Raw genomic sequence first — 144,179 nt, forward strand, 5'->3', positions numbered from 1 at the left:
TTTCTCTGTATAACTCTTAACATATCCTCTTACTGGCTCAAAAAGGAGAAAGAAGTAACAAAGTATATCAAATTCATGAGAGAATTACTGCCTAAATCTCATTAGGTGAAATTTCTATTTGATCCGGAATACTCGGTTTTGTTTGTGCTAGCAAGATAGCTGACTGCAATTACATGGCTTACACTTAGGCGTCTTCTCTATTAGAAGCAAAAATACAAGTCTCTCTACATCATGTTTCCAGGTCCACAGCTCAAGATCACATGCTCTGGTCACACTAGCAGGTATCAAGTCCTGTTTTAGTAGCAAATACACAAATGAAAGAACTCTTATGCATCCACAGCTATGAAACAAAAGAAGTCTAAGCTCTTACAAGGGGGTCTTCAGATTATTTGACATAAACGTATGTATTAGATTTATTTCTAATTTCCACAGCTGGCATATGTAATGTTTCAACAGTTGTTACTTAAAACAGAGATAGTACTTTAAATATAGTAATACACAAACAAATTAAAGGCTCCTTTTAGTATTAATCTGTTTCATCCTATTAGCCTCTTCTAGGTTGTAAAGCATATCACAGAGTAAAAATGTAAACAAACCAGAGAAGAGAAGAAATGGAGTGGAACACAAATTATGTATTTAAACCAGAAGTGAAAGAGGAAGGAAATTGGAAGGCAATCTGGCAGTATCTATCAAAATTTCAAAAGGGTATTTCCTTTCATACAGCAGTCTCGCCACAAGGAATTTAGGTGAAGGATGTATTTGGAAAAGTACCTTGAGGTGTCAGGTGTGTGTGAGACTAGCTGGGCTTATGCTGTGGTAACAAATGGTTCCCCAAATCTTCCGGCTTAGCATGTTCGTTTTATTTATTATGCAAACAGCACAGTACCCCAGGTCAGCAGGAGGCTCTACTCCACAAAGTCACTCAGGGACCTAGGCTGACCAAGCTTCTCTCATCTTTGAGCTGTGCCTTCTAGAACTTGTGGTATCTATAGTCACTATAGCAGGAAAGGAGGAACACATGAAGATCCAGCACCTGTTCTTTTATGTCACCACATCATTCTAGCTACAGCCTATTGCCCTCAACCTATGTGCAAGTGAGGCTGGGAGAAATAGTGGAGCACCTCAATTATCTGATGAGCCCTCCTGTCTCTCCACAATCCAAAATATGTTCATGAAGCAGTATGCAGAAGAGCTTAAAAACCATATTTTGCCTGTAGATGATGGACAAAATACACAGGCATATTATGTGACTTTTTTTTTTTTTTAAAGCAGATCTGAATGTGCTGATGAGGAATGGTCTCCAAGACATATTACTTACCAAAAATACATGGCATAAACCAGTATTTGTGATGCAATCTCTATACCGATCCTTTAGAAACAGTACTTATATGCAAGTGTGTGCATATATCATTTTTCTGAACAGACAGGCAAGACTGATTATGTCAGTGCTTACTTTGAGGGATGGAGGAGGGGATGGGAAAGGAAACATAATTTTTAATCAGATAAAGTCATAGTGTTATTTTTATCCACTTTTTTTTTTTTTTTTTTTTTTTTTTGAGGCGGAGTCTCTCTCTATCGCCCAGGCTGGAGTGCAGTGGCGCAATCTCGGCTCACTACAAGCTCCGCCTCCTGGGTTCCCACCATTCTCCTGCCTCAGCCTTCCGAGTAGCTGGGACTACAGGTGCCCGCCACCATGCCCGGCTAATTTTTTGTATTTTTAGTAGGGACGGAGTTTCACCACGTTAGCCAGGATGGTCTCGATCTCCTGACCTTGTGATCCGCCCGCCTCGGCCTCCCAAAGTGCTGGGATTACAGGCTTGAGCCACTGCACCCGGCCTTTTATCAACATTTTTTTAAAAAGCTAAAAAGATAAATTTAATAAATTAGATAGTAGATTGTATTATGAAATGCTTGTACATTTTCTCAGGAATGATAATGGCATTGTGGTTATACAAGAGGGTTTCATCTTCTGAGATGCTGAAATGTGGGAAGAAAGTATTGTGAGATCTGAAAATTCTTCAGCCAAAGAATGTGTGTACACGGATGTGTCCACATCCGTATACACATATACACACATACTGATGTACACAGAAACACACACACAGAGCGCACACGTAGGTACCAAGTGCTGATTATTGACTCTATATAGAAGATAGCTGGGAGTTCATTGTTCTTTCAACTTTTCTGTGTATCTGAAAATTTCCAAAGTAAAATACTAGGAAAAATAAAAAGAACCAAAGGGAGAAAAAGCACATCACCTGCAAACAGAAAGCGCCACGGGTCTCCCGTCTCCCTACTTTAGGGCTCTGCAGAGTTCGTAGGTAGACATATTTGCATGTCAGATATCAGATATTGATATCCGAAACCAAGAAACATCACAGAACAGGTGGGTGCCGATGGTCTGCAGTAGAAAAGTTTTCCAAAAGGATTTCTGTTTGCTGCTATAAAAAGCTGGGGTGACCTTATAAAGCATTGCCAGACTCTTTAAACTGCCTAACCACTGTCGTAATCGTAGTACCTGCTTGGCTGGCCGTGCTGGTTAAAAAATTCTATTGCCATATTTCAAACACTTTTCTGGAATCTGTTCTTAAAGTTAGCGTAATTGAGAATCAAAAACAGTGCACGGGATGAAAAGCCATGTGGCTTTAATCCATGTTCTCGTGGTCCCTGAGGTGGCGGTGACTCAGGGAGAGAGGATGTCCCAGCAGGCCATCTTTAGCAGGTGAGGACTTGGTATGCCACCTTTCCGACGGACAGCTACCTCTCCCCTGTAGTTGACATCCGCAGCACACAAGGCTTTAAGGGCCCCATTCGTTGTGTTCCACACAAACGTTAATGCCTCCCACTTTTTCAGCAACTGTTTGCAGCAAAAAAAAAAAAAACAAAAAAAAAAACAAAAAAAACCCAGTCCCTGAAGCGTGGCCTCAGTGGGAGGTTCAGAGATCGAATTATCAAGGTATATTTTCCACTGTTTAGCAAAGTACCTGACAGTTTTGGAAATGGGGAATAGTGCTTTCCACCATGCTTAAGGAGACATTTTTTTTTTTTATAAGTCCACGTGTGACTGCTACACAGAATACGAACTTCTGACACAGGCACTCCTGGAAAATATTTTTCATCTTTTCCTGACACCCAGCCAACCATGTGGAGGAATAAACCGGTGTAAGTTGAAGTGTAATTAATGCAGTCATTATTTTTATCTGAAATATTTAAGGGAGTTGGTAGGAGACCCTTATCTTTTCTCTCCCCTTTTACAAAGAGGGAAGTTAAGAGGCAGGGCCCTGGGTTTATGCAGGAGGAGCCCCGTGTCTGCTGGTCTGAAATGCTTATGCTGCACGTAGCTTGTAGGTCGCTTTGGCAAACACCCCAGATACTCAGACTTCCTTTTTTTTTCATACTGTTTTTGGGTCCAGTACTAACTACTGTCAGCAGACATAAAGTTCTCTGCAATTCTTTCCTCAGAATGAGCTACCAGAAAACTACCAATGATAGCCAAGAAACAGTCTTTCAAACACACATACACGTTGTAATGTGGGCTGGAAACCAATTGGAAACTTTTTGATTTGCCCTTTAAGGCTGGAGGCAGGCACTTGAGGCAAACTCCTAAGATGTCTTGAAGAACAGAAGAGCGATTCTAAATTTAGCATCCTAACCAGCCAGTCGGCATATATGTAATGAAAGATTTAGAAGGAAAGAAATTGAACTCCCAGTAACAGAAGATATAGCTGGATGAAAAGGCAGCTACAAATAGACAAACACCTTCCTAAAACAATGCCTCAGGAATTCAGACCTAGAGCGGCTGTAAGCCTTCTTCCCTTCTCGCCTGCATCCAAGATGCCTAATTGCTATTCATGAGGTTTTAAAATTGCTAACTGGACCGTGAGTTCCCTCATAGGAGGAATCCTGTCCTTTACGTTATAATCTCTAATATTTAGCACACTGCCTGGTAGAGAGTAAGTGCTAAATAAATGATGTTATACGAGTGGACAAATAAATTAATATGTGTGTGTGTGTGTTCATTATATGAAGCTTCTAGACTTATCAATAAGCAAGAATCTGCTTAGGTGTCTCAGGCCTGTCTAATAAAATGATGCTAGCTGAGGATGACTGAAACCAGTGCTGGCTCTGCCTCTCCCCCAGGACTCCCTACTAACCTGGGTGTTCGCTGCTGGAAACAGAGATGAGATTTTTGGATTTGTTGTGTTTTATGAGCTACACTTCAACATTAGATGCATGTGATTGAGCTAAGTCTTAGGAAGTCTCAATGAGTATCCAAGGGAGTCCACATTACAGATGGTTGGCCTACGTCAAGGACCAGCTATGTGGTTTGCCTTGGGTCACATGAAGAAACAGCAGTTCCAGACAGAGGTGCCCCAGATTCCACACGTTCTATGCTTTCTTAGTATGTAAGGGAATCTAAGGTATACTAAGTTATTCATGTAGAACAAAAAAAGTTGGAGTTATGTGTATAGAAACCTCTCTCACATCTTTTTTTTGTCATCTTGAACATCACGCAGGTCACTCAGTTGACGAAGAACTAGGAGATCAAATACTTCTAGATCCACTGGGAGATACAGTAAGCTGTGAGCTCTACCTGGAGCATTTTTTTTTTCCCCCACTTGATGAATCCTAGAGCTAGAAATGAATTTCTACTACTTTTTTTCTTCCTTTAATGTTGTGTTAATGAAGGCACTGCACAAAAATGATATACCTGAAGAGCATTCTCGGTGTTCAGTGTAAGATTCTAGTTAATTTTAAGCAATTTGCTTTGAGGAAATTTATCTCCTCTACTGTTCTTGGATGTTTTAAGATAAGAGTCATCATGCCTTTTAAAATACCACACACACACACACACCCGTAATCTCTTTATTAAGCATGAATGGCACTTAGTTAAGAAATAATAGCTCTGTTATCAACTAAAAGATGTTTTTCAATTCTACAGTTCTCTGTCACAGACTACGGAATTAGAGGTGTAAATAATAAAGGAGGGATAAGGATGTGCTCCAGATACCAGCATGAAAAATATTCAACAGGAAGTTAAATTAATCTCGAGTCTACGAGGAAGACAAAGTTAAGTTGGGCTAAGTTAACTGGTGGAAGGGGACCCCGTGAATCCCGACACGTTGCCTGGCTCGTGGTGGGTCTTTATCAGACATTCACGTAGAAGGGTGTAGCAAATGTGCTCGGACCCTGCCTGCAGTGACCTGAAAATGTTTTTAAATAGAGATCAAGGATTCCACTTAACAATTAGAGGGAAGGGCTGGCAACACCAGCTCAATCCGTATGAATACACTGCTGGTTCTGAAGTCTTTTTGGATTTTGATTGTAGGGATGGGTGAAGAGCCGCAGAGCCCTGGGCCCCGGGCAGCGGGTTCTTGTCGGAGGCAGTGGGTAGATGGGCATGCGCAGCTAAAAGACAAGGTGGGGCCGTCTGGGCACCACCTCCGCAGACTTCAGAGCTGTGTCTGCAGCACCCTAGCACACAGAGAAGCTGGCATGGAGATACTTTTGTACAGATGAAAATGGTGATGGCTTTTTGCTGAGAATCCTGCAGAAAGCCAAAAGCGACCTTCGGTGTCTTAGAGTCCATCCCTCTCACTTTACAGGTGAGGCTGCTGAGGCACAGAACATAAAAGGATCTGCTGAAGGTCACAGCATGAGTCAGTAGCAGAAATACAGCTAGAAGCCAGGTGCCCCATTCATCCATTTAACACATTTGTTAACTATCCACAATTGGCCAGAAACTGTGCCGCTATAATTAGTATTATTTTCCTTGTGCCGTATGCCTGTGTACCTGGTGTATGCCTGGAGGCTTCTTGAGGGGATTGGTTGTTTTTTAAAAGTATGGTTGACTTCATATGAAAATTGTTTTAAAGAGATTCCACTAATCAAGTTATCAAGGTATACAAATCTTAAGCTGCATGTATCGTTAGCTTTTGGGACACATCTAAAAATGGATTAACCTACCTGGTTTGCTGTATTTTATTACAAATAAATGCAGCATTTTAGTACCCCCCTCAAATCACTGATGAATGATTCTCTACCTGGAATAACGAATCGGAGGGGGAAATACTCTTTTCCGTGACAACACTGAAAATTTGCCGTCAAGTAAGTGTATAGTGTAAATAACACAAACAAAATTCAACAATCCATCCAAAGTAAAAACCAAAGCAGTAGCAAATCCAGGCTAGTGTCCTTGGTACTGCAGTAGCTACTGTGTCTCCTGAGCCACCTGAGACCTATTTGCTACCCAATCAAAAAGTAGAGTAATGGTCCTTTTTTTTAACCTACATGAGGAAAGTGAGTTTTACTACTCTGGAGTTTTCTTTTCGTTTTGCTAATTCTTCTCTGGGTTGGGTTCAGAGACTGACACTAAGCTGGACAGCAGTTACCCAGGAAGGAATACTTTATTTTTTCTCATTTCCATTGCGAACCTTTATCCCAGGGTTTGAATGGCCATCTGCTTTGCCAAAAAGGGAGTTGATAACAAGAGAGCTGGCTGCTGGCTGAGGGACACCTGCCTGTGCAGAGCAGTAATGTGCTCACAGCAGGCTGGGCTTACCTTTCAGACAGAACAAAGGGCATCTGGTTATACGCCTTCTGCAGGGAGCTTCTGCATGTGGTTCCTTCTTCCCAGGTGAAAAGAACAAGTGGACAAATCTTGTTTCTTAGCTGAGCTTGGCTTACTCAGAAAACGTGGTCTAAAAACAAGGTCCAAACCATGACATTGAGTACATGGTAATTTATATTGTAATAGGGACCACAAAGTAAAGGTTGAAAATGCATTACTTCACTTTGGTTCTTTTCTTTTGCCCAGACTCATCAGAAATGACCTTGGTACATAGGGTCGAGGGTTCAGCTTGGCCATAAAATTGCATCCATAAACTTGGATCTGCAACTGAAGGCAGATGGGTGCAGCAGGATAAAATCCGGGAATAGATGAAACTATGATTCTAGCATCAACGAAAACCCTGGGCCTCTGGGGATTTTTGTTGCTGTTGATGAAGGGAGGCATTTATTTAACAAACATTTCTCTAGTACAAGTACTATCCTAAGCTGTGTAGATCCCTGTGTCCAAACCAGCCTTTCATCATCACCTGGGGACTTTTGAAACATACGGCTTCTTCCACTGACTGGGCTGTGGTCTGGGGCAAGTCAGTCAGACCTGGGAGCTCTTCTGGCTTACTTCCTGACTCCAGGGGCCTTTCCCTGTCCTCCCTACCTACAATGTCTCACTCCTATGGCGGGGATTAACCTGAGATACTGTAAAGATCTTAGCACTTAGATCTCAAGGGTGGTGAAGTTCTCTGCTATGGGTGGGACTCTTGGCTGTTTAAAAAGCTACCCAGGAAGTATAATGATCAGTCTTAATACCCAAGGCTACAAGGTGCCTGAAAAATAATCACACCACTCAGCGTACATAGTTACCTTCCCCAGGAAGGTGACCACTTAGTGTGTTTTAAACTCACAGCTGGCCTCTGGCTTGCCTTCAACCAGTATCACAAAATGTGCTTTCATCCATGTTTTTACAAAAACATTTGACTTTTTCCTTCTCCCTAGGATTATTCTGTTAAGAAAAATGAAGCGATAGACAGCTGCTTTGCTTCTATGGAAACTAGATCAATTTGGAATTAAGTGTAAGATAAGAGTACACTTCCCTCTTTTCCCTGAGACAGCTAACTTTGTAGGTAACTATTCTGACTGTGCAATTCAGGCGCCACTAGAGAGATTTTCTGTTGAGGATTACTAGGATTTTATACAATTTTATATTATTTTTGAAATGTGAGTTCATGGTTTTATGGGGAATAATGAGCTCACGGCTCTTAGCAAAATTAGTACTTGTGTTATGTGCACATCCCGATTTGAAAAGTGGGCACACAGTCTCCATGGACAGAAGTCTCCGGATTACTGTAATTTTGGGGGAAATAGAGTAAAGGAAAGCAAATTAAAATAACAAACAAAAAAGAAAGAAAAATGAAAAGAAAAGAAAAGAAGAGAAGTACTTTGAAGGCACTTTTTCCATAGGAAAAAAATATTTTATTTTTTTAAGAACAAATTCAGTTTGAAACAGATGTGGAATGTGACTTCACGGATTTCATTTTCGGGGGCTAACTGCAATGTGAAACTAAAGCAGATTTAAAACCTATGACAGGCTATTAAAATAAAACAAAGAAAGAAAAAAATATTTATAACTCAAGCATAATACTGTGTTACTTACAAATGGGACAACGAAATTTTAAATAAATATTCATGGTACATAATTACGGCACAAATATGCAGCAATTTGGCAACCTTTTATACCATTTTTTCCTCATTACAGTGCAAAGGGGAATGACACTGCCGTTAAACAAGCTGTAGCTAAATACATTGCAAAATTCAGATTTTATACAAAACATCTTGCTTAGACTTTATAAAAAACCAACATTGCTCTATGTACACAATCTGGGTAAGAAAAGCCATTTCTGTCTTGTTTTCATGTGTATTTTTATTAAAAAGGTGAATAAGGCTACTGTAACACCCCAAATCCATAGACAGTAAAATCTGAACCTATTTACAGCATCTTCACTTAAACATGATGGTGCAAATTCCAAAGTCGGGTGACCAGGGACGATCATACAAGCAAGGCATTTACAGTAACTTTCCAAAGCTAAACCAACTTCAAATAAAGGGACAGTTGGTAGATTGTCATATTCTGCACCAGACACAAAACAGACGCACAGAACACTTTTCAATTGGTTGCAGGGAACTCTTTTATCAATTCATCTGATTTTTCACAGTTTAGTATAGAACCAAAACGTAGCCAACTGATGATACATACATTTGATTTCATTAAATCAGACTATTTCCCATTTTTCCCCTTCTTGCCCCTCTCCCCTATCCTAAAAGTAACTTCTGATGGCTTACAAGAAACTCTTGTACGAATGCACAGAAAGGAGAGGTTGGGGTGATGGAAAGAATTACATATGTACTGTGGCTGGTTACCACGGCAACCTTCCACAGAAATATGATATAGATATATATAATATATATTGTAGATATATATTATACATATATGTACACATGTATACCACACACCCACTCACACATACACACACACACTTTGGACCAACATCATTTCCAGGTTCAGGAAATAGGGGATCATAATTTCCGTGACAACTCATTTTTGCAGGTACTCACTGGAGGTCTGAGAACCTTCAAATGCTGTCGCTACATTTTTTTCCCTTCCAATTCAGAAAGCAAAGTGTTACCATAGTAACAGGACTATGTTAAAGATGTCTATTTTGCATAGCACATAAAAAGTAGGTTTCCTGTTTACTCTTCTTGTTTCCCAGAAGGGAGGGGGTGCGGGGGAGGACAGGAGCAGGGAGCCAGAGCTAAATTGTCACCTGAAGCCCCCAATGTGACCTGCTGGATTCTAGAGAACACTTCAGCCCACAAGGCAAGGGAAAACCCAACGCAGAAAATAAATGCCGGAACATCTTGTCATTGTTAAATGTATGATGCAGTCACATCGACTTCCTGGTGTGTGGGGCTTGTACTTCCTAGTCTACGGTTCCGTGAGATGCCTTCGGAGGACTCGGTTATTTTTGTATTTGCTCTCATTATTGTTCTTTTTGGAATGATGTTGTTTTTCCCAGAAGTAACTGTCCAATTTGTTTTTTTAAGCACTGGGCATTGGGACCACTTAATTACCACAAATGAATTTCACATCTTCCGGTGTGTACTGTGTGCAACCTTAAAATATATATTAGTAAAAATCTTTCATTTTATATCCCTTGTGTTCTATAGACCTATTATAAATACGTCCTATCTTCCTTCTCCCCCTGGACATCATCATTTATTTCCGTCTTAAGGACCCTAAGAGGTTTGCCGTATGTGCTTCACCTTGACACAGAGCACCTGGCGCTGCAGCCTCCATCAGTACCGGCCCTGCAGCCCTGGCACCCAGACAGCACCGCCATAAACCAAAGTGTCGTAAGGCTCAATCCGGAGGGGAAGGGGGACCTGGGGGGAGGGGGATCTGACCTACCTTTTATAGATGAGAATTCTTTAATAACAACAATGATGATGGAATTACAGCCTGTTTGACCTTTGGCTTTTCAACTTTTAGGTCAGATTTGGCTCTCTGCTATTCTCCTAAATGCTTTCCCTGTGTTTAATAAAATGTGATAAGTATAGCAGCTGAGTCTGCTTAAAAAATCATCCAAAGCAGACCGACTCTCCTACAGCTCGGAGCTGTGTATCTTATTGCCAGTACCACAACAGTCCTGCCCGAATATATCATCAGCGGCCTACTTTCTCCCTTCCCTCCAAGCCTGTTCCTTTCCCAACAATACCCGTCTTTGTTCCCCAGAATGAAGAGGGGCTTTTCTTCCTGCACTTCGCTATTTGATAACAGCGAGCGCCTCCCCGTACACTGGAATCCACTGTGTGTGCTGTGGTGTCTCCTACCTGCCTCTTAAATCTCAGCAAAACCAAAGTGCTGTGCTACCTAATTGCTTTTTTCTTTTTTCCTTTCCAACTTTCCGTTTCAGAGGCAGCAGCAGTGAGCTGCAATTGCAGCCAGCCCTTTCCCCAGCCCCACCCGCTTCTACCAGCTCCTAGCCTTCCTCGCAGACAGCCTAGCATCTGGCTAAAGGGCACCTTGTTAGCAAACACAATTTCTATGAACGGATTTACCCATGGACTGAAGCTGTTGTTGCCAACGGCTGGAGGAGGGGACTCCAGACACGAGTGTTCCATTAGTGATACAGATGTGGAGTGGAGGTCTCAGGTGAGGTGCTGCAGAGCCCTGGGTAACAGAACGAGTGAGAGACAGTGAGGACTAAACGCTAGAGATCTTTGCAAACCTTAACTAGCCCGAGGTCCGTGTGACAAGTCCGGTATGCACTGCGGGGGAGACGCACCCCAGGCAGAAGCCGGCCCTTCCAGGCGTGGCGTCCTGGGGCACCTGCCAGGATGCTCACAGCCCTCTCGTCCACAAACCACCGTCTTCTCTTGGCTTCCGCAGAGGCCTGAGTGACCGCAGCACATGGCTTTGAGGAGGAGACGTGGGACGCGGCACAGCAGTCCGAATGCGCGTCTTCTGCACAGTCTTCCAGCCTCCAGGGAACGTGTGTGTTCACCAAGGCCGAGTGCTACAAGACTAGGTAAGCTGTCCAGCGCGACGGGCTCTTCCGAAGAGTGTCCCTCTCCCCCGGTGCTGCGCTTCAGTCAGTTCTCCAGCACGCGGGCTCTCAAACCCTCAAGGGAGGCATCGGGACAGTAGGTGTCCTCTGGGAAAGCACAGGTACCGCCAGGGCCCCTCTCAGACCTTGTAGTATATGTTCGCCGGGCTCTGCGGGGGCATCTCCTGGACGATGTACACCGGGTGCCCGTAGTCCCCGCTGACCTTCTCGTAGTGAGGGCAGAAGACGCTGTCCGCAGTCCTTAGCGGGATGATAATGTCACTGGGCTCCGAGCCGTTGTTGTTGCCGCTGCGCTTGGGCGTGGCCAGCGTGCTGAGCGACAGCGTGGTCGTGTGCTGCGGCGAGTGCTTCCTGTGTCTCCTCCGGTACTTCAGCAAGAGGACCACCAGCGTGATGATGATGACGATGAAGATGATGCATCCTGAAGCAATCCCTGCGAATAAGGCCACTTCGGAACCGAGGATGTTGTTCCCCGAATGTCCGGCGCTGTTGCCGTCTGTGCTGGAACCTGCAGACGCGGGGAGAGAAAAGGTCAGAGATGGTTACTGCTGTCCCGGTGCTGATGGACTGCTTTTATGACCCTTAAAAATGTGACAAATAAGCCAGGCTTATTACTAACCAGAAGCTGGACTTTGCCTCGCCAATACCCCATCTAGGAGCTCTAGGGGGGACTTTCCTACCCTCCCAAGCCACAGGGTTTCCTTTGTATCATTATCCAGCAAGAGCACAGACTGTCGGTGCCAGCCAGCCCTTGATCTTGCTTCATCCTCTAACCCGTGTTAGCCAGCCTGGGGCAGCGGCAGCGAAGAAAAAGGGAAGTGGCCAATTCTCCAGGTCAGCGGTGAGCGCTCATGTGGTATTGCTCTTCCGCCTCCTTTGAGAAAGGGTGTTTCATGAGAACCTTCAAAGGTCCTGCCTTCTAAAGAAGAGCCCGGCCTCCTGGCAGAACAGCTCGGGAACGCGGAAGGAGTGAGGGGGCCTGGGAAAATGTTCGGCTGGTAACTCGTCTGTATTATTTGATTTACACTTAAAATATATTTGGAAGGCAGCAGAAACTCTCACACTGAACAGACTGCCAGCCCAAATGGTAAGCACTAAAAAATTGCCTGGCATCATTATATTATCCATTTATCAGTTTGTCACAAGAATTTGACACATCTTGTCATTGAAAGTTAGAAATAACAGCTTCCCTCCTTGACTCTTGGAAAGAGATGGCATATTGCTGCAGATGATAAAGTGGCACAACTACCAACCAAGCACACAGATCCCTAATACAAAACTGCTGATGTCTGCTCAACAGCTGCTCTAGCAAACATTCATTAGCATGGCAACAAATACAGAGCTATTTGTTCCAAGACTGTTAAGAAAATGAAGGTCAATGACGGACAATTTTATCTGGTATTCTACGCTTCTGTTAGGGACCTGTTTAATATTTTCTTTTACATGGCAAATGTGAAACAAAATAATGATAACCACCTGAAAAAATACTATTATGCAATATTTAAAAATGTTAGCATTTAAAATTTAGAAGAGGATCAATTAGGCCCTCTGTGGATTAGATATAATTAGAGGAGGGATTAGCACATTAATTACATATACATTAACATCAGCTTTAAGCTGGCGTTGACAACCAGCTTGATAAAATGTCAGCCAATGAAACCTTTGGCCTGACAGAGTAGTTCTAATAACTGGCACTTACAGCTCATGAATTCTACTTTTTTGAATGTATGACTTTCATTGGAATGAGTTATTTTGTTCTTATTGAGTGTAATTAATAATGACTCACTGACAGTAAAGATTCCTGATCACTGTAACTACCAGCTAATCCTAACTGGTTAGAAGTCCTTAGACTCTGCTCCACCTTTTAAGATACTACTGAGAATGTGGGCCCCACAGACCTCCATACACACAGATCATGCTGTTATACCTGGATTTGGTTTTACAAAGGGACTTGTTGTTGAACTTCTTCCGTTTGTACCAGCTTCTAGTTCTGGACGTCTTGTTGGATCTTTATTCCTGGTTGATCCAGCAGAACTTGCAGCTACATGAAAAACAAATGATTAATTACAGCACAGACATCTGACAATATCTAGCTTTAGGAGCTGCATATATATTTCAACAGGCATGAATAGCAATGAACATAAGAGTGTTTATGCAAAGTACTGTGAAATACAAGAATATAATTTTTCTTTTAAAACAAAATGGTTATACTAGTTATTTCAGAGGTTTAGATCGTGAGGCCATCTGTGGAAACTATAGGGATTCTTGCATTTGGCAGGCAAAGCATTGCAGATGACATTTCAATTTAACTGAGCAAGTTGATTGACTACTATACCAATTTTTAATTAGAAGAATTATTTCTTTCTGTGCAATAGGTTATCTACACTGGAAAAGTCACAATGAACAAAACTCTTCTGTAGTCAAGATTCAGAAATGAGCAAAACTGCACAAGCTTTTAGTTTTCATTCTGGATATTTTGATTTTGAACCAAAGTGTTTTGCTTTTTAAAAAGAAATTATCTATCATCTATCTATCTATCTATCTATCTATCTATCTATCTATCTATCTGTGGCAATAGACATTCTACCTTGCTGACCTCAACTCTTAGAGAGATCTCCAATAAAAGCTTAGTACATTGACTTGAGGAAATCTGCCAGTGGCTCAAAGTGCAGAAGGGTTTGCTTTGAAAACTAAAGAGAAGAGCGAATGAAGGTGGGCATCAGCAACACTATCACCACACTAGCTGGGGGCTACACCAGGTCACAGTGGCGTCATGAAGCAGCAGATGGTCTTTACCTTGTCCAACTTTCATGAGGATCTTCATGGCTCTTGTCTGGCACACCCCTCCCTCCTGGTTATCCAGGCCCTCCAAAGACCCATTTGATGTAGCTGATTAAAAATAAAATGGACAAAACAAAAAAATAAAGAAAAATCAGGAAATCAATAAGCCAAGTTTACATGAACATGAAATGTCTGAAAACAATTTGAAAAATAAGAATTCACTCTTAGTCACAAGTTTTCTGAAAGTATGGGGATGCTGAAAGCCAAAAAGAAAAAGAAAAAGAAATAAAGAGAAATGGATATCGGAAACACTGCCGCATGTATGCTATCTGACTCCAAATTTATTTAGGCACTTTCTCCTTCCTTCACAAATGACTGATTTAATGTTAGTCTATAAATAAAAGGGATGGCATCTTTCAAAAAGTCTATGGACTCTTTTGGGGCCAAACTCAGAAGAGCAAAATAGTTAATGCAGCCATTTCCAAACGTGGTAATCATCCCCCCACACCTGCTTCCTCCACTGCAGATTTCCTGCTTCAAGAACAATTAGCTTGACGCTCTGTTTGTCAAGCATCCAAGTTCTGTAAACACTAGACCAGGAGCCTCCCACAACCCTTGTCTTCTTTCGTCAGCCTTATACATGCTTAAGAAGTATACCAGAATTCAGGTCTTCAAAATCTCCCTTTTCCTCCATCATTTTGTAAATCAGAAGAACACACGTGTTATTACTGCCAATGTCAACCTCAGTCAACCTCTTCAACCAAACTACGTGTTGCAGGAAAACTCTGGCTGAATAGAGGGTTCACACACATGCCCACCACTCATTCTGGGTCCGGTGCAGCCCTGAGAGAAAGTGGGGACTTTTATCAGCCACTTGCTGGTGTTCACCAACTCCACCTCGGCAGTAAGGAGTGGAAGGAAGGACAGAATCATTTTACCATTTTCAGCATTTTCTTTTTCAACAGCCTATGCTCTATTTAAACACATCCTTGTTCTGTCTCTTTAGACCAGCGAGGTCTCTGAATAGCTTTGTAACTCAAGCTGTACAGAGATAGGCTGCCAGGTACTTTAATGAGACACAGGCTTTGAATTACAGTTCAAGTTCCAGGAGAGAAAAGAAGGTGGAGAGTGCTAGACGTTTTCATTCCTCTGAAGTTCAAGGGGCAAGGAGCAAAAGTGTTTCATATACATTTCTGCAATTTAAATCCATTTTCTACCTGATTATCGAAGTCTTGTCTTGTAACATTGTACTTTGCAAGGGACTGAAAAAAGGATTGTTTTTCTGGTAAAAATAAATCCCAAAGACATTCTTCTAATGGGATTGTTTGTTTTCCAAATAGTGGGTCAGCAAACAAGTTCTGTATGCATTTATAGTAGAAATAGGCATTCCATGGAAATTATATTAACTACAAAACTAAGGCACTTATTTACTTGTCTTCTGGTCTTGAATTAACTTTTACTTTCACTGTTTTCCTCAAAACAAAGGCTGCCCCTTCTGTGCATACATGTCACTGTGCTTCTCTGACTGCTTGCTTAAACTTTACAGTCTTACAGTCGCATCTCATTCTTCTGTAACTGTGGATAAATTTTTGCTGGGAAACTGAGCAATAATTGCCATAATAATAATGGTCTTGGAAGGGTAGTAAGAAGCAGACAGTATCTGTTTGTAGATACAAACATTGTAGACTATTAAGAAACTGCTCAGCAGACAGCTTAAAAAAAATACCTAAAAATTTTGTACACTTCTGTGAATCTAAAAAAAGTCTTTTTTTTAGTTCTTTTTTTTCTTTTTAATTATTTAATGTGACTATTAAAATTTTTTTTTATTGTACTTTAAGTTCTAGGGTACATGTGCACAATGTGCAGGTTTATTACATATGTATACATGTGCCATGCTGGTGTGCTGCACCTGCTAACTCATCATTTACATTAGGTGTATCTCCTAATGCTATCCCTCCCCCGTCCCCCACCCCATGACAGGCCCCGGTGTCTGATTTTTTTTCAGTTCTTCATTCTGCTCTTTCCCTTTTCCCTCCTCCAAATATGTGCCTAAATTTCAAAGTATCCTTTCCTCCCAAAGGCTTCAAACTGTGAGTTTCTATGAGCAGACCCTATTTCTGGACCATTTCAGAGCAGTGCCATAATCTTCAATTAATTGTTGAGAATTTTCCTGTTTGATTTTTCTAACAAATTAGGATGTGTCTGCGTATAGAGAAAAGTGAAAAGCTGATGTCTGTATTTGGCTGATAGTTTAAAATGTTTGGTTTACTTAATTCAAGTGGAATCCCAATGTTTTTAAATGTACATGCACATAAATGAACCTACATGCAAAAGTGCACTCAAACTCAAAGTGAAATGACTTACTTTTTGTTGCTGAAAGTTTCAACACTATGCTGAAAAATAACATAATGAGATCTGAAGGGCAGTGCACAGAAAGAAAGGGGAGGAATATACATTTATTTATTTTAATCTTAAGGGGAAAAGACAGTCAAAGATTCAGATCCAAAAGAAAAACAATTAAATGAATATCATGAAGAGAAAGACATGCACAGTAGAGCAGAGTTAATTGTAAATAGAATTGAGAACTGCATCTGCAGGGGGAGAAACTACTGATGACTTCTACTTCGTCCAACTGGAAGCACAAGAGGTGAACATTATTTGACTTTTTTTCTTTTAATTTCTAGGTCAGTGCCTTTTCTGAATATCAATGCTTTTGTGTGGAGCTCCCTAGGTTTACCCAAAATTCTGTCTTGACAACCACAAATGTAAAATCTCTAGAGTATTAAAATTCAATTGGAATCTATAATTTAACATCCACAGACTATAAGACAGTAGGAGGAAGGCTATGTTGCATAAGAATGAAACTGCTTTGCACCTTTAAGAGTGAAAACTTTTTTATTTCTTGGTTAAAAAAAAAAGTGTGGGGGGAAGAGGGAAACTTTCAAGTCTTAGAGTTGGATGAGGAAAAATCTACAGATGCTGCTTTTGTAGGTTCTTCTGAAGCCCCAGGCTACTGCTTGTTTGGGGGAGGGTGCTTACAGGGTGGTGAGCAGAAGTGGGCTGAACAGTCTGAGCCAGGACAGTTTTTCAGCTATATTCAGGATTTTACTTCTTTTCCTTTTAAGTCAACTTGTGACTTGCAAAGGTTACTGAAAGATATTGAAAAATTCACTACTAACATTAAATTAACATCCCAAATGCTTGGTTGCTTATAAAGGGGCATTGAAAATACTGTGACACGTTCCACCAGGGAAGATTTTTGCCATGAGTTAGAAATGATCTAAGTTGTCATGAATAACCCTGTTTTAACCCAGTTACTACGCTGGTACTAACTGAAACTCCAGGAGGTAAACTTTACAAGTATAACATAATTCAAAACGACTTCGGTCTATTTTATACTTGATGTAAGTATAAGTCCCATAGTGAAAATCACCTTTCTTCTCCCCTGCTACATCCTCATCACGGAATGTAATTCTTATGCCAAGCTTCCAAACCCCTCTCCTTGAACAGTGACACAGCTTAAAAAAAAGTCTCCTAACCCAATTGTACCTCCTTCCTGGCAGCGAACTCTGAAATAAAACCACAAGATTAATATTCTGATTTCTCCTGCAATAGTCACCAAGAAGCTTTGAAAGGCTTAGTGGCTGATTTTGAAAAACAACAAGAAAATGCTAATGCTTGGAAATAAAAAAAAAAATCTATTTCCATTTCAGGAGACAATTTTGCAATTATTTTCATTGTTCATTTGAATGTACTAGGAATTTTTAACTTAGAGAAAGAGTGAAAATAAATTGTTAGTTCATTATACTTAAGTTTTTCTTTGTATCTTTCTATCAGCATGAGCTAATGCAGCCACAATCATAGTATTGCTAAATAGATGAAATCACATTTAATCATTCAGAGACAGAAAAAGTAACACTGTTACAACTAAGCTTTTCGTGCCCAGATATTTTTTCCCCCTTGGCTCAGTAGACTTTATACATTTAAAAATTACTAGAAAAGTTTCTCTATCCAGTTGGAAAATAGGCTTAATAAAGATACATGGGCATTTTACAGCCTGCTTTTAAAAGCTTTTGCTTCAGCAGTCTAATTGCATGTAGTAAGTATACAGAAGTCACTACATTGTTCCCCCCAGGGCCTAATTTCCAGTGGGCAGAGATTACTGCTCAGCAAAAAAAGTTCCCTGAGTTCACATCGTCTAAAAGTTCCCTGAGTTCACATTGTCTAAAAGTTCCCTGAGTTCACATCATCTAAGTTCAGGAGCACATCTGAAACCACACAGCCGCCATCTGCGGTTTGCCATCTATTTGCACCTACAGTTCTTAGTCACTGGGAAGAGTATACTGGTTATCTGAGTAGGAAAAAAAAGAGAACCAGTGAGTAACTATAAAGCAGACTCGAAGGGCAAGAATATTTCTGGCTGTGCTGTTCAGCCCATCCCCGCGAAGAGGAAGTAGTACTCCATTTTCACATGTCTTCATCTGATGTTCACTGCTCCGCTCCCAGGAGGCTAAGCTCCAGCCCCACATCTTGGCTGTGTTTAGTCCACCACATTGCTAAGCGTGTGCTAATCAGATGGGCAGTCAAACTTCTGGATTTGTGCCGATACATGGGTCTCACTGGCACAGAGATTCGAAACAGGGGAAGCACAAAAAAATCCTACAGAATAATGGTATCACAGTTCTTATGGAAAGAATGAAGCACGAAGAAATATAAATCCTACGGAGGGTATTTCAAATTATTTTAAAATGTAGCGTATTTGTATAGGGCCGGGATGGAGTAGAGGGCTGATGGACACTTGAAAGCAAGTACTTGTATCAACTCCACTGAAGAAGTCCACCAGAGAGACATAATAAGCATCCAGGGTCATGAAAACCACAGTCGTAAGAATAAAAATGTTGCCCTTACATACAGCTGTACTGGACACAACTCACTCTCATGTGACCACGAAACAAGCAGCATTTTATGAACATTCTCTGTCAGTATCTATGGGAGCTATTCTTTTCCAGCATGTTCTCACATGCTAGCCTTGCTAATTTGGATTTCTTAGGCTAGTCTTCCTACACATCAGTTTCTGTAAGCCCGACATAGACTTCTGAAGATCGGAAGACTGTTATCTTGGCAAACTGAGGAACTAAAACAAGCATAATCCAGTAACAACATGGAAAGCAAAGCCGTGACTTTAAAATAAACATAAACACAACAACATACCAAACTACATTACTGTTTTCTTCTACCACAGGGCTATCAAATCTGAGTGTCCCAAAAAAAAAAAAAAAAAAGGTAAGTTGAAAAATAAGAAGGCTGATAAAAAAAAAAAATTAATGTGAATATACAACCCAACCCAGGAAGCTAAGATTTATCTATTTAACACCCTGACATCAATTCAAACTATGTACTCTAGAAACCAGAATTCAATTTCTGAAACTCAAATTAATGTAGTTGAATGCCTTGAGTTTCACAGTTATCTTTTAAGATGCTAACTTAGAAGAAAAGTTCTAAACATGGAAATGATAATGTTCACTGAATGCCAAAAATAAATGACTGTTTCTTTAAAGTTAATTAATAAAATCTTCTGAAACAGAAACATCTATTTAATTTGCCAAAAGGAAAAAGACAATTTTATTCATTTTTTTCTAACTTCTTCCTTTTATGTGTTTTTCACTGTGGCTTTAAAATGAGAAAAATTAGAAATATAATCATGTCTTTCCAAGGGCCTCATTATTTTTGTTTAGCTTAATATATTTAACAAATTCAGCATTACTTCAAATCACATAGCCCTTCATCCTGTAATACCAAATTTGCCTTATCTTAGAGCAAAAGTTTTATGTGGTATACTTCCCTAAATGGCCTCACTTGAAGAAAGAAAAACACAGAAGAATTTATTTTCAAAAAGAAAATTATATTTAGCAAAGTTAATTTAAACAAAACAAGCTCTCTACTTGATGAGACCGTTCTCACTGACATTTGATTAACTCTTTCTTTTGTATGCAGGGAGCCACAGCTAAAACACTGTATAAACTATCAGTGATGTAGGATGTGTGAGGTTTTCACCCGTGAAAACATTGTTCAATATGATAGGAAGAATCACTTGAATTAATACCATATTGCTATGGTTGTGTTTTGAAAATTTAAAGCAGTAAATCATGCATTAAGAAGTAATAACTGGCTTAGCTTCAGCGACTTTTCTATGCAACACAATTAATTAGTTTTCTGCACTAAACAGAATAATTTGGAAAAAGTAGATTCTAAAATTGAGTCACAATTTAGACCTCCCCTCCTGTTTGCCAGCATTGAAATATAACTGAAGATGCTATCAAGTACAAATGGATGCTCTTAAAGAAAATGGTACAGTCTTATTTCCTTACTTTCAAATATTCATGATGAACAATAATAGGATATTCTACCCAGAGCTCAGAAATAAGAGTGTTAAAAATGGAACAACTTTGAAGCAGTTTGGTAAGTTGTTTTTGTTTACATGTGCACTTAAAAGGTTTTGATGACATATATTACTTAATTACTTCTACTTGGGAAGAGAAAGGATACCAGCATACAGAACTGAGTTTGCAGGTGCCATCATGCTATGTGAGGCCTGGACACTGAGGGAGGAGGTCAATCTACTGAGAGAACAGTCACAAAATAAAGCAATAAACACCATATCTAGAACAGGAGAAATTATATCACAGCTTTCGCATAAAGCCTTTTAACCATTAAAAACCGTACGAATGTCAAGTAACACTCAGTGAAGACATTCAGGGCCATAGGTATCTTTGACAATACAGACCTGGAAAGCTACTGGCTACAGACACTCAGAGTGAAAAGGTGGAAGAGCAGAAAGCAGTGATGGCAGGTGCACATGTGTGCATGTCCACGTGTGTGCGTGCAAGCACGTGTACACATAGGGGGTATAGATCAAGAAAACATACCCTCCAGGCTCAGTGATGTACACTGACACTTTTCTGAGAAAGACCAGACAGTACTGGCAATAAACGTCCCTTCCCCCAACCCTTGACTTTTTTTGTTTTGCTAGAGACATGTCTAACCACATAAGATTATTTATGGAGCTGTTTCCCCTCAAAATATTGCTTGGAACACCTTGGTGTCTTGGTTTTTAATAAATTCTGTTGAGGAAAAACATCACTTTCTAAGTCTAAGATCTTATTGTTAAAAGTTATGACGATTTACGCAGGTGGAATCTCTCAGTTAAGAAAAAAATTTCAAAATAAAAAACGAAAAAAAAAAAAAGGCTTTTCTTCTAGTATAATTTAAGGGACTGTTTCTTATTGCCACAGTAATTCAGAAAAACTTAACATAGTGGGAACATGAGAGTCAATGGTAAAGAATAAATAACTTCACATAGAAGAGCCAGCCTTAGACACACCTGAACATGTGTCTTGAGCTAGGGAATCCGGGGATGGCCAATGTGGAGAGTCATTCCTTGTCTAGGAGGCACATCTGAGCCCTCGGCCCATCCTGTGGAACATGGGCTGTACAGGGACTCGAGGTCCTAAGTTCTGGATTAAATGAAGGTTGCCAGGTGGAAGTCATTAGTGGGATGGTTTTAAGTGGAAATGCTATAGATAACTACATGCTGTTTGCAAGCAGTTGCAGTTTTCCTGCCCAGCTCACTGCCACAGGGCCATGCGGATATCCTGTCCAGCCCATTGCCACTGGACTCTCTCTCTCTCTCCTGTGTATAAGCCCCCAGTAAAACTCCATGTCTTGAAAAAAAAAAAAAAGTCAGCTTTAATATGCTTAATATGGGCCAAAATCTACTAAGACAGAGGAATTGTGTTTTAAAAATAGGTGGCCAGATGACCACTTCAATAGTAATGACTAAGCTCACATTTTTAAAGAAAAGAATAATGCAAGAGTTCTAAAGATAAAAACATAATTCCCTATTGTCTATATTAGCTATACTTAAGCATCAGATTTTTTTTTTTTTTTTTTTTTTTGAGACGGAGTCTCGCTCTGTCGCCCAGGCTGGAGTGCAGTGGCCGGATCTCAGCTCACTGCAAGCTCCGCCTCCCAGGTTTACGCCATTCTCCTGCCTCAGCCTCCCGAGTAGCTGGGACTACAGGCGCCCGCCACCACGCCTGGCTAGTTTTTTGTATTCTTTTTAGTAGAGATGGGGTTTCACCGTGTTAGCCAGGATGGTCTCGATCTTCTGACCTCGTGATCCGCCCGTCTCGGCCTCCCAAAGTGCTGGGATTACAGGCTTGAGCCACCGCGCCCGGCCAAGCATCAGATTTTTTAAAATGAAACTTCCCAGAGAAGGGATAGTGATAATATCTAATGAAAATATTTGCAACCACGAAGAAGCATGTGTTTGAGTGAATTATTTCCAGCACATAATCCAGTGCCTACTCTCAGGATTTTGACAGTCTCGACCGTTAAAATTTCCTTGCCAAAATACGAAAAGGTCGAGCTAGGAAAGGGTCAGAGTAAAAAGCTCATGGTGGGGAGGGTGCACATCCCACAACCCTCTAGCTCATTCTACTGTCACTAATTGCATGCAATGATATTAATGACCCAGTAATTGCAAGACGAGTGGCACTGAAGTGGAAAACCACCATCGGAGGCAGAGTTCATCTCTAGGCGGCGGGACTTCACCAGCGACCGAATTAATGTCTGCTGACAGTTTAGAATATAACACTGCAGAGGAGAAAACGCACCACTCTCATGGCATCACAGCTTAGATGGACATGTTGTTTGCTTGGACCATTTAGAGACCAGCAGTAATCCCAATCAGGTGCCCCTGTCTAAATTTGCCCTACACATGAACCTTATTCCATCCAGCGGACATGTTCTATACTCTAAGAATCCAGAGCAATTTCCCATGTTTGCTTCATCTCCTGTTTAACATCAGGAACAACAAAATGGGCTACTTCACCAATGCAAAAAGCCCCTTGCAAAGAAGAACTGTCACCCAGCCTGGCTCCTCTGTAATGAGATCAATTACCCTCCAGCTTGAGGGTCTGCCAATCCATCGGTCCGTCTACCCAGCCAGCCAGCCAGCCAGTCAGCGAAACTGTTGCACTTGTAATTGGCTAAGGCAATTTGAAGTCTCATACCACCTCTACTTGTACATTTGAGAGATTTTTATTTTTAATAACTATATTATGTAGCAATTTTCTACTGAGGGGCTCAAAGTACTTGCTAACACAAAAACACAAAACAGTATAGACTTACTGAAAAAATGGAATTAAGAGTATGTCTAAAAAAAAAAGAAAATTCATAAGAGCTAACAAATTGCCATCATAACCACCTTTTTTTTCCCCATGGCCTTCCTTTCCTAGTACCCTATAGGATTTTTAGTTGAATTTTGGGGGCAGATGATTGCAAGCTGGTTATATGTTACACAATATATGACAAAGCGTCAGTACCAAAATGTCTGACACAAGCAGAGAGTCCATCCTTTATAGTTCATGAGCTTCTCTGCTGTTGCTGTGCATGCAACATGTGTGTACATATAGTCCGCTGTCTCTGCATATGTGTTATGTATGCTTGCATACTATCTTTACTATTGCTACATGTGCACTTAGATGTTTGGACCCAGGAGGCACTGCTGTAAACTAACAATGCTGGCCTAAGGGTCCAGCGACCCTGGATTGAGTTTTGTTTCTGACATTTGATGGCCAACGGAATTGTACTCAGCTACTCACACTCTCTAAGTTTCAGCTTTCTCACAGTGATAAAAATTGCTCTAAGACCTGTGTCTCTAGACTTCAAAGTGAGACAAGAGTATGTGAAGGCCACAACACTTCCCTAAGTGATCAAACATCCAGCCTGAGATTTTTGAAACTTCAGGAACAAATGTGACTCTTAAGAACTCTATATTTGTTTGTCTGTGCGTCTTGGCTATTTTCGTGTTTTATTTTGCTTTAAAGTTTTATCTTCTGGATGAATGTTTAAAGGTTACTAAAAAAGAAGCCTGTCCTCTTTCATACTTGTACTAGGTCTCCAGTATTGTCCAATTATTTATAAATCCCAGTGAATTTTGAAAAAGCCATAAACACAGGTGCCAAAGATACCAAGATATATTTTATGAAATAACGAAGGCAGTTTTATTCTGAGCCATTCCTAAATAATTCTTGCTGTCATGATGGCTTAGGTGATGTCATGTAATGTGAACAGAGTCTCCATCCACAACAGCTTCTTCTTACACACTGAGCCATATGGGACAGACATTCCCATGGTCGTGACTCCATCCTACCTGAGAGCCAGAGGTTTCTCAGTGCAATCTCAAGTTAAGCAGAAGCTGAGACTTTAATCCCTAAGTGTAAAGAATTTATCTTTATTCATATTAAATTCAATAAGGAGCCTCACTGAAACACACTGAGAAAACCTTTAACACAGCCAGAAAAGGAGTTCACATGATGTTAAGAAATAACAGAAACAACGCTTCTCATTATCAGACTACTGGACTGATCGACTTTCCCGGCTAGCCTCAGTGATAACGCAACCCTGACACATTTTCTTCTCTGGAAGACGATTTATACCACATTAGGATGCTGCTAAAATTATCGATAAAGATACACTCCTTTCTTTGTATAACAGGGAACTGAGAAAAAGTCCTGGCAAGGCTGGTGACATGGAAATTGGGAAAAATGATTATATGTATCTGAAGACTCCTCCTCTGTCTGTCTCTTTTGGGTCTTACAAAGGATCTGCTAACAAGCTTGGGCAATTCCATGAACAAAAAGATACATAAATGCATGTTTCTTGGTAAAGGAAGCTCAAGGACAAAAGAGCTTTTATAACACTCAAAGAAGACAGAGAGAAGATCTTATAATTAAGTTATGCAGCATGACTGAAACGTGCAAACTCTCTGGAGTTCCATTTTATGGATGGACGTCAAATCAGCCAAGCTTTTGGGGCCCATCCTCTCCAGCCTGCAACCGAGCACAGTTCTGCCTCTAGCCTGCAGCCTCATACTTCCTCCTCTGCTCCAAAGTTAACTCTTAGTTATATGCATTTGGTGTCAAGGGTGGAAGTAATAAGCATGTTATATATCCCAGTCCATCTGGAGTCCCATCAACCCTGTGAAGCAGGTGCTGTCATTATTCCTACTTTACAGATGAAGAGACTGAGGCAGAGGGGGGTTAAGTTACTTGTCAAAGGGCACTCAGGAACTCGGGGTTTCCAGATCCCAGACTCTCAACCTAAGATGTTGATCTGTTTCTCTTGGACAGGGGGAGGGTGGTGGTGGTGCTGTATCCCTCAAGAACCCAAATGCACAGTCTCTGGCAACATTCTGATGAATATCCTATTACAAAGATGACAGCTATAGGTTAAAAATAAAAATGTTTATAAATGCTTGAACTCAGCCATTATGCGCAAGGTATCAAACATAAATCCTCACCCCTCAGTCAGAGGACCCAAATGACAGGCTGATGTTGTTGTATCACCAAATGGGATTACATTTAATGATGGAAATGTGGCTTTTGCTACATTTATAGTACATAAATAATTCATCAAATAAAGCACATAATCGCTTTACACAGCCCACACATCATTCTGTATTCTAAAAGAAATCTATATGTTAAGAGGACATTTGAAAGCTCCCGTAACTATCTTGCTAAAGAACAGTGCATTCAGTACATTTCAGTGCTACTTGCCAAACCTACACCCCAGAAATAAGTAAATCAAAAGCAGAGAAGAAAACAAATATATGCTCAACAACATAAGCAAGACTCTAAAGTTCCTCTGTTTTGATTCTTTAAGAATATTGTTTCATTATATTTGTGCAAGCATTTTACTTTGTGATTTTGCTTAGAAGTGGAGTACATGTCTAAAAAAAAAGCAAAGCTGTTTGTGGAGCCTTCCAATTTTACATGCTCTTTATTAAAAAAAAAAAAAAAGCTATAGACAACTGAACCAATGAGGGCCCTAAGAAATGGCAGCTTCGGCCGGGCGCGGTGGCTCAAGCCTGTAATCCCAGCACTTTGGGAGGCCGAGACGGGTGGATCACAAGGTCAGGAGATCGAGACCATCCTGGCAAACACGGTGAAACCCCGTATCTACTAAAAAATACAAAAAACTAGCCGGGCGAGGTGGCGGGCGCCTGTAATCCCAGCTACTACTCGGAGGCTGAGGCAGGAGAATGGTGTAAACCCGGGAGGCGGAGCTTGCAGTGAGCTGAGATCTGGCCACTGCACTCCAGCCTGGGCGACAGAGTGAGACTCCGTCTCAAAAAAAAAAAAAAAAAAAAAAGAAATGGCAGCTTCTCCAGACTCGTTCAGTGTTTCTTAAGGAAGACTTTGCCAAGGCATGGAGAGTGAGGGAGGCCTCCAAGAGGATGCCATGAATGCCACAGGGTGGATCTCACAGAACAACCTTCAATCAAACAGTCCTTAGAAAAGATGACTTATGGACTATGCCACAAGATGTGTCGTAGCTATGGATTTGCAGCAAAATAATGCAAAAGCCACATGAAGCTAAATTGGGAGGTGCTTCTTTAATACCGTTTTCTTTGTCTAACAGCTCTGCCGTAGCTACTGTTCACTTGAAAAGTATGAACACAATGGCATTCATTTTTCATCCATCTCTGACTCACATGATTTTGGTAGTGTGACGAAAACCTCTTGTGGGTTATTTTGCAAGGTTTTATGCGAAGGTAGAACCACCAGCCCCACAGAACCTTCGTGAGGACAGCTGTTGCAAAGGGCCAACACACCAAACCTGCTGACTCATTCAGCTTTAGGTGTCACCTCTGAAAAGAAACTAAACCAGGCACAGAAAGTGCTGCAAAGAAAACTATGGATAAAGGCTACAAACACAAGAAGGCTTTCCCAGTAACAACTGGAGCATTTAGTAAGTCTAAGACACAGCTTCCCTTGAAAATGGGCAATTTCAAAACAGTTATTTCATGAACATTAAAAAAAACTTTAAAGACAATAATAAAAATAACTATAGGTTATATAAATTAGCTACTCTGTTTTTAAGGCAATCAAAGATCTGAACATAATAAAGAAAAGGTCTCTTCAGACCACATGGCTATAATATCTCCATCTTTGCATCACTTGAAGATTAGGAGATCTCGTTATGCAAATTAGGCCCAGGGCTAATTACTGAAATAGGTCACTTGAAAATGTCAATTCTAAACAGGAATAAAAACCCATATACAGATGCTCCTTGACTTAGGTGGGGCTATGTCTTGATACTTGATAAGCACAAGGTAAGCTGAAAAATATCATTAAATCGAAAATACACTTAATACTCCAATAAACCCATCAGAAAGTTGAAAAATTTAAGTGGAACCATTGTAAGTTGGTGACCCTTCGTATATAATTTTGCCACAAGTTAAAAAGCAAATAACCATCTATGAGAAGAATGAATGAGGACGCATATCAGTTTGCCACATCATCTCCTAAGGGAACTCAGTGAATACTTAGTGTGTTTAAAAATACAGTTCAAATTAAAAATTCATATTCATGTCTGAAAGTCACAAGTATGATGACTATATTTTAAAGCAGGTAGCACCACAAATCAAATGAAATGTTTTTAAAGAATTTACAGAGGATCCTGTCCATTTGAAACCACATTAACAAGTGATCCTACATTGGATTTGTATGCCCAGCCCTAAGATGGCTTGAAACTGGAGGAGACCGCCACCATTAGCCAGAACAATGACAACACTAAAAGTGTTTTTTAGAGAAATAAATTAAAGTTCAAAGAAATAAAGTGACTTTCTCATTGAGCTCAGGAAGCAGGACTAGCAAGTAGGACTCTAGGTTCCTGGTTGAATTTTTCGAAATGCTGTTCATGTAGGGTACTCCACAGTGCAAGTCAGTCCCTCTGGACTGCTCCTCATTGGTGGAAGAAAGTCAAGCACTCCTCCAAAGCATCAGATCTCTTTTTCCTCTCCATGGAAAGAAACCAGCACACGAAAACATGATATTTATTGTAACACTGCTGGCTGTGAAGGCGCTTACCAACTAGACACTCAGATTTGGGGTTAAACCCATTGTAGCATTTATTAAAGCAACTCAAATGCCAATATTACGTACTGTCTCAAAGTGAACCAACGATTTGAAGTGTTAAAAATATACATGTAAATTTTAATACTTTCCGTCATGCTACCTAGCACTATTTATAAATGTACTGATATAAAAATTACTAACTTCAAACACTTTCCTTCTCAAAAAAGCCAGTACAGAGCTTGACTGTGTGTATGTGTGTGCATTTGTCTGATACGCAAAGTAGTGACTTTTAAAAATCCATTAATTGTTTTGGTGTCTTGGAACTTTTGCAGAAGCAATACAAAGTCAATATTAATTTCTAAAACTATTTTAACATTTGTTCTCTGCATTTCCCATTTCCTTTCTAGGGAAATTTGTAGATCAATGAGCTTTGCTGTAGGGTGGGTGAGAAACTGGCTTCTATATTTTCCCAAGTATCTGAAACGCCTTCCTCTGCCTACGCCATCGTGGAAGTCTTTCAACTCTGCTGAAAGTCTCAACTGGACTTCCTGGCAAACTTCTGAGCCCTGAGCCCTGAGTCCTTCACCCAGCCCTTATGATGGTCCCCCAAAGCAACATCCAAATAGCCTCTTGTAGTTTCAAAGTTGAGACCCTCAATTCCATATTAAGAAAGATTCATTTATCCCAGGCTACTATATGCTTTTGCATGGTAAATCCTAACTCTAAGGAGAGCTCTGATGGCCAGAGGAGCTCAGTAACTGTGATGAACCTGTTAGTGCGGTACGAAGAGTTTCCAAAACAAGAAAATAATAGATGCTATTATTGTGTAGATTAATATTAGAAAATAAACTGTGCTTCTAAATACAAATCTCTCATGTATTAATAAAAAGCAATTACTAAATGCTCACTACATTAAGCAAAGAGATGTTGGTAAACAATTCTTTATTTGCATATCTTGTATATTATTTCACACTAAAGGTTAAACTCTTAATGTTTACTAAAATTCCACTTGCGCCCAATGGGAACTTAGAATTTGTAAAGCATTCTTCACGAAGTCATAAGCTAAAGGAAGGGGAGAGACTCGGGGTCTGTTGGCATATCAGTGGACTTGGGCTGCATCCACGCCTTAGGGACATGCATTCACTGCCCTAGGGCATCTCATCTTTAGTGTGTCCACTATTCCCGTACCACTACCTTCTTTCTCCCGCCCCACCCAGGGGCATTAACCTCCTTAATAAATGCATCTGATCAGTTTCAGTTCCCTGTAAATGTTATGCTAAACAGTAGTTTTCGCTGAAAAAGTCTTACTTTAAAAGTCTTTACTAAGGCCAGGTGTGGTGGCTCACGCCTGGAATCCCAGCACTTTGGGAGGCTGAGGCAGGAGGATCACGAGGTTAAGAGATCCAGACGATCCTAGCCAACATGGTGAAACCCTGTCTCGACTAAAAATACAAAAATTAGCTGGGCGTGGTGGCGCATGCCTGTAGTCCCAGCTACTCGGGAGGCTGAGGCAGGAGAATCACTTGAACCTGGGAGGTGGAGGTTGCAATGAGCTGAGATCACGCCACTGCACTCCAGCCTGGCGATAGAGAGAGACTCCATCTCAAAAAAAAAAAAAAAAAAAAAAAAAAAAGTCTTCACTAATACAAACACATTGTTAGACTTCCAAAAGCTTAAAGTTTCCATTTATTTTACCTGGTAACTATTTCACATTTTCAAAGATTTCCCTATTATTCTGCATACTTGACCACCCCATCTACCTGTTTCATTTCAGAATGCTTTTATTTTATAATAATTATTCCTTACTAAGTATATACTCTACCACTCTCTTTTGTTGTTACTATTACTAATTCTCGGTAAGCTACTCTACATGTCAAGTTGGCTTTAAAAATAGGTTTTCATTCTGTGCTTTCAAGTGTAGCTCTTGAGCTGGGTGCAGTGCTACACGCCTGTAGTCCCAGCTACTTGGAGGCTGAGGTGGGAGGATCACTTGAGCCCTGGAGTTCAAGGCTACAGTGAGCTGTAATCATGCCACTGCACTCAAGCCTCCGCAACAAAGCTAGACGCCGTCTCTAAAAAAATAAAATAACAATAAAGTGCAGCTCATAGGTTGAGACGCAAGAGTTTCAGTTCAATTACCAAGATTCTCCTACCTAAAGTTTTAGAGTCCACCTTGGAGCAAATAATAAACCAGTGGCAGACAGCAGTTCCCTAATAAACTGAAGTCTATGGTAACCAAGCCACTGGAAAAGTCAACCCAATTATGAGTATAATTTTAAACCAAATTAATTAAGAAAAAAGACTTCATTGCTTGAATGATGCAAACAGCTGTCTGAGTCGCCTAGACTTTAACAAAACCTGGGGCCCTGGGAATGACGCTGACGAGAGATCTGCACATAGTAGGCGTGGGCTCGAAATGTGCTCATCAGCTGACTTCACGTCCTCACGAGTTAGCCTCAGATATGACCCAAAGGATACATACCATCTCTTCCTGAAACAGCGTGTCAAATTACATATATCTATGCAAAAAACAGTAATTCACGGAGAAAACCAAGTTTTGTCTTTTTCTTCTGAATCTGGTTTTAATGTGACCTTCGCCTGTCATCCCCATCTTTCTAATTTATGAGCTCCATCTTCTCTAGACTGATAACTTCTTGAGGAAAGCATGCTATTTTACCACCTTTCACTGCTGAATCCCTAGCCCTTAAGCACAGTTTCTGGCACAGAATAAATATGAAATGAATGAGTGAATGAGTGAATGAATGGATGGATGGGTGAAGAGAAAACGCAATGCACAAGATTTACCTATCAAAATCCACCAATGGTCCTTAAAAATGGTTTTGTCAGTAGAGATGCTGAATATATTCATATAACACATTTATTTCAATACTATTAAGAATTCTAGTGGTTTTTTTTGTTTTTGTTTTTTTCTCTCTTTGGGTATGTATACTTAATGAATACTGCTAGCACAGGGTCCCAAATTCAATGAAGGTTTCTTTGAAAAAAAAAAGGGGGGGGCACAATTTTTCAGCAGAGATTCTCACCAAATTATTTGCCACAATAATTTTAAGGAGACAAAAAATTGATACAAACCTATATAGCTTATCTTAATTTCTATAAAATAAATGAATAAAATTATACTTACATATAATGTAATAATCTTTGTTCTTCTGAAATTCTAGACCCCAGAGGTTAGGGCTGAATTCTTGAAACTTGATGGTGAATTTGATATCTTGGTCTGGTTTGGCACAGTTGAGGAGAGGGGTATTTTCCTTCTTAATAGTGCATCTGTCTGCTTGGTCTTTATCAACCATATAAACTTTATAATATTCATACTGGCCAACAGTTTTAGAGTCCACTTTGGGGCAAATAATATCCAATTTGTCTCCTATCTGTGGGTATAGTACCAGTCCTTGTCCAGGTAGAAATCTAAAAGCATAAGAAAAAAATGCCAATGAGTTGATAAAAAATTAACAGTACTAATGACAGTTACAAGAGAGCCAGGCAATGCTGATAATTCCATACTACATATTTTCAGATTCATGCTTTTATGTATCAAAAGTCTCTTCCTTCAGATCAATATGGGATGAATGTATTTTGGAATTAAGCTTTGAAAGGAAAAGGAAAGACAGAAAGAAACCACTTTCCTTACTCTAAGCCACAGGACCAGGCTACCTGCTGACATTTCTTTACCACCCCCTCGCTTGTAATATTTCAGTACTCCTTTGTGTAACCTGACAATAACTTTTCCTCCATGGCGAGTCAGATCATCCCACATGTTTGTTATTTTTTAACCACTGGCAGCTTCAGTTTATTGGGCATGCCACAGAGAGATCTCATCAATTGGAGGGAACAGTGGATCCACTAATACTTTGTTGTCCTGTTAGTTTCCATTTGTTGTTGATGTTAATTAACAGACAAGTTTCATCAAGAATGTTTCAAATTACTTATCATAATTAGTTAGTCACTGATCAAACAATGGGTTTTTTATTACACTGAACAAAAGAAATGTCTTACAAATGCATAAAAGATAACCAGAAATAATTAGTTGTAGTATTGATTCAGCTGCAAAATGAAGAGTCCTCTACTTGCAAGGACAACAACTACTGTCCCTGCTCTAGAAATCTTTTTTTTTCTTCCCTTGAGACGTATTTGCTCCAATTAATTCTCAGAAGCAAATCTTTAGAACTAAGACTACTGATACAATATTCCCTTAATGCTTATAGCTAAAAGCCTCCCTCCTCCCTATCCTCTTTCTTGCTAGCCATGCTCCTGAATGATCTTTCTTAATGGGGAGTTTCTCTGAAAATCTGAAACAAGAACTTCCTAATGAACATCCTTCTACAAGTGCTAACACTAACAACACACTTAGAAATCCCAGCTCGTTCGTAAGCAGCCAAGCCTGCAGGCTCATTAAAATATTAAAGCCTGAGAACAAAGAATCGCCTCTGAATCCTTCCAATTCAACCCTTTTCTTTAACCAGAGACGCCCACCAGCCATGATGACTACAGGGTCATAATTCACTAAGAGATAAAGCAAGGATGATAGGGCACCCCCAATTTCAAACCCATACCAAGGGAATAGCTTATGATTTATGCTAATGAAAGGTATTAATTTTCTGAAAAGTGCATGAGTGTAGTTATGAAGCAGCACAAACATAACAGAAATCATATTATGGATTCATATTAAAAACCTGCACTCTTTATTGGCAGGAAAAATGTATGTGGCTGTTACCTCTTTCTTGGGAATGTGTTACTGTACAACCCCCAAAAGAGAAGGATGGTCCCCTTTTTTTTAACTGAGCTCCTTTAGCAAGGACATAGGACATTTATTCATTCAAAAAAAAAAAAAATCTTTCTGTGAAACAGAATTAAAAATGAATTTTTATAACAATGATATATTTAAAACAACCATGTGTGTACTGTTGAGAATTCTCTAGAACTTTTGACAAATGCAGATCACAGGGAGCCTCTCTGTGGTATCCCCTCAACCTTGTGAATGCCAATGTGTTCTCTCTAGACAATTTAATCTTCTTTATGGACAAAACACAATTCAGTTTCTCAAGTAATAGACTCAATCAGAATGTCTGTGGATGAGGCTAATTTCTTTATCTCCCCCAGCCCCTCCAACATACACACAGTAATTCTGACGGGCTGCTGAGGTTAAAAAACTCAGGCAAGATGCTGCGCAGCAAGTACAAACTAAATCCCATAAACATTCAATTGATCATCTTCCTGACACTTCCTTTTTCTCCTGTCTTATTCCTTGACCTTTTTAGGACATCTTTAAGGTTTACGAACACCGGGAGTCAATTCCTGCCTAGGGTTTCTCATACCACTCCAAACATTTTCTATCCTAGATCTGCTCCTTTTGTAGCCTGCACAGACAGCACTGTATAAGGGTTAGCTACTATTAGAGGAAGTATTCCTAAATTACAAGCCCCGGGGGCTTCCCAGGCTTCAGAGATCAGGATCCTTACCAAGCCAGATGTACCCATTTCCTCAACCATTCATTCAGCTCTTTTAAGAAAAAGCATTACACCCCCTTCCAAGCTGTACATCTCTGCAAATCTTAAAACTCTCCCACGTTACACCCTATGTCTCAAGTTTGGCTCACTAAGCTCTTTCTTCATTCAAAATGCTCCCAAGATCCTGTTTCCTTCATGAGGATTTTTTTTCCTACTTAACTAAAGATTCACAGGAGGTTTCCTTCCAGGCCATGCAAGTTACTCCTCTTGACTCTCATCACTCACCATCTCAGCGACAGCTCTTGCTGGTGCTGATGTGGTGAGGTTGGAAACACGGGATGCAGGGGTTGATGTGGCTTTGGGGATCTTCGTGTTTGAGGCCATATTTTCAGAAGGCATAAGTCACATAAAAATTGAATGAGCCTTTTAATTCATTTTACAAACACTCCAGGCCTTTCTTGATGTAAAGTTTTCGTTCAGGGTGTACTGCCCAACTTTGTGAAAAATCTCTAATGGTCAGTGAAGGCAACCCAGGGGGATGCTTATCAAAATGGAAATGTGGCGGGGAGGCTCACATTTCAATATGCATATGTGATATGCTCGTAAAAAGTAAATCCTGACAAAACTCACCATTCCTGATGATTCCAAACGCATTAATTCACCTTTCGGAACACACTGTGGCAAAATGTGAGGCAAGAATTTGATCCTCGGCTCTTCAAAAGAATTATATCTAGAGCTCATTAAAACAATGATGGCTCCTTTAATTAAATCAATACAAAAGGCCCCAATACTTGAGTGCTTTAGCAGCTTTTACTTCTTAAGCATATACATAAACAGCCATAGCACACAGTCACTTTAACTGATGAGATTATGGCTTCTCAGTGGACAGAGTGCAGTTGAGCTGAGAGCCTGAACTACAGCTCTCCTGGCCATGTGTTTGATATGTGCAGTCTGCATTATTAGACTCTGCCTCCCGGGAACTCTTACACTTCCTAAAGCACCATGGCAGCAGACAACAGTACTGTGAGTATAACAACTCAAGTAACCCATTTTGTGCCAGACGTTGTGAGTGACAGCAAAGTAGAGATCGCTGATCATTCGGAATTTATAGTCTAGCTCCCCGAGGGCAGGCAAGTCCCACATGTGACTAATTCAATATTCAATGCCCAAGGGGCTGACACAGAGTAGATGCTCAATAAAGAATGTATTAGTTGAACAAAAAATAGGAATGAACAAATAGAAGCTAACATTTATACAAACTGAAGTCGAATTAAGTACCACTATTTGCAGGTCACAGAAATGATAGGAATTCTGAAGACAGAACCACTGAGTCGGGACAGGATACACTGAGGAGGAGAGACCGGATTTCCGCAGATGCCCTCCCAGGCACACTGGTGTTTCTGGAGAGCAAGGAGCCCTGCAAATGGAGTTTCTGACCCTTTCTCTCTGAAAAAAGTTGTAAGTATTGGCAGTCTTCTACAATCCCTCTCTACTTAAAATGCAAGGCAATCAGCCACCTCCAGAACCACTAATAATACAAACACAGCTGCTTTGGAGCACTTGCTTTTGGCTCAGCCCCGTCCAAAGCCCCATACATCCCATGTTCTTCATTTCAGCACAACACATGGACCTAACCCACAAAACAGGTGAAGACACAATGGTGCCCAATGAGCATGACAGGAAAAGCCCCCTTTCTCTGCACACTTTTCGGTGTTGACTGCAGCACATTCAGTTATAACTCTGGCTTTGGGAAACACATTTTCCCCCCCCAAATCAAGCTGTTCATAGATAAGCCATGAAGTTAAGGGAAATCAAGAGAAAGCCAATACACCTGCACATGTGAGCGTCACATGGAGAGCCAGGGAAAGTCGAGCTCCACACCAAGCACACATCAGTGGTTCCTGAAGGGAAGAGGCTCCTTCCAAGGCAGTCATCTGAGACCATGGCTCAGATATGCAACCCTTCCCCAGGAGGCCAGGAACCAAAAGGTGAGGAAGAAACACACCAGCTACGTGGCATTTGTGTTTTACATTTAATATTACATATGGACTCCAGACAATTATGCAAATAGCAGAATATATATGAAAAGCAAATGGGGTGAGTTTCCTAACACTACCATTTTTTAATGGAAAACAATTGAGTTCCATAGGTTATAATCAGGTCAGTAAACAGAGTTCCTATTTTTGAAGTGATGGGGTTTATATTTGGACTCTGTTACTTTTAGATTGCTTAGACACATTAATAAATCAAACTACATAGCACATCTATCTATGCCCTAAATATTTTGTAATATTCAACAATACATGTCTCCTACGCTAACTCTGAAAGTGTTAAAAAGAATTATGATGATGACAACTGGCTAATTTTAAATGACTAAACTGACTTGCCATTATGGATGCCAAATACAGATTTCTTTCTCTGTGTTCAGACAATGGTTCATTTTGTAACCAAAAACAGTAGAAGGAAACTGCCACAGTTACAACCCATACCGCATGGGGGGAGGCTGTTCTCGTCAAACTTCGCCCAGACAGAAAGTGGTTAGAGAGGGGTGTCATTTAATAAAGTCTGATTTTAAGCTCAAATAAAAAGCAAAGACCACCAAGAGTGATTCATGTCCCACAGAGGAGAGAGAACTGAGTCAGACCAGTTCCGTCTCTGAGCAAAGTCAGAGCAGGCTCTCTACTGTCTTTCTGGGAGGGGAAGGCTGCCTCTTCCTTTCCATCAAGAGAACCTCCAGATTTAGGGCTGCTTCCCAGGCCGTGGCGTGTGGCTTGGTGCATTCTCACTGGAGGGCCTCCCTGGGAACCATGGGAAGCTGCTCTAAGAGTGAGGCATACCGAGTGGAAATAGGCAACTCCAACGGTTTTTCCCAGTGAATCAGTCCTAAGTAAGACAATAGATGCCCTGCCTTGGAATCAGATATAGAGACAATATAATGTGGAAAAAACTGGAAACACTCAAGTAGGGCTTCCAAACTTAACATGCGTATGGTGAAATGATCTGATATTGGAATCTATTTTTCCTCTTGGATTACCTATTGAACTTAATCCAAGCTTTTTCAAGTTTTTCAGCAATTTAGACTCTAATACTTCTACATGGATACTTTGGCTAAGTCTAATAATCTCAATTAGACATAAATATTTAGTAATCTAAACTGGATCTCTATAATTTAGACATTTCAACTTCACAGTCATAATTGTAAAAACTTTAAAAAATAGTCATTATGTTGCCAGGCGTGGTGGCTCACGCCTATAATCCCAGCACTTTGGGAGGCTGAGGCTGGTGGATCATGAGGTCAGGAGTTCAAGATCAGCCTGGCCAAGATGGTAAAACCTCATCTCTACCAAAAATACAAAACTTAGCTGGGCATGGTGGCGGGCACCTGTAATCCTAGCTACTCAGAGGCTGAGACAGAGAACTGCTTGAATTCTGGAGGCGGAGGTTGCAGTGAGCCGAGATCACACTACTGTACTCCAGCCTGGGCGACAGAGCAAGACTCCATCTCCAAAAAAAAAAAAAGTCATTATGCAACACAATATTCTTTAATATTAATAGACTGGAACATGGCATAATTAATGAAGACAGCAGAAAGTTTTAACCTACACTATGAGCACATGCTTATTTAAAACACGGGCCTAACACACTGAAAACATAAAACAGTCACTTAGAGTTCAGAGGTCACATCATGTGATTTTCATTCACAGACCAGACCATGGCACACTGGGATGTCAAGTCTGGACTTTTCTGCTGACCAGTATTGCATTATCGGGTCTCACAGGGTGCCTGGGAAAAGGACGGAGGCAGTGGTTGCCTGCTCTATTTCTGCACTTTGCCCAATGTAATAGGAGGATCCGTGGGAAGCCAGCAGTGGAGAAGTTTATGGAGAGCTGTGTAGTGAACCTGAAATTGCACTCCCTGCTCCCCCTCCCACCCACAGCTACTCCACTTTCCCTGCTTCTTTCTTCCTCTGACCATACTACATGCACCTTAGCACAAACATCTGATGCCTTCTTACAAGTTTTCTCAAGGTTGGCCAAAGAGCGTAGATTAACCGAGAAGAAAACCCATATCGCTGGGGGCCCACCCGATGCTGGTGTAGTCTCTGAAAATACAAGTGAAATGTGTGAACATATACCTGTTGGCTCTCCTGAGGGACGCGACAGATCCACGGAGGGAAACCATGGAAGAAGATGCCAAAGTTTCCAAACAAGGATGAGTTAATATGTTAGTAACTGACGCAAGAATACTCAGCTGACACCAAATAAAGAGATCAGAACAAAAAGATACAAACAGCAACTACAAGTTTCTATGTCCAGACAGATAACTAGGCCAGGTAAACCCAAATCGACACAGACATGATGACAGTGCTTGGAAATGCCGTGGGAAAGCTTCTATTTAAAAAGCGTCAGATTCGATCCAGAGCCACTTCTACCTAATATTACACATGTAAAAATCTATTTAAATATTTAATATTTATGTGTAATTATGGCAGTTATCATGCACTTGAGAAACAGGGCCATGTTACTCATGTAACAGGACAAGGGGAGTCCTGACATGGATGCTGGAGCACGCACGTGCAAGTGTTATAATAAATGTGTGGGGGGAGGAGGCCCACACCTAAAGCTCTTCTACCTCTGGAGCAAACTGCCAAGTAGGGCGAGATTCATAAGTCAATTCGCATTACTCTCCACAAAGAATTAATTTTATTTTTCTTTTCATTTAAAAATTATATCATTAGTGTTTATGGTCATTGTAAGCAGATGGCTGATTTCAGTTGAAAATATACACACCAATAATACATGGTATGTTGTTCTGTTTATTTTGCTGACTGCACGGAGACAACCATAAACAAATGGTCACACACGCCGCCTTTACCTGAGAACACTTTGGACTACTGAATGGTGGACTTCGAATGATTTTTAGCTTTCTGTGTTTTCTTTGCAATAAATAGTCAGTGCTTTTGTGATAATATTAAAACATTATTTTTTAATGTAGTTTCAGAAAAACTGTACTATCTTTCATAACTGACTTTAAAAATAAGCATTTGAAATATTTAATGCCTATAGACTTAAACTTTTGATGCAATTCCCTAGCAAGCAGATAAACAAAATTATCCTAGTTAAGTTGTGACCTATTTAATACATAAATCTCTGAGTCCACAGAAACTGTAGTAACAAACTTGTTTACTCAAATAAGTGAAAAATAGGGAATATATACAATTTATGCTTAATCACTGAACTGTACAAAGATTTCAAAGATTCTAAATCCCAGCTTTACAAAGAGGCTCAGCCTAGCAGCTACCAACCGAAAGTCAGTAATATCACAGGTTTATTTTATTCCCAAGCCAGTGTTCTGTAGTAAGTACACTTCAGATTTACCCCATTTTGGAAAACATGTACTTTTTCCATAAAAGGCTTTAATTTTTAATTAAACGCCAAAGCCCACAGTGCAGAAGAGAAGTCAGAGTGCAAACTGGTTCGTCTGCAATTCCGAACGTGGATGAGCACTCTGCAGTTCTGCTGTAATTGGCTGGTGTTTCCAGTCACCTCCTGACAAAGGATGCACGCTGCTCTGGATAAGCCCAAACCCTTGACCCTTCACCCCACCACGTACTTTGGGCCTGCCACGTCTATATGGAGCTAGAAGAGCATTAACACCAAAGACCAAGGCTCCTTTCCGAAGTGCTCGGTGCACTTGGGGATACGAATACTCCCAAAGAAGGACTTTGCATCATGAGCATGTGAATTTGATGGCACACTTCATCACCAGGCAGGATCTTCAGTCTTGCATGACTTCCATTTAATGCTAGATTGCTGCAACAGCTTAATAAGGTATTCTCTCAATGCTCCAAACATAAGAGTTTTGTTATAAAATGAATAAATAAAGGCAGGGCCTAAGAAAGATACAGGCAGTAATAAGAAATACTCAGAAAATGTTTTTTTCCTTTTTTGTGGATAGCACTTTACTGCCCCCTTTTGCACTTTAACATCAGAACAAGTTTCTACACAGACTTAGTCTGAAATCAGAGAAATACTGGGGTGTAGCGATAGGGTGTCAGGTTTATACGGAATTAGGTTACCAGATACCACGGCTTAGAGTAAAAAGTAATTACCTTAAAACTTCCAGCGAGTGCACCACTATCTTCTCAGTGGCTTTAAACCTCCAAGAAATAAGGTAGTAATTGGAGGTTTTAATTGACATTTTTTGCTTTAATTTGAATGTATATGTGTGTTGGAACAATTGCCTGTTTTCACAGGTGCCCCTTCTTTCACACTTTCCTAAAACAAATATCATCTGCAACATGAACCTGATTTATTCAAGGAAAAGAAAAGGGCTCTAAGAGCAGGTTATACAATTTGGAACCATCAAAGTGTTATAAATCTGAGAGCAAAGACTAGGTGGGTAGGGGTGGGGGTACAATTCACACCAATGACAAGCAACATCTTCAAGAAAAGGAAAGATGAGAAGCACAGAAATTCAAACACACAGTGAGCCGATAGGCACACAAACCAGTTTAGCAACTCTTCAAGGTGAGGTGTGTTTGTGCCTCTTCAGCATGCATACCTTTGAAAAAAAGTAATTAATCTACAGTCTAAAGGAAAGTTTCATTTGTCAAACTTGAATCTGCAATAACAGAGCTAGAGGGTCCCCAGTTCCTGGCCCAAAGACCTCAACCTGCATTTGATAGAGGTGCGTGTGATGCTGTGTATCCTTTTATTTAAACATAATCCATTTTCCTCTGTCAGTCTACAATTAGCATATGAGTCAAAATAATATTAAATTTCATAGGCCACAGTGCTGCACAAAACTGACTCCTTTTGATGTTAATCTTGTTTTTTATTTGTGATATAATGCTCAAAATCCTGGTGGCTAAAGTTAATTTTATTTTAAAATGCTCCAAGACAGTATTCTCACAGTTTAAGCTTTTTTTTTTTTTGTTCAGTAAAATAATAGAAATATTTATTTAATTTTTATCTGTGCCATGATTTTCACTGTCATAAAAGCCTCCAATTCACAGAGGGACATACCTGTATGTAACAGGCAGAGGCTGAAATATCATCTACTTTTGTATTAATCATCTAGAAGTCTAACTTTAAGTGTGTGATCCCCAAATATCATTGTTGTCTTTTCAAAAGTTAAGAGACTAGTTAATAATCTTGGCCATGAAATTAAAGACAAAACTCAACCACCTATCTCAAAATAAAAATGCAGGTCTTTATTTACCACACACACACACACACACACACACCCCCCAAAAAAACCAGCCCATGAATTTTGCAGCTAGATAAGAAAAAACATGGAGATTTGAAGAGTAAGGCTGGGATGCTATGTACAGTGGGCAAGTGAGAAGGGGTGTGATCTCACAAATGCCACATTTCATCCTATTGGCTTGACCATGCTGGCTCCATTACTAAAAGGAGGATTTCATAACCCTCAGAGACAAGATGCACTGCAGGCTTCTTTCCCAACTGTAATTTGTGTGCACCTGTACGGTCTTGTTCCAAACCACGCTTTTAGCAAGAGTCTATAAAGGAAGGTGGAACTCCTGTTATTTATAGGTGAGGCACCAGAAAGAAAAATGGTTTTCATAGAGAAAGAAATTCAAAGGGCATTTCCAGCTGGTTCTCTGTTCAAATCCATTTGCTCATTTACCTGAGTGGGAAAAATCGCGGAGATGAAAGGCTCACGTAAATCATCTACGGAATGCCTTGGCATTAAAAAAACGCAAAGAAATTGAATTAAGAGACAGTGAAAAGCACAACAATATGACAATCTAAAGTTAGGGAAAGCATATCTTTTGTTTTTTTTTTTTTTTTGAGATGGAGTCTCGCTCTGTCGCCCAGGCTGGAGTGCAGTGGCCGGATCTCAGCTCACTGCAAGCTCCGCCTCCCGGGTTTACGGCATTCTCCTGCCTCAGCCTCCCGAGTAGCTGGGACTACAGGCGCCCGCCACCTCGCCCGGCTAGTTTTTTGTATTTTTAGTAGAGACGGGGTTTCACCATGTTAGCCAGGATGGTCTCGATCTCCTGACCTTGTGATCCGCCCGTCTCGGCCTCCCAAAGTGCTGGGATTACAGGCTTGAGCCACCGCGCCCGGCCCATATCTTTTGTTTTAACCCTCTGCCCATCCCTTTCCTTCCTACCATTACATTTTTTTTTAACTACAAAGAATTTTGCCTATTGACAAAAATGATTCACCCATGTATTATTAAAGGGAAACTTCTCCCTTTTGGTGGGGCCAACAGCCCAGCAAGGGGCTGCCATTCCTGCTCCTCCAGGATTGAGTCTGTCTTGTTTACCATGCGACCCTCCCTCTGACCCCCAACCAGGTACCTTGCATAAACAGGGCGCTCAATAGGTGTCTGTGTAATTAAAGAATGAACAAATTAATAAGGCATAAGATGAGATAACACTCTCCAAGTTCTCTCTTGCTATAAGAGATTCACCTTGCCAGTCAGGCATAATCAGCCTAGTAACACAGTTTACAAGGCTGTGTGCAATTGCTTTACAAGCAGGCTGCCTCATAGATACCTCCTTCCTGGGCTTCAGAGGAGGGTCAGGGCTAGGTCTGCTGTGGGCGTATGACAGGAGACATTTTCCTGCACGTCTCAGGGCTTTGCCACAGCCCGTGGAGTTAGGGAAGAAAAGGAAGAAAAACAAAGCAGGCTACAAAACAGCCAGGTCTGTAGTGCTAACATCAAAAGGGAGCAAAATCAGACTCGGTTCCTGACTTCCATACGGATCATCCCCACAACTGTGTAACTCAGAAAAACAGAAACAGCGCTCCACTGTAACTTTGTGAACGACCCATTTATTTCCTGCTTAGTCACCACATCCAGCCTGGAATCACCTTGACCAAAACCCAAAAACACCCCAGAAGTTAAATACTATAAGTGATTCAAACAAGCAGCTACTGAGAACAGCATGAAAGTAATTGGACAAGGAGGAGGAAGGAGGATGTGCTGGGGGCCCTGAGTTCTAAAAGGCATGAAGATTTGGTTGCTGGAGACCTCTGGCCGGCGGCTGCGTGGTCTCCAGGTAAGCAGATGCTAAGCATGGTGAAAATGCAAACCAAGGGGCACCACTTGGAGTCAAGAGAACCCCAGGCCCACCAATATTCACCGCCTGGCTTCCTTAAACAAATGGCTCCAAACTTGCAGAACATCAAAAGCCAGATGGGCTGTACTGAATGAATCCACAGGCAAGAAGCCAGAATCCCAGTTTGCTGTAGAAATAAGCCTGGACTTGATTTGAGTCTTCTCAGCTCTGACAAGCTGGAAGCTGGCACAAATCCCAAAATCCAAAATAAAATGGCATTTAATTGTGACTAGACTCTAAAAAAGATGTCACACTATCTCCTTAGCTTGACACACACTCAGCATCTCACCAAATGGATCTCCCCTCAAAAATCTGACCTCTTTTTCTCCCAACAAGGAACAATCGAATGTTTCCATTTTTAAAAGGAAAATGTTACCAGTCAAAGGAATAATACTCAGTATATGCATGACTATTATATATTGTAATAACTCTCCAGTCATCCTTTAAATGGGCTGATCATTATTCTGTTTCCATTGGGTATAATCTTATTATACCCAAGATTTGACATAAACTTATTATATCAAAGATTCAAAGGTTCCATTTAAAACTACATGACTACCATAAGAATGTGACTATAAATCAAAATGGATAATGACAGAATTAAAACAATTATACCACAAACTTTTTGATCCATCATGTATGCACTGTTTTAAGCAAATGCATGCTTAATTTAGTTATATGACAAAGACTATTCCATGCACCAAAATAAGCAGGAGGCAGAGGATTAAAAGAGGGACGCTGGCCCCAGACTAGCTGCTTTTAAATCCACTTATTAGTTCAATATGACTTTGGCTAAGTTAATTAACCAATTTGGCCACAGTCTCCCCATTGGTATTATGGATACAATAAAAGTACTTCCCTCATACAGTTACCATGAAGGTTTTAGGGGTATTTGTCAGGCAGTTAGAACAGCAGCTGGCACACAGTGAGTGCTATACACAAAACGCTGTTAATAAAACAACGTCCACCAGTTAGGCAGTTTTCTAAATATCATGTAAGATCCATGTAAAAAATACAACACTGCCCATCCCTCCAGGTTGAATTAATGTATTCATTCAACAACCCAACTGTTCACCGTACTCTCTACTAGAATACACAAAATGAATTCAAAGAGCCTCCGCTCAGTCCACAGTTGCACAGTGGAATGAGAAAGTCCAGGGTTAAAAGTGTTTTAAGAAAGCACCAAAAGTAGGAAAGCAGAGGAGAGAGAACTTAATTTAGCAGGACAAAAGAAAAACAAAGGGTGCCTCACGTAGCAGAAAGTCATAAGGAATGAGTAGAAGTTTGGCAGGTAAACAAAATAAATTAACATCAAGGAGTTTAAGGTGAAAGTATTATGCTATAGTCTTTATTAACAGAGTATTTTAATTTTTTCCTTGTATGCAAAGGCAAATTGAACCACGGCCAGGCACATAGTACACATTCAACTGACTTTTATTAATAACAACTGGTGTTTTATTGATTGGTTCACTGTGCCAATCACGGAGCTTAGCTCTTTAAATACACTAAATGTTGACCAAAATTGTGTTACTCTTTTATTCAGCACTATTATATTATTGTCCCTATTTTAGAGATGCGACAACTGAGAGACACTAAGGCTACTGCTCCTAAAGCTACACAGCTAATAAATGGCTAAACTGGGATTGGACTCACATAGCCCAACTCTAAAGCATGTGCCCTTAATTGAACTACAATGGCACTTGCCCTACTGTCTTTGCAAAACTGAATAGTCTCACCTATGATCATACTTATTTTGAAAAGCAGTAGGTACTGATAATTCTCACATGAAAAGGTAGCTGAAATCAGTGGTTTAGCTGTTCTTGTGAGGCCTCTGTCTTGAGCAATGGCCTGATGTAGGGAATCCTGGGGCATGTTCACAGGTGGATGTGATAGACACATACTGCCCTTGGCTGAAATACTGTTCCTTTGGCTTGCTTACTATTTTCTTTATTTCAGCTGTCTACTGTGACTTTGCTTAGAGATACCCACAGTATTTCAAGACTCAAGCTCCTCCTCCCCTGGGCTGTTTCCAGACCCCTCCAGGGGCAAATGCCATTCCCTTCTTCTGTGTCCCCACCTTGTACCAGGCACCTACCTCTAAATATGCTTGCTCCCACCTGGGTTTCTCTCTACTAGACTTAGACTTTAAATTTCGAGGGTACAGGTCATTCTGCCTTGTATTGTTAGAGCCAAGTAACAGGCCTAACACTGAATAGTTGCTTGTTGAATTAACAACAAATTCTCCACCATCAACCGTTTAGATTCCTGTTGCTCCCCCAACAAGGCAGGGACCACAGATTTCTTCAGAGATTCCCAAACAGCTTTCATGTTGAGTTGTTTTCCCAGAAAGGCTGGTGTAGGGCGACGGTTCTCAGTGTGGCCTTGAGGCAGCAGTTGGCCAGCATCACCTGGGAGCTTGTTAAACATGTCCATCTTCAAGCTCCACCCCAGACCTCAGGAATCAGGAACTCTGGGGATGGGGCCGAGAAACCCGTGTTTTCTCAAGCCCTGCAGGGGATTCTGGTGCCCTAAAGTTCAAGAGCCAGGGACCTCTGAGCAGTCCCATGGACTCAGGTCCCATCCATGTCTCGTAGCAGAAGGACGACAGTTAAGACAGGGTAAGCTGCCATCAACACAAATCTGGGTTGTCTGTCCATTCCACTAAAGCTTACTGAATGCCAATGCTGGACAGAAGTAGGGACTGATGAAATGAAGAAGGTGTGTCCCTGACTTTTAGGACAGGCAGAGTGGTGAAGACTTGCCCATCAATCATGAGGTACCGTGTAAATGGTTTTTTCTAAGTACATCAAAGTACAAAGCGCTACGGATTACGAAGAAAAGACTTAAAGAGATCACTCTTCATCTATGTCAGAGAGAGACACAACATGTCTAGGAGAAATCATGAACTTTACTGGATAGTCCATTATAATAATGATTCATTTTCCCATAGAAAGGGCGGATTCAAGGCCTATCAGAACTCGCTTTTTAAAAAAAATATAAAATGTACCTCGAATATATTTCTGGTAGATAAGTAAAAGATGACATTTTCTAACTTCTTCTGCAACTAGGTCCATTCTCAGCTGGTCTTGAACATGATCTGCCCTGCCCCACTCACTCATTAGACAATTCTGATTCTGGGCAAATATTTTAGGGCCATGGTAAGTCCAGGTAAAGGTGTGGAAAGAGCAAGGATTGTAATTCACCAGCTATAACCTTAGGCTGGAAGAGATCAACTGAGAAACACTTCTTGCTCTGAAGGTCGGAAATTCTTTGCCATGCACACAGGTTAGATGCCCCGCAGGGAGCATGGATTGGGAACAACAGTAGAATGGGCAGACAATACAGAGTTGCGCCCACCCCACTTAAACACACATACACCCCTGCCAAAAATGCTAAAGCATTACAGGCTTTCCTCAAACACAAACATGTTGACTCTACTGGTTTCAAAAGTTTGGGTAGCACTCATAATTATTCTGGGGTGATACGAGAGTGGTATACACGGAAAACATGGATGAGGCCGCAGTGGCAATGGGTATGTACGTGGGTAGCAAGTATGGGAAGACAGATACAAATATTGTAATTAAAATTGGATGCAACAGGATTTAAACTGAGAAAATATACTAGTAATATAAACAAATAATTATAATATATAAAAACAATAAAATAATAATATAAATAAATTAATAAAGTATGGCAGAACAGCAGTGGTTCATTCACGGGGCTCTAACTGTATGCCCCCCACAGAGCAGTTTGAACGCTTACCTACTCGGGGGTTAGAGAATGAAAAGAGCACACTATTAATACTCCATTACTACCCACTTTTTCTTCCTATTTTGTTTAGAGAATTACTAAGGGCAGAAACAACTTGTTTAATGGAGCTTTCCCTTGCTATGTTTTCTTATTTGAAATCAGCAAGTATGTACCTACCAGCCACAGAATGTTTTGGACTAGAATTACATATTTGAATTTATACATGAAAGGAAAACATGTTAATAGTCTAGAGCCACGGCTGATCTCTGCTGGAATAACAGAAATAGGTTTGCCTGGCATTCGATGTGCATGGAAAGCATTTTATAACCGGTCACCTACTCTTTTCACTGATTTGCTAGATCCTCCTTCCTTATCTCTAATACTTCTGAAATATCTTCTCACAGGTAGACTGCAAAGCTAAATGTTGGATGAAGGTTAGTAAACAAATGGCAGGGCTTTCTTGAATGATTGCTTTAATCACTTTAACCCTGTTTCTGATAGAAAGCTGGAGGCCAGGGCAATTCAGCTTTTTCTTTTGTCATTTGCCTGCCATAAATATGCACCAGTCTGCGTTTGAAAAGCTGAAGGAGGCGGCAAGCTTGCTGGACATTTATCATGCTCTGTTCCCTGTTAACAAGCAAATACTTTAGTTGAATGGGCCATTAGCAATCATTGTCAAGTGTAGAATGCAAGGTGCTTGGATGTGACCAGCTTGTAAATTAGGGGGTATCCCTTCTCTGATGAAGCTAGACAAATGAAATGGATTTATTAACACAGGTTGCTGAATTAAGTTAGAAAAAGAAGGTAAAGTAACAGGCACTGGATATGGCCAGCCTATATGCAATACTTTAAAAATGTTTTTAGTCTATAAGAGCTACATAGTAGTGGCTATAGTAATTCCCATAGCAATGAGAAAAACAGGCAACAAAGGCAATATATCTACAGCCCCAAAAAGATGCTCAAGTCAGTTGAGAATTTGGAACAAAATCAGTGAAATGGGTCTAAAATACAATATTTACTATTTAATGACCGTTTTCGTCAGACACTTAGAGAATCCAAGAGTCTAGAAGGGCCCTATGTTGCTGTTAAAAACAAAAACAAAAACAAAAACACAACAAAAAACAACAGCACTGAATTCCCCTCTGTAACACACACCAAGACGCACTCCATCAAGAAAGACACTCAGGGTGTTTGCAGCCTTTGGCATTTTCAATGTCTTGAGAGTTCAGACTCTCCCAAAGAAGTGCCAAGACTTTTCTATGATGCCAAATAGGAGGCAATCGAGCAAGTAGTTCCTTCTGGCTTGACCCAATTGCGAATGTCACTCTGCATGGAACCCAATCGTGGTTTCAATGACTTATTTTGTTTCATGGCTGAAATGGAGAGTATGGAAGGCAAAAACAAAAGTCTAGCTTATTTACAAGGTTGTTCAGGACAGCAACAGCACAGAGATTTTTTTTGTTTTTGACTTTAAAGCTGGGCAGCATTAACATTTTTATAATCCTGTAGTTTACGGTAATGTAGCCTACCCCATTCAACTCAAAGTTTAAGACTCACATTTATGTGTAAAATTACATGTAGGTAGAGCCCACTGCTTCTGGCATCTTGGATTACTACTCATTTGAATGAAAACTGAATTCCTCCCTCCCCTTTTAAAAACTGTATTATATCTTTTTTTCCAGGGTGGGAAAGACAAAACTCCCAGAAGAGCTCTGCGGCTGAGGGAGAGGGACAATGTGTCCTGTTTACCTTTGCTTCTCCCATGCAGCGGGCGAGGGAGCTGGGCTTGAAAAGATGGCTGAAATCAAAAGGTCTCTGTTTTCTTTTCAGATAACCCCAGCCCTACCTATCCCCTCTGGTCTCTGTTCCTTCCCAGCATGTCCCTGCCTGAAGCCCAAATAGATTAAGGCAACGACCGCGAAGTGCAGTTAATCCTACAGAACGGCTGCCGCTGTTAGGCCAGGAGTTAAAAAGGAAAATCTCCCAGGCCCTAACAACTGCAGTGATCTGAAGTTTTAATCAGCCTCGATCTCAATCTATAAAAAAGGCAGTCAATGAAATCTACCTTTGCCATATTATCCACCACCAATGAGCAAGAACTGAGCAGCTTTTCTTTACCGCCTCAGCCATCCCAGACCACAAGTAGAGCTTTCATACTTCCTAATCCCAGTTTCCAAGTCTGTGTGGTTCTCACATAATGCCCAACAGCCTGGAGGCAAGGGCCTTCGTCCCGCACCCTTTTCAGAGGCGTGTCATTTCTAACATCAAGCTAATCTATATGTTGCCATGGCTTCACCCTTTATCTGCCTTTACATCTTATGAACTGCATGGATTTACCACATTATTTTTATCTGAAAGACAGAAAATGGTGGTTTTATTGCCATACAATCAGATTACTGCTGCTAGTTTCTCTATGCCTTTTTACCATACTTCAATCAAAAGGGATCAGTTTCTTTATACTCTGCCCTTGATTTACATCACATCTGTAAAGACCTAGTCTGAGTTGTAATCCCCTTATTAACTATGACCAGGGTTGATTTGCCTAAAAATAAAAGCAAATTGTGTCAGACCCTTTCACTTTGTTTTTGATTCGGAACTACAAAATGGATTACTAAAGAAATCTTCAGAGTTCACACGGCCAGTATCGTGCTGAATTTAAAATGGGAGTTAAACAAGTTAAACAGGGGAGGCATGTCAACGGCTTCCACCTTCCATCATGGGAGAAGGGCTGAATTACTTATGTCTTTGTATTCTTTGGCTTCATAGAGACAATGAAGCCACAGGAGTTTTTCCAAGCTGTTCGGAACATGTCCCATTTGCTATCCTTCCTTCTTTGCTGTTCTTATATTCCTCCCCCAGCCTCTTTCTAATTCCCCCCTTAAGAAGAAGGGGGGAGCTCTTCCCTGAAAGAGCTAATTCCTGACTAGAAGCTTATAGTTCTATGGGTTCTGCATATTTTAATCAAAATATTTTAAACAGTTGAGCACTCCTCTTTAAGGCTCTACTCCGCTACACAAAGGGTGAGCTCATAAGCAAATCTATGTAGATGTATATTAAGTGACCTGAAAAACAGGTTCTTTATGTCAGCAGCAAAGGCAGGCAGAGATTAGGCTGATAGGAGGACCAGTTTAATCATCTTCCTTAGAAGAGCACTTCTTTTTTGTCTAATTTGCAATTAAGCATTTTAAGAATGAAGTTTTCATAAAATGTTAAAGAAATACCTTTCCTAAAAATTTCTGTATTAGGGTCTACAATCTGTATTTCCTTTTTCCCTGCCACTCCCATTCCTATGACGCATTACTGCAGTCATGCTGGGATCTAATAGTTTCCCATTAGGTGAACGCACTCTAAAACGTTGCCCGGAGTTTGGTGTCACACTGAAGCTCTCCGGAGCTACCTGGAAGATTTCAGTGGAAGGAAAGATAGCAAAGATTTAGTTGCTCCAGTCACATGTTCATCTGAAGGCAATTATCTCACTGATCCACCAACTGAAGGATGTACCTCAGTAAGTTTACAGACAAGAGGTTTTAATATAAATCTACCAATTGTTCTTCAGCTCACTCTACATGGAGAAACCATTCAAATGGGTAGTTTTTAGCTGGTCTTCAGGTCAATGGCTAATTCACCTGTCCACATACTTTAGCTTAAGTCAGAAGCCTTTGGAAATGTTGGAGTCATTTGCATTTCTTTGCATCAGTAGAACAAGCGTCAACAGCTTATGCTTTGTAAAAGATTTAGAACCGAGTACTTAACAAATCATCTTAACCTCTAGCTCCTGTTTCTGAGGCTTGAAGCTGTAATTGTTGAGGTTAAGATGTGCAGTCCCTAGACACATGATTCTCAAATAAATTCTCATCTGAAAACAAGGCTACCAAGCATGTTGTGAGGTGTCGTTTTTGCTTGGTCTTTGTGCTCTGCCTGGCTCAGTTGTCCTGTAGAACGACGACAGTCCATTACCTACAGTTTATCATCCTGACAAAATGTGAGGAATGTGGATGTGAAAGCACTAACAATTCCACCCCTGGTGCTTTGAGCTTTTTTCTCTCTATATTAAAACCGACAAGATTAACCCAAACGCAAACTGTGGAGCATAGTTCAAGGGGCTATTCAATCAGCGCTGAATGTGCATTTGTTTACCTACAAAAATAAGAATTTCAGACACAATGGAAGGCAGGCTGGCTTATATATGTTATTGAATGGACTGTTTAAACAGCACTATCCATTGTAGTTTATTTTATCAATCTCTGACAGGTCTGTATTTATTCAGAGCCTGATTGTGGTGAAGCCCATGTATTATACGTTATCTGGATATTAGCCAGCCATTCTTTTGTATCAAGTCATTCTATGTACCAGTATTACATAGAGAAAAAATTACATAGGAGAAGCCACATGCTATGTTAACTAACTAGTATGTGATGCATAGGGAATGGCAACCCCAGACGTAAGGCATGAGTACTCGAAATTCTCAACAAAGTCAGTGTAATGCATTGCAGAACACCATACCAATACAGATTTGCTCACATTAAAATTAAATTAATTTTTTTTTTTAAAAAGAGCCTACTACTTTACTTAGGCCAAAATTTTTTCCCTCTTGGAAAAAAATGTTTCACTGAAGTGTTAGTTAAAAATGGAAGCTAGGCATTACAATTCTCTGAATTTAAAAAAAAAAAAACCAAAAACCAAAAAACAAACAAAAACTTTAAACAACCAAAATGGCTACAACAGACCCAACTCTACCAGAACATATCAAAGCAATGTGAATAACCTAACAGGGCAGCTACTGTTTCAGCACGCAGGACATCTTTCCATTATTACATACAGTCAGCGGCGGGCCAGCCAACAATGCGATTAAAGTAGTTACGGAGACGCTGAATTTACAAAGGGTTTTCTGGACCCTGTATCCAAACAGCTGCTGCATGCTCCCTGTGTCGACCACCTGCTAAAAAAGCTGACCTCTGAATGAAACAAATCTAATTACTGATGGCGGCTTCATTACAAATGAATTGTTCCACAGTTCATAGGAACTGATGTGAAACTTCAATGCATTTGATTACCTTCCTGCCACATCATATTTACCAACTGAAACTTTCCCCTTGAAATAAATGTAAAACTTCCCCAAGGAAAGCGACCTCCCCGGCATCAGGGGGTTGTATGCATTCTCAAAAACTCAGAGAGGGCTCTTTCCTATGGCTCCTACGGGAAGAAATCTTTGTGATCTCTGGAGCTAGCATTCAGCTGCAAAGGAGACCTTTTCCAGGGACACATTATCCAGTCATCCAGGCAGGCCGTTATCAGGAGAATTTTAAAAGAAACCCTGCCTGTGGAGGACAAGACAGCAGCAGCAACCTCAGCCGCGCAAACGGCAGGCTTCCCGAAACGCAGGGGCCTCGCAGGTCTGGACATAGCTGGGAAAGACAGACTCACCTTCATCATCAGAATGCGGGGGGGGGGGGGGGGGGGGGGGGGGGGGGAGGTAAATACCTGTCACCTCCCCCCGGGACCCCCCACCTCAACACATTACAAAAAGAAGTTATTAATGTCGAAACCTTAGGTTGAAATAACTATTGTTCTACCTTTCTTTTTCTCTCAACTAGGTATTTCTAATCCTCCTACCGGATACACACAAACTAATAGTTAATAATAACGCAAAGATAAAGATACACACACACTGAACTAAACGCTGAAGAGGCTAACGGCATTTTTTCAACTAGATTTAAGCAGAAATATTAAATCCTCATAGAAAAAAAAAAAAATCAGCCCTAAAGAGAGCCGGTCAGTGAAAGTGCAGAGTGGCTGGAGCAGGCTGCCTGGGGGAGGGGCGAGGCCCGGCGCTGCGCGATTCCGCATGGAAGAGTGACCTCTGGAGGCACCGGGCGGACATCGGCGCCGCGGGCTCCCCCCGGCCGCCTCGCCCGCCCGCCTGCCTGCCTCCCCCGGACTCCGGGGCCCGCTGCAGCACGAGGTCCTAGCCTGGCTCCTTCCGGCACCACCTGGCGCCTCCCGAGCCGGCATCGATGCAAAGATGCCGCCGCCAGTACTTCATCAGAAAATACAATAATTTACATTAAAAATACAATCCATGCAAGAGCAGACTACATAGAAGGAGGCTGAGCTAAGTAACTTCTCCGAATGAGCGGTGTTGAAAGTGCCTTCTAGCATCATACAAACATTTGTTTAAACCGATTTGTAACCGACGTTTTTGCCCTTTTCGTAAAGGGATACTTGGTTAACATGTTAGTGAATTTGAAATTTGACACTTTTAAGAGAACGGACACACTCCTTTAATTAAGACGTGATTTCTAAATCAATCCCCCACTTCTTTTCTCCTAAAACCAGGCCCAACTTGCTCAACTTCAATTAGGTCATTGATTTTACTTCTGATCTCAAATGTTTTCTCCAGAAACCAGCTAATGTCTGCATACTTCTTCTCCAAGTTTCCCGAGACCACAATTCCATGATTCTGTAAAACATGTTTTGGCTGTGATTCGAAATCAGGGGATATACAGTACTGAATGGCCAAATGACTACGAGTTATGACCACACAGATTTAGGGATGGATGGCATTTTCTAAATTCTGAATGCACTCTGGTGGCCCAAACTGAAAGTTACTCTCCACAAGGCCTGGCTCGCTCCCGGCTGTAGCGTCCGATAAGAGCGAGTCTGATCCTAAGGCTCCCATTCCTACCAGGGTCCCGAGGGAGAAGGCTTCAGGAGCAGTGTCGACTGGGCAGGGCCCTAAGCTTTTATAGAAAGTGCATTACAATCAGGTCGGCTATCGAGACCGCATACTCCGGGGCTACCGGCTTATGAACGAAGCGGGAGGCCGAGGTGCGGCGGGCCCTCAGGGAGAAGCCTAAGGCCCGTCTCCCGGGCGCGGAGAAAAGGGCTCGCCGCCCGAGTTCTCCTGCGAAGCAGGCGAGCTCCCCGCGCACCCTCGGGCTGGCGGCGCGGTGCCAAGGTGCCCCGGCTCCAGCGCTCTGCGGGCAGCGTAGCGACCCCAGGCTCCCCTCTCCAGCACGCGCTCCGCAGCCCGCGTCCTGCCACCCCGGTCGCCCGCGGGCCCCGGACCCCGCCGCCCGCGCTCCCGGGGAATGCAGCATCTCCGCCTCTCTCCAGAGCCCGCCAGTCCCTGCGCGCCGGCCAGCCTAGACTGTGGCCATGTCCTTCGTCCTCCAAAACAAGAGAGGGTCAGGTATCGCCATCTGATACCTTCCCGGACGTGTCACCGGAGCCGATAGGAGCTTTTAGCGCCCGGGAGCGCTCGGGGGAGGAAAGGCGGGGAGACCGTCCCTTCCAGGGGCGCTCGGGTTGGAAAGGCGAGCGAGGAGTCTCCACCTAGTGAAATGGGGCGGGGGTTGGGGGTGGGGGACGGGGAACCGAGGTTCCAGAAACAGGCTCCGAGGCCCCGCGGACTGAGCCCTCCTCCAGCCTGGACGGCGCGGCGGACCCCGGTGTGAGGACCTAGGGGGATTCGCGGACGCCACTTACTTGGAGTTCGAGGAATTCCAATAGATAGGCTCTAAAACTATCGATTTGGAAATCGCAGTTCTGCATAAAACCATCAAAACTCCCCAGCAGTACTTCCACACGGAGTCCCTCCTCACAGCCATGGCGAAGCCACTCCCAGCTCCACGCACTCCGGGCCAAGAAGGGACGGACGGGACGCAGGCTGGGACCCCCAATCCTCCAGGGCAGACTGGCGGGGAAGAGAGCGGGCGCCCGCAAGCAGCTCCGGGGCGCGCTGCGCAGCTCCAGCGGTCGCCGGGCCAGGTGCGCTCGCCCTCCAGGGCCCTCAGGGCGCGGGGCGGGAGCGCACGCGCGGGGCGCGGCGGCGCGGCAGACTTGGGGTTCCGGGGCGCCGCGCCGGACGCAGCTCGGACGGCCGACTCCCGTGTGGCTCCAGGGTGCCGGGCCGGCCGCGGCGAGCGGGTGGGCGCGGGGCGGCTGGGCGGGTGCGGGTTGGGACACAAAGACCCGGAGCAGAAACTACCGGCGCGAGCGGCGGGCGCTGCGCCCGAGCGGGGTCGCCTGTGATTATAGATCCAGTGCAGCGGGCAGCGGCCCGAGTGCGCGGGCGCCGCGTCGGCGCGGTTCCATGTCCCGGAGCACGGAGCGGAGTAGGGCGCCTCCGGACGCGCAGGAGCCTCCTCAGTCCGCGCGGCTCCCGGACCCCAAGGCAGGCAGGAGGGAGCTCGGTCCCCGCCGCGGGCTCCGGACGTGCGCGGGCCTTTGTGTGCGGGGAGGGCGCCGGGACCCGCTGCGTCCGCAGCTCCTCACTTCGGCCGGCGCCGCGGTCCCCGCCGAGGAGAGTCAGCGCGGCCGGCGCGCTGTCAGAGCGCTATAAACGCGGGGCCCCGCCCCGCCGCGCGAAGGCCATTGGCCCGCGGCTCAGGAGCCGTGCGCTGGTTGGGCGGCCGGTCCGTCCGTCCGCCATCTCCGCCCGACATTGGGCGCCATGAGGCGGGGCTCGGGCTGACAGGTGAGCCCCGCCCCCGGCTCCCGCGGGCGGCGGGAGCGGAGCAGACGCCAGGCAGGAGAAGCGCTCCGCGCGTGCACAGGGCGCCCCCGGGGCGGCAAGAGGCCTCCTGGGCGCGGTGCAGACGTGGAAACAGCGACGGCAGAGTAGCGGGCCACCTGTCCCCGCGCCCGGGTGCGCCTTCCCCCTCGGCGGAATCAGTGGGCGCGGCTTTACCTCGCGCGGTGCGGAAGGCAACGGGCTCCGCTCGGCGCCTACCCTCCGCAGATGCGGCGCTGCCCCGCATGCAGGACTTGCACTCCGTGCACACCCTTAGAGCTCCCGGCTTCTGCACGCTTCTCCCAACGCCTCTCGGCGAGGGCTTCCCACTTGATTTTGGTACCAATCGCCTACAGCTCCTCTTCAGTCAGTGGGGCCGGGAATTGCAAGACGATTCCCGCGACGCGGCGCCGGAATTGGCAGCTCTAATCAGGGCCCGAGCGTCGTCGCCTCCCGCCTTCTCTGCGGGCGTCTCCCTTCCCTCCTGGCGCCCCTGGAGCTTTCCCCGCGTGTCGCCGGCACAGGCACGACCGCGGGGACCATTTCACTAGACCCTAGGAGACACGCGGGCTTCTCAAAGTGACCAGAGATTTAGAGAGTGTGAGATGGAAAAGTCAAGGCATGTGCTTCTCACACGGCGTCTGCAAGACCCCAGAGCAGAGCTGGCAGGAACAACTCACTACTTTCTCGGTCGAGCGCCGGTACCGACGCTCGTCCGTGACTTCCACGGAGCCACAGCGCCCACTAGCGGCCAGCTTTGCTTCTCCGCATCTCGAAAGCCCCGCGGTGCTCCGACCGGATCCAGTATCCTGCAGCATCTAATCAAGTCACAGTTCTAAGGAAAGTCTCTTTGTATGTCCAACAGTAGGAAGAACACGGTAGAAATAAGGCACAGCGCAAATGTACGATTCAGTGTGAAAAATTAAAATATACTGTATGCCCACTTTTTTTTTTTTTAATTTAATGTCGTCCCCCCCAGGATTTATGTTTCAAACACAAACTGGGCAGTAATTCTACAAATTTTGTATTTTTAAAACAAATTATCCACTACGCTAAATTTAAAACAGAAAATGCATATGGTAAAAACCCCTTGTTTTCTTTCACTCTTCTTTGTAACAATTTCTGAAGATTTTTATGGTACGTTGCTTTTAAGTATCCGTTTTTAAACATTAGTCTAAGTTAACGTATACATCTCAACTGGAGTGGTAAAAGCTTGTGAAGACTAGTTTAAGATCGAAAACACATTAAGGCATAGGAAGTACTGAATACACTTACTCTTCCAAACAGATCTTTGAGAGCAGAAAACTTTCATAATTTATTTTAATTTTAAATAAGCCTTCAAACTGAGAAAATACATATTTTAAAAAGGCTCCACCACGGTGTGCCGATTTGAACAGCGGATTCCCAGGAAGCACCAAAAACCCAGGAAGGAGTAGGCACTATGAATCCTAACTTGAAAAGGATGAGAAAGGGCTAGTTTTTAATATGCTAAAATATCATTTAAGGAACTCATTGAAATGGAACATAAAGTTAGCTTAAATGATCTTTTAAAAGAACACTGGTGTACTCAGTACCTTTTGACAAACTTATATTGTGAAATTTAAATTGTGACCTTTTACCTCACTACATCCTCCTCTCCAAGTAAACTAGAGTAAATACAGGAAATTTGCATTGTCTGAAAATACGACAGCTTCCAAAAATAACATTTTCAGTAAATCAGATAGTCTCACATCCAAAGCGTTTTACCTTGGGACAAATGTAAATATACATTTTAAAATCGTTTCCTTTTCAAAACAAAGTGCATATTTGACTGAAAAGGAATCCTACACACACAAAAATCTATGGTATAAAGTGTGAGAATACACAGCTTAGTTTCAGTCAACAGAGATTCAAATGCAGACGACGTGAAAACCATCAGCAGTAGCAACTCACTTCCAAGATGTCGACATTCTACTATTTAATGGTAATTTTGGTAGCTAAAAGCATCACCTCAAAGCCATTTGTATCTACTATTGTATAACATGCCAGGCAAAAAGTAGGTCATACTGGCATACACAAGACAAAGTAGAATTTCCAAAGCATGCCAAACCAAGAACAAATCACATCAGTGTCATATCTCTTGGTATTTGGACTTCATTTTACAATTAAATTATTAGGAAAACTTGGTAAAGAAAACTTTTTTATTCACCACACTTTGAATCATGATCAATGTATTTCGAGAAATCTATACTTTTAGCAGATGTATTTAAACCCTCATCAAATGAGATTTTATTTCAACAGAGGAAGTTACTTCACTGTGTTCTACAGTTAGCAAGTTTTGAAGGCCGGGCACGGTGGCTCACGCCTGTAATCCCAGCACTTTTGGAGGCCGAGGCGGGCAGATCACGTCGGGAGATCGAGACCATCCTGGCTAACGCGGTGAAACCCCGTCTCTACTAAAAATACAAAAAATTAGCCGGGCATGTGGCGGGCGCCTGTAGTCCCAGCTACTCGGGAGGCTGAGACAGAATGGCGTGAACCCGGGAGGCGGAGCTTGCAGTGAGCTGAGTTCGCGCCACAGAACTCCAGCCTGGGCGACAGCGTGGGGCTCCGTCTCAAAAAGTAGTTTTGAAAAGTCAAATAAATAAGGATTTGGGAATTTCAAAGAATACCGTAGTGAGTTATAAAGGTTAACACAAAGCTGAATAAATGTAGAATGAGATGACAAATAATCGCAGCTTAAAAAGAGTGGAATCCCCCACCTCCAACAAAAAATGCATCTAAGTAGTTATGTTCCTACCCCTTTGAATTTCTAGGCATGTTTTTGTCTTTAGAACTTATGGTGGTTTCTTGTATATTCCTTATACAGTATTCCATCATTTCTAGGACGTATTTCAAAAGATGTAACAGAACTTCTACAAAAACAAAAGCTTATCTAAATATAACATTACACAAAAATAAATTTGGTATGTGTTGACTAAGTGTTGTCCAAGCCATAAATTTTTTTTTTCTTTTTTTTTGAGACGGAGTCTCGCTCTGTCGCCCAGGCTGGAGAGCAGTGGCGCGATCTCAGCTCACTGCAAGCTCCGCCTCCCGGGTTCACGCCATTCTCTTGCCTCAGCCTCCCGAGTAGCTGGGACTACAGGCGCCGCCACCACGCCCGGCTATTTTTTTTTTTTTTTTTTTTGTATTTTTTAGTAGAGACGGGGTTTCACCGTGTTAGCCAGGATGGTCTCGATCTCCTGACCTCGTGATCCGCCCGTCTCGGCCTCCCAAAGTGCTGGGATTACAGGCTTGAGCCACCGTGCCCGGCCAAGCCATAAATTTTCTATGTAGCTTGTAAGCCTCTCGCAAAATCATACCCTTTGTTTCCTGGCATTGTATGCTGTTTATTTCATACAAGTCACTGACGTTTTCAGCACTCTTTAGCAAATCACATTTTCCCCCATTTATTCTTGAGGGAAAGATCTGACAGGAGAAAATAAAACTCTTTCTTAACATCAACTTTGCTGGCCGGGCGCGGTGGCTCACGCTTGTAATCCCAGCACTTTGGAAGGCCGAGGCGGGTGGATCACGAGGTCAGGAGATGGAGACCATCCTGGCTAACAGGGTGAAACCCCGTTTCTACTAAAAAATACAAATTAGCCGGGTGCAGTGGTGGGCACCGTAGTCCCAGCTACTCGGGAGGCTGTGGCAGGAGAATGGCGTGAACCCGGGAGGCGGAGCTTGCAGTGAGCTGAGTGAGACCTCGCCACTGCACTCCAGCCTGGGAGACAGAGTGAAACTCTTGTCTCCAAAAAAAAAAAAGAAAAACATCAACTTTGCTAAACACCCTTCTCCCATCTGCTTCTGAAATTCAGACTGTTAAAAGACTGAAACATTTTATATTAGAGTCTATTTGTTCAGCAGGAAAAATATTACATTAGGCACTTGGTCAAGAGAGAATCATTCTTCTCTCTGGGAAGTTCAGAGAAAACTCATACCTTATAGACTATCACATATTCCCTATGGAAGAAAACTACTGTACTTTCCACTAGTATCCTTTTTTTTTTTTTTTTTTTTTTTTTTGAGACGGAGTCTCGCTCTGTCACCCAGGCTGGAGTGTAGTGGCCGGATCTCGGCTCACTGCAAGCTCCGCCTCCCGGGTTTAGGCCATTCTCCTGGCTCAGCCTCCTGAGTAGCTGGGACTACAGGCGCCCACCACCTCACCTGGCTATTTTTTTGTATTTTTCAGTAGAGACAGGGTATCCATTTTAATCTGAAGCTCAACCTCTCATTTCTTTTACAGCATTATTAATGTAAAAACAGCATACATGGAAATACGAATGGCTCCAACAAGCATGCACATGTGGCATGAAACTTCATCTCTTTATTTGCAAACCAAGTGTGGAGGACCAAACTCCACTCCTCATTCCAAGCTGGATTAAGAGGTGTGGTGGACATAAACGAAGGATAATGGTTAGCTAGCTGTGCACTCTCTTGATTGCATGATTAATTCTAATATTTAACCTCTCTAAACAGGATTTTTCAGACTGATTTGATATAAACATACATGAAAATTTTAAAGTTAAATACTCTTATAAGGAAAACTTCTGACAACAATCATTAACAGATCTCCTCTTTTGGGTCCATAAAATCATTTTTTTTTTTGGCCGCCTCTTTATACTACTTAAGTTATTACAGCTACAACAGTACTTAAAACCAACTGCAATAATGTATTATTTTGTTAACTTTTTTCTACTTGTCACTTCTTTAATCCAAAGTGAAAAGCTAGAAAATGACAATCATCCAAATGGTAAACAAACCCATTTTATTCTAACCCTAATAAGCCTAGGTTTGGTAATCAACAGTTTTAGCAATCTTAGAAATCACACTCCATTAAAAACATACACTTTTGGCCGGGCGCGATGGCTCACACCTGTAATCCCAGCACTTTGGGAAGTCGAGGTGGGTGCATCACGAGGTCAGGAGATTGAGACCATACTGGCCAACACAGTGAAACCCCCTCTCTAGTAAAAATACAGAAATTAGCCAGGTGTGCTGGCGGGTGCTTATAATCCCAGCTACTCAGGAGGCTGAGGCAGGAGAATCGCTTGAACCTGGGAGGTGGGAGGTTGCACTGAAAGAGACTGCACCATTGCACTCCAGCCTGGGCAACAGAGCAAGACACCATCTTGGCGGGGCCGGGGGTGGGGGGAGGGGAAATAAAACAAAACAAATACACTTTTATAACACTGATGCAAAAACAGTGATGAAACAGCTGGATCACTGGAGTTGTTACTATTCTCTAATGTACTGGCTCTTTAGAGGTAGAGCAAAAAATAAAAAGTATAAAAATAGAACTGTCCCAATATCCTCTGATCAACCACTGGAGGTTCAGAAAAAGATAAATCTTCAAGTATGACATCCAATGGAGTTTTAATTTCTAAACTCAATAATGACTTAGGTATAAAAACACTTATCATTCCATTTGCGGAACACTTACATAGATGTAAAAGCAACCATTCTGATTTGTATTACTTTGTAAAATCCGAAGAAAGTTCCAAGGAAATACTTAATAGAGGAAGAAGCTAGTTATTTCTCTCTCACACACAAACCCCTTAATTAGGTCTTCTGTATCCCCCACTTCCACTGTTTCCCAGCACTGAATCAGTTACTGCAGAACCAATACTGGATGGGTGGATGGATGATGGATGGAAGAAAGGATGGATGGATGGATGGATGGATGGATGGATGGACAGATACACAGACAGATTAGGTAATACAATCCACTCATCTTAAGCATATCTACAAAGTGAACAGTGTAGTTTATCAGCAAATGCAGATCTTCTAGATTACTGCACATTTTTCCATCATCACGGACAACAATGTTAAAAGCCAAAACCAACACAAGAGTAAACAAAAAACATAGACAACAAAGATAGTGAAAGAATCAAGACCACTGTTAAATGGCAATTCAACAAATCAAAAAAGTAGGGCCTATTGCCTGGGCTTCCACACTCATTCTAGACTTCTAGGTTGAGGCCTTTCTTTTAACTTCAGCAGTCCCTTGAGGTCCTCTGATTAATAACACTAGTACTTGTTCACAAGGCTCTCCTGGAAGGGGAGAGCCTCAAAAATTAAGATAGCCTGTCTTCAGTATTTCTCATGGCCATTAATATAACAAAACAGATGAATGGTTTTGGGTGTAAAGATGCAGAAAATTGAGACAACTGAAAACAGACGCACTAACGGATAGAAATAGCTTTTGAGAAATCTCAGTGAAGTGACAGGCTCCTCATTATAAAATGAGGCATTGGAAATGATATGTAAAGTCTAATAAGCCAGGATTCTATGCTTACTATACTTAGACAATTGAAAAAATACAAACCACTGAAAATTCTTAAGATACTGCTAAATCTAGGACAGGTGGTGATACAAAAAAAAAAAAAAAAAAAAGGCTATGGACACATACCAGCACAGTAAATGAATACGGAGATTACTGGGGATAGAAATAGTCTGATTTGCTGCATCTTCATAAGGGTAACTGAAGTAGGTAAAAATCTCATACTACAAACCCCTTCCCCAACTTAAAGCATTAAAGAGTCCTCACACCAAGCTAATTTAAAGGTTTAGTTTATACAATTGATAATTCTGCAAACCACAATATGTCAATAACTACATACTGTAATAAAAATAAACAAAGTCATAGTTAATTCTATAATGCATTAAGAATAACCTAAAAAAACAAATTGTGAATAAAGGCATATTTAATAAATTAGGGAACATCTTAACTGCTAATAGACTGGGGGAAATTTTTAAGTTTTCTATGTACACAAAGGCAGTGGGAACAAATGAAAAAAACAAATTACTACATTGTTGCAGCACATTAAAGACTGGATGGTGTGTATTAACAATTACATCCTCTTTCCTATAGCCTGGCAGAGAATAGTTACCAAGCACAGGAACAATTTCAACATCTCATCTGAGTCTCCAACAGCAAGCAGATACTGCAGTATGTCATTAAGCAACTTACTGTCATTTCACACCATATGTGGCAGTAAGAAACTTAAAAAAAAAATTAAAAGGCACGCATAAGCTGATTTCAAATATTTTAAGTCCAGGCCACTCTCTTTAGATACAATGTTTTGAACACTTGTATAGAACAGTTTTTAAATAAACATTTCCAAAAACTTGAATACAGAACTTAGGAACCATGAATCTGCACCAAAAAAAGTTACACTGGAGGGAAAAAAAAAAAAAAAAAAAAAGAATCATGAAATAATTACAGCTAACCTATATTTAGAGATAGTGTTTTTAGGCAACCTATATTCTTTAAGAAAATAAAATGGTTGATTTTAGAGTAGGTAGCATGTTTACTAAAAGTTCTCACTATAGTTCATGCCTATTTAAAATTCTACCTTTAAAGATCTTTAAACTGATTTTATATTGTTCCTTACCACAATTAGACTCATTGAAGAGCTCAAAACTAAAGCAATAGCATTTTTTCTTAGCATGCACACACAAAATAATCTACCATTTAGTCATCTCATTAACTTAGGTTTTCAAATTTTAAGAATAATCAAACTGTCTCAAAAATATTGGGCAACATTTTCTCTACTTGATGACATGTTTATGCATCTCAGGTAGCATTTCAGATCAATATCCTTTTCTTGAATGTTTTATGCCAGTATACTTAAACATATGTAAGAGTAAATGAGGCAGATTCTAGTGTAAAAAATGAAAGCCATCCATAAGATTCCACATGCAAAAACAAAACAAAACAAAAAAACTTCATAAAGTTCGAATGTGTTTGTCCTAAAAATAAACGTGCAAGTACACTACACAATGAAAATGATTTGACCATCTTAGCCTTTTTTTGACAGTATAAAGCTAAGTTCTTTCTGATGGCCCACTCTAAAATGATCTCAGATTCCATAATTTAAAAGCATTTTTCTAGCCTTTATTAAGTATAATTTGTGATAATACTTATATCCTAAAACAGAGGCACAGGTTTGAGAATTTAAATCTTCTGGGTGTTGTCAGTCTTTCTTAAAGGTAACACTGATGCCATTTGCTCTATCAGCATAAAGTTGATATTTGTAAAAATAGCCATTAAATACTAATTCACAAGTATATTAGATGTACATATAAACCCTATGTTAAAAGCATAAACAAGAGGAAATATAGTTCTAAGACTTCTAAATGGTTGACCATCAAAAAGTGAACCACCCTCTTTAAGACTTAACATAACTTTAAAAAAAATTGCTTCAACATATGAATTTAAGACTTTACTTTATTCAGCAAAATCATTTATTTACACAATGGGGAATGCTGGTTTGAGTTTGTCAATGAAATAAAAACAAACTGAACAGAGACCAATACTGAACTGTATATGTACTTTGTATCAGAGTTGACCAACTGTTTCCTTACCTGTATCAGGAACATCAAGAGCAACAGTATCACAAGGACACTGGTTTAACAATACACCACATAGGTCCAGTAATACCCTGGGAATTTCCCAATGCAATCACCAACTTTTTCTTTTTTTATAAATATATAAAAAAACAAAAAGTCAGCAAAACCAGCATTATGATGTAGCAGAGTATAACTCTGAAGTCAGTGGGGTCAGTAAAAGCCTTATCAGACCATCCATAGTTTTACAATGTGATCTGCTCTTCCTCAGACCACTAATATAGAATCCAAACAGGTGAAAAATATGTCACTCTTTAGAAGACAACAATGATCTGATAAGGATTTGACTTAGTGGAAGGAAAGAGAAGAAAAAAAAAAAAAAAAAAAAAAAGGAAAAAAAAAGAAAAGCCCCCATAAAAAAAAAAAAAAAATAAAGATTTGACAAATTGAAAAAAAAAAAAAGAAAAAAAAAAAAAAAAAAAAAAGGGAATTGCAGAGCATAGCCCCTATTAGAACAAGCTAAATTTCCAGATTTTACAAATTAAAAAAACGAAAACAAAAACAAAAACAAAAAACCACTTCAACATGAAGCTACCATACAAAGTTTTTCCATTTTTTCTTTGTAAAAAGTTCAGAGTTTGCAATTTAATCCTGGGTTTTTAATGAGAAGGACAGTTTTGGCCTGGACTTCCCCTTGCCCAGGATAATTTTTTGTTCTTCTTTTTGTTGACGTTGCCGTTCTTGTTCTAGTTTCATCCTTTCCTCATGAATCTTTCTTTGTTCTTCAACAATTCTCAACTGTTCTTCGGCCTGAAAGTTAAAAGTAAACATTAATTATAGAAATGTATTAAAAATTATCATATGTACCCCCACAACAGGTGTATCTGTTATGTATCTACAAAAAAAATTTTAATGCAAATGCAAAAAAAAAGGGGTAAAAACAAGGACTTTCTATGAATTCTATGCCTTCTCAATATTTTAGTTATGAGGTGACAACTCACACACAATGGCATGTGTCATAAAATCTGACTAAGGTCATAGAGTTTAAGTGGTAAAGAAAAAAGAATTAAAAGAGAACCCTTTATTAATTATATCTACATTTTCTTTCATTTTTAATGAAAACAAATGAACAAATTATGGAAAAGCACTTATACATTGGGAAATAGAAATTAATTTCCACAAATCACATGTTGAGATCATGACAGATTTTGTTCTATACCTATTTTTATCTCTAACTTCAGTCTACCAGATTAATAGATTGTTACTTATAAACCAAGGCACAGATTTACTCAAAGAGCAGGTTATCTACCAATTACCATATTTATAGTTAGAAGGACATACATACAAACAAAAAAACAAAAACACAGGAAAAAATCTCCACTTGGGCTTTTTGTTTGTGTGGTCAAATCATGCTGAAAAAAAAGGGACTATATTATAGTATCAGTAGACAACCAAGAAACACCACAGACCCAATTACCTGAAGAAAAATATTAGAAAACCTTCTGACCTAACTATAAAGTACTATCAAACTTCAAAGGGACACTGGTATAACTGATTCCACTCCTGCAGTGCCTTCAACTCCTTCCATGTCAAGCGACTTCTTTCCTGCATTCTTCTACAGATTCCCCTATTTACCGAAGTCAGGCCCTTCTCACGCTTCCTAGATAGATACCATACACACATCTTCAATTCTCAACCAAGCACAATTTTAATCCCCTCCCCAAGGGGGCATTAGGCAATGCATGGAGATGATTCTGGCTGCCACAAATGGGAATGGCTCCTGGCATCCAGCAGGTAGAAGACTGGGACAATGCTACACATCCTATAATGGAGAAGACAGCTCCCACAACCAAGAATGATCTAATCAGTGCCAAAGTTGAGAAAGCATGTTCTAACTCTGGAGTTTTTAGTATCAGTTATCATGATTTATCGTTTTTCCCTTCTGTGTTCACCGCATCCTTTGAGCTGCCTACCTATTCCTCCCATCCAAAGTCAAACTTTAGATCATTGCTTCCATCTCCATTATTCTACTAAAATTATCTTCTGTATGGTCAAAATCTATTAAATTCAGTGACTTTTCCCTTTATTTAAATAAATTATTTTGTTCACTTAATTCCTTTAAAAATGTTCTCTTTCGATACATTCTCTAATGCCACACACTAAGGTTTTCCACACAATCACTTCTTTTGTCTCCAATGATAATTTTTTTTTTTTTTTTAAATAAAGTGTGATGTGACTGGATTATAGGCTTTACGGCAAAGGAAGATGGAAAAGGTAACAGGACTCCGCTATGCAACACAAAATGTTTAAATTTTATCTTAAGTAGCAAAAAGAGAAGAACACAAAGAAGTTTAGACAGCAATGTGGCATAGACTAAAAAGACAAGTGTTGGAACAAATCAACAGCAGTCAAGTAAGGTCAGAGATAACAAAGATCAGAATTACAAGCAGTGAGAGAATCTGGCAAGTGACCAAGGTGGAAAATCCACAGAGAGCTAAAATGCATCTTTAAAACACAGCTCTCTAAAACAATTTTCCTATGCTACATTTATACCTAGCTACTGGACACATCCACCCGGGAGACCTAGGACTTGCTTCAAAATTCAACACGTTTAAGATTTAAATTCTTCCACTTTATCCTTAAAATAAATCTGCCCTTTACATTTTCTCTTCTGCCACTCAAATTCTGTAGCTTTGTTTCATCTCTTCCTTCTTCAGTCAAGTTTATTAATTCTTGTTTTATATTCTCTGACTAGAGTTTATTTTCATTTCTTTTGCCAGCATGACAGTTTAGGGCCACATATCTTTTGTGCATCTAAAATGGTGCCCCTGTTTCCAGTGTGTCCTTCAACCCATCCTACACGGTACTGCCAGACTCACCTTTCTAGACCATTGCTCGCTCACTCGTGTCCTCAAATTTCCAACGATATCCACTGTCCATGGCATACATGGCATACAGCTTAACTTCCTAAAGTATAATGTTTCTCTAAGACTTAAGATTTTCTATTACCTGGCTCCAGCTTTGTTTCTACTCCTCTTCTAAATTCTCCTTTCTATCTTGTTCCCCCATCTTTTGCTCATGCCATTCTTTCCTTCTATGGAAATCCTACCTGTACATCAGAATCTATTTCAAATAGCCACTCTCTTCCTTAGGCTGTCACTGATATTACAACACAAAGAATTACCTGCTTCCAGACATCATTAGTGAATTCATATGCCAATCACTTTATCCAGTTTTCATAAATCATCACAAATTTGGGATAAGAGCTTAGTGTGTGCAACTGAATCAAGATGTAATAAGGGCTCTTTGCATGTGTGCATGTGCCTAAGAAACATTTTATCAATATAATTACTCAGGTTCACTTTCTTCTAAGGTTCTAACTCAACCCTAGAAAAGCAGACTAGAGTCCTGGAGAGTGAGGGTACACAAAGCAGAACATCACAACTTTAATCTGTAAGAGAAATCTAATGAACATTACAAATATACAATTTTTTACCCTATAAGACAGAAATTCAAAGTGTGACAACACATTGCTGTGGTTTCAATGTCACCCAAGTTCACTGCTAGAATTAATGGGCATTGTTAACAGTATTAAGATGTGGGGCATTTAAGCAGTGATTAGGCCATGAGGGGTTCATCCTCATGAATGGATTAATTCTGTTATCACCCGAATGGGGTGTGGGTTGGTTACTGTGGGAATGGGCTCCTGATAAAAACATTAGTCTGGCTACCATTTTTCTCTCTCTCTAGGGACCTGTCTGTCTAGCTTGCTCTCTATGTGATGCTTTCCACCATGGGAAGACCTCACAGGATGCCTGTGCCATGTTCTTAGGGTTCCCAGCTTCCAGAACCCTGAGCCAAGTATTTTTATAAATTACCCTGTTACAGCAGCAAAAACTGGACCAACACACATATGCTACCATATAAACAGCACTCTGACACTATCAAAATTACATCTTCATAATACTTTACGCCACCAAGTACATTTTCTGGAATTTACATTATATACTTGTACAGCAATGTGCCAGTTTTACACCCATGCGAAACTGATATATTTACAGGGTTACATATTACAACACAGTTTATAGAAAGAATGGGAAAAAACCCAAATATCCACCAATATGGGGTACATTAGAGAAATTACTAAAGATATATAAAGCAGAATATTGTATAGCTGTTAAAAACAAATAAGAGAGGAAAAAAGGAGGCCTCTATGTTCTGCAATGGAAAAATCTCCAAGTTACACTGTTAAATGAAAAAAATAAGTTCCATGTATACATGCTACCTTTGTGCAATAAAAGGAGAACTAAAATATTATGCATTTGTATCTGCCTGAATATGCATTTACAGACATTCTGAAAAGATTTTAAAAACTCATAACTGAGTACACCTTTTGGAGATGGGGTTGGGAATGTGGGGATTGGGTTGGGGGGAAAGTAAAGGGACTTCACTGTTTCTCTTCCTAAAAAAATAAAATTTGAACCATGTGATGGTTTTGCCTAATTAAAAACAAGATTTTTAAAGTAAAGCAACTTCCTTCAGAGAAAATACTAATTCTGCACTTTAGATTGGGTAAAGAATCAAGTTTCTTCATTTAGGTCTACAAATACAGAAGGCAAAAGTGTGTATGTATGTACGTACAGAGGAGGTGATTTTCTCTGGGACTACGACTCAACAATGTTAATCACCAGTGCTAGGCATACAGTGCCTACTAGAAGTATTTAATGTACTTATTTAAAAATGAGGTGAATATACTATCTATACACAAACATTGGTATTTTGTTCTACTATGGCTTTAAACTAAGCATAAATCTTAATTACACTTTGACAAAAACAGAAGGGACTATTCAAACACAAACAGTCCTCTCTCATTTTAAAACAGCCTCGCAAGTGAAAAAGCTGGTGTCCTGTTCATCCACCATCTGTAAGCGTGGTATGACCTTATACCTTATTTGCTAGGTTATGTTCCTAAATCCTACCCTCTCTCTGCAGTAACTTTTTCTTTCCTGATGACTTTACTTACCAGAGAATACAACCATTGCTCCTCTTCCCGCTTGTTTCACATTTATGCACAAGAAAGCAGTATTTGCATTGGGGGGTTGGGGATGGATATATTTATACAGATGAATAATACTAAGCAACTCACTCACAAGGATTATGTAGTGGAAAGCTTGGAGGCCAAGGAGAAAGCTAACATCCACAATACCAGAACCATTACACTGGGGCAGACTCTCCTAGCCATTATGCCAATAACCCTGTTCAATATCACAAAGGTGGCTTTCAACCTTGTATCCCAAGCTAAAGAGTGACTGGTGAGAAGAAATACACAAAAATAAAATGTTCCATTATAGTCAAAAGGCCTACTTACCCCTCCCAGTAACCTCTGCCCTATTTATTTATTTATTGTTTTAGACAGTCTTGCTCTTGTTGCCAAGGCTGGAGTGCAACGGCACGATCTCGGCTCACTGCAACCTCTGCCTCCCGGGTTCAAGTGATTCTCCTGCCTCAGCCTCAGGAGTAGCTAGGACCACGGGCACGTGCCACCACGCCCAGCTAATTTGTTTGTATTTTAGTAGAGATGGAGTTTCATCTTGTTAGCCAGGATGATCTAGATCTCCTGACCTCGTGATCCACCCGCCTTGGACTCCCAAATTGTTAGGATTACAGGCATAAGCCATCGCGCCTGGCCTCTGCCCTACCGTCTTTATCCAGAGGATCTACTGATTTTATAAAGATTACTTTTATAAGCATTCTCCGTCTTAAACTGTCTATAAATTTAATCAAGGCAGTCCTTAGCAACATTCCCTGTAGCAGAGATATTGAAATCTATTCTCCATTTGAAATATACATAACTTTATAAAATTTTTAAAATCCAAACATATAAATATTTGTTATCAAGAGTGATTATAGAAATGGACGAAAAACAGCACAATTAGAAACTATGTCACTCTTCAGAAATGTGATTTCTACATTTTAAACCTTCCAAGATAAATAGCCTGATCCACTCTCCACTCTGCCATTTCTAATTTTAATTCCTTTATTCATCTTCCCTTCCATATAACTTTTTAAATGTATATCCCACTTTAGATAACCAATGAATAAAAATGAAAAAAATATATTTGATACGATTAGTTCTGACACTTAGTAAACTACGTCAGTAAATTTTTCTAAGGTATTCCATGTACGACGTTAAATAACAGAAGGGTGAAACACAAGGATCCCCTCCATCCCTGTGACAACATATTTATTCTCACGCTTACCTCCTCAGGGTTTCTAATATGACAAACCATCATTATGGGATATCATTAGCTACCATCTAAATTCATATCACCACCTACTCCCTTTACCCCTTTTTATTCTTAATTCCCCTCTTGTGACATTTATAACAAATCATTTTTGAAACTTCAACCTTAGATAATATCTCCATGGATTCCACATTACCTGAAGTGAAGACAACTGTTTCAAAAGGAGGAAGTGATTGAGGTAGAGCTTGGTATGCAATATTATGTACAAAAAGCACTGCCTGAGAGCTCTGGAGAGACCACTGCATAATTTTGCCAAGGAAAATCTGATGGCTTCGGGATTTTCTTTATACTTTCTGTTCTAAAATTTGACAAATAAAGGTATTATCTAGATGTGGCTCTTTTAATGTTCCGTATCCTACATTCTCTCTTTTCACCAGTTCTTCTGTCTTAGTCATTCACTATTTTGTGCACTAAGTATTCCTTAAATGCCTGGGGATACCTGGCATGAGTTTATTAGGAATGATTACATCAGGAGGGTCTTTTCTGGTTCCTACAACAGACTTCCCCCCTGCGTCTCCACTTTTTCATACCTCTTCACTCACCAAGTTTATCAGTTCTCTCTTACAGTTTCTAAGAACTACTACTTTGGTGATTCAAGGCCCCATCTTTTGAAGGGCCTTCAGTGACTTCGTGTTTCCAGTTTGTGTCCTACAAACCCATCCTTCACAATGTCAATACACTCACTCATGTCCAGAAATTTATTTTTAAAATTACTGTCTCAAATACATTAACATAAGGTCTTCAACCAGCTTTTTATATTATCAATCATTAAAAAACCTCTCGCTCTCCGAAAATCCTTATCTGACTTATCCGAAACTTCACTTCAAATTAAAATGTTTGACATTTACATTTGGTGGCTTATTTTTCCTAAGTATTGTGCCATTTCAACTTACAGAAATGATCACTCTACTACAAGATACCCTATTCTTTTTCCAACTGTGTTAATTTCCTGTGGCCACTGTGACAAATTGCAACTGGATGAAATCTATTATGGAGGCAAGAAGTCCAAAATCAGTATCACTGGAACAAAAATCAAAGTGTTGGCAGGGATACACTTCCACCACAGAGTCTAGGGGAGAATACGTTCCTTGCCTCTTCCAGCTTCTGGTGGCTGCCAAGGTTTCTTGGTATGTGGACACTTAACTCCAAGGTCAATATCCTCAAATCTCTGTGTTTGTCTTCACATCATTTTTCCTATGTGCGTGGATTCTGTCAGGAGTCTAAACACCTTCCTTCATCATGTCATGTGTCTTTTTCAGTCCCAGTTGGCAGTTTCTGCTGAAACAACATTCTCAGAAACTTTGGAGGTCCCCTACATGTCACATCATTAAACATGGTTCTCCACAGATATTTCCTGGATAATCTCATCTATTTCTGGCTTTTACTTAAATAGTACGGGAACCTATGAGTTACATGCATAGTTTCTTCAACACAAACAAAAGGTTGTCTAGCAATACCCTTGGCCTTCTTTCCAGAGCCAGTTTTTCTAACAGTGAACATCTTTTGCCATCTGAATAGCCTGAGATTTTCCCAACATCAAGTGCTGGTGCTTCTTTCTATACTTATCAGTTCATTCTTCAATTTAGCTCTTCTTGCCACTTTACTATAAACAGGAAGAAACCAGGCTACACCTTCAACACTTCCTTAGAATTCTTCTCAGCTAAATACGAAAAAGTTTTAAGTTCTGCCTCACACACAACTGAAGGACACAATTCACCCAAGCTTTCTATTACTTATAGAAAGGATCTCTTTCCCTGCAGTTTACAGTATGTTCCTAATTTGCTTCTGAGCCCTAACCAGAAACACCTCTAAAATCCGTATTTTTGCCAACAGTCTTTAAAGGCAATGTATGCATTTTCTATCATGTGACTCAAAATTGGAGCCTCTACCCACTGTCCAATTCCAAAACCACTTCCACATTTTTAGGTAACATATTACCACAAACTGAATAGTTCAACATAAATTTATTCTGGAGGCCAGCAGTCTGAAATCAGTATCACTGGGTTGAAAGCAAGGTGTCAGCAGGGTGTCCACTCTCCTTTTGGAGTCTTTAGGGGGGAGTCTGCTCCTTGTCTCTTACAGCTTCTGGTGGCTGCCAGATTCCTTGGCTTCAGCCTACATCACTTCAATCTTCAAAGCCAACATTTTCAAATCTCTCTCTTCTGTCTTTACTTAGCTTTCTTCTCCTGTCTGTGCTATATGCTAAAATTTCCCTCTGCCTCTCTAAAGAATACATGTGATGGCATTTAAGGCCCACCAGATAATCCAGAATAAACTCCCCATTGCAGATACTTAATCCCATCTGCAAAAGCCCCGCCCTCCTTGTCATATATGGGCACATTCAAATTCCAGGCATTAGAATATAGACTCTTTTTCATGGAGAGAGGACAGAAGGGATTTTTCAGCCTACTATACAAACTCATTTAAAAGAAATCCCTGCTTACATTTTTCAGAGCCATCTCTCCATTGCAAAGCACACTCTGGTTAATTTTAAACTTATGTATGTGGTACACATTTGATATATAAGCAACTTTAAAACATGGCACTATATTTTCCTCTCTCAAACTGCTGAGATACCAAACTGGTGAAATACAAAGTGGTATATAACACAATGAACTTGGCAACTGAAGAAAACTATTTCATTAGTAAAGAGATCTGTAAATCTAGAATGTATAACTTGCATATACTTTAAAACCCCAAACACCCCCGTCTCCCATCAAAAGTAATTTGTCCTTCCTTTGACCAGTATGTTACCTAAAATTTTATTTAAAAACTATCAGTCTATTATCATAGTTTAGGTGCTTACACCAGATTCACTAACCAGGCTGCATGGTTTGTATTTTCACATCTTGACAAGGGTATGGTTTGAGGATTCTTCCTCCTCCTGACACAACCTTCTGGAAGAGTATTTTATTCTATAGCAAAACCTATCCCCAATTTTTAAGTCTGTTTCCCTCTCCAGAAAAGTAAAGTTCACATACATTTCGGAACAGTATCTTGAGATTTTCCAAGTCACATCATAAAAACACCATGGAGAAGACTTCAAAAAAAATTTAAGCACTATTTTTAACAAAAGAAAATTAAAATTTTCCATTGTATTACCAACCCTTCAAATACCTAAAGATAGTTATGTGTCGCCAACACTAACTCAAGAACAATCTGCCAAAAAGCCAAATCAAGTCATATTTGGATGCTTTTACTTTGTAAATAAAGTATGTTTGTTGGTTAATACTTTTTTGTCTCTGTTGACAAACCAAGTATCTTGGTACACAATGTGGAATTGAAAAACACAGTAACTAGCCATGGACTAGAGCATTTAACAATGATTTTCATATATGGGTGAGCTCGTGTGGCTAGGCTAACACATTCCTTGTGGCTAGGCTATCACATTCCTTATCAGTCATTACGGGATTCAATCTGTGAACTTTTGTCAAAAGAGGCTACCAACATGGCACAAGTATACATATGTAACAAACCTGCACGTTATCCACATGTACCCTAGAACTTAAAGTATAATAAAAAAAAAAAAGTATGACTTTAATTTCTTTACTATTATTTGTATGTGATCAAAAAAGTGATATCCATTACTTGTAGCATGTAGAAACTGAAGAAAAGTATAAAGTTACACATAAGACTAACAATTAAGGATAACTATTTTTAGCATTTTGGCTTATTTGTGTGTCTCTTAAAATGTGCAAGTACATGTTTCTCAAAATAAAAGGATCATATTGGATATATAAATTTTGTATTTAGCTACCTCCATCCTATTTTGTATTTCCCCTGAATTATCAAATACTATTTGGCTACAGAAAAATCCATTGTATAATAATAATTAATTAAACAACATGGACACTTCTATTTTAAATAATCTGAGAATATCTTTGTATGTAAATTCATTTGTAAATGACTCTATCTCATGAGATAAATTCTTAGACACAGAATTAAGGTTTTTTTATATTTACTGATTTACTGTTAATTGTCTTCTGAAACCATTATAACCCATTTAAATTCTCATGATCATCAGGTAAAGAGGTCTCTGTATCATAACCTTGCCAACAGAGGACACTGTGAAAAACAATGGCTTTAGGGGATTTCTATTAAGGAAAAAGAAAAGAGGGGGACATTTCTTTGCTTCTCTACTGAGGTTGAGATACATTTTCAGAAATTTGTTGTAGCTGCTTCTCATCCTACCTGTGCACAAATCTCCTTTTTAATTAGGAAATTAGTCTTTACTGATCTGTAACATCATTGTATTATTTTTTCAGTTAAAATGTTTAAGAAATCTCTTTCCCCACTTCCAGGGTACTTTCATTATCAACTTGTCTTTTCTGTAATCCGCTTGCCACAAAAACTTCTTAGCACACATAAGGTTGGATGGCCGCTACTTTACTACAGCTACTTCTTCCAGTATCTCAAGTTTCCATGCCCTTGCCTTTGTTTTATTCTACTACCCCAAAGGCCTTTGCCCTGTTTCATTTCCTCACACTCTTGTCCGCCTTCTAATAGAACTTCCATCTATCCATCAGGGCTCAGCTCAAGGGACTACCTCTTCTAGGAAGGTTTCCCAGGCCACCCAGGGCAATTACGTCATTATCTCACACTACCTATACCACTTACCAAATATTTCCATGGTAACAAACTTTTTTTGGAGTTGTCCTTATTTCCAAAATGTGTTAAATTATTTAAAAGCACTTAATGGCTTGTCTACTTTTTCATCAAGTTGCTTTTCTCAATACAGATTTTAGTAGTTACCTTTGATCATCCTTCATCATTTTCTGGAGGCCAGAATGTTTCTAATTCTTCTTGCTTTATATGGTATCAAGTACTTTTAATAGGAGTTTGAATATATTTTACATATTTCCCAACAAACATACACAAAGATTAAAGAATAGTGCTCAAAACTGAGAGGAAAGGGAGGGAAAAAAGCAATAAAAGTGTAAGTGGGCCTCAATGTGTACCTCCTTGCCATCTTTACACATTTTTTGTCTCCTCCTACACAAAGAATACCCTACTTTTCCTGCCAGCATATGACTACCAATAGAACCAAATAAAAAACTTTTCTTGGCCAGGCGTGGTAGCTCACACCTGTAATCCCAGCGCTTTGGGAGGACGATGAGGGCGGATTACAAGGTCAAGAGTTCGAGACCAGCCTGGCCAACGTACTGAAACCCCGTCTCTACTAAAAACACAAAAAGCAGCTGAGTGTGGTGGCGGGCACCTGTAGTCTCAGCTACTCAGGAGGCTGAGGCAGGAGAACTGCTTGAATCTGGAAAGGGGAGGTTGCAGTGAGCCGAGACTGTGCCACTGCACTCCAGCCTAGGCAACAGAGGGAGACTCTATCAAAAAAAAAAAAAAAAAAAAAAACACTCCAGTACCAATTCACTATGCTTCCAACTTTATTGAACACTGTAAGCAAACATGTTAAATATGTTCTAATTCTTACTCAACTTTCTCAAATCCAAGCCTCTTTTTCCCTAAGATATGTTTTTTACCTGAAGTTTATCACAAGCATGCCATCAGAATAGTGTCACTCTGGGCCAGAAGTGGTGGCTCACACCTGTAATCCCAGCACTTTGGGAGGCGGAGATGGGTGGATCACCAGAGGTTAGGAGTTCAAGACCACATGATCAACATGGTAAAACTCCATCCCTACTAAAATAGAAAAATTAGCCGGGCATGGTGGTGGGTGCCTGTAATCTCAGCTATTCAGGAGGCTGAGGCAGGAGAATAGCTTGAACCCAGGAGGTGGAGGCTGCAATGACCCGAGACTGCGCCACTGCACTTCAGCCTGGGCAACAAGAGCGAAACTCCATCTCAAAAACAAAACGAAATGAGAAGAGTGTCACTCTGATCAAATCTAAATCTGTGCGATCTGGAAAAGTGCTCATGTTACGCATGGCCCATAGACCACTTACAATGTACAAACTAATCAATCCCCAACAAGGACAAATCAATATAAGTGTTTTAGAAGTTTTTACAGCAATACGACCTCATTTTTCTAGTAATTCATCTTAATTGTATTTTGCAAAATAGAGGTCTGAGTCAAACTGGGATTAAAAAACAAAAACTGAACATTTACTACCATTTGAGAAGCATTACATTATGACTACCAATACTTCTTCCAGTGATCACACACCAAAAGTCATATTTTTATTTTTCATGTGGGCAAAAAACAGAGGACTGTAAGAATAATGTAAGGAGGCCAAGCCATCCCTAGCTACCACAGGGTCAGAAGGGATCAAGATCTTGGCAGGGCACACCAAGCTTCCAGGCCACCCACATAATGGACCCAGCACAGCTATCCAGTCTCTCTAACATGTCCTAAAAGGAGGTCTAGTTCCACCTGTTCAATAATTTTGCTTCAATGATTTAACTGTCAACCATATTTTTTCCTCTTTTCTGAAACATCCACAAAAGAGGAAACCAGAGTGTATTTTACCCTTCAAAGCTCAACATTCTAACCTCAAATTCAGATTGTACACTTTCCCTCTTCTTCCTAACTGCACTGAGGTTCTCTCCTTACATGGAATCCTGGAATCACTAAAAAAAAAAAAAAAAAAGTTATCACATACTTACTCATAAGCATGCAGCAATGTCACTTAGAATGACTCATCCATTTCACATTGCTATTGCCTTTTCGACTGTAGCAGATTTTAAGATTTTCTTTGGGAAAGTGGATTATAGCTTTCCAATAGATTCCATTATGGCCTTCACAAATACCAGGTGATATTTATCAAGAATCCATTGTGCCATGCTCACTAAGTTATGTGGAATATTTCTAGCCTTATCTCTTATCCAGAGGACACTATCTTTAAGAAGATGATGCTCTAGAAACAACTGCCCATATTAACTTTTTACATTCTTATTCATCCCCACTTTCAATGGGATCCACCGTTAACGAATTAGACCCACCCGGATATTTTTCTGTGTATTTATAACCACAAAATTTCTTTATACCACGTAACTGGAGCTTACAACTTGCTTCCCCTCACCCCCATCTTTTTATATTACATAATCACCGAAGACTCTATATTTCTCGTTAAGATTATAAACTAGGAATAGGAAATTACTCTGGTGCACTTACTATCAAACAAATACTATCTACTCCTGGTAACAAGCCAACTAATACAAAGTAAAATGCTGCATATTACAGGTGGTTTAAATATACCCCCAAGCTTTTGTTGTTGTTGCTATTAGTTTTTTAGGCATATGAGAAATGTGAACGAGGTTAGGAAAAATAAAACTGGGGATACAGAACAAAACAATTTCCCCAGAAAACTTGTTTTTTAAAATCTCTGCAAATTTTGGAGTTCTGTCCAGATTGGAAGTAAAAATCGCAATTGTTTCTATCCTTGACTCAAAAAGCCTTTAAAGTTAGTCCAAAGAACCCCCTCAAAAATAAGTCAAATTATAGAGCACAAAAGTCCACAAAATCTGAAAAAAGGAAATAAAGCAAAATACAAAACACTTTTCACATAATGCTTTACACTTACCAGTTTGGCTTGTGCTTCTGCAATTTTTCGGTTATTCTCTTCCAGTATTCGCTCTAGCTCCTCACGTTTTGCACGTTCTTCCTCCTAAAGGGGAGGATATGTTAAGATATTAGAAAAACAAAATGTTTATTTTTATTGATAAATATTTACTAATCTTCCTCTGAACTTTTTTGATATGACTTACAGGGTAGCTTTATAGCTACCTTCTGTCTGACAAATGATAAACTGTGCAGTCACTAAAATTGGTTTCTAGCACTAAATTTAAATCATCCCTCCCAGTCCAAACAGCAACCAACTAAACCCTCCCTAATGATAGTTTCCTGGCAATTATTACTAATACTTTAATATCACACAAATCAACAAGGACAACTACAAAACTGGATAGTATTTACCAAATTAAAAAAATAATATATAAAATATAAATAAAGTGAATATTTGTCTCACCAATTATGTATACCTACGTATTCTTTACCTATACTCCTTTAATCAGCATTAAAAGTTGAATATTTACTGTCTTGTCCAGTGTCCTGCAGAGTGTGCTCCTCGGCTGCCATACGCGCCAGCTTCCTCTTTAAAATGATTTGTACTGTTAGCTTGGCAATACCTGCATCAGCAGCTCAACCATTTATAAAGAAACAACATACAAGGAAGGCTGAGCTGAGGAATGCAGATGTTTATGGTAAGAAGGAACAAAAAATGTAATTCATCATTCCTAAGGCAAACAATTAATAAGAAAAATACATTTACTGTTAGTGAAAAATACAAATGGTAATCCATACTTCATGGAACTACGGGCTTCTTCCATGGGGAAAATGGACTTAACATTCAGATGTTGACAATTTCGGAAGGCAGCTTATATTGTCATCTACAATCTGAACTGAAACTCAGAAATCCAGGGGATGCATGGTCAGGAAATAAAATTCTTCAACTTATTTTTTTCTTGGAGAATTTAATGAGATTTTGTAATGCAAACTGTATGAAGACTGCTTGATGACTTGGGCAGTGTTCAGATCACAGCATACATATTCAAATGATTTTAATATTTGGAAAGACTGTCAGAGAGTTGTGTCCGTGTAAAAAAAAATTGTTAATATGAAACAAAAAAGCAAATGAAGAGAAAAAAATCTTACTATGATTAATAACTCGCTACAAGACAGCACCATTACTCCAAAAATATCTTCATTATTAAAAGCACTGATATAAATAAAAATTTCATACATTCAATTTTATAGTCTGTGAAACCCACTATAAATATAAGCATGCATATCTAGTTAAAGACAGGACAAGGGAAAATGCATTTTAAAAGCTAAGCTTACCAGAAAGCAAAGAGATTTAATATGTCAACTTGTCCACAATAATGCCAAGATGAAAAATGACAATGAGTCTTAATTATTTTGAGTCAAATATTTCAGTTCAAGAAAACAACTACAGGATTTCCTACGTCACACACCAACTGGATTCATATTCAGTATGCAAACTATGGTGATAAGACACTCAGGGCTGTAAAGTAATTTGCCTTGAGCGTTTCAGTGACTTTCACCAAGTTTTTGGATCCTGGAGTAATCAGTGCAAACAAGCTATAAAGCTTCAGTAGCAAATTACTGTCTCACAGAAAGACATTTTCAACTTCTGCTCCAGCTGCTGATAAAACAAATCATGTGTTTAGCTTGACTCCAGACAAGGACAACCTGTTCCTTCATAACTCTCTAGAGAAAAAAAGGAGTTGTTAGTAGATACTAAAAAAAGTGGATAAATAATCTGGATATTTTTCCTAAAAAGATTCCTTGAAACACATTAGGAAAATGGAGGGCCTTATGATCGGAATGCTAGAATTAGTCCATTGTGCTGAAGCAGGGTTTAGGGGAGGGAGTGAGGGATAAAAGAAGGAAAAAAAGAAGAGTGAGAAAACCTATTTATCAAAGCAGGTGCTATCACTCAATGTTAGGCCCTGCTCTTTTTAATCTGACTGAAGGCAAAAGCCTCTCACAGTCTAGGTAACAGAGTGATAGAACAGAAGAATATACAACCACAGGTGGATTTTTAACCTTTTCCCTTTACCACTCCCTGTCTCCCCACCGTCCTCCCAAAAAAGAATGTAAGTCCTGCAGCCATGGCAAAAGTTTCAAACACTTCTCAAATAGCCAGTTCCATTAAATCAAAAAGTATCCTTGAATAGGTTTTATGAAAGCTTCCAACTTTTAAGTTATCAGTCAGCACTTCTGAATAGGCTAAAAAATTAACTTTCGCAGCAATGTTAAGTTTAGACGAGAAAGGAATTAGATAGTCTGTATTCCATCTCTTTCTGAACTGAGCAGGAGGCAGAACCCAACACTGAAAGTTTTGCCATGGACTGTCTCTACTTTCCAAACGACCGAGCGTTACCTCTCTAGCTTTTTGTGCTGCAAGCTCAGCTTGTCTCTGTCGCTCGAGTTCTTCGAGCAACTGCTTTTCCATGATGCGTTTGGCTTCCTCCACCCTTCGGAGAACTTCTCGTTCAATTTCATCCTTCCTTTTCTCCAGTTCTTCCTCCACCCTTTTTGCCACCAATTCTTCCACTCTTCGTGCTGTTTCTTCCTCGATGAGTTTTTCTTCTATTTCCTGCTGTCGACTAGCAAACAAAGCGAAAAAAACGAGTTAGATATTTATTTTTAAAACTATAAATTTAAACAAAACTAGTTTTAAGTCTATCAAGCCATTGAGCCTGATATTATTCAGTGATTTTTTCAGAATTCATTTTCACGTCACATTTAAGGAAATGACAGATGCCAAGATGTTAACTAATACAGAAATTCAAATGAATATAAAATCTTTTTTTCCTTTATCATATTCTAAATACAGGAGAACTGGTATATACAAAAAGCCTAATTCATTAGTTTTAATTTAGGAACGATAAATATGACACAGAAAATTACTTGTTATCGACTTTATAATCAGAGGACAAGTTGTTAAAATATATAGATTTGCTCATTTGCCAATCCCTTCGTCTGGGGCTTACAAAGTAGTAAGCAGAAATTACGTAGCAGGCAACTCAGACTGGCTGAATTCATTTCCCGCTAAGCAAAGAGAGAACACACACAGACTGAAGAGATTCAGACTGCTGGAGTAATAGTGCGTAGTTTTCACTGAAATTATGACCAACTTAAGTTTTGAACTGAAGTTCTTTAGCTTTATAGTTCCTACTGTCTTTTCTTCCTTTTGCTAATTGATTTTCAATTAAAAGCTCCTCCAGAAATACGAAAGTGGGTAAAAATATATTTTTATTACCAGAAAAAGTTCAATAAAGCATGATACTACAGTTTTAATTACTCCAATCCCATTTTGATATTATAAACCAATTTACTCAAAATAAAATGCTGTGCTGAAATTACTGACATTCATCAAGGCACCACTGTGGAAATTCTGTACATTTTATACCAATGATATTCAGTGATAGCCACTGGTCACGTGTCTGGTCCGAACTGAAATTTAGTGTGAAGAAAAAGAATATAAATGATCTCCTATTTTTATTTGTGTGTTAAAAATTATATTTTGGATAAAAATATACACTATAATTTCATCGATTTCTTAATGTGACTACTAAAAATTTTTATATTGCATATATTGTTCACACTATTTCTACTTAATAGCACTCTGAGACAATAATTTGTGCTGAATGAATAAATTCTGAGGCTCTTGCAGTAAATCTAAATCTTCAGAGGCCGATTCACGTTCCAACTTTCTCACAACCCTCAAAATTAAATAAAACCCACAACCTTTATCTTTTGATGACTCAATTGACATACATATATATGAGAGTCATTCAATTTACCTGTTTAGTAAAGACTTTATCGTTTCTAAGTGACCTTTAAATACCCCAATCCACTTCAACTTAACTCTATTCTTCAGGATGACTCAATTCTCACCCAAGGGCTCTCATTTTCAACTCCTGTTACTTATTCACAGTGATAACACACTAACACCAATGTGTCTTAAACAATCGGATTCATTTCAGTTTCTACATTTATCCTCTACATTCTTCTGTCAAGGAGACAGTAGGTACTAGAGAAAGTACCTTTAAGGTCCTAGACGTTTGCAACACCCATTCTCAGGACTCTGTTGTTGTTTCTTAAATATTTCCCTTTTCCCTTCCAAAACTAAGTTTTCTTAAAAAAAGGTATGAAAGCCTAAGACTTAACTATGCTCCTTTTCCTTAACTTCCAATTAAATACAGTATTCGAGTGGTTTCAATAAGCCTTTATCTACAGCAGCTCAGTAAGAGAGCAGGTATCTTCCCCAACACTAAAAAAATCAATCACCAAAGGAAACCAGATGGCAACTTCAATAGAAATTAAACCACATTTCAATATAAAATGTTGTTTCTCTACTTCATCCAAAGGGAAAGAGAACTAATCAATGAAATAAGGCTGACAACTGTTGAATCTGGATAATGAGTACACAATAATAATAGTAATCTACCTTTGCGTATATGTAAATTTCTCATAATAAAGTGTGTGTACACACACTTTTGCTAGTTGGTTCTTCTGAAATTAGTAAATGTAGAGAAGCCTAAGAAGAAACTTAATATTTAAAATTTCAAAGCCAGTACGATGTGACTTGTAACTAGCAATACTAAGTGGATCATAGTACTATTTAAAAAAAGGATAAAGTAACACAGTTCCAATTAAAACTCCACACAAAGTAGAAAGAAGGCCCTAGGAGTAAAAAGTTGCCAACTTAAGAATTTGACGAAGGTGGAAGAGAACTGATACATACTCAAGGTTATTTTTGGCAGTCAAGCCATCCCTCAGCAGAAGTGCAGTGGCTAACAGGGCCTCATTTCCATAGCTTTGGCCAGTAAGCAGAAAATGAGCCAAATAAATTTACTTACAGCAAAAGCCAAATCAGAATGTTGTCAGTTCCCTGCTTCTATTTCCACTGATGACATCAAACCAGAGGGCCCATATAACAGGCAGTACAGGCAGGCCGTGGGCTGCTATGCTGCTAAGGAGTCAAATCTAACTACAGCTCAGCGACTTTATAGCCCACAGGGAGGGGGCAAGTGGAAAGTCCCATGCTCAACTGAAACACTGGAGAATGAGAAATGAATGACCTAGTGCAGTTTCTCACAAAGCTGCTTATCTCCCTTTTTTCCTGGAGGAACTGCAAGGCATCCGAACATGAAAACTAAGCTTTGCAACAGGCAAGGTTATGGGTTCCACACCAAAACTGTTTGCCTTCAAGTGTTAGCAAGAACATAACTTCGCTGTTTTTCTTGGTAAAATTAATGCTACTTCAGTAATCAGAAAAAAAATTTTAAATCAAATTTTAGAACCAGTGCTGATGGAAAGCTCAATTTTATGCCCTCGCCATACACTGAATTCAGCAAACCAATGAGCACATATACAACTGAATTAAGCATGAGTTCATCTTTACTGACGGCAAATTTATCATCATAATCAACGATAAAACCACTATTATGTCTACTCCCATAAGAGGCATTGAATTTTCCTGAGTGGGTCATTAGTGTCTTGCAAAATAGGTATCACCTAACAGCCTATTCACTCCTTAAAACCCTTGCCATAGTTGTCACCCTCATGATGTTCTTTTCTCTAATGTTTTCCTCATGCTTCTCTGCTGAATATCCATTCTCCTGCCAATAATATGCTATACTGATGGAAGCATTAAATCAAGATCTTCCAGGTTTCCAATGGAAATGGTGTAATACTAGGTTCCACTTTATCTGTGCTCTCAGGTATTTTAAAAAGACTAGTCACAATGAACTTTAAAATGCTAACGATTAAAAACAAAACAGTAAGGCTATAGCACCTCATCACTGTTAAGAGTATTACTCCATACAGAGTCACTGACACCATTATTTTAAAACATCTTTAAAACGTAGGAGCTCAATCCTAGGGGCTTACTTCTAGGAATCGCTTAATAATTACTAGCAAACAGCATTTACTTATTACTTAATAAGTAACATATAATATTGTGCCGAAAGCTTTATATACCATATAATCATTTAAATCACATAATTATTCCTATGCATTGGGTATGTATCTCATTTTTACTGTGGCAACTAAGAACAAGGAGCTTAAGTTTCTGGACTCACGCACACTGGATGTTGCCGAGCTGTTTCTCTGAACCTATGTAGATGCCAAAGCTAATGATCTCAAGCAAGCACTATACTACTACCCTATATTGGTTTCTGCAGGACAAATGAGAGAGGCAAAGACAAGCACACAGATTTAACTACCAAAGAAAGAAAGAAAGAAAAAACTATAGGCCAGGCACAGTGGCTCACACCTGTAATCCCAGCACTTTGGGAAGCTGAGGGAGAAGGATTCTTTGAGCCCAGGAGTTCAGGATCAGCCTGGGAAACACAGTGAAACTCTGTCTCTACAAAAATAATAAATAAATAAATACATATTCTTAACATCAACTAGGTCTTATGCCTTAATGTTCTGTCAGAGCCTTAACCTCCAAAAATATGCGGCTTCATATACTCAATTTTCTCCTAAAAGCTCTTCTTTGCTCTCACAATAAACTGTCCAAGAATTCTAAGAATCACTCATATAGATCCCAGTTCAGTGTAGACACTCTAATTTAGAAGGCTCTTTATCTGTCATCCAGTTGAACACAGAGGATATCGGAACCTAGACATCCCAGGCTAGAGTAAGTTACTATGCCATTAACATTTTCCTGATTTGCTGCACATTTTCAGTTGTCTATTTTTTCAACAGTTAATACAACATGCATGCACCATCTCAAAAGAGCATTTAAGAAAATGGTGCTACTGGTGTGGGGGAGGGGTGAGAAGAACCACACTGAATGGCTGGGACACAGGGATGAGAGGAAGATCTTTTGAACTGAATTTTGAACCATGTGAATTGCCTATTCAAAATTGATGGCAAAGGTCTTAAAAAATGTAAAGGCCTACCTTTTAAGCATCAAGATTACAACTTGTAAGATCACTTCTTAAATTCATCAGGCTTGGTCTGGCTCCATGTAAGTAAGTTACATTAAATAACATTACTTCTTGGGAACTATTATATGCCAAGTATCACCTACTTTAAATACACTATTTCCAATTTTCACAATAAGCAAGAGATTAGAGGTAGGTGATTTATTCAACAACTCAGAATTGTAAGTGGATAAGGTTTCCAATCTTACCAAAGAATTCCTAATTAGCTAAACCCAGCGGTTGATTCTTATTTTACAGTCTCATTCCATCTAAGTAGACCTCTTGAAAGGGCACCTGACATTATGCATTCTTACCATATTCCTTTCCGCTTCCACCATGGGCTTTTCTCCCTCTTCCCAATTGCAAATACAGGCATGTCCTCAGGTTCTTTCAGTCCCTTGAATGAACCGCTCTCCTCTCTCCACACTCTCCGTGGGTCATTCCATATACTCTCAAGGTTTCACTGACTTTCAGAGAAGCCCCTCTTAGCTAGGCTTCAGTCTCACATGATCAACTCTGGATAAACTCAGTACAATGTATCCAAAACCAGTGCTCACAGTGGAGGCACCATTCTCTTACTCCCTTTCCCTCTCCCATATTCGCTATTCACAAAGTTTCTGACATTTTTACCAGTACCTGCCACACGGTTGTTACTGAAACATTTGGTAGATGAGTTGCAATAGCCACACTATAAACATGAGAATCAACATTCTTTTTCTGAAGTCCCACATTCCATTTAATATACCCTGAATGTTCCTTAAATCTGTCCCTCTTTTCCATTCCGACAACCATCCTCACTACTCCTGTGTAAACTTCTGTACCCACCTCTTACTTTCCATCCTATACAACAATCAAAACAAAAAAGGCACCCTGTCATTTACCTGCTTAAAATCCTTCCTGTTTCTACGATGAAATCCAAGCTCTTTAACATGACATAAAACAACTCTATTTACCTCTATTTACCTCTCCAGTCACTCCATGACTTAAATATTTATAGAACTTCGTGTTCTAAGTCAACAGTCACCTGATTATTCCACTTTTGAGACCATTTCCTCTATTTTGGCAGGAGTCGGGGGAGGAGGCTCTTTTCTGTGCTCCACATATGTCCTATACTTTGCCTGTCATTGTCATAGTCTTATCTCCTCCACCCTACAGGATACTTCCTTTACACAGTTCATTATTACTGTCACTAAATTTACTACATTGTATTATTGCCTATTTAATGATCTGTCTTTGAGCTAGATCAAGCTCTTGGAGAAGGGCCAATCATTTTTATATTAACAGCACTTAGCACAGTGCCTGGCACTTATTAAATGCTCAATAAACATCAGTTAAATGAATAAACTAACCAACAGGATATGTAGACTGAAAACTATTTCCTTCCATTCCCAAAGCTCCAATACTTAAGTCTTTCCACTGTTTCTTTTGCATTGCTTCCAAGGCATTAGAATATATTAAGTAACGCCTATTGCACGGCACCGAGGAATTTAGGATACAGGTGGCTGCTGGCCCTGGCCCCTTCTCCCTCCTAAATACTATTGGCAGTTTGTGTCTTCTCTCAAACCAGAGAATCATACAGCCTCTATCTGCCATATTTCATTCCTGAATTTCTTCTCTGCTATCCATGTGAAGCCTGCTAAATGCTTCTATTTATTCTTTGCATACCAAGTTTCTTTTCATTTTTCCTACAAATCTTAGCTTTCTAATGAAAGGCAAGTCATTCCTCTATGGAGGACTCCTTTGTTTTCACATGAAGAAATTATCTCAGCAATGTCTTAGGTAACTTTTTATACATCCATCTATTGATAGCTATTTGAGAACTTTACAGCTAAGGGCCTTGTTGCAGACCCAAAAGTTGGATTCTACAAAATCAAGGTTTAATCTGAAATAATTACTTTACCTTTGTTTTCATATACATCACTGACAGTTCTAAGTATAGGAAAAATGAGTGTTGCATGTGTTTTAAAGGAATGTTGGAAGCAAAACAGCTCCAGGTACAGCTTCCTCTGTAGTATTAGTGCTCCAGTCCTACCTTTTAGTAACTTTATTTTAGAACAAGCTGTATGTGTGCTGGAAAATCTACCTAACACAAACGCAACTACAGAAAACTACAAACCCTACGGACAATTCAGTACACATAAACTCGCCTCGAGAAAATCATAAATTCAGTAACGTTCTTGCTTCATGAGCACTTTCTAAATATTCACTGAAGAACTGACCAAACTGACCAAGTATGGCTGGTTAAATAGGCAGTTAGTAGGACTGTTCAAATCTACTTTTCAATGTGGTTTTTGGGAACTGAATACCCAGAGCATCAAAGTATGATGATCTTAAAGCAAAACACACAACAAATCCCTAAACTTTAAAACTCAAAAGTTCCTGTAGTTTGGGATTATTTATCCACATCTACTTTCATAGCCAGAAATACTTGAGAGCTGACATTTTCGGAAACACATTGTAACTCTAGTTTTCACTATTCTTCATGTGAGCAACGCCAAAACGAAAGCAACTATTCCAGTGTTTTCTGAAGAAGTACAGTGCAAGGGAAACAACAAAACTCCACGTGTTTGCTAGAGAAATAGAAAGCAAGTTTAAAAAAGGGTAGGCTTTGGGATGGTGATTACACAGGTGAATTCAAATGCCAAAAAAACTCATCGCAGTGTACACTTAAGGTCTGTGCCTTTTTTTTTTTTTTAACATCTCAAGAAAGGGGTAAGGGTGTAGGCTCAAGGGGAAAAAAGCAATCCAGACACCTTAACAATAGGAATACACTAAAGTGAAAATGCATTTTTCTGGCGGACCACCTAAAGTGTATGATTCTCGGGAGCACTTAAGTTCTGTCCCAAATTTGAGCTTCAATAGAAGAATGCTTCTGGCCAGCTGTGATTCGCATCTCAAAGGTTAACTCCCTTCTCTCTTCTTCTCAAGCCGACCAGCAAACGCTCACCACCCTTCACATCTGCAGGCCAGCTCTCCCAGCCTCACTAGCCGACGCAGCTCTCCGACCTCACTCCGAACTCCACCCCTACTTCCGGGACACCACTCCTCTCACGCGCCAAAATCGTCTTCTCCTATTTAAGCCCTTTCTGCTCAAGCCCTCGAATTTTCTTCCCGGACAACTCCTGGGTCTGTCCCACCCCAGGCCTTCCAAAAGCCAAGCCTGCTGGCCCCGCCGCCGCCTCTCCGGCCCGTTCCCGCACCCGGTCCCCAGCCCCTTTCGGTCCCCGCCATTCTCCCAGCCCGCGCCGTCCCGCCCCGGCCCCACGCCCTCGCCCAGCGCCCCGTTCTCCGCACGCCCCGGTCCATCCCTCCGCGGACACTCACATTTTTCGCTGCCGCTCGAACTCCGCTTTCTTCTCCTCCTCCTCTCGCTTCTGCTTCTCGTCCAGGCTGCTGCGCTTGCTCACCGTGCGCCCGAAGATGTCGATGCGGTCGGGCGGGGACGAGGCGCGCTCCCGGTCCCGCTCGCGCCGGGACACGGCCGTGTTGGTGGAGCGCGAGCGGGACCGCGACTCCCGCCGCCGGTTCCGTTTACTTTCCCGAGATTTGGAACGCTTCCGCACGCGCTCCTTGTCCCGGGATCGCGACCGGGACCGGCTGCGCTTCTTGTTGTGCTTGCTGCTCTTAGTGTGCTTGGAGCGGGACGAGCTCCGGCTCCGAGACCGGCCCATCCTTCCGGGCGACGCTCTAACCGCTGGCCTCAGGCCCCTCACGCGGCCAGTTCCCCTCGCCTCCGCCTTCGGACGCGGGCTGGCGGTCCTTCAGAGGCCGGAGGAAAGAAAGGTGTCGGCCAACGGACTTTCTGCCTTTTCCCGACGTCTACCGCTGCCAGGAAGGCCGCCTCCACCGAGAAAGCCGCAGCGCAAGGCGCCCCTAAGATGGCAGCTGCGGCTGCACCGGCCGCCCTTCCCACAATGCCCTGCGCGGAACGTGCCGAAGCGTGGGCCCCGCCTTCTGACGATTTTTACCGAAGGCAGGCGAGCGCTTCCGAGCGGACTCGTTTTTTTCCGTCAGTCTTGGCGGAAGCCTGAGACGCAGTAGATGGAGGCTCTCCCTTTCGCCTTGGCGTACTCCGTTTTTTTCCTTCCTGGTAAGGTGCCAACGCCATGTTGAATGAATTAAGCACGGTTTAGTGCGATTTAAGTCCTGCCTCGCAGAAATTGATTGATTGCGTTATCTTCTAGGAGCTGGTCTTGCGGGGCAGCCCTGAAATGTATATCCAAGTGACTTGCACTTGCTGTCTTGAGCTTACTTTCCTCGTTCGTAGAATGGAGATACCACACTTTCTGAAGTGCTTATGAGACTTGAAGGAGGTAAGTATGCAGCAGGTTTTGATGAATGTAGCCTAATGCTTACTTACTATAGGGTTTAATGTGCCTTCTAAATGCTTTAATGTATTAACAAGTGCTTAATTCTTACAATTCTGAATTAAGTACTACTATTATTCCCGTTTCAGAGATAGGACCCTGAGGTCCACAGAGGTTAAATAAGGGTCACACAACTAGTAGGTGACAGAGCAGGGACGTACACCTAGGTCATACTGTGCAAAGCCCTTGCACATAACCAGCACCTCCTCAACCGTAGCCACGAAAAGCGTCGTCCCTATGTGGTACAACAAACTGTGTCATTGTTGAGCCCTAAAAGGAAAAGGCAACGTTAATATTTGCAGATGACAGGAACCCTTGAAAATCTAGGTGCCTCAATTTTAAAATTGAGTGCAATAATAAAGCTTAACTGAGTAGACGAAAAACCAGAATTATTTGAATAAGCAAAAACGTATTAAAAAATGAAATAATATTTTCTCCACAATGGCAACAGAAACCATAAAAGACTTAGGAATAAACTTCAACAAGTTACACAATCTTTATTATAAACCTTTACTGAAAAGGCAGTAATAAGGCCCTAGTAAATGTAAAACATGCTGTATTCTTAGATGAGTAGTCAGTATCAAAAATATTGTCAATTCTTCCCAAGTCAAATTACAAAATTAGTGCAATTCTCATGAGAGTCCCAAATTCTCTTGGGGATATGTGTTTTAGAACTAATTAATTTTAAGTTTTATGTGGAAGATCACATAATTATCAAGAAAACTTGGAAACAAAGAAGAGAAGTGTATTAGTCTGTGTGGACTGCTGTAACAAAATACCATAAACTAGGCAGCTTATAAATAACAAATTTATTTCTCACAGTTCTGAAAGTTGGAAATCCAAGATCCAGGTGCCGGCCGATCTGGTTGCTGGTGAGGACCCAGAGATTCACAGATGACTCACAGAAGGCACCTACTCACAGTGCCCTCATGTGACAGAAGGGGCGAGCTAGCTCTCTGAGCTGTCTTTCAGTGGCACTTCTAGGATCTGAAAGTTTGTGTTCCCTCAAATTCATATGTTGAAACCTAATCACCAGTGCAATAGTATTAAAAGTTGGGGCTTTGGGATATTGATTAGGTCATGAGGGCTCTAACCTCATAACTGGAATTAGTGCCTATCTCAGTCCATTTCCACTGCTATAACAGAATACTTTAGACTGAGTGATTTATAAATAATAGACGTTATTTCTCAGAGTTCTGAAGGCTAGGAAGTCCAAGATAAAGGTACCAGCAGATTCAGTGTCTGATAAGGGCTTGCTATCTGCTTCCAAGACAGTGCCTTGTTGCTGGGTCCACAGAAGGGGATGAACACTGTATCCTCACATGAGGGAAGAGATGGGAGGCAAAAGGGCAAAAAAAAAAAAAAAAAAAAAAAGCGGGGGGGACTAGGACACTCCTGTCAACCTCTTTTATAAGGATACTAATCCCATTCAAGAGGATGGAGCCTCATTTCTTGATCACTTCCAAAATGGCTTCAGCTCTTAATGTTATTATAGTGAATTTTAGCCTCCAACATAGGAATTCTAGAGAGACACATACATTTAAGCCATAGCAATGGCCTTATAAAAGAAGCCCAAGGAAGCTTGTTCACCCCTTCTTTACCATCTGGAGACATAGAAAGAAGGTGTCACTATGAAGCAGAGAGTGAGGTCTCACCAGACACTGAATCTGCTAGTGCCTTAATCTTGGACTCCCAGCCTCCAGAACTCTGAGGGATCAATTTCTGCTGTTTATAAATGACCCAGTCTGAGGTAGCCTTATAGTAGCCTGAATGGACTAAGATAGGAACTAATCCAATTCATGAGGGCAGAGCCAGCAGCCCCACCTCCTAATACCATCATCTCCCAGCAGCCCTACCTCCTAATACCATCACATTGCTGATTAGATTTCAACATCTGGGTTTGGGAGGGGACACAAACATTTAGAGCGTAGCAAATAGTACGGGTTTGCTCTATACAAAATTGAATAAACTGAACGACAAGATTTTAGCACAGAAATAGGAAAACAGTGCAATAGAAGGATAGACCTATTCTTTTACTTCAGATACATTCAAGTAAAATCACATTTAATATAGAATGTATAGAATTACCCCCATTATAATAGAAATATTTCTGTCAATCTAACCATCTGTCTGTACATATCTGTACCTATCTAACCAGTGGGAGTGAGATATGTGGTTTATATATCCATACATGGTATGAATATATGATATGATATATGCATACATCTGGAATTTTAATATGTATGTACATTACATATATATAAAATCCAGAATGATGTCTAATGATAAAGATAGTTATTTCCATTGAGTTAGGTATAAATTTTCTAGAGCTGCCCCTACAAAGTACCACAGACTGATGTCTTAAATGAACAGAAATGTATTCACTTACAGTTCTAGAGTCCAGCAGTCCAAAATCAAATGTCAGCAAAGTTGGTTCCTTTGGAGGCTCTGGAGAAGAATCTGTTCGCTGCCTCTCACTTAGGTCCTGGTGCCTGCTGGCATTCCTTGGCTTTTAGTCCCTGTCTCCATCTTTACTGTATGTCTGTCCTGTTCTTATAAGAGCACTGGAGATTGGATGTAGGTGTATAGGGGATTGTGGAGCTTTTAAAAGAGGATGATATTGATCCTGCTCAGGCTCTGGCCGTGTCTTTTGGCTGCCTCCATTAAAAAAAAAAAAAAAGGAAAAAATGTGCATGAAAGCCCCTAATTTACCAGGGATTATTTCTGAGGAGGCATTGAAGGAATAAGGAACACACATATTTTATACCTGCATTTTGTAGTGTAATTACCAAAATCTTGACATTTCACACTCCCTGAACTCACCTTATTTTCTCATGTCTTTCTTTATTGACTATTTTTTGCCACCAGAATCTAAATTCTAGGCATCTTGACTGTTTTCTGTCCACTGACACCCTATGGCTTAGCTAACCTCGATAAATATATGCCGAATACACCTTGAAAGAAAAGAATTGCATGGTTTTTTATCCTGAGTATAAGTTTGGCTTCATTTGTTTTGTTTTGTTTTGTTTTCAGACTCTTAAAATTTTTAGTTGCCTCCCTCCTCCATTCCCTTCTCCAATAAAAGTATTTCTTCAGTTCATGTTTGAATAATTAGGATAGCCAAATATAAATAACACATCATTCAAATCCAGATCATTCCAAAGAACAGTCTAAATGTAAAAAATAGGAGATTCATGAATGTATCTTTCCTCCTTAGTATGGTTTGGCTGTTTCCCCACCCAAAATCTCATTTTGAATTGTGATCCCCATAAACCCCATGTGTCAAGGGAGAGACCAAGTAGAGGTAATGGAATCATGGGGGTGGTTTTCCCCAATGCTGTTCTCTTTATAGTGAGTGAGTTCTCATGAGATCCGATGGTTTTATACGCAGTATTTCCTCCTGGGTTCATTTCTTCTTCCTGCCGCCTTAAAAAGAAGGTGCCTTGCTTTCCCTTCACCTTGGGCCATGATTGTAAGTTTCTTGAGGCCTTCTCAGCCATGCGGAAATGTGAGTCAATTAAACCTCTTTCCTGGCCAGGCGCGGTGGCTCAAGCCTGTAATCCCAGCACTTCGGGAGGCTGAAACGGGCGGATCACGAGGTCAGGAGATCGAGACCATCCTGGCTAACACGGTGAAACCCTGTCTCTACTAAAAATACAAAAAATTAGCCGGGCATGGTGGCGGGCGCCTGTAGTCCCAGCTACTCGGGAGGCTGAGGCAGGAGAATGGCGTGAACCCGGGAGGCGGAGCTTGCAGTGAGCTGAGATCCAGCCACTACACTCCAGCCTGGGCGACAGAGTGAGACTCCGTCTCAAAAAAAAAAAAAAAACCTCTTTCCTTTATAAGTAACCCAGTCGTGGGCAGTTCTTTATAGTAGTGTGAAAATGGACTAATATACTCCTAGTTCTTAAATTACCGATCCTCAATTGTTTTTGCCAACTTTTCAAAATTTGAGATGTATTTTGCAACATGCCCATGAAGCATCATAAGTATTGATTGCCTTGTTAATGGAAAATACCATCTTGGTTGCTCAGAGAGTTATGTCTACACTTACAGTGTAGGTGGAGTCCTTGGGCACCGTGGTCCCGTTCTCTATAGTGTTGTTTCTTAGAATCTCACCTACCTAACTTTTCCTGAGCTGTCTGACAACCAGTTTATGCCCATTTCTCCCTATCCCACTGACTCCCAGTCCCCTGGCAGGTTGTCTCCTTGGCAGCACTTTATTTGTAAGTTTTAAAAATGACATATAAGTGTGTTCAATAATTTAAAGGAAAACCTCAATACAATGAAAATAAACTTTAAAAAAAATGTTCATTAATTATTTAATATTCATCTCTCTAGCTAAAAAGTGAGCTCCTTTGGTTCAGGGCAGGGGGTGGGTGGAGTGGGCATCCTTGTCTAAGGCCTGGGTCATCCATCGCAGGCCTAGGACCTAGAAGCACATGATGGGAGGCGGTCAACAAAACATTCGTAATGAGCAAATCCATATGGAATGTGTTGTCTGGCTTTTCTTAGCAGCCTGGGTTCTTTGAAGAGTTTTAGAGAGAATTAAAAATTACAGAATATTACATAATTTGAAGATGAGTAAACCGCTTTCATCACTGCTCTGGCAATAAAATCTGGAAATCTGGAGAACTCTAGCTTCCAAAAACTTATCTTATGATTCAATTCAGAATGTGTAGTTCTGCACACATCGTACATTTTTTTTTCCTAAGCCAAATGATCAACAATTCATCTAAAACCATTGTCAGGAGGCCCTATGCTATGCAAGGCTAATTGTGAGTATGACTGTATGCAAAAACAAACAACAAACAAGAAGAAAAAAAGCTTGTCAAAAAGGGAATTCTTTACTCAAGAGGTGGGAAAAAATTACCTCCTGACTAGGGAAAGCACATATTGATGGTTCCAGCAGCAACAAACCTGGAGATCCCTGTCATTTCTGTTCAAGTGCCTGAAAAGGAAGGCAGCAAAAGCTCTTGGTGCTGTGAGCATAGAAGGCTAAGGACATACTTCCCAGCAACTTGCTTGGACTGGATGGTAACTGGAGCTGATTCCTGAGATGGGAGTGTGAGCTTGGCAGGCTCTGACATGGAACCAGGCCAAAGCGAGAGGCCAAATTTACAGTGTCAAATAAACCATGACTTAGGAGAGATTTTCTTCAAAAGTATCATTGGAAGAGGTTGGATGGTGGTGGGGTGTGGGGAGACTGTTGTAATAAATAGAACACTCTACACATGAGATCTGCAGGCATCTCAAGAGTTAGGCAAAAGGGTTTTCTTTTATAGGAGGAATAAACAAGTTGAGAAAGAACTGGATGTGAGGAAGTGGATGAAGGGGTCCCAAGAGTGGATAGTGGGTCAGGGAACATTCTTTTGGAGGCCAGCCTGTTGTTAGGAGTGGATGAAGACTGGCTTAGGCTGATGGTGGGCCAAGGTTCTGGGACCTGGGGAAAGGAGAGAAACTTAACCAAAGTTCAATAAACAAGCATTTTATTTCCATTAATTTCAAGGGAAAAATAGTTAAGCTAATTTATGAGGCAAAGAATAAGAATTTGGAAGGCCCATGTCTGGCCTGTCATATTGGGGCGGGGAGGGGGTAACATGGTTAGGCTTTGTGTCCCCACCCAATTCTCATCTTGAATTGTAATCCCCATAATCCCCACTTGTCAAGGGAGAGACCAGATGGAGGAAATTGAATCATGGAGGTGGTTTCTCCCATGCTGGTCTTGTGATAATGTGTGAATTATCATGAGATCTGATGGTTTTATAAGGGGCTCTTCTCCCTTCGTTCAACACTTCTCCTTCCTGCCACCTTGTGAAGAAGATGCCTTGCTTCCCCTTGGCCTCACGCCAAGATTGTAAGTTCCCTGAGGCCTCCCCAGTCATGCTGAGCTGAGTCAATTAAATCTTTCATTTATGTTAGGGTGGTGCAAAAGTAATGGCGTTTTTTGCCATTGAAAATAATAAATTACCTGGTCTTCAGCAGTTTATAGCAGTATGAAAACAGACTAATGCAGGGGGCTTCCATGAATCTAATTTAAGTAATACAAGGAAGAGGGATCTTGAAGTTAAGTCATTTCCTCTAACACAAAGGATGGGAAATTTCTTAGCCTCCTCTGTTTTCTAAGAACACAGGTAAAATTCAACACTGTCAGCAGTAAGGGCTTCTAAGCACAACCTAAGAGTCTTCTTTTATTCCTTCCCCAACTCTCTTCCTTTAGGTAGAGAAGAGTTCTTGACCTATGTCTTTTTCCTTTCCTCTGAAGAACTTCTTTCAACATTTCTTGCAAGGCAGATTTACTGGTGACAAATTCCCTCAGTTTTTGTTGATTTGAGTATTTCTCCATCATCTTTGAAGGATAATTTTGCAGGATACAAAATTTTACATGGGTTTTTGTTCTTTCAAATCTTTGAATCTTTTACTCCACTCTCTCGCTTGCCTGGAAGTCTGTTGGAATGCCCATCTTTGTTCCTCTCTGGGTGGGTGTCCCCTACCATGCCATCCCCACCCCAGGTTTTTTTCAAGATTTTTCTCTGGGTCTTTGTTTTTCTGTAGACTGAGTATGATATGCTCAGGTGTTGATCTGGGGGTATTTATTGTGCTTGATGTGCTCTGAGATTCTTTAATCTATGGTTTGATTTTTGTTAATAATTTTGGAAAATTCTCAGTCATTATTATAATCTTTAAATATTTCTTCTGCTCCTTCACTTTCTTTGTTCTCCTTTTGCTATTCATTAATGTGTGTTATGGCTTTTATGTCTCACCATTCTTGCATATTCTATTTCATTTAAAATATTTTTTTTCTTCTCCTTGCATTTCAGTTTGGGAAGTTTCTATTTATGTCTCTTCAAGCTCACTGATTCTTTCTTTGGCTGTGTCCAGTCCATTCATGAGCGCATCAGGGTGCATTGCTTCATTTTTGTTACGGAATTGGTTTTGGTTTCTTTTAAGATTTCCTTTGCTTCTTTCTTATAATCTTTATCTCTCTGCTTACATTACCCATCTGTTCTTGCATGTTGTCCAATTTTTTCATTAACATTTTAACCACAGTTACTTAGAATTCCTGATATAATGATTTTGAAGTCTCTGCCATATCTGAGTCTGACTCTGATGCTTGCTTTATCTTTTCAGATGGTTTTTTCCCATGCCTTCTGTCATGTCTTGTAATTTCTTGTGAAAAGCCAGACATGACGTACTGGGTTATGGCAACTCAAGTAGACAGGCCTTTGGTGAGAAGTTTGATGTTTTTCTGGCTAGAACTGAGGCTGTGCTTACTGTCCCTTGTAGCTGTACGTGTCAGAAGCTTATTTGTCCTCTGTCCTGCTTTTTGGCTCCCCTATTGTCTGTGGGTTTCTTAGGAACTTTTTCTTATAAGTCTGGTCCTTGAAGTTTTATTTTGCTGCAACCCTGCTATTAAACGGGAGCCCTGTTGATGTGGGATAAGGTGTGGGATGGGGAACCAGTTCACGATCCTACGACCAGGTCTCAGTGTTTCAGTGAGACTATGTCCCTGGGCTGTGACCTTCACCAGTGTTTCTCAAATGGTTTTTCTCTTCTCGTGCCAGAGAAGGCAGGCTAGAGGGGGCTACAGTTGGGTCATTTCCTTCGCCCCACATAGGATAAAGCTCTGGCTTGGTGTTTGTGGTGGAGAGTGATCTGGGCATATTTCAAAATGGTTACTTTTCCCTTCTCCCTGGCCACACGTGGGGTATCTTCACCATGAGAACCTGGTGGGGTTCCTGGAGGAAAAACAAAGTGTGTCACACAACACTGCTCTCGTGTCCCCAAGAGTTTTTAACTCTCAAGTTAGTCCACCCTCAGCCCCTGGCGATTGGTCAGCGGCACCCTTCAAATGTTCTCACCAGCTCCAGTGGTCTCTGCCTCCAGCGAGCTGATCTGTGCTCTCCCTCTTCACCCATCTCTTCAGTTTTCAGGGTGCCGATTTATCCTCCACTTCAGTTCTGTGATGGATCTAAGAAAAGTTATTGACTTTCAGCTTGTTTTTGTTGTCATTCAGAGAGGGGAAGAGATGACTTCCAAGCATTTTTATTTGGTTGGTGGTTGTTTTTATATTTTAACATGCATATATATTTAAATTCTCATTAGAATTATACACTAATGATCTCTAAACTCCCCTGGTTTTTTTTTTCAGTTAACATGACCTTTTACAAAAATTTGTCTGAGCTACCTCCTCTCTCTGAATGGCTTTTTCCCATCTCAGCCTAGCAATCTTTGCTTAAGTAAAAAAAGAAAGCTGAGATATTCAAAAGAGTCCCAAAAGTTAGTGTCTCACCCAGCATGTTGTTTGTTAGTCAGTTTCCTTCTGGAGGAGGAAGTTAGTTTAAACATGGCCTACTTTCCTCCCTTCTCCCTTTTATTGCAGTCCATAGTTATTAAATTAAATGTAAACTCAGCTGTTTTATTGAAGTGCTTTTGTGGTGTTTATGAATAGAAGAGATTAGCATTTATTGGCAAATCATTATGCACCAAGAACAGTGTTAGGTAGCCTCAAGCTGTAACGTGCACAGAATCATCGAGGGATCTGGTAACATGCAAGCTCTGGTTCAGCTGGCTGGGGTGCAGCCTGGGTGTCAGCGTTTCGCAGGAGGATGTGCTCACAGGGCCTGCCCAGGGCCAGTAGTCTCAGTCGGCCCCCACTCACAGGTAAGAACTCTGAGACTGGTGAGGGGAATCACTTTCGCACAGCTTCACAGCCAGTCGGTATTTACACCCAGGGTCTTCAGGCCACATGCAGAGCAGCAGCAGGGGTGCCCCGGATCAATCGTCATCTCCTCCTGCCACCACAGCCATTTATTTAGATTTTTTTGTTTAGGACACTGCTGTGGGTTGAACTGTGTTTCCCTAAAAGGTAGGTTGATGTCTTAACACCCGGTACTTGTGAACATGACCTTATCTGGAAATAGGGTCTTTTCAGATGTAATTGAATAAAGATGAGGCCATACATGAGTAGGCGGGCCCTTAATCCAACATGACAGGTACCTATAAGAAGAGGAAAGGAGACATGGACACACACACAGAGGAGAACGCCGCGTAGCAGAGATGGGAGTGGTGTGGCTCCAAGTCATGTCAAGCACTGCCAGCCACTACCAGAGGCCGGAAAGGCCAGGAAGGCGCCTCCCCTGGAAACTTCAGAGACCTCTACCCTCTTGGCACCTGGATTGAAGATTTCTAGCCTCCATCACCATGAGATAAGACATCTCTGTTGTTTTAAGCTTCCAAGATTGAGGTGATTTGTGATAGCAGCCCTAGGAAAAGAATAAAATACTGAGTACACTGCCCTGGTTTTCCGTGTTGCTGACTGTGTCTGCCTGCCCTCTAGACTGTCATCAGGCAAACTCAGTGGCTGCCAAAAGCACATCTGACCCACACAAGCCCTCAGCCCACCTTGGTGTTTACTTGGCTTTCAGCATTAGGAGAAAAAATGATGTTTACATTATAAAAGTAAATCCGCTGTATTGTACTTTAGAGCAGAGGAACCCTTTGTTTACTTATATTTTCAGATACTTTTTAAGAGATGTTTAAAGCATGGAAAGTATTTTTAGCGTTTAAAGTGTTTGTATTTTTAATAAAAATTTCTCCACAGAAAAACTTTTGTATATGTGTGATTAATTGACTGATATTTGCTTGGGAGCTATACTGCCAAGCAAACGTTTATCATCTTCTGAAAAATCTCATGACATTTAAAAAAGAAAAGCCTCTTGGGGTTGCGTTCTATTTGTTCCTCAAAGAATCTGTGCAGCAGAAAGTGAAAACGCAGAGCCCGGTTTTATTTCATTTCTCTTTTCAAACCAAATACAGTATTCTGGCTTTAGTTGGCCTTGAGTGAAAGTAAAATAGACTAGGAATGAATTTTTCTTTTCTGCTTCCCATCCAAAAGTCTGTAGTAGAACAAAAATACTGCTCCTGTTTCAACTGCTGGTTAACAAATCACCGTAAAACACAGTGGCAAAAAAGTCGTCCATTTTATTATGCTCAAAAATTCTGTGGGTAAGCAGTTCATAGAAGGACACGGTGAGAATGGCTTGTCTGTGTTCCACAATGTCTGGGGGCTGAGCTGAGAAGAGTCAAAGTTGGAATGGGGAGCATGACCCAGTTTGGCAGTTGATGCTGGCTGTTGCCTGAAACTTCACCTGAGGCTATCAGCTGTTTTACCTTCATGTGGCCTCTTCATAAGACCTGGGCTTCCTCACAACTTGGTGGTCTTGTGGCAGCTCAGTGATCCAAATGCAGGTGACCCAAGAGAATTAGATAGAAGCAGTAGAGGCTTTTATCATAGCTTCAAAAGCTGTGCTATATTCTACTGGTTACCAGTGAAGTCCCTACAATTGGCCCAGATTTAATGGAAGGAGAACTAGGCTCAACTTCTGGATGGAAAGAATTAAAAGAATGTGCAGGTGTGTTTTAAAATCATCATAATGCTTTTAACAGATACGTGTTTCATATAACATACAACGAAAATGGCATCAGCTTCTAGTTGGATGATACTGATGGGTTTCTGTTTAATCTTGAATAAGATGTTGCACCTCTCTAGTCCTTACTTTCCTTAACTGCAAAATGAAAGGTCACACTGAGTGGACTCCACAGGTCCTTAGCAGAGCTATGATTTGGTTTTTTCCTGTAATTGTACCAATCGAATCATTAGAGATTCAAGACTGAATTTTATAGCCAACATTTATCTGAGAGGACATTATTATGCCGCATTTAGCTGTCTAGGGCAGAATGAGGTAGAAACACATCTAATCTTAATGTTTCAATTCTAGTTCTTCATATTATTATTCATAACAGATATAGCTACCATGTATTGCCTAGTGCTGAAAGTCATTTCTTTCCCTCATTTGCTCTCCACACTCACAACAATGCTAGCCTTGGTATTTCTTGTAGACATCTTTTGAAGGGTCTGTGTGGGCCCACCCCATTCACTGTAAAGGTGTCCTTCTCAGCCTCCTTTAGGAATTGTCCAGGATCCAATACAATTTTTTTTAAATTTTTTATTTTTTTGAGACAGAGTCTCGCTCTGTCAGCCAGGCTGGAGTGCGGTGGCCCAATCTTGGCTCACTGCAGTCTCCTCCTCCTGGATTCAAGTGATTCTTTTTCCTCAGCCTCCTGAGTAACTGGGACTACAGGTGCATGCCACCACACCTGACTAATTTTTGTATTTTTAGTAGAGACAGGGTTTCACCATATTGGCCAGGCTGGTCTTGAACTCCTGAGCTCGTGATCCGCCTGCCTCGGCCTCCCAGAGTGTTGGAGTTACAGGTGTGAGCCACTGCACCAGTCCCCAAGACTATTAATCATCAGAAGCAAAGCTGTTGTGTTTATGAAAATAGAAGGCAGTCAGGAGGTGGGAGGAGGTGGAAAATGGAGATGGTATTTCTTTCTGGCTTGGCTAAAGTGAAGTCCCATGGGAAGGAAGTTGCCAGAAAACTCCAATCAGGCATATTGGCACCCATGAATGACTCAGAATGCAGAAGCTCCTGTAACTAGATGAAAAGCACCTCTCAGGTGGCCAATAACAATACCAATTTGCCATGTGGCAGATAGAAAGCTCAGCATTTTCCATGGATCCTTACAAGAAGTGAGAGAGAAATAAGTAACATATTAGTTTTCTCCATTTGACAGAAGAAGAAAATGAAACTGGTTGGGCTTAAATCACTTGTCTAGGAAGGTCACAGGCTGCTGCTGAATAGCACTGTATTTGAATCCAGGCACTCTAATTCTGAGCCCACACCTGTCTTCTGTGTTCTCTCCATAAACATGTTGAGTTTTGTCAGATTTCCCCGTCATCCACCATTGAAACTTTAGCACCATCTTGATTTATCACTCTTTCCCCCTCCTCTAGGTACCCATTCCTGTCCAGGACTGGCTGCATAATTTGCAAAACCCCTTGCAAATGAAAACATCGGGGCATTTTCTTCAAAAAGCAGGAAAAATAGAGTTGTTAAAGATGCTAAAATACAAAGCTTTTTCATTTCTTCAGTGGTTTCTTTCTTGAGCTGCAATGCTAATGTTTGTTTTTGTTGTTCTTGTAATTTAATGTCTGATTTCCTCCTGAAAAAGGAAAGAGTCCACAGGCAAAGGCAGACCCTCAAAAGCATCCTGCTACCACCCTCACACTCCCTGCCCACCAACTTGGGATTCATGTCCTAGCCGAGAGTGAGGGAACTGAGGCAGGCAGGCACACCTCCTTTCCAAAGGCAATGCCAAATCCATGGCCAATGCATGACCTCCACATTGGGTCAAGCTAACATCTGGGTGGGGGCTCATTCTGTCATTGACCTTAGATGTGGTGCTGCCAGCTTGGGCAGGGGAAGTGGTGAAGGTAGGTTGCATGTGAGCCAAGGCTGCAAGGTCCCCCACTCCACAGCATGCTTCATTTATCATCAAACTGCACATAGAAAACACACTCAAAGATAAGATTAAGAATCTCAAGAGGGGAGTAGTGGAGCATTAAGCTAGGTACTAGCCTTTGTGAGCTCAGGGTGCTGCGTGACTGCAGGGTCAACTGGCCCTGGATCTGGCCCTGGTCCTATTCATTCTGTCTCCAAAATGATTTTCTCCTTTATCTTTTTCTCTCTGCTCTTAGTCTCCATCCAAGCCCAGGACTTCATTCCTCATTTCCGAAGGTGTCAATGGCATGTAAGTGCCTGCCACTTGAATCCAAGCTTCTCAACCTAACTTTCAGTGGTGTCTATCCTCTGGATGCCTGTATCTGTCCAGACTGCCCCATCCCATCCAGATTGTCTTCCCCACTGCTCATCAGTACACACCCTCTGCCGTTCATCCTGGTGCATGGTCTTGTTCTCCATGCATACCCAGCACCAGGTTCTCTCTTACTTCCCCTTGTGCCAGCCCCTGACTCCTCAGGTGCAATGCTTCCCAGCTAAGTTCCACACTGTTTCCCAGCTTCCCCTGCAGGGTTAGGATGCAGCTGCGCACAGCAGCAGTGGCTTGATTATTTACTGTTATTGGCTGCTTTGTCTTCCCTCTCTCACTGCTCTCTTCCTCTACCAGGTTTCTCCAGGTCATGAACAGTTGAATCGGTGTCTTAGGGCTCTATTTTGCTGTAGGCAAAATAAGGATCCGGTGGTTTCAAATCAGATCCAATAGCATCTGCTTTGAGATGAATTTTCCCCAAAACAAATGTTGCTATGGTGTGAACGTTTGTCCCCTCCTAAACTCATGTTGAAATTTAGTCCCCAAAGTGATAGTGTTAAGAGGTAAGGCCTTAAATAGGTCCTATCCTCATGACTGGACTAATCCATTTATAAATTAAGGACTAATGGGTTACTGGATTAATGAGTTCTATGGGTGTGCAACTAGTGGCTTTGTAAGAAGAGAAAGAGAGACTTAAGCCAGCATGCTCCATCCTTTCACCATGTCATATCCTGCACTGCCTCAGGACTCTGCAGAGAGTCCCCACCCACAGAAAGGCCCTCACCAGGATGGCCTTTTGACCTTGGACTTCCCAACCTCCATAACTGTAAGAAATAAATTCTTTTCTTTATAAATTATCCACTTTCAGATATTCTGTTGTAAGCAACAAAACGGGGACTGAGACAGGTACATCCCTACACTGCAGAAGAGGGATGCGTTGGACAGTCATAATATAGATGCACCTTACAGCTAGTCTGTGGGCTACTAACCCCTGATCATTGCAGCCAGATAAATAAGGCACATCAGATGCATTTTTGCTTTTCATTGTGAATATGCATCAAGAGAATGACTGATGTCCAAATCTGGAAGGAAAAATTTAATAATATGTATATTATGTGGAACTGAGAATACACGAGGCCTCTTAGGACAAGACTCGTTGCAATGCAATTGACTGCCTAACCACCAGCCTCCCTCCACACTTCACTACCACAAATAACCTACATTGTTCAGGTGTCATGAGGCCATGTGGTTTCAGTCCCTCCTTAGCCCCTGTGGGGGTAAATATTAATGTATTGAAGACAGTCATTGCTGCTCTGTTCCCTTTGCCTATGACTGGTTTAGGAGTGAGCATGTAACACAATTCTGGCCAAAAAGATATTAGGAAAATCCTGCTGGGAGACTTCTGAGAAAGTTTGTCTCATTCTATAAAAGGGGCACTGGAAGGAATGTTCTGATTTGTCTAAACATATGGGATTAAGATGCTTAAAAGTGCTGCAGTTCTCTTGCAACTTCCATAGGATGAGCATGAGGATGAAAGCTAGCATGATGCAGATAGCAGAGAAGAAAGAGAAAGCCTGTGACCTTGATTATGTTGTTGAGCCACTGGCTTAACCACTGGATTGCCAGTTGTGGCCTTGGCCTCCCTCCTGATTTCTTGTTACATAGGATAACGAATTCCCATATTTTATGAAGCATTTTGATTTGGGTCTCTGGTTACTTGTAGACAAAGTCTGGACTCAGACTGGTCAACAATCAATGTGAAACTCAGAAACAAACAAACAAACAGCCAAGGTGTTGAAAGGAGGCTGACTTTCCTAGATAAAATAATTAAATGCAATGCATGTCCACACTGAATTAATCAAAGTTTGAACAAGCTGCCTGTAAAGGGCACCTTGAGGACAATGAAGGACACTGGGTATTGAATGCTGTTGAGGAATTTTTGTTAATTTTATGTATGACCATGATAATTATGATTATGTAAGAAAATGCCTTAAGACTTTAATGGTATATTTTAAAATGTTTAGGAATAAAATTTCGTGATATGTGTATTACAGATAGTGACAAAAATATAAGCAGCAAATACAGCAAAATGTTAACAATAATTACGTCTAAGCAGAGGTTATATGGGTCGTTACACCACTCTCTTCACTGAGTGTACCTTCACGACTTCTCACAATTAAAAAATGAAAGAAAAACAAAACAACATTTCTAGATTGTACATCTGATAAAAAATTAATGTGGTTTCACAGGGCCCAGCTGTATGGAAAAAGGCAGGGTTCCTTTCGAGAAAAATTACTATGGAGAAACATGAAAATAGCTTTAAACACTCTGGCCATAGGAACAGTGCTACCTGTTGTGGAAATCCAGTTTATTTACCACCCATTTGCTAAAGGCAGTATTCCTGTTCGAGGGAGAAACTATGACCTCCAGGAGACATACCGTCAGCATAAGCTATAATGCAGCTAAGAAAGGGCAGGCTTACCCCCTTTCCTTTTGGAATGGCCACTGTAAAGATGTGCCCACAGTTTCACAGAGGTGGACCTCGTAGTCTTCTGTAAAGTGAATATCCAAAAGTGTCCCCAGAGCCACAGCCATCCACGGTGAGCAAAAGATGCTCCTGAGGACTATGGATTGTGGGGGCAGAACCTTGGTTACCAGTGATCCAAGATGGCAGCAGGTGACAGGGCTCCTTGGGTATCAGGTAGGTATGGACAGGAGTTGGGAGGACTTCAAAGTCTCTCTTAAAACCAGTGACACTTTTACAGACTGCAAAGTTTCACTTGAAACCAATGACTTTAAACATTATCAGCAAAGTGATGGAGATGTTAGGAGCTCGAATAAAAATGGTGATATGGTTTGGTTGTATCCCTACCTAAATCTCATCTTGAATTGTAGTTCTGATAATCTCCATAATCCCCACATGTCAAGGAAAAACCAGCTGGAGGTAACTGAATCATGGGGGCCATTTCCCCCGTTCTGTTCTAGTGATAGTGAGTGAGTTCTCACGAGAGCTGATGGTTTTATACATGTTTGACAGTTCCTCCTTCACACCCTCACACCCTCTTCTGTCATCTTGTGAAGAAGGTAGCTGCTTCCCCTTTTGCCATGATTGTAAGTTTCCTGGGGCCTCCCCAGTCACATGGAACTGAGTCAGTTAGACCTCCTTTGTTTATAAATTACCTAGTCTTGGGTAGTATCTTTAAAGCAGTGTGAGAACAGACTAATACAGTAAATTGGTACTGCAGAGAGTGGGGTACTGCTATAAAAATACTTGAAAATGTGGAAGTGACTTTGGAACTGGGTAATGGGCAGAGGTTGGAACAGTTTGAAGGGTTCGGAAGAAGACAGGGAGATGTGGGAAAGTTTGGCGCTTCCTAGAGATTTGTTGAATGGTTTCTGCCCAAATGCTGATAGTGATGTGAACAACGAAGTCCAGGCTGAGATGGTCTCGGATGGAGATGATGAACTTATTGGTAACTGGAGTAAAGGTGACTCATGCTATGGTTTAGCAAAGAGACTGACGGAGGTTTTGCCCCTGCCCTAGAGATCTGTGGAACTTCTAAATTGAGAGACATGGTTTAGGGTATCTGGTGGAAAAAATTTCTAAGCAGCAAAACATTCAAGATGTGACCAGTATTATTCTGAAAGTGTTCAGTTTTATGTGTTCACAAAGAGATGGTTTGGAATTAAAGCTTATGTTTAAAAGGGAAGCAGAGCATAAAAGTTTGGAAAAATTGCTGCCTGATGATGCGATAGAAAAGAAACAACCATTTTCTGGGAAGAAATTGAAGCTGACTGCAGAAGTTTGCATAAGTAGTAAGGAGCCGAACACTAATCACCAAGATAATGGGGAAAACATCTCTAGGGCATGTCAGAGATCTTGGTGGCAGCCCCTCCTGTCACAGGCCCAGAGGCCTAGGAAGAAAACTAGTTTCATGGGTTAGGCCCAGGACCTCCCTAATCCCCCAGCCACTTCAGCTGCAGCTGTTGCTAAAAGAGATCAAGGTACAGCTTGGACCATTGCTTTAGAGGCTGCAAGCCGCTAGCCTTGGCTGTTTCCATGTGGTGTTGGGTTTGCAAGTACATGTAAGTCAAGAATTGAGGTTTGGAAACCTCCACCTAGATTTCAGAGGATGTATGGAAATGTCTGGGTGTCCAGGCAGAAGTCTGTTGCAGGGGTGGGGCCCTCATGTACAGAAGGGAAATGTGGGGTTGGAGCCTCCACACAGAGTCCCCATTGGGGCACTGCCTAGTGGATTTGTGAGAAGAGGGCCACTGTCATCCAGACCACAGAATGGTAGATTCACTGACAGATTGTACCATGTGCCTGGAAAAGCTGTGGGCACTCAATGCCAGCCCATGAAAGAGCTGCCCAAGGCTGTGGGAGCCTACAATTCCTCCTTCACATACTCACCCCGTCTCCTTGTGTCAGCGTGCCCTGGATGTGAGACATGGAGTCAAAGGAGATTATTTTGGAACTTTAAGATTTAATGACTGCTCTGCTGGATTTTGGACTAGTGTGGCACCTGTAGCCACCTTATTTTGGTCAATTTCTTCCATTTGAAATGGGAGCATTTATCCAACTCCTGTACCACCATTGTATGTTGGAAGTAATGAAACTTGCTTTTGATTTTACAGACTCCTAGATGGAAGGGACTTGACTTGTCTCAGATGAGACTGTAGACTTGGACTTTTGGGTTAATTTTGGAATAAGTTGAGACTCTGGGGGACTGTTGGGAAGGCATGATTGTCTTCTGAAACGTGAGGACATGATTTGGGAGGGGCCAGGGGCAGAATGATATGGTTTGGCTGTCTCCACCCGCTCAAATCTCATCTTGAATTGTAATCCCCATAATCCCGACATGTTATTTTTGGGATGTGGTGGGAAGTGATTGGATCATGGGGGTGGTTGCCCGTATGCTGTTCTCATGATAGTGAGTGAGTTCTCATGAGATCTGATGGTTTTATAAGTGTTTGACAATTCCTCCTTCACATACTTACCCCGTCTCCTGCCACATTGTGAAGAAGGTGCCTGCTTCCCCTCCCACCATATGTGTGTAAGTTTCCTGAGGCCTCTCAGCCATGCAGAACTATGAGTCAATTAAACCTCCTTTGTTTATAAATTACCCAGTCTATGGTAGTATTTTTACAGCAGTGTGAGAATGGAATAATACAAATGGGATGTTCTTTATGAATAATAAAGAGTCAGAAGAAAGCAAAAGGTGTGGCCCTTCCTAGAAAAGTGAGAACCCTGATTAAAATAAAATCATCTTAGTGCAGGGAAAAGAACAAGCCTGCTTTTTAAGGCTGTGAATGCGTTTGTGTGTGTGTGTGTGTGTTGACAAAGATTCTCTCCTTGAGCAAGCAAACTCTAGTCAGGCTTTTCTGAACTCTCTTCTCAACTGGTCCTGAATTTTGGGCTTCTGTGTTTTCTGCATGGTCCAAAATCCTGCTAAGTCAATTTAGCCAGAACCCTTCACCCTCTGTATCTGATCACTATCAGTATCTCATCAGGTTCCTCATCCTCCAGCGTCTCCCAGGTGATTGATCACTTTAGCCTGCCTTCAGTGAGAATCCTATTAGGTCAGTTTAACCAAAATCCCCCTTCACCCCTAATGTTTCTTCTTATTAATTTGTACCCAATGACCTCCAGCCTGTTTCTTGGCTGAAAATGTCTACTTTTCCTTACTGTATTGCAAGTTGAGCCTGCCCTCTCTCTTCTGCTGCAAAACCCTATTTCAGTGCTCCCTACTCCTATGGCGATGGCTCTGAATAAAATCTGCCTTACTGCACTTTAACAAGGGAATTTTCCTTAAAAATATGGGTATATCATTTTTAAAAACACAACACAGAGAATATAGCTTTTGTTCACTTGCAGCTTTAAAAAGTGCACATCTCAGGGGTGAGTTCATTTTACATTTTGCGTAAACAGACGTTCAGAGAGAGCTTTTTGGAAACCACCACTGCTAACCACTGGAATAGCTACTATGTCAGACCCCTCATCACTGGATTTAAAAACAAAACAAAATAACAAAACCATCCTGCTCTTCCTGGTTCTGTGAAAACTGTGGGAAAAGCATTTGCGGATCTTGATACAGAAGGATGATCAATTACCCTGCAGAAGCTATTTTCTTTCCATTCAAACTGTGAGTGAAGATCTCATTGGCCGGAACAATAACTGTGACTGTTGCAGGGTTTCATTGAGTCAGACTTCAATGATAGTGAAGCTGCCTTGGCTACAGTATTTACAGAAGGTGGAGACACGTGTGATAAACAATTTACAGTGACACACCTAATAACAGGAAGAAAGACCAGGGGAGGAAAAGGCACTTTGCTTTGTGAATTGTTCTCAAAGAACTGCTGGGAGCTGAAGGCTTGACTTTCTAGGCCCTTTGTACAGTGATGTGTTTTACAAAAAATAAATGTAGTTGCTAAATGATTGAACTCTCAAAATCAAGCTTTAAGTATCAAGAATGCCTTTTGCTTGATGACTTCTTGGCCATTTACACATTTAACTATATATAGGGTTGCCAGATAAAATATGGGACATCCAGTCAATTTGAATTGGATTAAATAACAACAATCATTTTTTAGAATAGGCATGCCACAAATACTGCATTGAACATACTCAATGCCTGGGACACACTTATTCTAAAAGCAAAGTGTTGTTTATCTGAAATTCAAATTTAACTGAACAACTTGTATTTTCATTTGCTAAATCTCACAGTGTTAAATGCATATCGTTTTCACGTTTCTTTCTGTCAAGGAAGTTCTTGCCGCACCCTGTGAACTGCTGGAACTCACTGATTGCACTTCATAGACAATCCCCCAAAGCCTGCATTTGCAAAGTTGGCCTTTTCCATTTGGAATACTCCTACCAGCTACCAGTGCTGCCCTCCCCACGGCCTCTCTGGCAAAGTATGCTGGAGAACTTGGGAATTTTTGCTAAGCTGATTAGTTAGATATTATGGATCTCGGTGTAGTTTCAGTAACTATTTTTCATATTATGAGTGAGGTTGTGCATTTTTTCATATATTTAAGGGTTATTCACACTGGTTTTTCTATGAGCAGTCTATATCCTTTGCCTGCTTCTTTTTCTAAGTTTCTTGTTTTTCTCATCAATTTTGGGGAGCTCTTTTATATTAGGAAATCCATCCTTTGTCTTGAATATAACTGCACATATTTTTCCTCGGTGTTTATATTGAAATCATTGTATCTTTGGACGACTGATACTTGCCTTTTCTTTGTCCTGTGAATCTGTCATATGCTGAGAAATTAATTAAAGTCTCTTTCTACTGCTGGGTTGTGTCTGTTTCTCCTTGTGTCTCCTAGAATCTCTTGGTGAATACTGCTGGTGGGGTATTTAGTGCATTAAAAACCACTCTTCATGTCACATTTAATGGTTTGGGGCCCAGATTCTACTCAGTCTGATCTTTATATTGAGACCACAACTTTCTTCTTGTTTGCATGTGCTTGGTCATGCTTGGCCCATCTTTTAATTTTCAGTGGAATGGAATTGCTTTTGTGATGCATGTCTCTTGTGCATAGCATAGGGTTGGATTTTGTTTCGTGATCATATCTGAAGATCTTTTCCTTTTAATAGATGAGTTAATCCTGTTTTCCCTTAATGATTAACAGAAATGTTTGATATTAGCTCTTTCACATAATATTGTGCTGCATTTCAGTTTTTAGGGTATTTCTAAAAAGTCTTTCATTACATAATCTGCTCTCTTTGCTTTATGTGTAGAGTCTTTATATTTAAAGTTTGGTTTTATTGGCTACTTTGATAAACGTAATATTGCACATACTTTACTCCTTTACATTTTAAAAATAGCAATGATATTAGAATCTTTCCCCTCCCTTTATTCTATAAGCTGCTTTTAATCAATAGTGCTGTATTTCTCAGTTTTTACATGTGAATAGTGTAATCTGCTTAACACCTCTAGTACTTGATATATCATCTTTAAAGTGCATCATCCACTCCCAGCAACTGGTGTGGATTGACTCTACCTCCTTCTCTCTTCCCCTCCTCAAGTTTGTCAGTTGTGTCATCTCTACATCGTCAGCATATATGACATTTATGTTCTTCTCTTTAACCTTAATTGCCACATTAGAGTCAGTAATTCTGTTGTGATTTTAGTCAGCTGAAGTTCTTGCTCTGAGAGTTCCTCAAGAGCATGTCATGGGAGGTCATCAATTTCAAATCGCTGAACCTTTGTATTTGAAGACAGCTTGGTTGGATATAAAATCCTTGAGTCATAGGTTTTCTGTTCTTGCTGTTTGTTTTTTTAATCTTAGAGTTACTGCTCCATTGTCTTCTGGTTTTGAATATTGCTGTGAAGAAATCAGAAGCCCAACAGAGTCTTTCTTTATTTTTGTGGTCAGATGACTTTACTAGGATATGTATCTGTGTTGATGATTCTAATAAGTTTCCTGGACATAGTGGGAGACTTTTTTTTCACTTAAATTATGTCTTCCTTTATGTGAGGGAAGTTTTTAAATTATTAATATGTTCTATTATTATTATTGATAATGTTATTATAGGTGGGAAGATTCTGTGAGTACAGTGTTTTTTTTCAGTCTTTCATCTTCTCTTGAATCCTATTAAACTTTTAATTTCCATTTCAATTGCATGTTTTTCTCATTTCTATCTTCTATTTCTCTTACTATGTTCTCAACAGTATCTCTTATCGCTTGCTTGCCTTCCTATTTATCTTCATTTCTGTATAATTTTTCCTTTTATTTTTGTTTTGCTTTATTTTGTTTTGTCTTGCCATTTCTTTCTTTGTTTGAGACAGAGTATCGCTCTGTCTCAAGGCTGGAGTGCAATGGCACAATCTCAGCTCACTGCAACCTCTGATTCCCTGATTCAAGTGATTCTCCTGCTTCAGCCTTCCGAGTAGCTGGGATTATAGGCACGCGCCACTGTGCCCAGCTAATTTTTGTATTTTTAGTAGAGACAGGGTTTTACTATGTTGGCCAGGATGGCCTCGATCTCCTGACCTTGTGATTTGCCTGCCTTGACCTCCCGAAGTGCTGGGATTACAGGCGTGAGCCACCGCACCCGGTCTGTCTTGCCATTTCTTACTCGAGTTTTTGTATTTCTCTTATGTGGCCTTACTTCATAGAGGCTTTTTTTTTTTAAATCAGATTGTCTTTTTAAAGAATAAGAATGCTCATTAGTTACTGATATTTAAACATCTTTGATATATTTTAAGTGAAAAAAGCAACAGACAGAGCTGTGTGTCACTAGTTGTGCAAAAAGGAGAAAGAGAACAAAATAGCAATATTTGTTTATATATGCATAAAATAATTCTGGAAGAATTTTCAAGAAATGGTGACATTGTTGCCATCCAGGTGGGAAAAATGTGTTTGGGAGACACTAATAAAGGAGAGATTTTTATTGTATATTCTTTGTAACTTTTGAATTTTGAACCACATGAATGTATTGTCGCTTCAGTTATTAAAAGTAGTTGAAATTACTTTCATACTAAAAATTTAAGATCACCTGCCTGGAAAAAATATGCTAAAATACTCAAGACAAATTTTTTAAATAGAGATTAAAAAAATGTCTATTGTTTTATCAGACATTAAAATGTTCCATAGATTTCTAGAGTTAGGTCATTGTGGATTTAGCAAAAGGTTAGAGAGTCAGATGAAGGGATTGTAATAGAAATGGAAGAACTGTCCCTGCCCTAAACAAAGTTCAACCCTTGAATCGGGTCCAGATCTTATCACTTCTTTTCCCTGCCTTTATACCCTCTGATCGCCATGTCTCCTTTATCTTTCACCTGGAGTTTATCAGTGTGCAAACATGCTAAATTAGCTCCCTTTAAAAACGAATGAACAGAAAACCTCCCTGGTTACATATTTTTCCAAGCGGTTCTCCATATACCTATCTCTGTTTTCACTGTTTCTTAGTCTTTTCCCCATTCTCCTTCAACTCCTCTCCCCGCTGGGAGCCCTACTCCTGTGTGACAGCGGCTCTTGTCAGAATGGCTGGTGACCTCCAGCTCACCAAGTCCAGGGGACCATGTGCAGTTCCAGTTTCACTCACCCCTCAGCTACTTCGACAGAGAATCTCCTTATTGCTTTCTCAAAGCATTTTCTTCTCCTGGTTCCAGCCACTCCCAACTCTGCACTCACTGGTCATTCCTCTGCCTTTCCCCTGGGCCTCCTCTCATCTCTATAGACTCTTTCTCCAAGGAGTTCCTCAAGGCCCTGCATACTACCTGAACACCGGAGACCCCCATCCCACTTTCCAAACTTGTATTTCCAGCCCTGAACATTCCCCTGAGTCCGGATTTGTAGAGTGGACCCTTGAATAGCACGGGTTTAAAATGTGTGGGTCCGTTTCCATTTGAATTTGTTTCCAATAAAAGTTCCATCGAGAGTGCCTGTTTCTTGTGCCTCCCCTTCCACCTCCTCCACCTCTTTGGCCTCTGCTACCCCTGAGACAGCAAGACCGGTCCCTCCTCCTCCTCGGCCTACTCAATGTGACAATGATGAGGATGAAGACCTTTATGATGATCCACTTCCATTTAGTGAATAGTAGATATATTTTCTCTTCCTTATGATTTCCTTAATAACATTTTCTTTTCCCTAGCTTAACTTATTATAGGAATACAGTATATAATATATATAACATACAAAATACATGTTAATGGGCTATTTATGTTATCAGTAAGGCTTCCGGTCAACATTAGACTATTAGTAAAGTTTCTGGGGAGTCCAAAGTTAGATTTTTCACTGCACGGAGGGTTGGCACCCCTAACCTTCAGTGTCCAAGGATCAACTGTATATCCAATCACCTGCTTAACATTGCCACTTGGATAGATAGGAAGACTTTCAACCTTAACATGTTCCAAACAAAATTTGGTATTCTTAACTGGAACTTCCCATGCCCCAGTTCTTCCACCTAAGTGAATGGCATGACCATTCACCCCTTTATTCAAGCCATCTCCAAATTTCCTTCCATTGCCAAATTTCTTCCTTATGTTCAATACATCAGCCGGTTTGGAAAGCTCTCAGTTAACTATACGCTTGAGCTGATTCCATCTCACCATCTTTGTATCCCCAGCCTAGTCTCCTATACCCGTCCAAGTGCTTCTCACCTGGCCTTTCTCATCCTGTCCCTGCCTCACAAATGCCAGTTCTTTGCACATAGCAACAAAATTGCTTGTTTAATCTATGTGAATCAGACTACACTCCCTAGCAAACAAGTCTTCGTTAGCTTCCCACCAAATATAAAGTAGAATTCAAATACCATTCCATGGCCCCCAAAGACCCCAACCTACACCTTTAAACTTCTCCTCATCTATTTCAGTCCAGCCACAGTGGCCTTTTGGCTCCTCCTCTGGATGCCAACCTGTCCCTGCCCCAGGCTCTCTGTGCTTCCTGTTCCTTTACCCCCATACTTTTGTGGGTTGACGTCCTCACTCCAACTCACAACTCCCTGCATGATTCCTATCCCTTCTGCTTTTTTCAGGTGTCTGCCCAAAGACCACCCCTCACAGAGGCCGTCCTGCCCACGCTGGCTCACATGGCTCCCGGCCTTTTCCCACACAGTCACCTGCTCCTGCACTGTGACTTGCTCTTCCTCTTTTTTGGGAATCATATTCATGTCTGTGCCTGCTCCTTAAACAAAAGCTACAAAAGGCAGAGGTCTTGCCTGTCTTATTCAGTGCCATATTCCTTGTGCCTAAAACAGTGCCTAGAACATAGTATTTGCTCAGTAAAAATGGTTGAATGAATGAATGAAAATTCAAAAACAAATCCAAGTTCACATAAACTTTTAGTATATAATAAATATGACATTATATACCAGTGGATAAATAATTGATATTTATTTATTGATATTGAGATAATTTGCTAACTAACCATTTGGGGAAAAATAAGTTGCATTTTCCACCTGTTTGTATATGGATAAATAAGCAAATAAATTCCAGGTGAAATGGTTTTACACTTATGTTTTTATGTATTGCACACCCTGGTACACATTTGCTTTTTGATCTATAGTTTAAATATTTGGGTTTTTTTTCATATTTTAAATAGTTAAATGTAAAAATGAAACTATGCTTGTGGTTTGATATTTTACATTTCCATATGTATTGAATAATTGTTTAACATGACCCTGAAGGAAAAACAAGAGAAAGTATTACTAAATTTTAAGAAATAAAAACCTAAAGCTTCTTATGATAAAATTTTTTAAAAATAGTGTTTAAAGTAAAATGACCTGACTGGGGGCAGTAGCTCATGCCTGTAATCCTAGCACTTTGAGAAGCTGAGGTGTGCAAATCATTTGCAGTTAGGAGTTCAAGACCAACCTGGCCAACAAGGTGAAACTCTGCCTCTATTAAAAAATATAAAAATTAGCTGGGCGTAGTGACTCATGGCTGTAGTCCCAGCTACTGGGGAGGCTGAGGCAGGAGAATTGCGTGAACCCGGGAGGCAGAGGTTGCAGTGAGCCGAGATCGCGTCACTGCACTAGAGCCTGGGCAACAGAGCCAGACTCTTCTCAAAAAAACAAAAACAAAAACAAAAAACAAAAAAGTAAAATGACCCAGTACATGTGCAGGGTTTTTATTGAACTCTTTTCCTTTAGTAATACTGTTTATTCATCTAATAAAAATGTATGTGCTTTGCACTGTGCTAGATCCTCTAGATGAAGTAATGATGAAGGGTAAGATGCCTGCCCTCAGACGATTTTATATTTGTGGAGTTCTGTTTTTGGGTTAGAGTTGGAGGATCTCAAAGTCCTTATTCAAGTTCACCCTCTTTTCAAAAAAACAAAAGAAAGATTACAATGTTTTGCCTCCAACTTCCTGGGGACTATCTCTGCTACATCCCTTCTCACGCCAATCCTGTCAGCAGCACTCCTAAAACAAATGCCACGGATTCATCACTGCTTTCTAATGTTGCAGAATGGGCTGGGGGTTTGCAGCCGGCCTGGAGCCTGGGGACTGGTGGCCTCTGAGCAGGAGTGGTAGGGGCTGCAGCCTCTGAAAGCTGACAGTCTTGTCCTCTAAAGCCTGGCTTGTAGTAGGGAGTATGGCTTTAAAGATTCAGCTGGGTGATTGACGTCTGAAGATTGGAGCAAAACCAGATACTATCCAGAAATTTAAGTCCACAATTTTCTTATTTGTTTAGATGACTAGGGACTCCAGCTTATTTTAAATAACCAGCTTCGATTGCTTAAGTTTGTTTCGTAAAAGTTGCTTCCACTCGATAGTGACAGGATTAAGATGCAAAGTCATGCATGCTTGGAGCCCATTTATATCTATGGCGAAAGTTATGATGATTTTTATCTACACAGGCTGTATATCATGCTGAGCACTCCTATTGCCAAAAATCTGAGATCACTTTATTTCAAATGTAGTGCTCCTTGGTTGGTCTCTGAATCTCTGCAGTGTGTGTGGGTGGGTGCAAATGAGGATATAGATGAGCTGGTGCATGCTTCTGTGTGCATTTATTTTGAAAAACTTAGGGGTTGGATGAAAGCAAAACTTTTTCTCAGATGAGAAGGAATTCAGTTTAATTGCTGGATTACCCAGGCTCTTTTCCCATTTTTCCACAATTAAAATGTATTATAGGGACTTTTGTTTAAACACAGAGCCCTGAACATATGTAATTTACAATTTCTATACATTCTCTAATCTTCAACTGAAATAACAGAAAAGTAATTTTAATAAAAGGGTATAAACAATTAACACAAAAAGCACAAAGAATAGGAGGAAGGACAATGTCAGATGAATGACGAATTCAGAGCATTTTTAGACAGTGGAAAGTAGAAGCAAAATGGCAACTAGCTGAATTGGGAGAGTGGGAGATCTAGAATCAAAGTCTTTCTAGAAGGAGACAGCAAGAAGCAGTGAGGAAGTAAAGCATCGAGGGTGGAGGAGGCAGGACAGGATGGTTTGGAAGGGGGAGGAATCCTGGCATCTGTGCACAGAGCAGTGACACCGCTGGCCTGCCCTTTGACACCCAGGAGCAGGCGGTCAGCCCTCCAGATGTCTGCAAGGGCCTGGCTCCACTCTCCAGGCCAGGAGGAGCTGGGCTCCCGGGCACCAGGCCCAGTAGAAGGAGTGAGGGAGGAAACAGGAAAGATGGAACAAATATCTGACCATGGAAATATGAATAAATTGTTATGTTACAACCAAATGTAGTTTTTCCATATGTAATATTTTTGGATCAAGGAATGAGGTGTTTACTTTCATTTTATGCAAAGGATGTGTGTGTGTGTGTGTGTGTGTGTGTGTGTGTGTGATGTGATTGGTGATGTGTGTTGTGTGCATTGTGTGGGTCGTATGTGTGTGGTGTGTGGGCATGGCGTGCTGCGTGTGTTGTGCTGTGTGTGTGGTGTGATAGGTGTGCGCGTTATGCTGCATGTGTGTGATGTGTGTGTCGTACTGTGTGTTTTGTGTGTGTTTGGTGTGTGCAGTGTATGTGTGAGGGTGTGTGCAGCATCTAAACCTTGCCACACTCTCTCTCACAGGCCTTCCACAAGGCCTTCTTTTCACTTCAGTTGGTGTAATTGTTCCTTGCCCACCATCTCACTTTCTCACTGTGGCTCTCAGCTGCGACGCGCTCTCCATCCCCCCTTCTCCACCACACCTGTCAGGGAGCCAGACTCACGCCTGCTCCCTCCACCGACTCTTCTGGCACCTCAGCCCTCCTGTATCTTCTGGACCTCAGCCTGGACTTCTCTGGCAGGCAGCATACACTCCCTTGAGAGTTGCTTTAGTTTAAGTAAATGTATTTCCTGTCCAAGTCGAACTTGCGTTCTACTTTTTTATTTTTGCTGTATTTAAACTCAATTTTCTATCAGAAGGTGAGGCACGCTGGTTCTATCTGACTGTGCGGCGGCTGGGCTGAGGAAGAGGCTGGGAGGCAGTGCCCTCTGTCTGCAGCCCGCCTGGCTGACCTCACATGGTGGGTGCTGCAGTTTCACCTCCACCCTCCCTGGTATGGACTCAGTGTTTACTCGCACGTTTGGTGCTGGTCTAAGATTTTGCTTCATGGAGCCCATATGCTTTTTTAGCCAACAGGAGCCTTCAACAGATGAGTTATTTTTTCCTTTGTGGTTTTATTTTGAAATGATTTTAGGCGTACGGAAGAGTTGTGAGGATACTACACAGAATTCCTTCCTACCTTTGCCCAGCTTCCCCGAAAGCTAACATCTCACAGGACTCCGTTATATGCATCAAAACTCATAACTCAACACTGGCACAGTACTGGTAACTAAAACACAAACCTTATTTAGATTTTTTTTTTTTTTTTTTGCGAATTTCCCCTGTTTTTCTGTGAATGTCCTTTATCTGTTTTAGGATCCCCCAAGTCTCCTTACGTCTCCTTCAATCCGTGCCACTTTCTCTGCCTTTCCTTATCTCTCATGACCTTGCCACTTGAGACGTCCTCATTTCCCGACTTCTCCTTCTCCCGTACTTGGTCTTGTCAGCCACGTTTGTGACCGTGCTGAGGCTGAAGCACACGCAGTGGAGGAGGCGGCTGTGCGGCCACAGAGGCAGAGGAGGGAGTGAACGCCCGGAGCCGCTGGAAGCTGGAAGAGGCAGGAAGGGTTTTCCCCAGAGCCTTCAGAGGCAATGTAGCCTGACTCAAGCCTGATTGCAGATTTCTGGCCTCCAGAAATCTTTCTTTTGTGTGTGTGTGGTTTGAATCATGGCTCACTGCAGCCTTGAATTCTTGGGTTCAAGCAATTTCTCTCTCATCAGCCTCCCAAGTTGCTGAGAATACACACCTGCCTTTTTTTTTTTTTTTTGGCAGGGGGAGAATCTCTCTATGTTGCCCAGGATGTTCTTGAACTCCTGGCCTCAAACAATCCTCTTGCCTCAGCCTCCTAAAGTGTTGGGACTGTAGGCATAGATACCTGTTTTCTGAAGTCATCCCATTTGTGGTACCCATTACAACAGCCGCAGGAAACTTATACAGGCCACCATAGGAAATATTTAACTTTCCCAGTCACCCTGAGCACCTGCTTTTCCAAGGGTCCACTCCACACATTCTTTATGGAGATCCCAGTGGCCCTCCAGGCCATCTTCCTGGCTGGGAGGACCATGGCTCCAAGTCAACTCTCCCCCTGTGCAGCCCAGCTCTGGCTACAGAGATGTTTATCCTGCCACACTCTGAACCAGCCCTGCAGGAGTTTGCCTTCATTCCACTGCTGAAGAGCTGGGTGTCCAGATTTGTACTTGCAGTTTTCCAGGCAGGGGTAAATGTGAGTCTGCTGTGTCACTGCTAGGTATTCATTCTCCAGTTGCCTCTCCCTTGACCAGGAAGGCTGGCCATGGGGATGTGTCATATGGGTTCCCTTGCCCTCTAGCTGCCTTCAGGGTTCAGCCAAGGGGAAGGCCCCGCAGCAGGAGAGTGACTGGGTGCTTATGCCTCATGTTCCCTGCTCGGCAGTGTCTGTGTTTCTCAATGGCAGGCCCTGGCCCCGTCAGGTGCCTTCACCAGCAGATCCAGCAGCGCTGATCTCTGCTAACCACTTCCTCTTCTGTCCCGCAGAGTAAAATGGTGCTGTGCTTGGCTCTTCGTTACATCTTATTGCTTTCTCTTAACTCCGATCTCACCGTTCGGTCTCCTTGGACTCGCGACAATCACTTATTTTATTTGTGCTGTCTCTTTCCTGCCAGGACCCTGAGCAACTCAACGCCCCTCTAATTACAAGGGGCACCCTCTAGCTCTCTACTGGCACTGTTAACAGTCACAGATTCCAATTTGGGGGGAGTTTTAAAAACATGTATAGCATGTGTTATGAGCTAAATTGTGTCTCCCCAAGATTCGTATGTGGAAGTCCTAACCGTCCGTGACCTGAGTGTGACTGTATTTGAAGACAAGACCTCTAAAGAGGTAAAGATGGTAAAATCAGGTCATGTGGGTGAGCCCTCATCTGATATGACCGGTGTCCTTAAAAGAGGAGGAGACCACGACACAGATGTACACAGAGAGAAGACCACGTGAAGACACAGAGTACGCAGCTGGCCATCAGTAAGCCGGGGAGGGAGGCTTCAGAAGAAGCTGAACCTGCCAACACCTTGACCTTGGGTTTCTAGCCCCCAGAACTGTGAGAAAATAAACGCCTGTTGTGTAAGACCCCCCGGCAGTGGGACGCTGTTAAGGCAGCCTTAGCAAACTAATACAGCATATTAACAGCTTTTCTTCCCAAGGCAATTTTCCCCGGAAGATGGTATAATACAATAGAATTGAAAGAAACATATCTGATTCCAACAGTCCACCTCTTTCATACCAGCAGGGCAAGGTAAGTGGCACAAGAGCTGTTTAACTGGGTTCTGTCCAGCTCCTTTTGCTAATGAGTTTTTGTTTATTAGCACTTCCTTTGGATTGTAGCATCTGTTTAATAGGATCTCCTATTAGATCTGTAAAATAGGATCTCCTAAGGGATCCTATTTTCTCTTTGTTTTCTAAGTTTTTCTTAGCTTCTTTATTCTTTTCTCACTTAATACATGATAAGATAAATTATTTTAAGAAACGGAATGAATAACGAATACTGCATTACTCTGTTTTCATGCTGTTAATGAAGATATACCTGAGACTGGGCAGTTTACTAAAGAAAGAGGTTTAATTGGACTTACAGTTTCATATGACTGGGGAGGCCTCACAATCATGGCAGAAGGCAAGGGGGAGCAAGTCACATCTTATATGGGTGGTGACAGGCAAAGAGAGAGCTTGTGCAAGAAAACTCCCCCTTGTAATAACCATCAGATCTCATGAGACTTACTATCACGACAATAGCATGGGAAAGACCTGCCCCCATGATTCAATTACCTCCCATCGGGTCCCTCCCACAACATGTGGGAAGTTCATGATGAGATTTAGGTGAGGACACAGCCAAACCGCATCAGATACAAATTAGTGAAATGAAATTAGGCTATTGACTGATAGCTTGTCTTTTTCCCCCTTTTACCCCTTCTCCTTCGGTCTTTGTCATTTATCTTAGTACAAAGTAAAGGAAGTTAATATATAGAGTTTAGTAAAGTTTTAAAGCATTGCTGAACACTTTTTTCTTTTTGCCATTGAAGTTGATCTACATTAGCCAAAACTAATGGAGTAAGTCAAACAAAAAGCCAGTTTAAGTGTCATTTCTACTTTAGGACTGATTACTCAGTCTCATTTACCTGGTAGTGTCTGAGAGTTGAATGGCTTTGAAGGGAGTGACTCTCCTGCCGTCTCTTTCTCTTTCCACCTTGCTCTATTTATTGGTCAGTCAGCTCTCTGCTTCCCCACTCCTGGGCTCCTTTTTGATCACATCCTCCAAAACTACAGTCTTTACTAGACTTGTGTGTTAATGATTCTTAAGTCCTACAAGCAGTCCCAAACTCCTGAGTTCCAGCACCTGTGTATCACACTGCCCACTGAGCAGCTCCATTCATGCGTCCTCTAAGCCCCTCAGACTCATCCTGGCCCAAAGGAGAGTCTTCATTTTCACTGTCTCCCCAAACCTGCACATGCAGTTTTCTATAATTGCTCTTGATCTCAATTACCAGAACCCTAATCTCCCCAAGCCCATGAAGGTCATCCTGTGCTTCTCCCCACATTCAACATTTTATCACTCCTCGAGGCTTATACATGTCACTTATTTAACATCTGGTACTAAGTTACTGAACGTTAAAAAAGTGTCACTCTCATTAGCAATCACATACAAATCAACCGAAAAAGAAAGAACATTTGTCAGCCGGTTAGAAAACATGTAAAAGATAATACCCAATGTGGTTAAGAGTCAAAGGAAATGAACATTTTTATATGCAGCTAGAAGGAAGGAAAAACTTTTCCTGGGCAATCTGCCAAAGTGCACTAGAAGTCTTTAAAAATGCATTCCCTTTAACTCAGTAACTTCACTTCAAGAAACTTATCCCTAGGAAACAAATTGGCAAATATATAGCTATTTAACTACACTTCAGCTTCACCACTTTTTTTTTTTTTTTGAGATGGAGTCTAACTGTTGCCCAGGCTGGAGTGCAGTGGCATGATCTTGGCTCACTGCAACCTCCGCCTCCTGGGTTCAAGTGATTCTCCTGTCTCACCCGCGCCCCCAAACTGAGTAGCTGGAATTACAGTTGCCCACCACCATGCCTGACTCATTTTTATATTTTTAGTAGAGACAGGGTTTCACCATGTCGGCCAGGCTGATCTCAAACTCTTGATCACCTTGATCTCAGGTGATCTGCCTGCCTGGGCCTTACTACATTTTTAAATAGTAAAAAGCTACAAATGTTATAATGCCTAAATAGCCTAAATAAGAGATCAGTTAAATAAATTATCTCATTTTTGTAATTTTCTTTTCAGCCGTTAAGAATGAATATGTGTGTGTGTACTTATTGACATAAATGATGCCCACAAATATTTTTAAACATAAACAAAATTGCAAAACATATATATAAAAAATATGTAACATATACAGAGTTTCCATTTTAGATTGAAATATATATGTATGTGTGTACCTAAACAGAAAATGATGCCCAGAAAATTGTTCTTCAAATATTGATGGTGGTTATTTTGGGAAGTGGTTTTGTAGAAAACAAATTTTCATTTTAAACATTTTCTGTAGTTGCTGTTTTTTCTTCAACAAGCAAGACTTTCTTTTATAATGAAAGAGCTAATATTTTTATTTTAAAAAATCTGGGTGATTTTGTGTCTAGGAGGAAGCTAAGCATAACCCGTTAAATAAGGACACAGAATCATGCAATTCATGTGCCGTGGAACCCCATGTTAAACTTAACAACCCTTAGAACTATATCCTTGTCCCTAAAAGAGAAGCAGCATCTGCTGAATAATGCCCACATAAATCAACCATTTCTAGAGTTCATGATCTTTGCTTAATAGAAGCACTGCAATATTCCTAAAATCTCTGACTAGGTGTGGCAAAATTGTGAAAGAGTACAAAAGCCTCAAGACTGCAGTCATGTCTAGATTTCAGAATTGCCAGGTGCTGATTATTTTTTTGTGCTTGAAGGCCTTTACATAGAAGCCTGCCTCTGGGAGGTTTCATGCTCTTTGCAGACTTACTTTCTTTTTTGCCACAATTTCTCAGTGACCTTTCACAGAGGCACTCACTCAAGTGCTCACCTTCGTATATAAGTGTGAACAGATGTCTCATCATCCTTTCTAGGTGAACCACTGTTTGTCTTTTCCAAACCTGATGCTTCCAAGTTAGGGTCTTGAGATGACAATCAGCTGCTTCACAGGAATGAGCTCTGGCACCGACCCTGTGCCATGATCCTAGACTAACACAAGAGGCATCCAACCAACAATTTTCATGAAAACCCTTTTGGATCTCTCGCCTGATTCCCGCCTGCCCTCTGAGCATGCACTTCATTCTTTGTTTACTCAGTTCTGCCCTTTGGCTCCCCTCCTGTTTCTGTTCCCCGTGCCTGGACATGACTGCTGTGAACCTCAGCAGGGCTCAGTATTTACTCTTCAACTCTCTCTGCTCTCAAAGCTCCAGATAACTCCCCTACAAATCCATCTGGAACTCCGGAGGTGCACCTGTTGACTTTGCCCATTTGGCAGCCCTCCTGTCAAGCCTCTTTGGCCTCCCTGGGGCTGTTTAGACAAATAATCCCTAAGGATGCTTTCTCACAGGGTGGCCATGAGGACCTCTTGACCTCTTCCTAGCAATGTGCAAAGTAGGCAACAGTCTGCAGTTGGCTCATTCATTCACGTGTTGCATGGACCACCTCTGTTTCCTTCAGCTCATTTCCTCTTGTCTCCTTCCACCATTCTTCAATTACACAAGAACCCCAGTTCTTTGACTTTACTACTTCCTTACCCATTACTGTTTCAAATCTTTCCTCCCTTACTAACATTCTCAATTCTCTGATTGTTTTCCTTTTATAGTAATTCATGATAAATTACTCCTTACATTTATCCTCCAACCCTGGTGAACCCAACTACCCAACTCAAGTATCCAGCTCCTCTGCACTTTCACCCATTAGAAGTTAAAAGTTCCCTGGGTCAGGCGCGGTGGCTCACACCTGTAATCCCAGCCCTTTGGGAGACCCAGGCGGGTGGATCACCTGAGGTTAGGAGTTCGAGACTAGCCTGGCCAACATGGTGAAACCCCATCTCTACTAAAAATACCAAAAATTAGCCGAGCATAGTGGCAGGTGCGTGTAATCCCAGCTACTCAGGAGGCTGAGACAGGAGAATCGCTTGAACCCAGGAGGCAGAGGTTGCAGTGAGCCGAGGTCAGGCCACTGCCCTCTAGCTTAGGCAACAAGAATGAAACTCCGTCTCAAAAATAAATAAATAAATAAATTCCCTGGGAACATTGCACACCAGGTGGAAGGTTTCACTGAAATTTTGTGACCACAAACCCATGTGAGCACTCGACACTCCCTCATGGTTCTGTCATATTTTCCAAGATCTTTGTTACTTTTCAACTCTTCTTGAAACCCTAAACCTGGCCCCCTCTAATTCCCTCTCTTAGCCACTGCCCTTGACTTGCAAACAGTCAGATGGGAAATCCCTCATCTTTCTGCTACCAAATCAACATACCTGTCTACATCTACATCCAGACTCTGCCCTTTCTCTCTTGTCACTGGAGTGAGACACGGGTGCTGTTTTTGAGAGGCAAATGCCTTCAAAAACTCTCTTCTGTACCACCTTTCCTCACTTACCTGCACCAGGTCTTTATTTCTGGAGTTACCTGCCTCTCTGCTCTGCACCATCCATTTCTCCTTCTTTGCTGGCTCAGTCCCGTGGGCACTTAAGCAAGCTGTATTGTTTCCCTTCTTTAAAAGGATCTTTTAGTGACCTTCATTATAAAGGATCTTTTATTGACCTTCATTCTCTTCTAGCTACAGCACCATTCTCGGCTCTGTTTTCACAGTAAGACATCTGGAAAAAGTTGTCTACATTTATTGCTGTCTCTCATACGCTATTTACTTTTCACAATGTGAGATGTATTGTGAAATATGTCATGCATTCAAGAGCATATAAAACATACATAAATATATATTTCTTTATATATATTATATATATGTAAATGTATAGAGGTATTCAAAAATCTATGTCTAAAATAGTAACATAAAATGTTACCAGCCCCTAGGAGTCCCCCAAGTGACACTTCTAAATCATATACTGTGGTCTGCTCCCACAGATATAAACACTTTCCCAAATTTTGTGATAATCATCCCCATACCTTCTACTTTCTTTCCTTCCTTCTCTCTGTCTCTGTCTCTGTCTCTCTCTCTGTCTCTTTTTTGATCCTAGCGTTTAATAAAAATAATGAGCTTTAATAGAGCAAAGGCACCCAGGCCAGCCAGAGGAGGGAAGTTGAGTTGTAGTTTCATTCAAGGGGGAGAAATGGAGAGAAAAGGAGTTGGGAGAGAGGAAGTGAGTGAGTGAGTGTGAGAGAGGATGTGAGAGGAGAGAAGAGAAGTAAAGAGAGAAAAGGGAAAGAGAGAAAAATAAGAAGGAGAAGGAGGAGGAGGAGGGAGAGAAAGGAGGAGAGAGAAGGAAGGAGGGAGGGAGCACATCAGGCTTTCTTCATAGTTTCCCGAAATTTGTGTGTCTCCCTAAACTACACATATTTTTTGTCTGTTTGGTAAAACATATTATTCTGTCCATTATAAGATTAGATTTGTGTTTCGTTTTTTGCTTTTTTTGCTCAACATTATGGAATTGAGATTCTAACGTATTGATATGTGTATCTTAATAATGTTCAATGGATAGTATGGCATTATATGAATATATCCAGATTATTTATCTTTCCCATCATTGAAGGATAATTAGGTTGTTTCCAGTTTTTTCCTTTTTATTTATTAATATAAATAATGCTTCTATGAATGTTATTGTATATATCATATATTTAAGAGATTATCTAGAAATTGAATTGCTGCCCTATAAGATTGTACATTTTCGGTCTAACTGTAATTGCCATTTTTTTCTTTAAGACAGTTATACAATTTTACACTGTTCAAACATTCTATGAGCATTTCCATTACTTGACATGCTTGATAACCTTGGTATAATCAGACTTTTAATTTTTTCAACTGTTGGACATGAAAAGCTGGTTCATCGTGGTTCTAATGAGGATTTCCTATATTGTTAATAAGGTTAAATACCTTTCATATGTTTATTGTCGTTTGGGTTTCCTCTTCTGTAAAATTCCACCTTATATCTTTTTTATTGTTTTTCTTATTGAGTGATGGTGTCAGAGGCGTGTGAACCAGAGCAACTCCATCTTGAATAGCAGCTAGGTTAAAAAAAAAGGCTGAGACCTACTGGGCTGCATTCCCAGATGGTTAAGGCATTCTAACTGCCAGGATGAGATAGGAGGTCAGCACAAAATACAGGTCATAAAGACCTTGCTGATAAAACAGCTCGCAGTAAAGAAGATGGCCAAACCCCACCAAAACCAGGATGGCGACCAGAGTGACCTCTGGTGGTCCTCAGTACTACACTCCCACCAGCACCATGACAGTTTACAAATGCCATAGCGATATCAGGAAGTTCCCCTATATGGTTTAAAAGGGGGAGGCATAAATAATCTACCCCTTGTTTAGCATATAATCAATAAATAACCATAAAAATGGGCAAGCAGCAGCCCTCGGGCTGCTCTGTGTATGGAGTAGCCATTCTTTTATTCCTTCACTTTCCTAAGAAGCTTGCTTTCACTTTACTCTATGGACTTGCCCTGAATTCTTTTGCATGAGATCTGATAACACACTCTTGGGGTCTGGATCAGGGCCCCTTTCCTGTAACAATGGGAGTTCTTTATAGCTTGTCATACAAATGATATTTTATGTATTTATTGTAAATACCTTTAGCCACTTTATGTCGTGTATTTTTACTTTCTTTACAGCAGCTTTTGATGAACAAACATCCTTAATTTTAATATACTCCAATTTATCAATCTTGTTCTTTATAAATGGTTTAGTGTCTTGTTTTAGAAAATTCTTTGCTACCTCAAGGTCACAAGTGTCTTCCATATTTCTCTTAATGTTTCAAAATTTTGCCTTTCACATCTAAGCTTTGTCAATTAACTATAAATGTTCCAGTTAAAAATACAAAGATTGAAATTTTAGACATCTAATTATCTGCTGAAATTATGAAAGTCTAAAGTTAATCAATGTCTTTGTTCTCCATCTGGAAAATTTAAGGATGCAGAAAACTCAGTCATTCTTTAAGTTCTCTTTCCAACTGTCATGAGTATTTTTGGCTTGCATCTCCAATTTCCTATTCACTTACTCCTCTTTAGCTCTTTACTTATTCTTTTATCTCAGACATTCCGTCTGAGTCACTCTTTCTTCCACCTTTAGGCTTTTCTATCGTGAGGATCTGCCAATGGAAAATCCTTAATCTTTGTCTGAAAATGTTTTTATTTTACCTTTGTTCTTAAAAGACGTTTTTACTGGTCTACAGTTTTAGGTTGACAGTATCTTTCTTCAATCCTGGTCTCCATTGTTGCCATTAAGAAATCATCTGGAAATCAAATAGCCACTCCATTAAAGACAGTCTGTCTTTTTTCACATCATGATTTTGTATATAAAAAACCATAAAGATTCCATCAAAAAACTGTTAGAACTAATAAATGAATTCAGTAAAGTTGCAGGATACAAGTTAACATACAGAAATCAGCAGTGTTTTCATATTCTAACAACGAATTATCTGATACGGTTTGGCTCTGTGTCCCCACCCAAATCTCATGTTGAACTGCAATCCCCACATGTCAGGGGACGGACCTGGTGGGCGGGGATGGGATCTATGGGTGTGGTTTCCCCTATGCTGTTTTCGTGATAGTGAGTGAGTTCTCATGAGATCTGGTTGTTTGAAAGTGTGTGGCACTTTCCCCCTCTCATCCTCTCTCTCCTTCCCTGGCCGTGTAAGATGTGTGTGCTTCCTCTTAGCCTTCCGCCATAATTGTGAGTTTTCCTGAGGCCTCCCAGTGATGCTTCTGCACAACCTGTAGAACTGTGAGAACATAAAACCTCTTTTCTTCATAAGTTACCCAGTCTCAGGTAATTCTTTATGGTAGTGTGAAAATGGATTAATATACTATTAAAAAAGTGATCAAGAAGACAATCTCGTTTACAATAGCAACCAAAAAAAAAAAATAGAGGCCAATTTAGGATAAATTTAGCCAAGAGGTGAAAAACCTGTACATTGAAAACTATAAAACATTGGTGAAAAAAATTGAAGATAACAAAGAAATTGAAGATATCCTATATTCACAGATTGGAAGAACTGATATTGTTAAAATATCCATACTAATCCAAAGTGATCTACAAATTCACTGCAATCCATACCAAAATTCCAATGAACTTTTTCACGGAAATAGGAAAAACATCCTAAAATTTGTGTGGAACCACAAAATAGCCAAAGCAATCTTCGGCAAATGAACAAAGCTGGAGGCCACACTACCTCATTCAAACTATATTTCAAAACTATAGTAATCAATACAGCAAGGTACTGGCATAACAACAGACACATAGGCCAGTGAATCAGAATGGAGAGCCCAGAAATAAATCTATCCATTTACAGTGAGCTAATTTTCAACCAAAGCACCAAGAAGACATAATGGCGAAGAGATAGTCTTGTCAACAAATGGTATTGGGAAAACTGGATATCCACATGCAGAAGAATAAAACTGGACCCTTATTGTACACTGTGTAAAAAATAATCTCAAATGAATTACAGAGTTAAATGTATGACCTGAAATCTTAAAGCAACTAGAAAAAAATATAAAGAAAAAACTTTTCGATATTGGGTTAGGCAATGATTTTTTTTGATATGACCCGAAAAGCACAGACAACAGAAGCAAAAATAGACAAATGGAGCCGCATCAAACTAAAAAGTTTCTGCATAGCAAAGGAGACAGTCAACAGAGTGCAGAGATAACTTATAGGAGGGGAGAAAATGTTTGCAAAGCATCTGTCTGATATGGAACTCAAACAATTCAATAGCAAAAAACAAAACAAAACAAAACACAAGTAACCCAATTACAAAAATGGGAAAAGGACCTGAATAGACATTTCTCAAAAGAAGACAAATGGCCAACAGATGTATGAAATAGTGCTCAACATCAGAATCATTTGGGGAGTGCACATCAAAACCACAGTGAGATATCACTCATGTCTATTAGAATGGCTATTATAAAAAAGACAAAAAATAGCAAGTGTTAGCGAGGATGCAGAGAAAAGAGACCCTTTGCACACCATTGGTGGGAATGTCAGTTAGCACAGCCATTACTAATTAAGAGTGTGTGGTTACCTGGAGAACAGTATGGCGGTTCCTAAAAAGTTAAAAGGAGAACTGCCATGTGATTCAGCAATCCTCATTACTTGATATGTACCCAAAGAAAATAAAATCAGTATGTTGAAGAGGTATTTCATTCCCATGTTCATTGCAGCATTATTCTCAACAGTCAAGATGTGGAATGACCCCAAGTGTCAATTGACAGATGAAGAAATAAAGGCAATGTAACATATATAATATATAGTATAGTACATACTGAATGGAATGTTATTCAGCCTTTTAAAAAAAGAAGGAAATTCTGCCATTTGTGACAACATGGATGAACCTGGAGGACATTATGTTAAATGAAATAAGCCGGGTCCAGAAGGACAAAGAAAGTGCATAATCTCACTCATATGTGGAATCTAAAAGAGTCTAACTCACAGAGGCAAAGGTAGAATGGTGCTTGCCAGGGGGTGGAGAATGGGGGAAATGGGGAGATGTTGGTCAAAGGGTATAAACTTTCAAGTAAGGCAGGATGAATAAGCTCTAAAGAGCTAACATACTGCTTGGAGATTATTGTTAATACTGCATTGTGTACTTGAAATTTGCTAAGAGAGTAGATCTTAAATGCTACCCATCCCCCCGCCCACACACAGTAATTATGTGAGGTGATGGATATATTAACTAGCTGATTTGTGGTGACCATTTCACCATGCACATATGTATGAAAGCATCACTTTGTAATATAAACAATTTCTATCTGTCAATTATCCTTCAACAGAACTAGAAAAAATAATGTATTTTTATTCTGGTTCCTCTTTAAAAATTGTTTTCTTATTGTCATTGGCATTTTTCAGCTTCACTATGATGTGTCCGGGTTTTTTGTCTGTGATGTGGATAGATTTTTTTTGTCCTGGTTGGCATTTTTTGCGTACTTGAGTTTATGTGCTGATGACTTTGTGGAAAATTCTGGGTATCTCTTCAAATATTGCTTGTTCTTCATGTTCTTGCTTCACTACAAACATCAGTTAGGCATACATTAATATTACTTTTCTCAATGTGCTTTCCATTTTTCTTTACTTGTCTTTCATATTTTACAAGAAATGATTGATGAAGAGGCACTCTGAGCTAAGTTGAGAAGAGCTGAGGGTGTTTCAGAGGGAAGACTGTGTGGTTTCCTGGGAAAGCTGAGAAGGAAAACCACACAGGCTGCTGCTCAGGGAGTGATCGGGAGAGGTATGATGTGAGGATGGTGACATGGGCAGGGAGAAGATTGTGTAGCATCTTCAGCCAAAAGGCAGCGGGAAACCCTTGTAGGGTTTAGGGTGATGGCGAAGGAATCAGACGTGTGTATTAAAAAAATCACCTGGGCCCTCGTGTAAAGAATGGATGGAAGAGGGCCAAACACAACGTCAGGAGACTAATTAAGAGGCTGTTGTAGTGTCCAGGCTTGTGCTGACATGATGGTAGCCAAGACAGAGAAGCAGATGGAATGAGAGATACTTAGGAGACAAAAATCAACAGAACTTCATGTTGTGTAATTCTGGCTTCTAAAATCAGAATGGAATAGAAATAAAGGACATGCTGTGATATACAAAGAATAAGAGATATCATTGTTTTCAGACTGTATACCTAGGGAATCTCAAATCATCAACGGAAGAACTATTGGAATTAGTAAAATTGTTTATTTAATAACCATCACTTTCCCTGTTCCATTTATTTTCTCACTCTCTTTTCTCTCCTCAAACCTCCCACATCTTTTCTCGCTTTCTTAATGTCCCAGCATCTCGCTCTCTACGAGGGATGTGCTTTTAATTTCAGAGAAAAGCTAAAAGCAGTCAGAAGAGACTCAGCACATGCTCCTACCATGGTACCTGCCCCCATTTATGTGTAGTATTTCCTTGGGCTCCATCTTTCCTCATATTGCTAAAAGTAAGCAGTCCTCACTAAGGTCAAGCTCCTCGTGTGTGAACTGGCTTCTATTCCTTCTACCGCCTCAATTCTCTGTCTCGCTCAGTCTCACCACTTTTCTTCTCTATTAGTTGATCCATATCAACACAGGAACATGACCTAATTATTTCCTTTTTACAAAGACTCACTTGACCCCATGTACGTATCCAGTTGCATTTCCCTCTTTCCCTGCTCCCATTTGCAGCATCACTGCTTCATATGGTTAGGCTCTGTGTCGCCATCCAAATCTCATCTTGAACTGTAATCCCCTCAGCATGTCAAGTGGGGGAGGTGATTGGCTCATGGGGGCAGTTCTCCCATGCTGTTATTGTGATAATGAGTGAGTTCTCATGAGATCTGATGGTTTTATAAGCATCTGACATTTCCCCGTTGCACTTCTGTCTCCTGCTGCCATGTAAAGAAGGTTCTTGCTTCCCATTGGCCTTCTGCCATCACTGTAAGTTTCTTGAGGCCTCCTCAGCTTTGTGGAGTTATGAGCCAATTGAAACTCTTTACTTTATAAATTACCGAGTCTCGGGTAGTATCATTATAGCAGTGTGAGAATGGACTAATACACTGCTCAAAAGACTTGTCTACACTCACTGTCTACAATTTCTCCCTTCCCACTCTCTCTTGGATACACTCAATAGGTACATTTCCACCTCATCACTGAACCTGATTTGATGAAGGTCATAAGTGACAAGTTGCTAAATCCATGTGGGCAAAAGTCGATGACTTAATGACACAAGCGTGTAAACATTGCCCCCTTGCATCAAGGTGCAGTGAGCCTCCTTGCAGGTTCAGACTGAAGCTCATCTCCAGTTGAAATAATGCATATTCTTACTGAGCTTTGCCTCCTGCCCTATCCTGCTGCCTTGCACGTCCCTGATGACTCTCAATAAATCACTTACAAACATCCTCTCTCAGGCTCTACTTCTAGGCAGCCAACTCAAGACAATTGCTCTGTGCCTCATCACTGGATATTTGGAGAAAAACTTCTCATATCTGTGTCCAAATTTAAACCATCTTAACTTAGTAATGAATCTTTATCAATATCCCAGTCTATCACATCTGGGATTTTTGGAGGTAGTTAAGAAGTTCTACTTAGGTCTTTCTGTGTCCCTGACCTAGTTAGGAGTGTAATTTCACTCAGATGAGGATATCTTGCTTAGAATTGTAGTCAATCCCTTACACAGTCTCCAATAATTAACACGGAACTGGCGCATGGAAGGTATTCAAGAAATGCTTTTGAATGAAGAAATCATTGTATTTAGCCCTCTCTTGGACTTCGGCCATTTGCCTTGTGTTGTTGCTTTTAGTGTCTTTTGCCCTGTAGAATCTGAAGCTTGGAGAAGATGCTGACTTCTGCTTCCATATAAGCAGTACATACATGAAAAAGGCAAAGCTTCTCTTCTAAAACAAACAAACAAAGCTTGTCGAGAATGGATAAATGATCTAGCTCAGATGTCTTCACAAAACAGTCTCTTAGTAAAAGTCAGTTCATGAAGTCAGAGAACCTCATGGTGGAAGGAATTGTGATGGGATTTATTCCAGTCAGTTCTTGTTCTAATGCTCCCATCATGTGATGAGGTAGCATAAGTGAGAACACACGCAAGCATGCAATTAGGTTTGTTAAACCCATTTCCTGGGAATTCTTGTTTATCTTGGACAGTAAACGTTTCTGATGGGTAAACATGTTTTCTTTCCTGTTCATGTATCACTATGCCTTCTAATTTCCATTCATTAGTCTACATTCTATCAACTGGGGCAACATTGAGCAAATATAATTTTCTTTCACAGGATGATGTGATAGTTAATATTGAGTGTCAACTTGATTGGATTGAAGGATGCAAAGTATTGTTCCTTGGTGTGTCTGTGAGGGTGTTGCCAAAGGAGATTAACATTTGAGTCGGTGGACTGGGAGAGGGAGACCCACCCTCAATGTGGGTGGGCACCATTTAATCAACTGCCAGCACAGCTAGAATAAAGCAGGCAGAAGGTGGGACAAGATGACTTGCTGAGTCTTCTGGCCTCCATCTTTCTCTCGTGCTAGATGCTTCCTGTTCTCAAACATCAGAATCCAAGTTCTTCAGCTTTTGGACTCCTGGACCTACACCAGTGGTTTTCCAGGGGCTCTCGGGCCTTCAGTCACAGACTGAAGGCTGCACTGTCGGCTTCCCTACTTTTGGGATTTGGGGACTTGAACTGGCTTCCTTGCTCCTCAGCTTGCAGACAGCCTATTGTGGGACTTCACCTTGTGTTTGTGTGAGTCAATACTCCTTAACGCACTCCCCTTTATATATTCATCTATCATATTAGTTATGTCCCTCTGGAGAATCTGTCCAATGTAGATGGCCTTCCAAATATTTGAAAATAATTATCCTACTCCCTCTGAGTTTCTTTAATACATACTTTTCTGTTTTTTGTCAAAATCTAACTCCTCTAATGTGTTCAGGTTCCCACCTCCTCTGGCTCTCAAGGACTTCTCTTTCCTATCTCTATCTCATTTTGTCAATCTCTCTCTCTCTTTCTCGAATACATTATCCTATTAGGACTATCCATCATCTAGGATAGTATTCTACAACTTTGTCAGATTCAACATCCCCCTTTTTAACACAAATATGTTTGCTCCTTTTTTTCCCTCCAAAATGAAATTCATTGACATTGTAACTTACACACCCGGTAAAAATATAAATAAAATGCCTTAGCTGTAATAAAATGGAGAAATAAAAGGTATGCAATATATAACAGGACAATATGTTTTAATATGTAAATACTTAGAACATGAGGTTAGTAGTTTCTGAAATGGCTCCCAGTTATCCCTTTGTGCCATTCCCTGCCTTTGAGTGTGGGTTAGGCCTAACTCTCTTCTGATGAAGAGGGTACAGCAAAAGTGATGACATGTCCCTTCCACGATTGCATTACAAAAGCTGTGACTTCCATCCTTCTCTCTCTCTACTCCCCCAACACAGCCCGTTTTCTTTCTGGCTCTTCTTGCTTGTTCTGATAAGGGAAGCTGCCAGATAGAGAGGCCTATGTTGAAACAAACTCTGTGCAACCTCGGGCACATTGCCAGGGAGGATCTGAGGCCTTCAGTCCCAAAGTCTGCAAGAAACGGAATCCTGCCAACAACCACATGTGTGAGCTTAGACACGGATCCATCCCCAGTTGATTGCAGCTGTTATCAGAGCCCCTGAGCCAGAGAAACCAGCTGAGTTGTACCTGAATTTCTGACCTACAGAAACTGAGATAATAAATGTTGTTGTTTTAAACCACCAAATTTTAAGATAATTTGTTACTCAGCAATATGTAACTAATATAATCCACAATGAAGTAGTGAGATGCTTGCGTCTACTCTTAGGGAATTATTTGGATATGACAGGAGTAAGATCAGAAATCATTCTCAACAGAAAGTTCAGGGCAGAGAAAGAGCAGAGAGCCAAGTAGACCCTGGATTAAAAGCCAAGGTTAGGTTAAAACTAGTTTTAGGATAACCGGAGTTATTCCAATATATGTGTGTGTGTGTGTATATATATATATATATATATATTTTTAAATCAGCCCCTCTACAGCCAAGCAATCTTCACGGCATGTATTTTAAGTTAAAAATCTTAACTAACAATAAGATCCTTGATGCTTTAGTTCCCTGGATGAACACTGTGATTTGTTTATAGAACCTACATGTCTTCCTTGACAAATGCTATGATATTTAAAAAATGTATATCCTCAATGCCCTTTTAAACAGCCTTTTCCCCCTCAAATGTGTGTAACTTTTGATGATAACTTCACTGTTTCCTTCTCTGCTCAGCCTCGGGATGTTCCATCTGCCCTACTTGAATGCCTGAGGCCCTTCTTTCCCCAGTGACCCCGAGGAAATTCTTGGAGGGGTTTCTCAGCCTGTGGATTTTTCCTCCACAAGGGTATAAAATAAGAGGATGAGGGAAATAACCTTAACTGAATACACGGTGATATGGTTTGTCTGTGTCTCTACCCAAATCTCATCTTGAATTATAGCTCCCATAATTGGGAGATAATGGAATCATGGGGGCAGTTTTCCCCATACTGTTCTCATGGTACTGAAGAAGTCTCACGAGATCTGATGATTTTTATGTTTCCCCTTTCTCTTGGCTCTTATTCTGTCTTGCCACCACCATGTAAGGGGTGCCTTTCACCTTCCGCCATGATTGTGAGGCCTCCCCAGCCACGTGGAACTGTGAGTCCATTAAACCTCTTTTTCTTTATAAATTACTCAGTCTTGGGGTGTCTTTATCAGCTGCATGAAAATGGACTAATACACATGAATAGCAGGTCAAGACAAATGTTACAGACTGAATGTTTTGTTCCGACCTAAATTCCTATGCTGAAGCCCAAACAGCTGGTGTGACTGTATTTGGAGGTGGGGACCATAAGGAGGGAATTGGGGTTAAAAATGGTCAACATCCATTAGGCCTAGAGACACTAGAGAGCTTTCCCTCGTCTCCCAACCCAGGCGCACACAAGCAAGAGGTCATATGAGCATGGGGTGAAATGGCTGCACCTATAAGCCAAGAAAAGAGGTCTTAGAATAAAACCTAATATCCTGGCACCTTGCTCTTGGACTTCCAGCCTCAACAACTGTGGGAAATACATTTCTTTTGTTTAAGTCACCCAGTCTGTGATTTTTTTAATGGCAATTTGAGGAGACTAAGACAATAGGTTACAGACTCAGGCCATTAAAGTGACAAAAATTAGGAAGTATGGTAATCTTATAAATGAGTGCAACCTTATTAATGATTTGTAAAGATAGATAAAAAGAATTTTTTTGTTATGATGTAGGTCAGAGTGGTGTGGAATGACATAGAAAACACATTTCTTTGCAACTCTACCTGATTGTAGATCATCCATACATTCAGTCCTAATTTTGGATGAGATTTACAAAAGTTGTGCGGGACAAAGGGCTATTTTACCTTTGCACATTGCTGTGATATCTGGCATCTCTGGCTCCTGACTACTCAATTCCAGTCATTCCCCTTTAATGATTTGACAATCAGAAATAATCCCATAAATTTTCAAAACTCCCTTCTGAGTGGTGACACCCCTATTGAAAATCATTCCTCTATTATTTCTTTAAAATTCATCATCAACTGCTGTCAACTCTACTGTCAAAACAAGTCCTGCCATTCATACATGATTAGTTCATGTCTGTGAGCGAGAATCCGCCCTCAGTTCAGGGAAGGAGCATAAGATCTAGTCCTAAATCAATCAGTGCACTGTATTCATAGTGACAATAGCTAGACATGACCCAATCAGAGCCAATGACACATAATGGAGCTTTTGATTAATATCTTGGGAAAGAGACTCGAGTCCTCCCAGCCACCTTGAATGACAGAGGCTGTAGGTATGAAGCTGCTTTAACCAACTGGCCTGTTGCAGAGCCTCCAGTAAAAACCAATCCAGAGGGATGCATAGTTGGGTTTGGGTTCTCTATGTGTGATACTTCCCATGCATGAAGTCATGCAAGATTTGAAAAGGAGGAAACTATATTCCTGCTTTATAGTCAGATTGGGGGTACCTAACAGCATGGTGTAGGAAGAGCTTGTATATGGAATCTGTGACCCTAGCATTTTCGTATAATATTTTCTGCACTTTCTCGACCACTGAACCAGTTATATGCTCCAAAGGTTACATCTTGTACCCCGAGGGGAGGAAAGAAAAAGCAAGTTTACACACAGGTACACAAAATACCTTCCCAGTTCTAATTGTTTTGTTTATTGTCTGTCTCTCTTCACTTGAATGTAATCTTCATCAGGCCAAGATTTGCTACCTGTTTTGTTCATTGCTGTACTCCTGGTGCTGAAGATGGTGCCACTGAGATGAGGCAAAGGTAAGCCTTGGCTTCCTGATTTTTTATTTGCCATCTAAACAGTATTTATCAATATCCACTCCCTTTCTGCTTTTTAACTTTTTATTATGAAAAATTTCCAATATATACAAGGTAGAGAAAATGAACTTTCTTGTACTCATTACTCAACTTCGCAATTATCATGGTCAATTCATTTTCACTTATATCCACCATAACTCTCCCTCTTTGCCTCTCTAACTAGATTATATTAAAGCAAATCTCAAGAAGCTTCTACACACTTCTTTTAAAAAAATTTTATGGGTACATAGTAGGTATGTATATTTATGGGGTACATCAGATACTTTGATACAGACATGCAATGTGAAATAATCACATCACGAAAAGTGGGGTATCCATATCCTCAAGCATTTATCCTTTGTGTTACAAACAATCCAGTTATACCATTGTAGTTATTTTTAAATGTACAGTTAAATTATTTTGACTGTAGTTGCCCTGTTGTGCTATCGAATACTAGGTATTATTCGTTCTTTCTACTTTTTTGGTACCTATTAACCATCTCCACCTCCTCCCCATCCTCCACTACACTTCCTAGCCTCAGGTAACCATCCTTCTACTCTCTAAGTCCGTAAGTTCAATTGTTTTGATTTTCACATCCCACAAATAAGTGAGAACATTTGATGTTTGTCTTTCTGTGCCTGGCTTATGTCACTTAACATAATGACCTCCAGTTTCATCCATGTTGTTGCAAATGACAGGATCTCATTTTTTTGGAGGGTTGAATAGTACTCTATTTTGCATAAGTACCAAGTTTTCTTTATCCATTCTTCTGTTAGTGAACACTTCGGTTGCTTCCAAATCTTGGCTATTGTGAATAGTGCTGCAATAAACATGGGAGTGCAGATACCGCTTCAGTATACTGATTTTCATTCTTTTGGGTATATACTCAGCAGTGGGAATGCTGGATCATATGGTAGCTCTATTTTTAGTTTTTTGAGGAAACTCCAAACTGTTCTCTGTAGTGGTTGTACTAATTTACATTCTCACCAAGTGCTCACGAGGGTCCCCTTATCTCTACATCCTCTCCAGCATTGGTTATTGCCTATCTTTTGGATAAAAGCCATTTTAACTGGGGTGATATTATATCTCATTGTAGTTTCGACTTGCATTTCTCTGATAGTCAATGATGTTAAGCACATTTTCATATGTCTGTTTGCCATTTGTATATCTTCTTTTAAGAAATGTCTATTCAAATCTTTTGCCCATTTTTTAATTGGATTGCTAGATTTCTTTTTCCTTTACAGTCATTTGAGCTCCTTATATTCTGATTACTAATCCTTTGTCAAATGGGTAGTTTGCAAATATTTTCTCCCATTCTGTGGGTTGTCTCTTCACTTTTTTGGTTGTTTACTCACTGTGCAAAGCTTTTTAACTTGATGTAATCCCATTTGTCCATTTTTGCTTTCATTGCCTCTGTTCATAGGGTATTACTCAAGAAATTTTTACTCAGACCAATATCCTGGAGAGTCTCCCCAAAGTTTTCTTATAGTAGTTTCATAGTTTGAGGGTGTAGATTTGAGTCTTTAGTCCATTTTGATTTGTTTTTTCTAAACTAAAAATCAACAGGAGATAGGGTGCAAGTTTTATTCTTATGCATATGGTATCCAGTTTTCCCAGTGTCATTTATTGAAGAAATTGTCCTTTCTCCAATGTATATTCTTGGCACCTTTGTCAAAAATGAGTTCACCATAGGTGTGTGGATTTGTTTCTTGGTTCTCTATTCTTTTTCATTGGTCTGTGTGTCTGTTTTTATGCCAGTACTATGCTATTTTGGTTACTATAGCTCTGTAGTATAATTTGAAGCCGGATAATATGATTCTTCCAGTTTTGTTGGTTTTGCTTAGGATAGCTTTATCTATTTTGGGTCTTTTGTGGTTTTATATATACTTTATATTGTTTTTTTCTATTTCTGTGAAGAATGTCATTGGTATTTTGGTAGGGATTGCATTGAATCTGTAGATTACTTTGTGTAGTATGGACATTTTAAAAAGATTGATTCTTCCAATCCATGAACATGGAATATCTTTGCTTTTTTTATGTCCTGTTCAATTTTGTTAATCAGTAGTTTTATTGTTTTCATTGTTGAGATCTTTCACTTCTTTGGTTAATTTCTAGGTATTTAATTTTATTTGTGGTTATTGTAAGTGGATTACCTTTTTGTTTCTTTTTTCAGATTGTTCACTGTTGGCATATAGAAATGCTGCTGATTCTTGTATGTTGATCTTGTATCCCGCAACTTTACTGAATTTGTTTATCATTTCTAATATTTTTCTGGTGTGAAGTCTTTAGGTTTCTCCAAATATCAGATCATATTACCTGCAAACAAGGATAATCTGACTTTTTGCTTTCCAATTTTGATGCCCTTTGTTTCCTTTTGTGCTCTGATTGCTCCGGTTAGAACTTCTAGTACTATATTGAATAACAGAGGTGATAGTGGGCATCCTTGTCATGTTCCAGATCTTAGAGGGAAGGCTTTCAGTTTTTCCCCATTCAGTATGATACTTGCTGTGGGTCTGTCACAGACGGCTTTTATTATGTTGAGCTATGTTCTTCTATGCCCAGTTTTTTGAGGGTTTTTATTATGAAGGATGTTGAATTTTATCAAATGCTTTTTCAGCATCAATTGAAATAATCATATGGTTTTTGTCCTTTATTCTGTTCACATGATGTATCACATTGATAATGTGCATATGTTGAATCATCCCTGGAATAAATCCCACTTTGTCATGACAAATTATGTTTTGCATATATTGTTGAATTCAGTTTGCTAGTATTTTGTTGAGGATTTTTACATCAATATTCATCAGAAATATTGGCCTGCAGTTTTCATTTTTTGATGTGTCTTCGGGTTTGGTATCAGGATCATACTGACCTTGTAGAATAAGTTTGGAAGTATCCTGTCCTCTATGTTTCAGAATAGTTTGAATATAATTAGTGTTAGTTCTTTTTTAAACATTTGGTAGAATTCAGCAGTGAATCCATTAGGTTCTGGGCTTTTTGTTACTGTGAGACTTTTATCACAGCTTCAGTCTTGTTATTTGTTATCAGTTTGTTTATGTTTAGAATTTCTTTCTGGTTCAGTCTTGGTAGGTTATATGTGTCTGGAAATGTATCCATTTCCTCTAGATTTTCCAATTTATTGGCACATAGTTGCTCATAGTAGCCACTAATGGTCCTTCGAATTTCTGCAGTATCAGTTGTAATGTCTCCTTTTTCATCTCTGATAGTTAGGTCTCCTCCCTTCTTTTCTGCATTAATCTGGCTAAAAGTTTGTCAATTTTGTTTATCTTTTCGAAACACCAATATTTTGTTTTGTTGATCTTTTGTATTGTTTTCTTCATTTCAAACTCATTTATTTCTGCTCTGGTTTGTATTATTTCTTTTCTTCTATTAATTTTGGGTGTGGCTTGCTGTTGTTTTTCTAGCTCTTTAAAATGCATCATTAAGTTATTTACTTGAAGTTTTTCTTCTTTTTTGATGTAGGCGTTTATAGCTATACATTTCCCCCCTAGTACTGCTTTCATTGTATCCCATAGGTTTTGGCATGTTGTGTATTCATTTTCATTTGTTTCAAGAAATTGTTTAATTTCCTTCTTAGTTTTTTCATTGACCTACTGGTCATTCAGGAGCATATTGTTTAATTTCCCTGTGTTTGCATAGTTTCCAAAATTCCTTTTGTTGTTGATTTTTAGTTTTATTCCGTTGTGGTCAGAGAAGATGAATGATATTATTTCAATTGTTTGAATGTTTTAAGACTTGTTTTGTGATCTAACATATGGTCTATTCTTGAGAATGATCCATATGCTGAAGAAAAGAATGTGTATTCCGTTGGATGAAATGTTCTGTAAATGTCTATTAGGCCCATTCTTCTTTTAGCAACTCATCTCTAGTTTCTGGGACATGCCTCCTTATTCGTTATCTCTTTTCTTTCTAGCCACTCTTCCTTAGTCTCTGAGCTTCTGGGGAGCTCTGGAATAGGGATGGTCCTTTGGAGTTGTCCTGCCCTCAGATGGGGGGGATAGGACTTTATTATCCTTGGTCACTCATTGAGTCAGAGCTGCTTTCTGGGAGGGGATGAAAACTTGGGTGGAGCTCTCTTCAACTGTTGTAGAGTGAATCTGAGTAGCTCACCACAGCATCCACTACAATCTTCCCCTTATGCTATCATAGCCATTACTTTCATATAATAAGTTTTGAGTATAGCTTCCTAAGTTTTTGCTTGGTCTGTTTAGTGTTGCTTTAAAAGAATACCCGAGGCTCGATAATTTATAGAGAAAAGAGGTTTATTTGGCTCACAATTGTGGTGGCTGGAAAGTCCCAGAGCCTGGCACCAGCATCTGCTTGTCTTCTGCTGAGTGCCTCCTGCTGCATCACCACATGGCGATGAAGTAGCAGAGGAAGCAGGTATGTGCAAAGGGGACCAAACATGAGAGATGACTTCGCTTTGTAACAGCATGTTCTCATGGGAACTAATTTATTTTTAGGAGAATTAACCCAGTTTCAGATAAAGAGATTAATCCATCTTAATGACCTAATCACCTTTTAAAGGCAGCACCTCCCAACACCACCATACTGGGAATTAAGGTTCCACCATGAATTGTGGCTGGGGCACTCAAGCCATAGCAGTCTCTTTTCCTAGTATGTTATGAGAGGAAGGTTATTAGGATGAACCACAAACTCTGCAGCTGATCTCAAGGCTGCAACTGACAGTCATCATCGTCCTCCTGTACTGCCAATTCTGGAGTCCCTTCACCACCAGTTACCACTTTTGCTGGTATAGGTAGCTGCTGAAGTGACCCTAATTTCTGAGAGGGGTAAGATCCTGATCACAATGCTCTTCTTAGGTTTCGGAGGTTGCATTTATCCATTTACTTTTAATATTGATCGTAAAAACAAGAGGCAACCTGGTGGATTACCTGCGTACCAAACACCTTCTTCTTGGCCTCCGTTTGTGTAAAAGCAGGTATCTGTCCTCTTGATGATTAGGCTCAACTTTCCTGCCAGGATGACCACTCTTTTTGTTGACTGATAGACACTTATGGCATGAGGAGATTGAAGTGTTCAGGCAGATGCCATTGCTTAAAATTTAGTGTGTCTCTTACCGTGACCTCTGCTACAAGTATACCTCTTCAGAGAACTAGGCCTTCTGTGTCTGCAGAGCCCAGTGTGATGGGGATGGAAAGCATGAATTCTCCAATGGGCTCAATTTATAATAATCGTAAGAGGGGCCACTAGTTCTACTTCTCGGTTCGTAGGCCTCGGTATCTATTGACTCTTACCATATGCTGCATTCTGGAGAATGGCACCCCTTGCTCAGAGAGTATATTCTCCGTGCTGGAATCTCAGCAGCATTTCCAAACGGTCTTTCCAACAGACGTTCAGCTTCTGGTTGTGTGATGGAGCCAGTAGATCCCATGGCCATATGCCCATTGCCACACCTCCTTTCATGTGACATAGTTTTCTTGGTGTGATACAATGTTTTATGAGAATTCAATGGCAGTGGATCAACCACTATATTAGTCCTTGGATATTGGTACTGGCTAAGGAAAAAAGGCAAACCTATACCAAGAATATGTCAGTTCAAGCTATGATGTGTCACTGTTTCATATGGGGTGTGTGTGCAGCGGGGGCACAGTGTAGTCAATTTGCCACCAAAAGACAAATTGGTCTCCTTGAGGATGGTGCAATACTGGAGCTGAGGGTTGTCTCTGGTGCTGATGACTTGCACATTCAGCAGCAGGAGCTATATCAGCATTGGAGAGTGGAAACGCATGCTTTGAACCCATGTATAGTCTCTATCTTTGCACCATGGCTGCCCTGGTCATATTAAATTACAGCTGAACTGGAGCAGCCAAAGACAGAGGATGACTGATGTCAACTGGCCGAGCCATTCCACTGACCAGGTTGTTAAGTGCCTGTTCTGCAGTGGAGGGTCTCGAGTGGGTATCCAAATGTAAGATCTTCACACTTTGAACTCACTCCCTTATATCCAGCCACATGTTTTCCCCAGACATATGCGTCTCCAAGTTTTCAACCTTTCTCCTTTCAGGTCCCTGACACACCTGTCAAGTCATTCACCACTGCCCATTTATCTACACATATTCTTACCATGACCACCTCTCTCACCAAGAAACCAAAACGGAAGAAGAGGTACACCACTGTGCCCATTGGGAGCATTCCCCCTTAATGCTCTATTTAATGTCACACCTGAGAGGACCTGTGTTCAGCAGCAGTTTATTTTAGCTTGCACTCCCAGACCAAACCACACATTCATGAACGAAATTTGGCTTTTCTCTTCCTCTGTCAGATGATTATCAGGGACCTCTCTCCATGCAGCCATTATAAAGATTTGAGGGAGAGACACAAGTGCAACAATGGTGATAACATGCAGGCCAGGATCATCTGGTTTTGTAGGTTATTTGTGTCCTTTAAACAAATGCCCTTTAAACACAAATAAGCTACAAAACTTATTATTATTATTATTTTGGCTCATGACTACCCTAAATGTACTACTTCCATCTTACAGTGGATTATGTTGGGGCTACTTGGCCTTATGACTTGTTGAATTTGAATTCAGTTCACAAAGGGGAATTCCAATTGCATGGTACATGAGGTACCACAGTCTGGTGCTCTACCCCTAGCAATCCTAATAGTGCACCAAAAGCTAGTTTCTAAATGGATTATAATTCTCATTGCAGCTGACATAGTCTTCTTTCAGAACCCTAAGGGTATCCATTGGAGTCTACTGAGGCTTGTCATGAATTCCTAAGAGCATCTTTTTCCATTACAGAGACCTCAGACACATAGGGCCTGCCAGGTCATATGATGAAAACCACAGACCCTGTTAGGTGTTACATCCCAGACCTGGTCCAGAGCCATTTCCCGATCCGAGCTATGCTCCAAGCTGACAGGCTTTTGTGTCATCCCGTAAGTGGATTGGAGCAGTATTTTCCAAATTTGAACTGTGGTGTCCTCAGAAACTGAAGAGGCTGTCATCGTGTTTCCTTATTGCTTCCTGAACCACATCGTGTGACTCAGGAAGCAATCATTTGTCCTTTAATTTAAGAAAAAATGCCCCAGCTTCTCTAGGCCATTAATTTTCCCCCAAAAACTTCACTAATATGGCAGATCTTGTGTTCATCGATTTTATTACGAACCCTCTGAAGTGCATGCGCCCTTGTGAGGCCTCCAGCATACTTGCCACTTCTTGCTCATCCAGTCTAATGAACATGATGTAATAATGTAGTGGACTACTGTGATGCTCTGTGGAGTGTTGGGATGGTGCAGGCCTCTCTGTATCATATTATGATTGTAGGCAGGACATATTTCTGTATGTTCCAAGTAAATGTGAACTGTTTCTGACCGTCCTTATTCTGCTCTGGTTAAAGATGTCACACCTGACCAACATGGTGAAACCCCATTTCTACTAAATACAAAAAAACTAGCCAGGCGTGGTGGTGCATGCCTATAATCCCAGTTTCTTGGGAGGCTGAGTGAGGAGAACCGCTTGAACCAGGGAGGTGGAGGTTGCAGTGAGCTGAGATCACCCCACTGCACTCCAGCCTGGGCAACAAGAGCGAAACTCCATAAAAAAAAAAAAATCACATCTGGTACAACATCAGCAATGGGACTTACTGCTTGACTGAGTTTGGTGTCGTCTACTGTCACTCTCCAGTGTCTGGGTGGTATATTAAATGGGATATGATGGGGCCCACCAGCCCTAAATAGTTTAGGTGTTGAAGAATAGCATCAAGCCTTTTCCCCAGGTGTGTGATATTGTTTATTGACTATGTTGGCCACGGGAGCAGTAGCAGAGCTTTTCACTTAGCCTCCCCCAATAGGATAGCTCTTATCCCAAAGGCCAAGGAACCTATATAGGTGGTTTGCCAACTTCCAAGTATATCCACTCCAATTGCACATTTGGGAAGCAGGAAAATGGCCATGGCGTGGGTCCATGAATCCAGTGGACCATTGGAACCCAGATCAGGGTGGAAACTCCATTTATTTCCTGGCCCACAAGCATCCTACTCCAGTAGAGGGCCCTAAGGAGTCCTGAGTTCTCTGGGTGTGAATGTCAGCTCAGGCCCTGTGTCTAGCATTTCTCAAAATGTTTGCATATTCTGCTTTTCCACTGTATAGTTGTTTAAATAAGTGACCACAGGCACATTTGGCAAAGAACCATTGGAACCGTAACTGTGTTCCCTTGCCATGGGTGCCCCTGAGAACCTGACCTCCCTTTGAGTTAGTGGATTCTGGGTCAGATAAACTGACTCAAAGATTAAGATCTGTTTTATTTCTTCTTCCATCATCTATCACACACTTGCACCATTTCAACTTTTACTTAATGTGGGCTGTAATTTTCTCCAAAGTTCCAGGAGTCATCCTAGCAGTGTGATGAAAACATCTCCAAGAGTCCTTGTCAGGGTGGCAAATCATCTATCACAGTAAACTGCGCCCATATAAATAAACTCACCCTTTTCCAACTTCATGCTTCCCCTGCTTTGATTCATCTCCCTCATTCAGTCCCATAAACAGTCTCTGGCTTTGGCCATTGCACGTTGGCCTGCTGCCCTTAGGCACATGGTTCATTCCTTTGCTCAGCAGGCTCTGCATTTCCCCTCCACGTGCTTTCTCACTTGACTGTAGTGATGGGTCTGGTCAAGGCAGGAGGTGGGGGTGGGTCCTTAGGAGTCGTGTGTTGTCTTGCAACGCAGAGACTTCTAGATCATGTTCAAGCAAGGGCAGAGCACAGCCTCTCACAGGGAGGTCAGGGCCACCTCTGTAGGCCCAGAGGGCTCCGAATGGAGTGTTGAGGTTTTGTTTTGAGATAGAGTCTCACTCTGTCACCTAAGCAGGAGTGCAGTGGTGTGATCTCAGCTCATTGCAACCTCCACCTCCCAGGTTCAAGCGATTCTCATGCCTCAGCCTCCCGAGTAGCTGGAACTACAGCCTCATGCTGCCACGCTTAGCTAATTTTTTGTATTTTTAGTAGAGGCCAGGTTGCACCATGTTGGCCAGGCTGGTCTCTAATTCCTCACCTCAGGTGATCTGCCTGCCTGGGCCTTCCAAAGTGCTGGGATTAACGGAGTGAGCCACTGTGCCTGGCCTCAAGTGTTGAGGTTTTGAGAGCATTAATTCTGATGATGTCCCACTCATCCCTAATAGGCCCCTGACATTGTCATAGCAGACTAACCAGAGCTAAGAATTCAAATTTTTTTGAAGTGCTGCT

General features: G+C 40.8%; 2 protein-coding genes across 6 annotated transcripts; both read right to left on the reverse strand.

Moving 5' to 3' along the window:
* Positions 1-8,014: 8,014 nt before the first annotated feature.
* Positions 8,015-54,546, reverse strand: EFNB2 (ephrin B2). 2 transcript variants are annotated; one of them, XM_003914058.4, is made up of 5 exons: positions 53,699-54,546; positions 31,041-31,324; positions 13,986-14,078; positions 13,117-13,230; positions 8,015-11,697 (listed from the first exon to the last, which is right to left on the reverse strand). In XM_003914058.4, the coding sequence occupies exons 1-5, from the start codon at positions 53,818-53,820 to the stop codon at positions 11,309-11,311; spliced, it is 1,002 nt and encodes a 333-aa protein (XP_003914107.1). In that variant the 5' UTR covers positions 53,821-54,546; the 3' UTR covers positions 8,015-11,308. The 2 variants fall into 2 exon arrangements, with proteins under 2 accessions (XP_003914107.1, XP_031511516.1); XM_031655656.1 differs by lacking the exons at positions 8,015-11,697; positions 13,117-13,230; positions 13,986-14,078 and adding an exon at positions 24,248-25,257 and having other exon boundaries at positions 53,699-54,027.
* A 9,164-nt stretch (positions 54,547-63,710) lies between these two features.
* On the reverse strand, positions 63,711-87,756 carry ARGLU1 (arginine and glutamate rich 1). 4 transcript variants are annotated; one of them, XR_002518537.2, is made up of 4 exons: positions 87,164-87,756; positions 79,279-79,504; positions 76,897-77,465; positions 63,711-63,908 (listed from the first exon to the last, which is right to left on the reverse strand). XR_002518537.2 is itself a non-coding variant. In XM_003914059.5 (4 exons), the coding sequence occupies exons 1-4, from the start codon at positions 87,508-87,510 to the stop codon at positions 63,744-63,746; spliced, it is 822 nt and encodes a 273-aa protein (XP_003914108.1). In that variant the 5' UTR covers positions 87,511-87,753; the 3' UTR covers positions 63,711-63,743. The 4 variants fall into 4 exon arrangements, 2 of the variants coding, with proteins under 2 accessions (XP_003914108.1, XP_009190475.1); XM_003914059.5 differs by having other exon boundaries at positions 76,897-76,980; positions 87,164-87,753; XR_002518536.2 differs by having other exon boundaries at positions 63,875-63,908; positions 76,897-76,980; positions 77,408-79,504; positions 87,164-87,755.
* Positions 87,757-144,179: the final 56,423 nt, after the last annotated feature.

The sequence above is a fragment of the Papio anubis genome, chromosome 15, assembly GCF_008728515.1.
Source record: "Papio anubis isolate 15944 chromosome 15, Panubis1.0, whole genome shotgun sequence".
Classification (NCBI taxonomy): domain Eukaryota; kingdom Metazoa; phylum Chordata; class Mammalia; order Primates; family Cercopithecidae; genus Papio; species Papio anubis.

Coding starts and splice junctions, on each gene's coding strand:
- EFNB2 (XM_003914058.4), bottom strand. CDS start 53,820: ATGGCTGTGAGGAGGGACTCCGTGTGGAAGTACTGCTGGGGAGTTTTG. Junction 31,325..53,698: donor TGGAATTCCTCGAACTCCAA/GTAAGTGGCGTC, acceptor TTATGCTTTTAG/ATTTCTACCTGGACAAGGAC. Junction 13,231..13,985: donor CCTCATGAAAGTTGGACAAG/GTAAAGACCATC, acceptor TTTTTCATGTAG/CTGCAAGTTCTGCTGGATCA.
- ARGLU1 (XM_003914059.5), bottom strand. CDS start 87,510: ATGGGCCGGTCTCGGAGCCGGAGCTCGTCCCGCTCCAAGCACACTAAG. Junction 79,505..87,163: donor TTCGAGCGGCAGCGAAAAAT/GTGAGTGTCCGC, acceptor TTTGTTTGCTAG/TCGACAGCAGGAAATAGAAG. Junction 76,981..79,278: donor CAGCACAAAAAGCTAGAGAG/GTAACGCTCGGT, acceptor CCTCCCCTTTAG/GAGGAAGAACGTGCAAAACG.